This window comes from Mytilus trossulus, chromosome 3, assembly GCF_036588685.1.
Source record: "Mytilus trossulus isolate FHL-02 chromosome 3, PNRI_Mtr1.1.1.hap1, whole genome shotgun sequence".
NCBI classification, from domain to species: Eukaryota; Metazoa; Mollusca; class Bivalvia; order Mytilida; family Mytilidae; genus Mytilus; species Mytilus trossulus.
Window position 1 is genome coordinate 12141382 of NC_086375.1, and position 144179 is coordinate 12285560.

General features: G+C 32.4%; 3 protein-coding genes across 4 annotated transcripts in view; 2 read left to right on the plus strand and 1 right to left on the minus strand.

The window, feature by feature from the left end:
• The first annotated feature begins 22966 nt into the window (after positions 1-22966).
• LOC134710169 (B-cell lymphoma/leukemia 11A-like) lies at positions 22967-69383 on the plus strand. Its single transcript, XM_063570386.1, has 3 exons — positions 22967-23844; positions 48304-48675; positions 65250-69383. Exons 1-3 carry the CDS (start codon positions 23793-23795, stop codon positions 67598-67600), a joined length of 2775 nt encoding a protein of 924 aa, XP_063426456.1. The 5' UTR covers positions 22967-23792; the 3' UTR covers positions 67601-69383.
• A 27444-nt stretch (positions 69384-96827) lies between these two features.
• Positions 96828-126068, minus strand: LOC134710170 (CLK4-associating serine/arginine rich protein-like). Of its 2 annotated transcripts, XM_063570388.1 has the most exons (19): positions 125922-126068; positions 119630-119743; positions 118840-118937; positions 118028-118126; positions 117325-117407; positions 116477-116561; positions 115901-116013; positions 114942-115038; positions 113901-113979; positions 113309-113382; positions 112284-112325; positions 111210-111353; positions 109716-110021; positions 108968-109177; positions 105089-105140; positions 103472-103532; positions 102583-102641; positions 99879-100045; positions 96828-97101 (listed from the first exon to the last, which is right to left on the minus strand). In XM_063570388.1, exons 2-19 carry the CDS (start codon positions 119726-119728, stop codon positions 97044-97046), a joined length of 1926 nt encoding a protein of 641 aa, XP_063426458.1. In that variant the 5' UTR covers positions 119729-119743; positions 125922-126068; the 3' UTR covers positions 96828-97043. The 2 variants fall into 2 exon arrangements, with proteins under 2 accessions (XP_063426458.1, XP_063426459.1); XM_063570389.1 differs by lacking the exons at positions 96828-97101; positions 99879-100045 and having other exon boundaries at positions 102584-102641; positions 105085-105140.
• Positions 126069-133578: 7510 nt separating this feature from the next.
• Positions 133579-144179, plus strand: part of LOC134710171 (REST corepressor 1-like) — a 23784-nt gene continuing 13183 nt past the window's right edge. Inside the window, exons 1-2 of the mRNA XM_063570390.1 lie at positions 133579-133802; positions 135786-135842. Coding sequence (XP_063426460.1) covers positions 133691-133802; positions 135786-135842 — 169 coding nt within the window. The 5' untranslated portion in view covers positions 133579-133690. The remainder of the gene's footprint in view (positions 133803-135785; positions 135843-144179) is intronic.

Below are 144179 nucleotides of genomic sequence, written 5' to 3' on the forward strand. Positions count from 1 at the left end.
ACGCATCTATCCCATCGAACTAGAGATAATGAATATAACAGATACAGCTAAGTCGGCCTCATATCAAGAAATTGACAATGAAAGTCGATTGAAAATTTTACGACAAAAGGGATACTTTTAGCTGCCCAATTGTGAACTTTCCATTTCTATGTAGCAACATTCCAGCAGCGCCAGAAAATGTAGCATAGCACATCAGAGGAGCGTCCGGAATAATGTCTGGTATGTTGATTAGACGATCTTTGGTCCTACATCAAAGTATGAGGTTACCCATAGCGACATAATTGCCTCATGTGTAAGAGTAAGCGCTCTAACTGATCTGTTGAATTGTTTTCCAGTAAGCATTTGTTCAACGATACATGCTGCGTATACTCTCAAATCATTTATTAGATCCGCTAGACACCCATCAGCCTGGAGTTTTCCTTTAAAGCATGATACGGTATGGAACCCTTTCAAACGAATATTACGACTCCTTAATTTAAGAGACCTTTACCATTTGATCATATGTGTAATGGCATTTAACTGTTGGTCATAGTTCTGAACTTAACACTGCTTGCCGACTTGGACATATTAACACATATTTTCATAGTATATTGTAGTATATTTGTTCCGGACCATATGAGTATTTGCATTACCGTATGGGTATATACTCCTATGGTCGGGGTAATTAATAAGTTTATACAGTTAATACCAACTCTGCATAAGGTATAACCCTTCTAATTATCACGTAATCAAAAAGACGATATCAAAGGTAATTTTATTATATTACGATGATAAAAAGATGAACTAAATAAAAATAAGCAGTTTCACGCATTTAATTTTACTCACTAGTTAACAACAAAAGTAAGCACATCTTATATCTTATTATCGATTTTTTATTATGCTTAAATGGCAATAAGTCGACTTGGATAGATATTTTCCAAAACTTCTAAAAAGAACCGTTTTGGAATTATCAAGACTTCGTTATCACTGGGCGAAGCTGCTAAGAATGTTAACAGTCCACCCGAAAACAAAAAGTGTAACTGCGAAGGATCATGCACAACCAAGACGAGCTAATGCTAAAAAGTCATGGTATGGCGACTAGTACCGTGTGGAAATAAACTTCACCCTACGCATAAATACAAGAATACAAGTACCGATGAAAACTAACTATGGATTTAATATTTTATGTTTATGTAGCCTTTGAATTATAAAGTTTATTATATAATAGAAACGGTTATAAAGCATATTTGAAAATATACCTATATGGTCCAAATACTCATACGGTCTGGCGTCGGTGTTAATAACCAAACGAGACTAGTATATGTACTCATGGTCCATACGATTACGATCGGATCATATAAGTATATGGAACAGCCACCTTGTTCCGGCGGAAGTTTTTCAACGGGTTATTCGTTCCGATGCAACTTTCCAGCTGGTTGTTTTATTCCGAGTGCAGGCAAAACGTTCCGGGGAAAAGTAGCTAGTTGAAAAGTCTCGGAACAATATAGGTAGTTGAATAGTTCTGGTGGAACATATTTAATATCATATTCAACACTGGTAAACAAGTGAAATCATTTTCAGAAATATTCATACATGCTGTTCTTTCTAACATTTCTTTTTCTTTTTGGTCTAGATAGACCAGGTTGCGACACAAGCAAAAATTGCGCAACTTCGTTCGATTCAAAATCTCTTTGACTTTCATCATCTTCTTGGAACTGAAACTTGTCCTGAGTTTTGAATACACTCTCTTCCTCGTCTTCGTCATGAGCATCCACATAATCATCATTATCCTCAAAATCATATCACAGGGTTAACGGCCACTTGGTCTTTCTAAATGGGGCGTTGAATATTGTGACTAAATAACATGTAGCAAAGCATTTATTCACACTGAAAGTACATAATTATAATTAACATTTATTTCTTGAAGTTTCTTTATAAATTGAACTATGAATTAGATATATTAAGTACATGCATGATCAGGTCAAAAAGAAAATGTGCTTACCTGAAAGTAGGGGGAAAAGTAAGATGTCCCTTATGAAGCGTGCGTGCTTAATTCACCGTATATACTGCTGGACAAAGTGGCGGGGTTGCAAGCATAATAACTTTCGTGCAGAATAGTATAGAATAAAGTTTTTTTTCTAACTGTCCGTCAATGAATGAACGTTGTAAATATATAGTACACACAACTTATAGTGTAGTACTAGTATATAACTGTACTCTAATAAATAGCTACGGGGACAATCATCTTTATCGTCATTATCATCCCTTATCGTCGTCGTTTAAATGTAACTTTGTGACTGGTTGATAAGTTCCTTTGTGCTAGTTTGTTAGTTCCGGTTTTGACTTATTTGCCAAAGAGGAACTTTGTGGCTAGTTGATAAGTTCCTTTTGACTTTTGTAATCAGTATCTTGGTTTCCCTTTGAAATGTTGAAATATAATACTAAGTATGTTGCGCTTTTACTTTGCATCAATTCTCCAAATGCAACTTTCTGCCTAGTTGATATTAAATAAGTTCCGTTGGAACTTTTGTACTAGTTTGTTAGTTCCGGTTTTGACTAACTTGGCAAAAAGGAACTTTCAAACTAGTTAATCATTTTAATGGCGTTGTCTGTTTATTTTCTTCTTATGAGAACGTCCATTTTGGAAACTTTCGCCTCATTCAAACAAAGCATCTGATAAAAGATAAATTGTAATCGAGTTAACTCCCTTTGAACGATTTCTATACTTTTTAAAGGTAGCGTTAAAATATAGCATTATAATATTGGTGGCTTTTTAAAATGAAGTTCAAATAATCGAAATATCATCTTTATTGTCTATCGTAGAAATTGATTATAAATAATTAATACTAAAAGATCTTAGATCTTTTTATTTTTGGATTAAATGGATAATCGAACATTTTAGTAAAATTACGAAATACTATCCGAAACTTCTTTGGAATGAAATTTTAAATTCTCCAACGTTTAGATCCTTAAATAGTCGGGGGAACAATGACATAATCATGTTTCGGCTTCTGGTCTCTTTTTGGTGGTAACGTTCTTACTATCACATTCAGTTTATTTACTACCTGAACTACAAACCAAAATATTAAAAACGTAAAACATATTTTCATCTCGGGCTCCAAAGCGTCGGGAGGTTGCATGTTTTTCCCTGGGACTCCAAATGCGCCTCTTTAATATCAGACTTGATCCTGTGTCGTATAATTCAAAGTTTAATATGACAAACATCAGTAAAGATCTGTCTCAATTTCATTTAATTGTTAAATTATAAAAACACCTTTACAGTTACCTTAAAGAAATGTTTTCGTTAAATAATCAGGTATACTTTCAGAAGTCAGGAACCTGCCTGTAAGTCAGACGTTGTTGTGCATCAAATTTGTTTTTCGTTTGTTTAAACGTTTGAATTATTTTACATTGTGTTATAGCTTGTCAATCTTTGTAATTTTGTCTTTACTGGATATACATTTCGTTGATAACCATACCACATTTCCTTTAATTACTGACAGGTAACGGCATATAGCATAGTTGTGGTGTTGTCAACCCAGATCACTGAAATTTGTACATGACATTATGGGATTGTATGACTATTTTTCTCAGTAGCTAGTCTAGGAGTTGTCAACCCTGATTCCCTGAAACTTCACAGGAAGATTGCACACAGCTATTGCAGACGTCATTATAAGTTTACAAAATAAAATAAAAATCTGATAACTATGATAATCGTATATAGCTGTTAAATAATCTGGTATTATCAATTTGCAAATTTTGATTGAGCCCAGTTATAGCAACTTCTGAATACTACACCATTTCCCTTAAATATTTTCACTTTCTTTTTTCTAAGTTTATAAAACCTGTTCATTTTTTTTATTTCAAGTTTCATTTCACTTTCATATTATGTGGGTGTTTTTAGTAATATTTTTTTTGTTCAAATGATTATATTTTTCATCAACGCAATAGTAATAGACGACAATATCGAGGTTTTTTTCTAATTATTTGACCCTGAGAGATGTGCAAATTTCCTTTGTCCATATTTTTTGTTCGTTGTCAACAATGTGTTATAATATTGACCTCTAAAACACACAAAAAATGTAACAATGAAGCACAAAATGTCATATAGACCAAGCATATAAATACAAGAATACACAAATTCGCCATAGTACAATAACATAATGACGGGAAGTATAAGTACAGAGCCACGTCATATATATGTGTATAGAAGAAACATAAAAAGGCATATAGACAAGGCACATAATAAAAATGAAAGATGAGCATGTCGCAGTAACAACAAGAGGCAAATAGACAGCACATTGAAAAAAAAATAAAAAAACAAGAAAATCATGTATCGTTCATTAACAGAAATGCAAATGTGTAGACAACACTAATGTGTTAAGTATCTACCCCTACAACTAACCCGAATGTGGTAGTTCGCAATACAAAGTTTTCAAGGAAAAGTGGTGGACACAAATACAATTGAATGGAAACGAGGTATTTGTCAAGGATACAACATAAAATTGAGAATGGAAATGGGGAATATGTTAAAGAGACAACAGCAGAAGCTCACCTACAGGTCTTCAATGCATCGAGAAATTCCCGCACCTGAAAGCGACTTCAGCTGGTCCCTAAACAATTTTATATACTAGTTCTGTGATAATGAACGCCATACAAAACTCCAAATTGTACACTAGAAACTAAAATTAAAAATAATATAAGACCTACAAAGGCCAGAGGCTCCTGACTTGGGACAGGCGGTAAAAAAAGCGGCGGGGTTAAACATGTTTATGAGATCTCAATCCCCCCTATACCTCTTGCCAATGAAGAAAAGTAAACGCATAATAATACGCACAGTAAAATGTCATATCAAGAGAAGTCCGAGTCTGATGTCAGAAGAAAATAAACGAAATGACAATAATACATAAATAACAACAGACTACTAGCAGTTAACTGAAACGACTATTTTAGAGATAGCGCAAATAACATAAGTTGTATGTACCGTACTATCAAACAAAAAGAAATGTAAGATCATAACGACTGGTAGAGTTAAAAAAAAAAGTTACATGTACATGAATATCCATTCGGAATACTGTATCACACATTGGTTTTCGATGGTAGTTTTGATTTTTATTGTTTATAATTCCACTTTTTAGTCTGCTTTAGTTTTTCCGTGTAGTTGTCTCAATCTTTTATTTTACTTTAAACATGTGTGAAGATGTTTGTAGTTTGGATGCCCCCTGTTTTTGGGGGAAGAGGTAGTTTGATAACTTTCTTCTTGATTCACGGTTATTCTTGGATGATCATATGAGTATCGTCGACGTCATATTGTATCTTAGTTTATATGAAGGTAGAAATTACCACACTAAAAAAACTATTAAAAAGGGGAAGGTCAAGATAATTATGATCTATGAATTTTTTAAAGCCCTTATATATTCCGACACGAGTTTAAGGTGGGAGGGGAGAATAAAATTAAGAGATATTAAATATCAAACGAAATTCCCAAAACGGCAAGAGACACAAATGTATGCACAGATGTAATAGGTGATCCAGGTGTTCTCGATACAACAATAGAACATTACAGGTCATCAGGTCATTGTACGCTGGTATGTAATTTACGTAATAATATTCAAAACATCTATGATCTATAAGCTTTGTCAATCAATTCTGTATCAAGAGTAAAGTGATCGACTTGTCCACTGTAAGACCAATTATTCATTAAATTCATTTTCATTTTCTTTCCATCTCATTAGTCAAAATGTGTAAAAGCTTTCATCATCCTTGTAGTAAATCAGAACACGCAATACTGTTTGCTTAGCAACCTCCAGCTGGACGTATTAAAGCGTCTTTGTGAAGCGTTGAAGCATCAAACATTTAACTGACCTCAACCGTGTTAATAACAGGACTTTTGAATAATTTTACACAATAATGTTTGACTTTAAAATAGAATAATCCGTTATCGATGTAGCCGTACATTCACCACTGAGGGTCTAGATTAGGGGTTCTTTATTTCTTTATTCTTAAATTGTTTAGGTCAATACTCATTTGCTCAATTCTTTGTCTTTTTGGGCCGTTATTACCTATTATTTATATTTTAACATTCCATTATTCTCTACTCTGTCTTGTTTGCCTATTTTTCTTTACGACAACCTTTTCTTCTTCATTATTGACCCATTGCTCTCTTTTTCTCTGTATACTCCATCTTGACCCTCACCACAGTGTCCTCAAGGTCAATATAAATATTATTAAACTTCACAAAGAAATTGCTAATGAATCTTGTAATCCATGAGATAATTCATCCGTCTTTTCTTTCATACATGAATAAAATTGAAAAAGTTGTTGATAACATTTATATTTTCACTAAATACTGGACGAAAAGCCGTGTATACAATATACAACTTATAAAAGTCATGAAGGTGTCAATTCATCAATGAAAAGGCGAAGATGTCAAGGGGAGAAAGTGACATCTACCGGTCAGCAGCTGTAACAGATGGAACGTCACTTAAAACTTCAGATTTTGAATAATGCCTTGCAATAATCTCGTTCTTTGAGTATCTTTATTTTTTAATTCATTTTTATTTCATTACAGATCACGGAAGGAATAAAGAAAATGTCAACTGCGATCTGTCATGGGTCACTATAAGAACAATAGAATATTGAATTTTCATGATGGAGCGTTTAGCATGATTTGTTTAATCAGTTGGTCACTCTAAATAGCATGTATTATTGAGTCATAGCATTGACTTTCTATCCTTTAACAGATTTGGGTTATTATTAAAAAGAAAATGTGGTAAGATTGCTAATGAAAGAACTCTCCACAAGAGACCAAATGATACATAAATTAGCTATGAGTCACCGTATGGCCTTCAACAATAAGCATAGTCCATACCACATAGTCAGCTATAAAAGGACCCTGAAATGAGAAATGTAAAACAATTCAAACGAGAATGGTTTTATATTTTTAATTTAACATGACTGTGTCCATCTACGTGCATGAAGGATATAGCTGCACTTACTAGTATATATTACAGAATGTTTAAGTTCTACAACGGGGATGTTTAACTACTATGACTGCCAGTTAGGCGAGGGTGTTAAGTTCTACAACGGGGGTGTTTAACTACTATGACTGCCAGTGAGGCGAGGCTGTTAAGATCTACAACGGGGGTGTTTAACTACTATGACTGCCAGTGAGGCGAGGATGTTAAGTTCTACAACGGGGGTGTTTAACTACTATGACTGCCAGTTAGGCGAGGATGTTAAGTTCTACAACGGGGGTGTTTAACTACTATGACTGCCAGTGAGGCGAGGCTGTTAAGTTCTACAACGGGGGTGTTTAACTACTATAACTGCCAGTTAGGCGAGGATGTTAAGTTCTACAACGGGGGTGTTTAACTACAATGACTGCCAGTGAGGCGAGGATGTTAAGTTCTACAACGGGAGTGTTTAACTACTACGACTGCCAGTGAGGCGAGGATGTTAAGTTCTACAACGAGGGTGTTTTACTACTATGACTGCCAGTGAGGGTCGACAATCTTACTTTACGACGGAATTTCTTTTGTTGGTACTACACATCGAACTTTTCAAATGATTTAAGTTTGGTAATAGATATATAAGCGTTCAGGGGTTGTAGTAGTTTCATACGGGTTTTGTCGTTTTTTATGAAGATTAGATCGTTGGTTTTCCTGTTTGAATGGTTATACACTTGTCATTTTTTGTGCCCATAAAAGCTTGCCGTTCGGTGTTATCTAAGGCACTGTGTTGAGGACTGTACTTCGACCAATAATGGGTTATTTTTTACAAATTGTGACTTGGATGGAGAGTTTTCTCTTACCACATCTTCTTATATCATGTATAAACATTGTATTTAAAGACAACGATATGACATAAAAAGAAGAAGAAAAAAACAGCATTATGCTGCATCCAAATAGTACACAAAACACAGCACTGAGCAAAACGAACCACATAATTTATCTTCATAATTTATTCATTTTAATGGAACACAAACTTTTAATTAAAACTATTCAAAAATCTTTTACCACCCCTTGTATATAAAATGGTTGGTACCAAAAAAAAAATCATTTGGCAAATGATATATTAATCATATTCAGCTGTAGTTTAATTACGACCTGGTGACCGTAAATGACCAAATCAATGACCTCACGTAACCTTGATGTTGATGTAAACAAATACCATCAGTTACCACTAGCCATGTCTGATCGGCAGGTGTAAAAAGTCTTATTGATTACCTTTACATCGTCTTACGTAGACGTAGTGACTAGCTCTCCCCTGGTTTGGGGGTTTTGGTCATCGTTGCATTACATAAAAGTAAAGGAACACATAATATTATATTTTGTTGTCATTTTCGCAGTAAAATTGATGTTTTCCTTTTGAACCAGTGTTTAAAAGCTAGTACTGCATGGAGATCGTCTATCGAACTTTTTTACCGCGTTTCTATGATTTTAAAAGTTTTGGATGCCTATTACTTTAATAATGCTTCAAGTTAAGTGACATTTTTATGTCCGAGGAAGGGTATGATTGTAATAAAATCTAACGTGTTTGGGAACATAATTTTGTGAAAAAAAAATTAATTACGTTTCACTAAATTCGTCTTTTTAAACGATATGGCACAAATCTGTGAAGTTTGCCACTGAAAAATATAGAATTTCGATCGTCACCCAGTGGATAGGTGTTTCTAGTTGTTATCGTGTGAATATTTTGATTGGTCAAGCTGGAGTGGCAATGCTTTTAAATATTAAATTTTCTGAACATAATTAGCAATCAACTTATAAGGAGAGGTGGTGTGAATGCCAATGAGACAACTATTCACAGAGTTCAAATGGAGTGGATATAAAAAATTAAAGGCCACCGTACGACATTCAACACTGAGAAAACCCATACCCTATATTTAGTTGGCACATAATTGCCTGTCTGTTAGGTCACTTTAGAATGAAATTGACAAATAATTTTAAATTTGGCGCGTTCGAAGCGCGTTCCTGTATAAGCCTTCATCAGGAACGCTCAATTACAACAAACTGAAAACCTAGGTTGTATAAGTACTCGAGAACGTGTAAAATAAATGATCTAACGGGAGCTTATAAAAGAATATTCAGATCAATTGAGGCCATTTTGTTTCTTCTTCAAAACCTATACGAATTTCAATAAATAAAACCGACTTGTGTACAAAATTACATACGAGGACCTAAATGTGGTGTACAGACTTAGAAAACAGTTTGCAAATAATACGAAATAAACGATACACAAAAATAATGAATATAGAAAAAGGCCAAATTGATAAAAAGCCGAAAAACAGGATGATTAGAGAATAATGGGGCTTGCTAAAACTATGAAGAACAGATAATATTGAAAAAAATAATAATAAAGTATCGAGTTTAATGGGGGGGGGGAGGGGGACTAAAACAAAGAGAATAATGACAAAAAAAGTTTAAGGAAATATGTCTTTAGTAAAATGGATATATAGAACTGAAGAAACTTACTTTAACCTTTTTTCTAAGGTGTCCATATTTTTTAAATCATCAAGCAGTCAATTTTGACTTTTCATTTCAACAAGCAAAAAAATCAAATACTTAGAATGGCCTATTCTAAAACTGAAATATTTTTCTCAAACTCAAACGAAACTAGCATTTGACAAAGAAATAACTAAAAGATAGACTTATGGTTTTTCTCATTGTTGAAGGCCGTACTATTGCCTATAATTACTTACATCAATTTTATTAATAATATTTTAATTTTTGGTGGATAGCTGGCAATCATACCTAGCTCATCTCCTAATTTTTATTTTACGTTACAAATAAATTATAAATAAAACTATCAACCGATATCAGTATTTAGTATTTAGATAGGAGTAAGTATATAAACCACGTAATATAAGACAGTTTCGTCATACTAATAACTTATACGTGTGATCAATCACTGTTTCAAGGAAGATGGTTTTAGAATTAACTTGTATATTTCAGAGATCACTGACCTATCGAATGGCCTTACAACACAGCTAGATATGACCGACCATTGGAAGTGTAAAAATCTTGAAAAATCATTATTTTTCATATTATGAATTAGGTAACATGTGGAGAAAGAATCGTTGTCGGTATAAATCTTATTACTAAGTAGTAAAAGTCAGACATAAACACATTTTTAACCTCAGATTTTTTTAGAATCATAACTGGACATTTACCTCTTTTTTTTGCAATCAATTAAAAATAATTCGAAAAAAACACATATTTTAACCCCTATGATTTTAAGATTAACAAATAACAAAATTCATTGATTATATACATACATATATATATATATGTACCTTCCAAAAATACAATAGTCATAACATTTATGTATAATATGTATAAAAAAAAAGTGTTTTCTCCATGTGATATATTCTTTTATGTAATTTATTCCTTTATGGATAATAAACAGCTTTCTTAAATATGTCTTGCGCATATGTTTTCAATTTATAGTATATGTAGCAAAACAACAGTTGAAAACAGTCGGGTAAAAAAGTTTACGGGATGAGACCCGTGAGTCCATGCCTTTTCACGAAAAAAACAAAAGAGGAATAAATAATCGGAAAATTATTTATTTTATTATGCTGTAAGATGCTGTTTCTGACCGTGCCCCGAGACCGGGTAATGTAGCTTACGGCAACTTAAATTTGTTCTGGGCTCTTATGAAATTTTGTCTGTTTCTGCATAATGATGTAATTGTGCTCCTGAAAATTCAAGACTGGACTACTAGCTAAAATCTTCGAATGTACAGCATATGTTATACATCGTGTGTTGGAGATTGTTGAATACTTTTGAGCGTGGTGCCGTTTTTTGTCGAACTTAATTAGATAGCATATGAGCCTCCTCGTGTGTTTTTGAATATGTGATTACTCGGCCGTTTTATATTGATTACCAGACCACTGAATAATTTATGATAATTTGATTATTAGATAATCTAGGACTGTAAAAAACTGAAGATGTAGTATGATTTCCAATGAGACAACTATCCACAAAAGACCAAAATGACACAAACATTAACAACTATAGGTCACCGTACGGCCTTCAACAATGAGCAAAGCCCATATCGCATAGTCAGCTAATAAAGGCCCCGATAATGAATAGGACTGTATTTTTGATTATTTGATAATCTTGTTTAAAAATATAATTGATTATGTGACTACATTGCAAACAATTTGTGATTATGTGATTACTTAGACTTAAAGGCCTCTAGTATTTGAGATTGAATGCTTCTGTTATAAACGATGTTCCTCCGGACTACTATTATCACTTCCACATTCGGAAAAAAGTTTTTCTTTTCTTTTTATAGACATAAGTTTCTTCACATTTTTAAAATGTGTACATAATTTCAATCAAGATCTAAAATGTTGACGGCATAATTTTTGCTGTAAGTCATTTTTAATACTGCAATTTCATTATCTTTCCCTTTTCATGGGTGTATTTTTCTTCGAATTTCCAAATTAATTTGTAAGTCATATGCGATGGATGAAAGGATATTGACGCATATACACCCTTTATGGTGTCATGTAACCCATTTAATAGATAAAGAAATCTCAATAGTTCATTTATATGCGTTTTCATCTCTGATGCTATTGCACTTGTATTGACTATGTGCTTGCTCCCTCCAACTTAAACTTGTCGTCTGCCGCCATCATAAGGGAGCAACCATTTGACTTCAATAATTATAGTTCGCATTCCTTGGGAATGTTGATGCACAAGAGATAAAATATATTAAAAAAAAGAAGATGTGGCATGATTGCCAATGAGACAACTGTCATCAAGAGACCAAAATGACACATACATTAACAACTATAGGTCACCGTACGGCCTTCAACAATGAGCAAAGCCCATACTGCATAGTCAGCCATAAAAGGCCCAACCAGGATGTAGGAATACAGGAAACACTAAAGTCAAATTTGGATAAATAGTTGGAAAGTTTGTTATAGAACAAGTTACACATCTTTCAGAAATAAAAAAAAAACATGTATGTTCTGAAATAAATCATGCCAAATTATTAACTACTGGACAGAAAGTACCCTCGGGTACTATAAGTCCAAACGCAGTGGCGATATCAAACGTACAATAACATGATTTTGAGTACTCGTACATGTCACACAGGTTCTATAGGTTAACGACTCGCAACAAGGGGTTTAAAATGGCATACATATGTCACTGAACGCAAAATATGTTTCTGGGTTTCGATAATGGTCTTCAGGGACATTTTGGATAAAGGTCAATTTATTATGAAAAATGTACAAACGATAGCCATTGGATGTTTAAAGTTACTTCTCATGTTTGATGAGTTAATTCATTCAGGATGGAATATTTGTATATGTATATGTAAATAGTCTGTAGCTTGTCAACATTGAAGTTTGAGTTTGGAAATCGCCGGTTCTACCAGCTTCCCCAAGAAATAAAAACTAACCATCTAGATATACATAATAGTTGCTGAAAGTTGAGTTTAAACACCAAGAATCAATCAACTAATCACCCAATCATTTAAAAGTAATTTGTCGTATCAGGTAGAAGCAAAGAGTTTTTCTGACCCCGCCAAATTTCTATTGGCATTAGAATGCCATTAAAACTCAATTTGCAATTTATACAGTATTTTCGAGAAACCTATTCTGTTGCAATCAGTTTAGCAAAAATAAAAAAATAAAATCTGAATTTACAGTATCTTGACATTGTGTTGATCGTTGTTGTTTTATCGTTGTACCTGTATTATCTTTGAGGAGTCGGGTGTTCATAATTGACTGTGACTCTTTTGTGTCTAGTGTTCATTATAATAATACGATGAAATATGAATATCGAGTAAAACAAAACAATGTCAAATAAAACGAAAAATTTATTTGTGTAAAAACGTAAAAAAACAAACAAATTATAAACTAAAGATTAAATTTATCATAACAGGTACAAACTAAAACCTTCAAATTATTCCAATATGTACATATCGACATATTTTTTTCTTTTTCATTCTTTTTTCTTCATACATGATTTCAGTGCTTTCATTTCATTTGACCATTTCTGTTCTGAATCCTTGAGGGAACTCTTCATTCTGTCACCCACTGATTTTATATACATCTTATCGTCTTCTTTTTCTTTCTTTTCTTTTCGTTTGTTATCCTTTATCAGTTGTTTTCTGTGCTTCTTTTCAGTCTTCAAAAGCTGTATTCTGTATTTTTCTTCCTTAAATAATAGTCCATTTATTAATTATTATAACATGAGCTTTCGTGAGAATGTAGAAAGGAATATTAAAATAGCGACGTATTGCTATAAATAGCTTTTAAATTTCATAAATTAAAGGATACGTCAATCGAACAGAAACCAATCGACACAAAAATTTAAAAAAAAAAATGTTTTTAATTTAGTCGTTTTGAAAAATCAAATGCATTGATCAGCGTTTTTTCTTCTTCATCAACAAAAACAGTAAGTGAGTCGCCGGTAACTTTACGACATTCCTTCCATTTAAAAAGAAGGTGGACGGTTTAACCGTTTGTGATAAGATCGTCTGCACAAAAAGCTGCAGTGAGAAAAAAAGATTTCGCTGCATGATAACTTTACGACATTCCTTCCAATTAATTAAAAAAGGTGGACGGTATAACTGTTTGGTCTTGGGCAGTGTTAAGATACTGCAGTAAGAACAAATGAGGTCACTGCATGATAACTTTTCGCCATTCCTTCTAATTAATTGGAGAAGGTGCGGGAAAATATAACTTTCAGGGCTGGACAATAATATGGTACTAGTACTATGTATTAACACGACTACCAGGATCAGGATTTAACCTTTAATTTTATTCGTTTATGAATTTTATTTCTTATTACTTACTTGTTGAAGTCCATCTTTCTTGGTTTCTCTGTTCTTCAATTCTAAAATGTGAAAACAGCTCAGACTAATCATTTTGCATTATACACGTGTTTGAACTTTCTAGATGATACAAAGATCTAAAACAAAATGTCTCAGTATAAAAATGTTGAGCTATATTATCAACTGATTAGGCGAAACATAAGCAAACAGATATAACGAAGTGTGTAAGAACGAATTCTGATTTCCATCCGACACAATTCTAGCTGAACGGTTCATAATAAACCAAAGACATCCATGTTTATTCATCATAGGCTGTCCAGCTTAAGAATAAAAAAAAACAAAAATACTGAACTTCAACGAAAATTCAAACTGAAATTCTCTTATCAATTAGCAAAATCAAAAAGCTCAAACACATCAAACAAAAGGAACAGAACTGTAATTTTCTGTCTTGATACAGACCGTGGCATTTCATAACAGTATTCTTTTAAAAATTCTATGTTCTGAAGTAAATTTTTCCCATTTACCTTTCTCGAATTGTTTGCTCTCTTTGATCTCGATCTCTAGTTTTCTTTGTCGTTTTCTGATATCTAATTCTAACTTCTTTTCGTGTTCTTTGAGTTCCTTTTTCAATTCTGCGATCCTCTTTTGTATGGCTTTGATATGTTGCTTCATCTTTCCATCAATAACTTTCTCATATCCTCTGACAAGCTTGTTTTCGTTCTTTTCTGTTTCTCTATCCATTGCTTTCTCCATTTTATCTCTTTTCCTTTGTTCTTCTGTCTTCTCGGTGTCAAAGTCATGATTAAGCTCAGTCTAAAAGTATATTTCAATATATTGTTTGAAAAGCTCGGTCACATAATAGCTAGTTCGTTCTTTATTTTGACAAGTGTCCAAAATTAAGATGCAACTATGGTCAGTAATATGTAAAAAAAAAACACACACTGACAAACCAGATAACGATTGTAGGGGAAAAAGATAAGGGACAGAATCCTCGTGTTATTCAGCGACTTTCTATATACTATACTAAAAATTCACTGTGTAATGATACTTGTACGTAGTAGCCACCATTCTATATCTTATTGTTGAACTTCGATAAAATTGTTAAAGAAAGCATTCGGGTCTATAGATTAAATTAAAATAATCGAATATAGAAATAAGGGGGCGATATTACTAAAACAACAGATACTTGAGAAAGCCACTAAAAAAAATAGAAAGCCAGATGTGTTCTAAAGACAAGTATTATAGAACGCCACTTCAAAATCAGAAAGCGAGATATATTATAAAGACATATACTATATAAATAAAATTAAACAAAACGTTAGCATTGTCTTTTGATGTGCAATGTACCTTTTTAATGTATCCGATGATGTTCCCCACAGAGTTTCTGATTACTACGCAATCTACTTGGTTCCCACCAGACGCTGACGCTGTACCTTCGAAAAAAATCAAGCAAAGTCAGTTGTAGTGTTGTAGCATCTAGTACTAGTTTTTGACACATTAGTTCAACCTCTACAACAATCTGCGAGTTTTATAATATGAGTGTCGTCTTGCATGTGAGTACTCAGAATGGTCATTTCTTTATTTTGACAGATTAAGTCACTACAAATGTATATTATGTTGTATTTAGATTTGAAGATAAAAGTCAGAAGAGCATTTATTAAGGAACAAAATGAGCTCAAAAATATTGATAGGATATGGAGCTCCTTTTCAATTTATTTTTTTTAGAAATTGGAGGGAAAGGGGCTGCCTCGGACTTTTACATTATATTCGCATTTGTTTATTTGAGTTTCAAATGGAAAGAAAAGAAATTTAGAATCTTAAATTTTTGTAAATGATTTTTTTACCTATATATATATTGAAGTCTTATATGAAAAGAAAAAATAGTAGGTGTTATGGGGCCAAATAATTTACCATGTACCGTAGGGGAAAAGCCAAGGAGTCATGAACATCTGACATTAGTACATCCTTGACGTTTTCTAATTTCGTAAGTTTGTCAGTTATTTCTGTTATACCAGTTCAGTTTTGCTTCGTATTTTTCTTTAAGTTAGAACTAAAAAGTTCCGAAGTCTGAATTCCTTTGGTTCTATAATTGTAGATAATTACCTGATATGTTTGTTAGGTCTTCAATGTTAGCTGGTGTTTTCTTGTTTACCCCGAATCCTGTCCATCCTTCCCAACCAGTAATTATCTTTGAATCACACAGCATGATAGCTTCTTATAAAAAACCTGTATTCTCTCCTACCAATTTTTAAAAAAATCGTTAATTAGAATATGATATATAAAACGTTAGGAAAAATACATACATCTAATAATTTATATGCTTTTCTCAATTTTCTCAAAAAATGTTTTCTCATTGTTGAAGGTCGTTGTTACCTTACATTGCGGACATACAATTTATTCGAACTAGTGGATAGTTCTCTCATTGGCAAGCATACTACATCTCCTTATTGTTATATACTAGTAACACTTTTTTTATTTTTTTATTTTTTAAAAATACGTCCATCGGTAACACTCAACCTCAAATATATTAAAGCCATTAAATACTTGAGGAGAGATATAATCTAAACGGACTTGCTCATTGATGAAGGCCGTACGAGATGGAACCTTTAATTCTAAATTATTTCCAAACCCTAGTTTATCCAACCAACATTTTTAAATGTATATTATAAAATATAGCACTGTTGAACACTTCGTACATTTGATGCGTCCGAAACGCTCAGAACTCAAAGTTTGAAAGCCAAGTATGTTTAAATCACTGTGGTGCTACTAGTATATTGTAAGAAGGGGGTAAAATTAATATATATTTTTTTTCATTTTCAATTCTCCCATTTCCATTGTTTTTTCCGTTCGTAGATAGAAACTGACAAATTATGTTTATCTGGATTTAAAATTATAATACCATTTGGTCTTGTTCAGACGAGTGTTAATTTCAATGATTTAACGTATTAAATTCACTTTTCAGCCATTTCTTTCGAATGAATATAACATTGGAAAAAAACGAGAAGCCAAACTACTCACCAAATTTTCTATCACTCTCTTTAAATCTTTAATCGATTAGATCTTTAGACTTCTTACAAAAAAGCAGCCTCTATGTATAGACGATGAGTCTTCTATAACGTGTTGGCATTGGTGTATCTATGACGTCGCTTTATTGTTATCGGCACCGTAGCATGTTCACGTTTCTTTTTGGTGGTCCAGACATTATCAAAAGCGTATTGGATCAAAACATTTGGGCATTACTACCAATCCTTACTTCCAAACAAACCCCAACGCAATGCCGCTCACAAATTTGACGGGTAGAGAAATTGCATTGATACCTTGTACAAACCACACCAAAATACGACAACAACATATGAACAAACCCAACAAACGACAACCTCATTTGAACAACACCAACAAACGACAACCACATATGAACAACACCAACAAACGACAACATCATCTGAACAGCACCAAGTGGCAACAAACGACAACCACATATGAACAGCACCAACAAACGACAACCACATGTGAACAATACCAACAAACGACAACCACATATGGACAACACAAACAAACGACAACAACATATGAACAACACCAACAAACGACAACCACATATGAACAACACCAACAAACGACAACCACATATGAACAACACCAACAAACGACTACCACATATGAACAACACCAACAAACGACTACCACATATGAACAACACCAACAAACGACTACCACATGTGAACAATACCAACAAACGACAACCACATATGGACAACACAAACAAACGACAACATCATCTGAACAACACCAACAAACGACTACCACATGTGAACAATACCAACAAACGACAACCACATATGGACAACACAAACAAACGACAACATCATCTGAACAACACCAACAAACGACTACCACATGTGAACAATACCAACAAACGACAACCACATATGAACAACACCAACAAACGACAACATCATCTGAACAACACCAACAAACGACAACCACCGAATAACAGACTCCTAATACTAAGGCAGTAGGTGTCTTCCAAATTATGATTGGGACAGCATAAAAAGCGTTTGTTGTGAAGGCTTCGTGTTGTTCATTAACTGTCTTGTTACAGATGCAAATGTTTATCAAATCAACTATTTCGAATACATAAATCAACGGAGATAATAACATATTTATTGACGTGTAAAGCGTGAATAAAGGGAGGTGAAGGTATATATTTAGACATAAAACCAACGACACAAATAACCATAATAGAGTTAGCGGGCAAATCAAACAAAACAGGTGAAAGAAGAAGACCCAGTTTAAAAAAACGAAAGTGTTGATAATTTCTACTTTTCGGGAAGAAAAAGAACCCTTGTTTTAAGCAATATTTTAAAAGCGTGCGGTCACATTTTCATACTCTTCGAGTATCGACCTTCATAAATGTTGCTTTCAATAACTTTTTCTAGTTACTTGGGTCTACCTACCTGAGGCAAATTTAATGCTGACACTCATGTACATATGTTTGGCAGTTCTGTCAAAGGTCTTTCGGTTTCATATTTATAAACGACTGGACCCAAATGTTTATTTTTAGACCCAGGCATGTTTGGTTGATACTTTCCTATGCTAGGGAAAAGTGTTAAATGTACCAAATGAACTTATAACTAGCCATTCTGCAACGACCATTCCTTTGTCGGACAAACATTTTCTTTTTTCAACTTTAAAAACACTATTTGTTTAGCATATATATGAAACAGATCTCTTTTATCAGGTTGAGTTTGCTTTTATCATGATTCTACTATTTTTCAATGGAAGACAAAATGATTTTTGTCACTTCCCTTTGAAAACAACTTTAACACGGAGCTTTGGCTCACACCGAACAGCAAGTTATAAAGGATCCGAACACTGACTTGTGTAAAACCATTGAAACAGAAGGAAAAAAAACGGTCTGATCAATAAAAAAACGAGAAACGAGAAACACTGATGAACCACATAAACAACGACAACCACTGACCATCAGGTTCCTGATTAAAGAAAGGTGCAAACAAATGCAGCCGGTTGAAACGTTGTTTATATCAATTTTTATAGTGAAATTTCTCATTTTCGGTGATTTCTTACGTTAAGATGGTCGCTGAATTTTTTTTGTTACAAAATCTAAACTAATTTGGTACATGGGAGACAAATAACTATGCAATTTAAATATACATATTTTATCCATGCTTATGCAAACAAAAACAAAAATGAAAATTATGGGAATGACCCTCCCGCCTTTTGAAATATACATTTTGCAGTTGTGTTGTACTTGAAAGGAGTTCATACTACTCGTTTTTTTCCCTCTACTGCATGGTGCCGACCTGGACCCTCCATTGGCTTTTCTAATCTATATACTTAATTTTATAAGCTCAAAACCATATCGGGCGAAAAATACTTTGAAAAGGAGGTCATCAAATATTTAAAAAGAAACATTATTTTCGCTGATCGACTCTTTTCTTCTTACCTTCTTAGTAAACTTTAAATTTGAAGATTTTTTTTATTTATATCCACCGGCATATAAACAATATTGTTCTGAAAAGTGGTGGATAGCAGAAACATAGTTTGTCAGGTTTGATCTTCAATTTAGGAAAGCGACGCATATTCCGAACCCTTTCAATGCCGTTTCGCGGCAAATGACTTATCAGAAAAAGTCTATCAAACATATATATAGTTGCTTTCGACAATTTATGTTACGAATTCCTTTTGAAGGCCGAATACGGTAACTTTTGTGTCACTCTAATGGCGTTTTCGAAAATGGTTCTTAAAACCGTATACTTAAATATGCAACTATCACAGCTTCATATGGGTTTGTTACAACATTGTTTCGTTTTTCTGAACTTGTAGACTTTTGATAACATGCAATGTCAGGCAAAGATGCCTCAAAACGTTTTTTTTTTCAGTTTTAATGATAGATCGCGTCTTTCTGGTATCTATTAAAAGAATGGATGAAAAGAGTAAGATTAACCAAAACAAGTTTTTTTGTAATGAAGCTGAATATATTTCCTTTAAGATACAAATATATTTATGTTGGTTAACAAAACAAACTTTACGTACTTATATATTTACACCTATGCGTATGTTGAGCTATTTTGTTTTAAATCAGTACTACTAACCAGTATCTTCTTTTTGGCCGGGCTCGATTCGGTGGTGTTACATCATACAAAGTGTATCAAAATTAGTTTTGCATTTGAAATCGCTCAAGTGACTTATGCGGTGCTAGGGGCAGTCTAAAATTTGCAGTAAGGTGAGAGTTGTTGTTTGTTTTTGGTTTTTTGCTCCGTGTTAAAGACCGCACTGTTATTTTGAATTAAAAACGGCAACAAACGCGCTGTTCTTTTGTTTTTGTGTGTTTGTGTCTGTAAATGTACTGATTTTGTGACATGCATGTATGGATACCAATGCATATCCTTTGTTGTTCTGAATTAACCGTTCTGAATATAAATAAAATTGCATTAATTTATCAAAATTATCACTAACTAATCATGAACAGCACTGACTGAATAACATACTTTAACTCTACAGACACATGGATAATTTCGCAAGGTCCTTGAAGTATATTATTCAGACTTATTTGTAAATGCCGAGTCAACATGGTTACGTCAAGATCGGATTTTAAGCTGCTTATAACTTATACTCGTGGGGAATCAGTACCGTCTCATTATAATAGTGCCTTGTTAAGCTCATAGTATTTTACTACATGCTTTAAAATGTCCTATAAAACTCATTTTTTTCAAGACTAGTATGACATTATTACAATTAACCACATATACATGTGAAAATTAAAGCCTTTAAGGGCTTAAGAGAAATGAAAAATTAGAATCCTTGTGGTTTCGAATTTATTGTGTATACTAGACAACAAAAGAAACGTTATACAAGGCAATATAGTTTTCAATATATATATAGTAAAGTTGGCGGTACTGTACTAATGTAAAAAACTGCCCAATTGGTCTCATTTATGCATATTATAATGTTCTTATCAAAACCATGGATTTATACGGAAAAACGCCAAAATAAAATCTTGACTCTTTGTTATTTCAAAAATCGTATTTTTTACAAAAAAAATCAAAAATCCCTGTAAGAACTTCAAACTTTAAACTTAAATATGGTTTGTTTTTCAGTTCTGAATGCCTATGCAGATATTTGAATACCTATACTCATCTTCGAAATTAAATTCTGACTTTTGTCATAATTTTCCGCAAAATAAATTTAACCCCTATGTCCAAAAACTCGGTATTTTTTATTTTTCCAAATTGGTCAGGTTCTTTTTTAATCGCGTATGCATTTGCTTTGTTAATGAATGTTTTGCATTGGATAATATAACAGTTCTTCCTATTTATTATATTTTATGATAAATTGGAGTTCAAACATGTGTATCGTTTCTTTTGTTGACTAGTATATGAAGAGATATAGAGATTGCAGGTATGCCTCAACGAGACAGTATCCTAAAAGTCACTCGTGGTTTATTAACAACATCTTACAACTACGTATACGACAGGAATCCTTTAGCGCCAATTACTGTTTTTTCAAATTCAAGTGTATAATTTGCGGCGGTTTTTTTCTTTCAAATGTATCAATTGCCCCAATATTCCGCCGTTTTACCCTTGTACATATGTTTATCATACATATATTATATATATGATAATCATGCTTTGGACACTCCATCCGTATATGAGCTGAAATCCTATCTACCACAAGACATACTTATAATGGAACAGAGGCCCTCCACAAAGTAACCGTTCAGAAAATGAAACATGCATTTGCCGTTCGAAAGTATGAGCAATATGCAGAAGGGGAACTCAGCCGCTGACATTTTGTGTGTAAAATGAGATACAAAATTCCAGCTCAAATATATGTTGCCCAACTGTACATTATCATAATTTTATGTTTTAAAGTATTCTTTTAAATGAAATCTAATGAATTCAACTCAGTCCACCAGTGTAAACTACAAATGCCAATCCCTTATATGGAGAAGGCGAGTCATTTTTCTTTTAATAAATTGGCGCAATCGTATATTCTATTTTTTTGCGCATATGATATTATGTAATTTTAAAGCAGCAAATGTATCATTGATGAAAAAAGTTGTTGAGCAAAAGGTCGCATTTTTGGTGCTTACAGATATCAATGTCAGGTATGGTGACCCCTCGCTCCAAGTCTAGAAACCTGTGAATATTTTTGACATACATGCATGAGCAGCAAAATTCACTCATCTTCCTGGATCAGAAAACACACCAAAAAATTAAAACTGATAATCTTGCTAGGTATATCTATATATTATGATATTTTCTTTTGTTTCGGGTTAATTTTTTGTTGTTGTATTTTTGGAGGCATTTCTTTTCTACTTTTATAATTTAAATCATTGTAATAAGAAAAAAAATTCATAGAGTGCGTACAATAAATATTACCAGTCTATTTCCTTCTTTTTTTCTCATTTACTCTTTATTTTTCTTTCTTTTTTTGGTGGTGATATTTTTGATTAAACCTTTCCTTCTTTAAGCAATCCTTGGCATCAGAAAAATTTCTTAGAAAGCGTACAATATAAATCAACAGTCTATTTTCATTTATGTGTTAATCAAACTTTCAATATTATTATATTATTTTATCTAACTAAAATAAATATTGAATATAATTTATTAATATAACTTATAATAATACTGTTGCTTTTATTCATCCGTTATTCACTTCAAATGTTTTCTTTATTTCCGTAGAGATAATCGTGTCCACCTGTTGAATACACAAACATTTCCGTTAATGACCACTGGCTATCACCCGAGTTGACCTTTGGTCAGTCTGTGGTCAGTGTTGATCGATAACATGGTATTTAATAGACGTCTGGACAACGGTTATTTAAGGTCAGCTGTTCACCTGAAATGAACTACAAGCTACAAGGTGTCGACGATAAGGAATATGTATTGGAGGAGAAAAAAACTTGGATTGGGTAAGATTGTATAATAGCGTTTATTTCCCTTTAAACATAACATTATTCAAAAACATATAATAATGAAGAAAATATTGAAAAGCAACTGTCCACTGAATCAATATCTATAAATAATTTATGATATGTTTTTCTTTGTTAGAATCTCTTATCACTTTGATCAACAGATACACAACCATTGGACAAAAACTGTCATTAAAAACTTATCATATCGGACATTGACCAGAAAGTAAGTGACCGTTACAATCAAAAACAGACAACTTCAAGGTGTTTTATTTATTTATAGTATATATGTGTGTCAATTCAATCAGTTAGCAAGTGCCAGCAGTTTCTGTAAATGCAAACGGAATGCAGAAATTATTGGTGAATACACATGCGGAAATGATGGTCACACTTGCAGATGTAAAATCACGTAATATTGCGCAAACCTCTTACCCCTTTTGATGTAATAGACTGTGCCGGTCGGCGGGGTCATTTGCTTGTAACATTACGGGCCACCACGCATCAGTTGACCGCACGATTACAAGGCGTTTTGACGACAAAATTTTACTTTTCAAAAACCCAATATGTTATTTTATATTGATTAATGACTGAAATCATACATATATATGTGTTTGGTCAGGAGTCACTGACTTTACCGGGATGAGAACGGCCGCAGCAACTCAACTGGACTAAATGATGGCGATGAAAGTGACATGTGCTTGATGTTGATTTCTATAAACTGAAACTAGAACAATACACAAAATACATTATTATATCGTAGATCTATTTAAGTTCACGTAAGAAATAGGATATTTACGTCCACTACAAAAGGTCTCCACGATAAACAGTTGCTTTCATTCGTCGAGAGGGTATTTCCTGATCGTGGTCAGTGTTCATTACGTTGTAGCGGTCAGTGGCATAAGTGACCTGAAGTGACCCCAAAGGACTTGTCCTGATGATGTAAACTTTGGAATGGAAGATAAGTAAGAAGACAGGTGAAGAAGACACATTACATGAAAATCCGCCATCTTTGTTGATATTCTTTGTCCAGATGTAGAAAAGGCAGTGGAGAGTTGGTTTTAATGAGCATAACAACATGTCCAGGAGAAAACAGGGGCGGCCACAACAAAGACGGACCCTAGATTCTCGTAAGTTGTCAATTTTTTTTTATTGTCTTTCTTTTAAATTCTATTTTTTATTTAGATATAAATTGGTCACCGTGGACCATGTCAAATATGTGTGTTGACCAACGGGGACAAGGTTACGTATTAGTTGTGTATTCAGTTATGTTGTAATACACATGTGACGCGACAATACACATTATTTTCTTTTCAATTTCGACATCTCTTTTCATCAACTATTAAACAAAAAGACTGATTGGTTTTTTATATCTACATTAATTTCAAGCACCTGTTTGAAGTTTAGAATGTTTCATTTTGGTGACAGTATTTGTGTCATCTTTCTATATTCGGTTCTTTATAACCCAGTATTTTTGGATTAACAAACTTCATTGATTTTTAATACATGAATGGAAATAGTAAAAATAGAAATTAATTTATATTGGAAGAATATATCTATAGTGAGTATTGTATTGTCATCAGAGGTGTACTTTTAGTTAGTTTTTATTTTAAATCTTTTATTCTTTTCTAATAAATGTTTCTCCCTCTCTCTCTTTCTCATTTTCTTTTTTTTCTGTTTTTATTTAAATGAACTTTATCAAATAGATGATTTTATTTAAAAGAAAATTAAGATTACTTATTTCTATATCAAACTAAAAATTTCAGAAAATAGTTTTTGTAACTTTTTATCTGGAAGAAATTTAGAAGTGTGCGCACATGTATGTTAATTTAGAGGTTAAGATAAACTGTTTCATTTTAATAATCTTCACCAATTTTCAATGTATATTATATTTTCCCATGGTGTTTTTATATGTATGTCTAGTGTTATATGCATTAAATGTTTGCATACATTAGTGAAGTATTATTGTATATGGTCACTGGATTGAATAATATATGAGAGTGGGCAGCAAAAAAAAGATATGAGTCATAGTGTCCATAAATATAGGTGTTATAGAACTGGTGTATATTTGAAAGTCAGGGCATGTTTATTGTGTAATTCTAGATAAGACATTTTGACCTTGTCTGAGGCTTAAATGTCTAGCAACATTTTTTGCTACCCTGTTCTCAAAGGCCTCTAACTAACCATCGATCATATTTTATTATTTTCACATTAGATAAATAACTTTTTACAGCCTTTTAAAATTTGATTTTTTAACAATAATAGGTGTTTAAATTGCATTTAGAATGCACAATGTGCAATAGACTGTTGAATAATGTATTTTTTCATAACATTTAACACCCAGTTTTAAAAAATCAATGTTGGACAAACACTTAATGCTTTATTTTTATCACAATTGAATTTTGATGCTTTTGAAATATTATTTTACAAAGTATGAAATTTGATTTTATGTCTCTCCCTGAGTGGACCTCTACACCAGTGTACAGTTGCATTGTGCATTGATTGGTCACTGTTAGATAACATGTCAGTGGCGTAACTAGGTTTTTAACCCAGGCTAAAAAATTTAACAAACTTTGATAGGGAAGTTCTCTATTATGTAATTTTGAAGATTTATCAAGGGATTTGTTGTAATTTTACTTCTGGATCTTAAATCAGATTGTAGCAAAATATTCAATAAAGAAAAGGAAAATTATAAATCTACTAAAAACAAGTATTATTTTAAGTGCACACAATTTCCTTTTAAGAAAATGCAACTGAACAAATATCTTATAAACTAAATACTAGAAATTTTAAACATAATATGTACATATCTTGAAAAGAAAGTTGATGAAAAATTAATTGACTTCGACATCAGCATCAGTTACTTTCTAAAGTCACATCCAGTTCCCTGTTTTGTCCCTGCAGATTTTATTTGAAGTTCACGCTGTGTGTATTCTGTAGATTAGATATGTGGACATTTTTTGGCTATTACACTAGGAATTGGCATGGGTAATAGATATTATGTTCCTCAAGTGATGTAAATGCTATTTTTAATATGTCTGACTGCATAACATATTTACAACAGATGAACACCTCTAAAAGCCATTGGTTTCTGCCCTCATTACACATTCCGGTAATAAGCCAGAAATTATCTCCCCTGCTACCACTCTTGAAACCTTGACAACTGATGGAGAGCTGAGAGGGGGAAAGAAGTACACAATTTCCATTATGAAACAACAAATGAATAACCGATTTATTTTTCAAATTATTTTGACAAAGTAGAACTATCTCGGGCATAAAACAATGATAATTATGAAACAACTAATGAATAACCTATAACCTATTTATTTTTCTATTTTCAAATTATTTTAACAAAGAAGACCCATTTCTGGCATAAAAAAATTATTATTCGTAATATAATTATAATTTTTTGTTGTTTAACGAACATTGTCCCTAGTTGCTTCAAATCCAATGAAAAGAAAACTGTTTTCTGAATTAAAGATAGCATTTAATATATATCCTTATATATGGAATTGGCAAATATCTTCTGATAAGGTAAATATCAGTCTTCACAATATAAATCACAAGCCTAGGTCAGTAAAAAAAAGTTTGGCCAGATAAAATTTCCTGGGAAAAGTTTTCTAAGAAATTTTATGACATCTGATTTTCAGGCTTGCAAGTTGAAAACTTTTTTACAAAAACTATTATATCAATTGCTCATTGTGTTAACTTACATATATTTTAATTGAAGATCTTGTAAATTTGAACATATAAATGGGTTACATTTGGTCTTAACTGATGAAAAAGGGGTACTAAACTTATGAAAGGGATTGACTACTAATTTTCTTATTACAAAAACTTGCAAACAAAGGAATTTTGCACTTTACAAACTTGCTAAGATTTTTTAAACTTTTTTTTCAGGCAACAGGTTGTATAAAGATGTTATCGTTTTACATTATATTTTTTTTTAAATTTTATGTCAGTAAATTTAAATAAATTATAATCAATATATATTAACCTCAATTGTGTCTTGATAAGTTTATTAATGTATGAATCATGTTTTTATGTTTTAATATGTTTTATTTCCAATCAATTTATGGTTTGTAAAGTTAAAAATAAATTGTTCGGCTTCTTCAATTTTTTTTTAATGGTATTTGAGATGTGACAGGTGATCCAACTATAAATTTGACCATGTAAAGCTAGATATATATTACAAAAAACAAAAAAGTATATAAATTTTTGTCATTTTTGGTTATTTCGTCTAAAATAATGGCGTCTCTTTTCATTCACCTCTTCATGTTGAAAACATAACACACTTGCTTGCTTTCAACTTATAAGTTTTACAAGAAATAAGTATTTTCTGAGATCAAGATCAAATGTTTTGGGAAAGGGAAGTAACTTCTTTTAGCTCGTATGATGTGAAATCTTTGAAGAACAGATTCCAGAAATCTAAAGACAAGAAGAAAGATTAGAAAACATGCTTTAAGAAGATTTGACTTTACATGTACATGTCGACAGAATTTATTGATGCTATATATAATTCTATATATTCATATTTCATAATTTGTACTTTTTATGATACATGTTATTTTTATGAATATTTATAAGTTTTATTTTTTTGAAAGTATGAGTAAGCTTAAAGTGGTTAGTACATTTAATGGAAAGGGTTCAATCTACAGTGTGTCTTTTTAAAAATCCCATGCTTTCACTAAATTTGGAATGGTTAAAATAAAAATGAAGGACAGGCCAGCGAAATTGGCCATTGGCGCCAATAAATAATCGAACAGGATGTGAGAAACTCACTGTCTGCACCATAAACAAATCAAAATTAATGTTTATTGTTTGAAAATATTGATATTGCATCATAATTATTGGACAAATCAATTATCACATAAAATATTAAAAATCTAATTAAATATTCATATTTTTTCTGATGGTGAATGAAATCGAAATAAAATTGGACTTGGGGAATGTATGAATGAGACAGCAATGCTGAAAGAAACGATAGGGAAAAAAATGCAAAAGATGTAAAGTGGTCACATGTTCTGGAACCATAAGATTTAAGATATTTTCTCCTAAATATCATTATGTTGGCCTTGGGCAAACTTCTATTGACATTGAATTGGATTGAAAAAAAATCAATTATTTGTATGTCCTATAGGATTATTTCACCTTTCTTGAACCCATTTGAAACATAAAACAACCCCTTTTCTGGAAGGGTATTGGTCATCATGTTTTTGCTTTCACAAGGCATATAAATATTAAACACAAATTGTGTTTTACAAATTATCAAAAAAGAAGCAAGCTCCTGAAAAGTAGAACTAGAAGTCAAAATATTCATGGTATTACTAATAATTGTTATCTTTTTAATGGTTTTTGTTAAATACTAAATTCTGTAAAGACTGCATAGACTAGTAAGAAGTTAATTATTTGCTTATAAAAAAGTAGATGTGGTATGATTGCCAATGAGACAACTATCAACAAAAGACCAAAATGACACAAGCATTAACAATTATAGGTCACCATACGGCCTTAGACTAGTAGGAAGCTAATTATTTGCTGCTTGTCTTGGAAAGGGGCCATTTTGTATTATATCAAAACCAAGACAATATTTCCGTCTTACCCATGACAAGTAGCCGATGAGGACTTTAGAGTTCACTAGTCTCAATGACTACAAGGTACATTAGTTCATGATCTCAAACTATTGCTATGAAATGATTGGTTAGAATAGAATATGTACATAATTATCTCTGGAAGATATAAGTGTATGGGTAATTTGTATTTTTTTGTGTTGTTAGTTTTCTGCCTCATTGATGTTGACTCAGTGTCTTTTTGTTTTAACAACCTGTGTATTAAACCTGAACATATTGCTTTCTCTAAAATTGATTAATGACAGATAAAAAATGATGAAGATCAGGGTCAATAAAAGTAGGCTAACACATTATTAGTTTCTTCAGTACAATATGTTGGCCTATATTTGGTGAACCCCTCTAGCAGCTGTATGACATATAAACTGTGGGATAGTGCTGTTAGATTTAGAGATTTGTCTATCAGATATATACATATAGTTAGAAATTATCTGGATATACTTAAAATGATTCTACATGATGTCTTCTATGGTTCATGTGTTTGAGTTGTCTCCCATTGTTTGTTTTCTAGAGTTGTCTCCCTTCAGTTTCTGGAAGTTATTAGGCATTTATTTTAAGTAAGTCTGTTTTACATTTTATTTTTTTAAACCAATGAAAAAACTAAAAATCTTATCATGAAAGTTAATAGGAAGTACAGAAACAGTTGAAGATTCACCATCAATATTAAAATCATAAAAGGACAAAATTATTAAGATGTGACATTGGCAAGGTCTTTGATCGCAGGTAAACACAGTTAATTTTTACATGTCCCCGTTTTTGTCCAGCCATCCTTGTTGAGTAGCTGTCTGGTGGGTGCTTACAACTAAATCTATTTTTATATTGTTATTGATTTCATTTCAAACCAAAAATGCATGACATTATGTTAAATTGATGAAATGGTCCAGAAGACCACAGTTATATGATTAAAAAGTTTACATAATAAACGTCACTTTGTTGTAAGATATTGTTTTTTAGGTGATATTATGTCACAACAAGTCCTTGGAATGTGCACATATCTTTTATAAGTTTTAACATTTTAAATATTTAAATGTCTTGAATTAAACATGGAAAGGTTACAGTCCCCTTGTGTAAATTTGAAAGTAAATAGAAGAAACAGGACGTCAGAAGAAGGCTTGACAATATGTAAGTGACCCTGTATTGTTTGGACTACAACACAAGATCTTTATCAAAAAACCCGGTTATTGAATTATGCATATTGGTTGTACCGTAATTCAAAAGCTTGAAATTGTCCGGTCTGGCGAATTTAAATGCGATCAAATATTAAGATATGTTTGGACGTATTGTCCCCATACCAAAAGTGTCAGTTTGTATTGAATTATTGCCAAGTTTTAGTCCACACAAAGACTGAATGCACACCTATTATGCAGTAAGTAAACTTCACCTACCGATGGACAGTTTTATATAACGTATTCAAGTGCATAATAAATTGAAATAGTACAAGAAAATCGATAGAGATGACTTTTCAGATCTTTCACATGGAACGCTTATCAACCATTTTCTCAAGGAACTTGTTTTAACAATTGTTTTTTTGGTTGACCTTGTTAACGAATTTTAAAAAAGGAAGGTCTTTTTCTATTTTTAACACTAGACTCCCTTTCAAAAGGCCAACAAATTAACGCATCTATTAAGTTCTTGTAAAGTTTGAACTTTCATTTATCATATATTGGAAATATTTTTTTCAACAGTATTTAAACACCTTTTTTAACAGATTTAATAAATTAAAAAACATCTTTTTCACAGTTTTACTAAGATTTTGATCAGTGCAATTATAAGTGGGATGCACTTACATGAGCAACCAAATGTGACAAAAAGTCTTAAGTAAATGAAGTTTTTTTAATTTTTTAAAGAATTTCAGTAAGTAACTTTTTATTATTTTTTGATTTATTTTTGTGTCATTTACCTGATTTTGTCATTTCTTTGTTGATTTATTTGCTCAATTTCATAGCTTTGACTTTTGCTAGAAATTTTAAATAGACTATCATGATTGTAAATTTAATGTTAATTCACACCATAGTTTCATTGAAGACCAGAAATGTATTTTAATTTTGTTGGCCATAAATGGTCAAACACTTTAATAATAAATTTAAGTTTCTCAGAACCTAAGGTTTTTAAATTTCTTAGTACAGTCAAAGCTTAATGTTGTCAACATGACTAAAGTTTTATTCCTAATGTATGAGTCCATGGATTTTCTTCTTCAAATAAAATACCCAAATGTAGAGGGATCATATTTATGGTATTAACTACAATGATTCAGATTTCATTGGATAGTTTATATTATTGTGATGCCACACACAGAGAAGAATTCAAATAAATTTATAATTAGTTATTCATTTATTCATCTATTTAAAAACCATTATTTTTAATGAAAAAAATTAAACTATTGTGCTTTTTTTTAATCAAGTAAATACCATTTTGTGTGAATTCAATTTCTAAATCAAGGAAGATAACTCTGTTTCTTTTAATTTTTAAACAACGCATTTATCAGGCTTTCAGCTATTAAATAGATGCACTGATTTTTGTTTGTGCACTATATCACTTAGTCCAATAAATACAGTGAAAAATATGCTTTTTGCAACTACACTGGACGACCAGTATAAAATCATAGGGCTTATAAGTTGACCCAAGAAAATGGATGTTATTGTCATTTTATACTCAAGTTTTAACAATATTTTGTAACTGATTCAATATGTTCACATTTGGGATATTGTCTCATTTACAATTTGATATTTGTTCGTAAAATCTTATTTGATTCTGTGATGATTTAATCAAACTTTAGTTAATTTATTGGAACAAAAGTAAGAAAGGTTTATATTACTACAGGGTTTAACTGGTTTGTAAACTTGACATTTCTCTCTCAAGATTTAAAAAAAGTTAAAAAAATGGTGGGTCAGTAAACTTAACCCATCAATAATTGCCTTTAAAAAAAAAACTTTCAACTTTTATGTATGGATCTATCTGTTATTTTCCTGGACCTCATGTCATTTTCATACACTGCTTAAAAATAAGAGTGGTCAATGCATAAATTGGGGAATATTTTAAAAAAAATAAATTTCAAGGGCTTTATTATTTATATGCACATATTTACTGCCTGGAATTAAAATGTATGTGACTTATATAGAACGAAGATAAAAACATCTGTCTAACTTTTACTATTTCATTTAAATGTATCAAAAAATGTTTTTCTGTTTAATACAAATCATGATGTATTGTTTTATGTGTACATGCATGTCATGCTGCTCATTAAGGGCCCCTTAATTGGAATAATAAATATGCTTATTCTTATTATTGTGAACTGAATCATTTCCTTTCTCTTGCTATTCCATTTGTTCATGAAAGTCTGGTAAATTATTTTTTCTGTATAAATGCACAGGTCCATCAGACTTCTATTGTGTTATTATTGAAGGTCATTTTATAAAGTTAAAGTCCCAAGTTCTGGAACTTAAATATTTTCCAATCCCTTAGATGTGGCTTAGATTGGTCACAAATGTACTACTATCTCAACAAAGCCTGTTTCCATTTTCTGTTTGGTAAAAGGTCAAAAGCCTTTTAAAAGTTGATATCCAAAAATAAATTTAAATGTTGAATTTTGAAACTTTAACTCCTTCCAACTTGATGTGAAAAATTGGTGAGAGAAATAAAGCCTTTATTTAGACAATTGTCATTCAAGTTCTGTATATTTGATTTAAATTCAGTAAAATAATGCTTTATATGGCGTTTGAATAATATTACATGGCTATTGGCATCTTAGGGTGATAAAGTTTTTATACAGGTGTTTCGCCAAATAAAAGGATACTTAACAAAATGGACCTTTTAAAGAATAAATTACATAGTCTTTTCATATGAAAATTACAGAATACTGAGGATTAAATTTGTTGGACCATAATATGAAATCTTGAACATTTCTCCTCCCCGGGTACGTGTGATTAAAATGAAAGGTTCACTTGAAGATGGCCCGTTGTAAGTACTATACTAAAGGAATCAAACAAAAAACATTTCAGCATTGGAAATTTTTTGACCATTGAAGACTATAATTTATTTATTTATTTATTCATTCCTAGGGACCAAATTGTTTTTTTGTACTTTTAGTTAATGACAGGTTTTTGTTTGAAATGGATGTGTAGCCTCCAATTTGGATGGAGTGCCTGTTAAGACTTGTTACGTTTCTGGGGAAAATGGACTCTAACTAGCTAGGAAAATTTATAGGAAATAATATTTTTTAGTTGTACAAAGTTTAGAAAGATCATGCAGTTTCTTATTTGTGTAAAATCACACAAATGCTATCTTTAATAGTATAAGTATAAACCAGAGAAAAATACTGATGCATTATTGGAATGATGCTGTTTTACATACATGTAGATGCTCTGATTGGTTGATGCAGAGTCTGCCTGACATAATTGACATCCAGGAATTTCCAATATACGAATTTTAGTATGAAGTTTTTTAGTTTTATTAGTTTTTACTTATGAGTTAATGATTGAGCAAGGTGAAGGGGGAACGGGGCTGCTCAGGTATTGTACAGAGACGATTCCACGTTATATGCCTAGTTTGAGCACTTTATAGTAAAATATCAACACTTCATTGTAATTTGTTTTAAAATATCCTTCTGTATAATTTCTTAATTCAAGGTGTCTTTTAAAATTTTGGTTTCAGTTAATCAAGAACTACAAATCAAAACTTTTTGGAAATTCGACACGAACAGTTTAAACGTTTTTTATGAAGTTTCACAACTACATGTATCACTCATCAACTTCGTGTTTACAGAAAACTTGACAGGGGTATAAAATTATTGAGCCATTGCTCACAGTTCAACTTGTTTAATCTCGGCTTAGAAATTCAAATTCACCATAAACAAGATTGTAAGCTTAAGTTTGTCTGTTCTTCCTTGTATGGGAATTACTTGTATTATTAAATTTGATCTTGTTGCTACCTGTTAACATTATGTAATATCATCATACAATTTTTCTGTTAGATTTTTTATTTTTTTACAAAAATCATACATTATAAATCTGTTTATAAAGTGGTATTAACAACAGGTAAAACATACGTTCTACCAAAAGTGGTTCAGTAATTCATTTTGGATAATAAATGGACCGCTGCCCATAGACTGTGAATAGATCATGACAAAATATTGAATATATAAAAGTAAAAGCTAAATTTCCCCTCTTTGAACTTTCCCGTCTAATGTCACTATCCTATTAGACATGATTGAAAAGTATTTTTCAATAAAAATCTACGACCAAATACCCGGAACATTTTCCACCTGATCGGGTAGTTTTTCTGCTCTGATTCTCGCTTAATGAGTTTATTACATGTTTTTCCTGTTCTCACTCTCAGTTGACATGGGATCATGATTTTAACACCAATATGTGCATTTTGCAGATTTTAAGTGTGACACAATATTAAAAGGCTGTAGGCAGATTTACCAATCCATGCATACATCTGACACAGATGAACGATTCCGTATAACATGTGACAATAATGTCCACAACCTGTTGTAACGTATTCACGCTAATCGTTATTAATAAATTTCATATAATTTTAAACTAAAGCTGTTTATTTGACTTACTTACTTAAAAGTAATAACTTGTAATATTAAATTCATGTTGAATTTTGAAAATGTTAGTGGCCAGGTATAAAAATTGACATTTTTTTAGTAGATATCAATTTGGAAATGTTTTTCATTTTTCCCATGATCCTTTGTTTTTGCCTGATTTAAATATTTCGTTTTATCTCTTCTTCAGTTGCAGGGCACTCTGTCTCCACTAGCATCTATTCCTTTTGTAATATAATTGTGTATTTCCCAAATTTGTTGAAAACTTGCCTAGACATATGGCCTCATGTTTTTATATCTTGTGGATGCACATCATAAATGTCAATAAATTTATACATGATATATTCCATGGAAATCAGGCCTTACAAACTTGGCCCATTTTTTCTTAAAGAAAGACTTAACAGTTAAATATGGTCCACAAAGGGTAATGCTTAGATATGGCTATGGCACATGTGATTGAGCAGGATATGCCATTCATTTCAAAGATTTCCCCATCCCCTTAAATGGATTGGCTGCATTTATATTGATACAATCATCTCCGCTGTTTATACCTGTAGCCTTTTTTTAATCTTGATGCTCTCAAACATTTTACTTTCTTGACATTGGTTGTGAGTCCCAAGATGAAAGTTCTGTCAGTGGTGTTAAACACCAATCAAATCAATCAATACTAAGATTTCTAATGATTTTTTTTTCAACAGAAAATATATGGTTTTGGGATTTCTTTTGTGTATTTAAAGAACATATATATTTAGAAAATAAACCATTCTTGCCTCTACTTTTTTTGTTGGTCAAGTTTGAATGACCTGTTAAGTACTTTTCGTCCCTTTAAACTCACTCTGTTCGATATTAAATTTCATAAAATGCTTACAAGACATAAACTGATTAGATTTCTATGTATATATACATTGCTTACTATTTTATTACAAACCTTAATCACTAAAATATGCAAAAATATTGACATTATGGAGCCATTGGTCAATGACACGTAATATAGGTCACTAACCTACCTGTTGGCTAAATATATTTTATTGACTATCTCCTAGCTAATCATGTACCTACATGTTTTAACTTTTCCTAGTTTATTGACGCTACTAAATATAGTAGTATTCCAATGTAAGGCCATTCAAAATTGATTATACGTTTCTAAATATTCCACGGCTAGTATTTGATTAAGAAGAATTAAACTTTGCATTATCTTTTGAAAAGAAGTTTAAATTACATTTGTTTAATATTTTTATAGATTCCTTTACATAGAGAAGATCTATTTAAAATATTAAACTAATGAATCACAATTTTCTTAGAAAATATAAATCTTGCATCAGGTTTTGCCATTAGACGTTGTAATAACTGGGGTTTTTTTTTGGGGGGGGGATTCATTATTATCCATTTGGTACCTATTTTCATTAATTCTATTATAGGTAAACAACAAATATTAAATGCTAACAAAGTTCTTTTTAAATTTTTCTAAAGACTAAGTGTACAGAGACTTTAAAACCATTGAAACAAATATCCATTCAAATAAACTGTTTCCTTAATCCACTAAAGATAAATAAATCCACCTTATATGCCAGGCACAAAATAATTACTTGCTGGCAACTTTTTTGGGGGCAAATTTAAGGATAAAAGATAAGTTAGTATTGATTATGCCAATGATAGTTTTTTTGGATGTTTAAAGTTAATTTAGTCACTTGTATGGGAATATTTGTTGTTATAGAATACAGTTGGATGAACAAACAGATGAACGGACAAAACAAAGGACAAAACAAACGACTGCTAATTAAATAATAGCATCTCTACTTCACTTTCACTTAAAGGGAAGATAACAATAAGTCTTCCGCTGCTTGTCATGTACGATGTCTATAGGTATTAAACTCCCACCTGACTTTCTGTGTGATCTTAAAAGTTGATTTTATCAGCCCAGCATTTGTGTCATAGGCTAGCTGTGTATGAAAGCCTGATGACTGACTTTCCGTACGGTTTATAGTCCTGTAAAAGTCACTGTCCAGAAAAGACTAAAGATAATAGGTGATAATTCAGATGTAATCAGTCGCTAAAAAAATATGGTCCATAGGTCACTGTATATAAATCTTGGCAAAACAGAAAGAAGTTGACTTATGAAAAAATGAAAGAATTTTTTGGCTGCTTTTCATGTATGATGTCTTTAGGTATAAAACTCCCACCTGACTTTCTGTGTGATCTTTAAGGTTGATTTTATCATAGAGTTCGTTATCCCCACGTTTGTGTCATAGGTTACTGCTGTGTATGAAAGCCAGATGACTGACTTTTCTTTTGGTTTAGTCCTGTAAAAGTCACTGTCCAGCAAAGACTAATACTTTATTTAAGATAATAGGTGATAATTGGGGTGTAATCAGTTTGCTAAAAAAAATCGTCTAAAGGTCGCTATATAATCGTGTCAAAATCAAAGGAAGTTAACTTATGAAAAAACATCAGAATTTTATTAAAAGATAAAAAGGTGACAATTGGGGTGTTATCAGTTCGCTGAAAAACAACATCTAAAGGTCACTATATAATCTTCGAAAATCCCAGTAAGTTAACTTATGAAAAAATATCTGAATTTCTTATTGATATCATTCTGAAGACTGAAGAGAGTTTGGTGACTTGTGACATACACACCAACATTCAAACTTATTTTGACAATATTAAATCGTAATATAATATCATGCTGTGTATATTTTTTTCTGAATGTCACACTTACTAAGAAAAGGTTGTCCAGGACAATTTATATAGAATCATGTCTTAAAATAAAATTTGATAAGGGCATGGTTTAAATGTAGAGGTTAGTGGTCATTGAAATGTAATGTTAAGTGGTCATTGAAATAGAAAAGTACATGGTCATTGAGATATAAAAGTAAACTATCATTGTAATAGAAGTAAATTGTCCAAAGTGAAAAATTTGTTCTTTTAAAAACAGTTAGAAATTGGCTTTCAAGGAAATTGTTTGATAAGTTTTTGGCTTGAGGATTATTACCTTTCAATCGTATTTGTAAGAAAAGGAGATTATAATTTTTGGATTTTTCCAAGCTATCTTTGTGAATGACCTTTGTTTACAAACATTATAAAATGAAATTGTATGTATACTAGGGTTGCTTACTTGATATTCCACAGATCTTTATGTTTTCTTGTTTATATTCCTGACATTGCTGTCAGTTTCCAGGAACTCAATTCAAGAGAGTTGCCCAATGTTTTCCCAGGTACTAATTAGGAGGAGGTATTTTTTTCAAATTTTTGATGCGGTGTTAATACTTTATAGAGGGAGCCATTAAGGCTTACAGCAATAATTTGAATGACACAATATCTGCTGGCTAAATCCATGTGCAATGTGGAAAAAGAGTAATTACACAGGGGCGGATCCCTTAAAAATGGGGGGTTTCAACTAAATGTCCCCATTTAAATTCATTGATCATAAAAAAGGGGGGTTCCAACCCCCTGAACCCCTCCCCTTGATCAGCCACTGCCACATAATCAACACTTATGAGTAGCAGTTTTATAGATACATGTATTAAGTCTTTGATAATTGACAAGTAAATCCAGCTTCTTTCTAGTTTCTATAGTTGCTCTCCCTTACTTGTTGCATATCTCTTAGTTTGTTCTGTGGTTTTAATGTGTTTTTCTTTTTATCTGAACCCAGGGATCAAGGGTTTAACAAAATTAATTTGAAATTCTTTGCAGCTAGAAAATTTGATTTCTATCATTTCCATAGAATTTGTCACAATTTCTGCAGTTCCAATCTGTCTGTCAAAAAGACATTATTGAAATTTCACAAAATTAGAGTTTTACTTTTGTCTCTTCATTGAATCCTAAATTTAATTTAAAAGACAAAATGTTTGATTTTCAATGTAAAAATATCTGGTAAATTTGAATGAGATTTAAAGGAATAAAACCACATCTGAGACCAGGATTTTGGATTATATAATACTATGGATTTTAAAACAAGATGAGATTTTTCTTTTAATACCTTGCAATGATAGCATTTGTTTTTGTACGATTTGGATCACAAGGGACATTACTCTGATTCCAAACCACTTCGCCATTGTCAAATAATTCAGCTTTAACTATCAATGACAATGTAATGGTAGCTTTTGTGACACTGAATATTTACTCCAGCCTCAGACTGATCATTTCTCTCCCCATTTTAATTACTATAAGCTTATTGATTTTACTGAAGAAATTTTATTATTTCGTTTTAACATTAAAAACGTGATCTTGTCAAAGACTTGATTGATCGATAGCCCAACACAGGCTGGCTCCAATAGCGGTAATTAAATGCCCTATGGTCAATAGTTTGTCCACTCGGTAGCCCTCGGTGGTCACCTTTAAAGTGGTTATTGATGGAGGTCAAGCCAGGTTATGATCAAGGATCAGTGGTGAAATAAAATAACAATACAACACCAATACAGACCATTCATTGAGACAAATAAATAAATTGTCGCTCAAGTACAAGTTCAAAAAGTCAATGTTTCTGGTCAAATCGAAACAAAATATTCAGTTGCAAATGAAAAATTCATGAAGATATCTGATTGATTATTATAATAAATGTTTATTGCTTTAATTATTTTTTTATTTGTTTTAAATGTAACTTTATTGTCCTTAAAGTAGACATGTGACAATTTCCTGAAAATTAAATTAAACCCATATACAAGACAACAATTTAATCCTCAGAGAACCTTTAAGAACATCATTAATATGTATTCACAAGATTTTTCTGGAAATTCCAGATTTTCTTTTATTGAATCGACTTTCTGATGGACATTTACATTGCTGTTTTGTGAAAATCTATGATAAAAATTCTGACATGGATTGGTCAATATTATCAGGCATTTGTGAGAGAGAAAAAAAAACACATTTGTTTTCACAAATTTATAGGGAAAAATAAAAAAATCCCAATTATTGGAATTCCATTCAGCAAACAGAATCAAGGACAGGTCAATTTGGAGTTATACCACTGGAATAAATTATCAATGTTTTTGTCAGTTTGGGAAAAAGAATACGGTCTTAATGTCTTTTCAAAGAACAGTGACGTCAACAGTGTTTATAAATTACTGAAATGCTTTAGGAGATTAATGTTTTAGCCTTAATCAACTTGTTGCATGTTTTCTGTTAGGTTGCTGTCTTCACACAAACCCCACATTTCCTTTCATGTATGTCTTGTATGAATTAATGCTTTTTTTTTACATATTTCCTTGATATTTTTTTAATGGTAAGTTATTGGAACAAAATGCTCTGGAAAAAAAAATTAAAGCTCTTCCAAATATGTAAATTTTACAGTGAGTTCAGGTGAAATTCACTCAACAATCTATATTTCACAGTGGAACAACATCATCATGAGTCTTTTTAGGCTGAATCACCCCACTCTACACATAGGGTGATTGCTTTTTAAGCCAAAGAATAAAATAATAAGAAATTGTGAGAAAAATCCTCATGGCTCTTTTCATCAGATCAGTTTACTCAATTGACTTTTTTTAATTTCAAAACACTTAAAACATGTTAAAACTCAAAAGAGGAGGTATTATAACAGAAATCATTTATCTTATTTTGCGCTTTTATTCGGCTCTATACTTTGAATTTGTTCCTTCAGCTTAAAACTCGTGAAAAACAATTTGCGAATTGATATACTAAATGATACATTTTTAAACATTCAGAAAAAAACTGAACTTACTCAGATCTTGCAGATATTTAACTCAGTTTTTTTTTTTTACATTTTGCAATATATATTCTTAACAAACTTATGAAGTTCAGTTTACTTCAAACCAGATCTCTTGTTCAAGTTCAGAGCATTTTGTTACAATAACTTACCATTAAAAAAAAACCGTGTACTATTGTTTGTCTGTTTGTCTTTTTCATATTTAGCCATGGTGTTGTCAGTTTGTTTTAGATTTATGAGTTTGACTGTCCCTTTGGTATCTTTTGTCCCTCTTTTATACATGTTCATAAGTTGTGTTTTATTATTAGTCCAGAGTATGTTTATATATTTATTGCTGGCAAAATGTAGATGCTTTTGTTATTATTTTATTATAGAGTTGGAATTATATAATAAAAATTTGGCTTAATATCATGCAAAGTATATTTTTCACTGATTGTACTTATTGAGCATGTATTTGTATTGTGTTTTTTCCCTGTTCCCTTTGAAAAAAAAGGGTATCATATAATGAAATAAGAATGTTAGTTGTTTACTCATATATAATATTCTATTTAAATTTTAATGGTCAAATGAATTTTTTACAGAAAGACCTATGTAAAATTAATGAGGAATGATTATATAAGACTTCACATAGTTAAAATTTATCTATATTTTCAAAACATTTATTTTGAAATTGTTTTTTCTTTGTAATTAAGTAAAAGATTTATTCCGAACCATATTTTGTGTATCGATTAATAATCTGAAACTGTGATTATTTGATATACTTAGATATTCAAGTTATAGGTAATTTGATATAGTTACTAAGAATTATGTGGAATAAGAAAGATTTTATAAATTAAAGATATTTTACATAAAATCAAACGTTGTAAATGAGATGCCAAATTTTTTTTTTTCAAAAGTCCAGTATTTAGATAATTTTTCTAAGAAAGTAAAATTTTAATCAAATTCCCACATTTGTCTTTTCAGCAGCTAAAGACATTTTAATAATGCTGTTTTATATATTTTCTTTCCAAGAAAAAAAAATAAAAAATTGTGAAGCTTCTTACGTTAACATATATATGCCTCAACGTTGAAAAAAAAACAGGAAAAAATAAATAAAAGAAAATCTGAATGGCAACTTGGCAAGAACAAATTTTAAAAAAATATAGTAAATTAAACATTTAATGAGATGTATTGCATGGTTTAAGTGATTTAATGAAAGGGTGAATTTTCCCTATCTGTACTGACTATCAGATTGTTACTTGTGCCTTATTATAAATTTAAATTCCCCCTAATTAATTAGAGGTTTTCAACTTTAAAAAAAATTGTAAGTCTTATGCTTTCTTAAGGGCTGTCATTCCAACTACTTAAAAAAAATAATTCAACTTTTTAATCCTTTCCTGTCAATTAAATGTTTTATACATGGTCATCAGAGGTCTAATGTTGACGAGAGATTAAAAAAGTAAAATTCTATTTTGCTATTGCTTGCCGTAAAGTAGCTATTTCTTATTGATTTTACGTAACGGTTAAAGAAATACCACTGGTAATAAAGCATACAAGATGTCCTCAAATTCCTAGCTTTCACAATTACGTCTTGGCTGTGAGATTTAAAGTATCTCATTAAATCTTGACAATGTTACATCTTCTTGTCACACTGCTTCAACTAAGAACCCAACCTCAACATTATATTTAAAATTCAAATGTAGCAAAATGAAAATAAATTCCACATATTTGCCCATTACCATTGGCAGAAATTCACTTAAATTTTGAATTTTAAATCTGTAATTATGCTATTAGATCTTTAATTTGCTATTTCATAATAGTATTTGTGGATCTTTAAAAGACTTTATTCTTAGAAAAGAAAGGGAAAAAAAATAATGAAGAACATTTACTTGGAGGGTGAAGTCTGCAATTTTAGCTATGAAACCCTGCTTAGAATATTAAAAAGCAAATGCATTTAAAATTGAGGGAATATAAAATGGTTTATTGCAGGTGCATGTCACATTGAAAGATTTGTTGAGAGACGCAGGTATAAATTTGGAAAAATATTAATAATATAAAGAAATGGCATTTCCTTCATTTAGATTAAGTAGAAGGAGTATTATAATGACCCGCTATAAACTTTTTTATGGTATTCAATAATGGTTGAATGGACAAAGTTTATAATGACAACTGACCGTTTGTACTGACCACCTGAAGCATACCTTTAAAATGCATTTTATTTATGACTGGTCAGGGAACATGGTCTTCTATTGTTGGTTAATTGTGGCAGGATATTTTTTGTGAACATTAATTTTGATGGGATTAAATGACCACGGTCAAGGGGTCCCCGGTGAATTCATTTGACCAGATCTTATTGTTTGTCAGAAGGTTGCGGTCAATTCATAAAAAGGTCTGGGAAAATTCTTTTTCTTTTGTTTTCTGCATAAAAAAGAATTAATATGATAGCCATGTATTTTTTCTCTCTTGAATAGATTTGTATTTCTCAGAAGAAATGCTGACTCTTTCAAAGTAATTACCAAGATAAAAATGTGGATGCTTTTTGTAGAATTAACATAGCTTTAGGAAAATTAAAGATATTCACATTACTCTAAATGGAAACTACAAACATTTTCAACAGTTATTAAAACTTTGATGTTAAAAAAATATATTTTTTTAATAAATATTCATAATGATCTTAATAAATAAACTTGTATTTCTACAAGCTTTTTGTTGTGTAATGCTATTGATAAGCTGTTTCTTGATTTTGAAATATAGAAGATATTTTGTGGTCTTTTCTAAAGTAAAAACCAATTTAAGATTTAATTTTCATGAAATTCATAAATGTTTATAGAAAAAAAGGTTATTTTGCAATTTTAACAGTGTTTTCTCTACACAGCAGTAGAGCTGTCGTTTTGTTTTAGCTAAAAATGTACACTGAATGAATTTTTATGTCGTATTTTTTTGCATTAAATTCTAAAATTTATTATGTGAAAAATTCAAAGTTTTAAAAAAACAACATTCAAGTATAATTTGAGATTATGAATTAGGTCTGTTTTGAGGCATTCCAATCTCTAGATTGTCATCTTAGATTTCTTTTTATTTAAAATATTGAAATAAAACTTTTATGCTTCTGATGCACTTTTCTTGATTAATCTTTATCTGGAAGTTTCTAAGTTAAAAAAAAAAAATCCAAGGCAAAGGGAATTACAAGGTTTTATTTAACTAAATGATTTTGGAATTGTTTTCTATTATTAATTTATATATTTAATAAATCCACTTATTTTAACATTAGTACTTTTTTGATCAATTTTACTGACTTTGACAGAAGTTATTTTTTACAATTTTCAACTAGCTTAATGTATTCAAATGAGTTGAGTTCCTTAATTGTTGGAAAACATTGTGGATTTTTGTTTGTTATCTAACTACATGTAATGGTGAAAATCACATAGATATATTACAAAAACTAATTAATCAGTATAATAGGGGAACACTAAGAAGTATCCTTCTGTATTTCTTTTTGATATTTGATATTTAAACTGCCTAAATAGGTAAACATTTTTATGTTGTTTGACAGTTTTGTAACATTTACATGTAAATAAAAGTGTCTTTTTTAAAATGTTGCAAGAACCAGAAGATCCCATGTTTAATTTAGGATTTTTTTTAATCGAGCTTGAATTTTACTTGTTAGGGAGGGCCTGCTGCAGCTCATATATGGTATCTTTTTAATGAACTGACTGTCATCCATTGCATCTTTTTAAAATCATTTCTTTTATTGAAATAGTATGTGATTGTTTAATTGTTTTCTTTTAGAATGATTCTGGTTTGATGTATATGACTTATAAAAATTCAATGAATTGTTATGACACCAGCCATTCAAGAATTATGCCCCTTGAAAAATGATAGCAATAGAAAACAGAAAAGTTATGAATTTCAGTATACAAGTTGTTAAACTATAAGTTTGGTTATTTTCTGAAGTCTAGGGTCAGTTATCAGTATTACAGCTCTTTAAGGGTCGGCTGTGCCTGAGATCTTTTAGCAAACAACAATCAATCAATCAATCATGTTAGGTTCAGAAGCTTGTAACATTTAAAAACATCAGGGAACATTGATTTCTCCATGTTTATATAGCAAATCAAAACTTTTAAAGTGCCCACTGTGAAATATGTCACTTCCATGAGTTATGCCATTCTGAAATTAAAAATGGTATTTCCATTAAAATGTATAGTAAAGTAAAGGGGAATTTAGGAAAAATTGAACAACTTGCACAATAATAAGAATTGTAAAAGAGGCAAAAGATCCTAGGGGGACATATAAAACATTTCTGGAATTTCCTGCTGATAACTTTTGAAAATTAGAGTTCCTACTAAACTTTCATGCAAAGTTCACCTGATATGGGTTGATCAATTCTGTGAAGGTTCCTACCGGTCATATAGCTCTTAAAGTATTATACATTCTTGGCTTTCAAATGTTTGGTTTTGATTGTCCTGATGGACATACATCCAACAAACTACTGCCAATACACCAAAAGTTTAAGACATTACTTTTATTCTATTATTATAGCAAATAATTTTTTTAAGTCTCTTGATACTGCACAAAATGAATGACATTTTTGAACCATGAAAAAATCTGCTCTATCCATTTTGTCCTCGCTTTTATAACATATTCTTCAATATAAATTATTTGTATGTTTTAAATTATAAATATATATATAATTATAATCTTCCAATATGTGATAAAAATACAATTTATAATAAAGGTTTCCAAACTGTTATTTAAATAATAATTTTTTCTATAAATAAATATGGCAAGTCAATGTTTGTGTAAACAAACAATTGTTTTATTGTCTTGCTGATAGGCTAAACTGATACTAGAGATTTAATCGTGGGTTATGAGAGGTCAGCAATGTTCAGTGTCCTGTGACACTAACTGACCCTTCAATGACACCACTGTCCACTGTACAATATTTTTATTCTCTACATGAGAACTTTTTTGCTTGATGAATAGTCAAAAAATATTATTTGTGGTATGATTGATGCAGGTGACCGAGGGCCATTTAAGGCCAATGGACATTAGGACTGACCAATCAGGGTGGCCTGAGTTGTTTATAAGTCTCCTGAACTGACCCCATGTTTTATCACTTCAGTGTAATCAATGTAAATGGGAACTTTATTTTATATCTATGGGATACTTAAAATCCTACCCTGTTTTTGTAAGGTTATTATGATGGAAAATCATGATTTATTATGTAATTGTAATAATATTCCTCACAAATGTAAGTATTCATTAAGAGGCTTTTAGTTCAGAAGTTTTAATTATCAGAGAGAAGAATACATACAAGAATAATTTGACACTTCAAGAATGCAATTTAATTCTTCTCTTTGCTGTAGTGCATCAACTTCTTTAATAATTTTTCGTATGTGATAGTCTTTGAATGTAATGCTTGTCGTTTATTGAGGAATATTAAAAGAGGCAGACTCTTTAATTAGGAAATGTGACAAAGGCTTGGTTTTCAATAACTTCCTGTGGAACATTAGGTAAAATCAAAGTATCTACCTGCCGCTTACAAATATAGGTAAATCATTAGAGGAAAATCAGAAAAACCTGCACCATTATCATTGTTGAGATTCTTTGTTCTAGAACAACAAGGTCATGTAGTGTTACAATATGTTTATGTAATATGTTAATGACAAAAGAGTTGTCAAGTTATCATCACAATCCCTAAGAAAAGGACATGATAAGATAGGTCAAGGGGGAGGGTTGTGCTTTGCTAAACCTGGCTTAACCCCACTACATCTTTTATCCAGCCCATGTGCTGACCCTAGTTGTTTTTTGTTGTTTGTGTTCCTGTTTTTCTTGAAGGAGCAGAGGTGTTTTTGTGGTTTGTTGTACTGTCCAATACATACGATAATTCCTGCTACTGTGGATTCATTATTGCTCGTTGGATACCAACTTCTATTGATTGGGTGGGAACATTTGAACAACGAAATTAGATGGTCAAAGAATTACACATTTTCCGTTTCAACAAATATTTGCAAATTTTGGGAATTCAAATATACATGAAAATACAAGTTTTCTTCATATTCATGAAAAATTGGTACTGCCAAAAATAAAGAATTCACACTGAAATTCATTTTTATAGTCAATAGACTGTTATATAAATAAGCAGATGTAATATGAATTTGATGAGATAACTTAATGCAAAATGATAAGTGACATGAATGAGTCAAAAGATTACAAAAAAGGTAAGCAAAACTGTTTATCATGGACAAAATTCACTATTGCAAATAGCAAAACAAGCATTGGTCCTCTGATTATTAAGGGAGCCTCAGTGATGGAGTGGTGTAAGTAGTCCAACTTCTTATCACTAGCCTATCAACACTGTTTGGGGTTGTAAGTTTGAAACTTCACAAGACAGGTGCATTGGACTATTCTTGATTGACTTGGATTGTCTTTTTTTCCTGTCAAAGGTTGGTAAATCTCTCTGGACACTCCAGCTTCTTCCACCAATAAAATCTGACCACATTCAAATAGCCAATAGTGTTAAAGTGGGTTGAGCACAAATCAATCCTAACATTACACAGAAAAACCTATCAGAATTTATTGAAACCAAAGTCACATAAACTTTTCCTCAATTTAAAAAAAAAAAAAATTGTAATTAAACGCCAGAGTAATTTCTGGTCAGTGCAGAAGATGTTTGCATATTTGCTGCAAATATTGATTTCTGGTTGATAAATGTGTGTTATAGGTTCCTGTGGAAGATATTTATCCTTCTCCATGGCAGTCATGACACACACCTTTGTCACCCTGATGTCATTTGTCACTGCATAACAACTTATCTAGTGTCATGGTAACGTGACATTATTAAATTTGATTCCATATATCGGTATGGCAGACTTACTTTTGCAGTCTCAATGGATTATGGTCACATGCTTTTCTTAAGAAGATTATTGGCAGCTATACGAATTAAAACTTGAACTGGTTTTGAAAAATAAAGATCTGATGCATCCCAAATTTTTTTTAAAGATGAAACTGCTTTCCAAAGTAGTTAATTTGTCTTTCAATGGATTTTAATCTTGAATTTGATACATTTGTGTATTGAAGCTAATTACATTGTCAACATTCTTGTATTTATAACATGAATTGTAATGCTTTCTCTTTTTTGTTGATTTTGACATTTTAAAAAAAAATAGCATTTTGTAGTTTATTGGATGTTAAAAGAAGATTAGGTTTTATAAGAAATATACAGCCTTAAGACAGTCTATGTTTTTTTATTGTTTATAAATCATTAATACTTTATAGGTATATTGTTTGTAATGTGAATGTCCTTTGTAAAATTTAAAATTTGATAATGATTGTTTAAAAAATGACAAAAAAATTTAGGGCACTAGGATAGTATCATTGACTTATCCTAAGATGAGCACAATATATTTAAGCAGCAATAATATTTTAAAGATTCTATAATTAAAAATGTCACCAACTGTTATTTAAATAAACAAGTTATGAGAAGAAGAAGAAGAAAATGTCTTTAAAAGAAGAATATTCTATTTCATTGTATCATTGATTTTTATCGATATATTACTATGGATTATAAATATAAAATTTCAATTTCATGGTTACTCAATTTTTGGTAATTCTGATCAAAATGACATTTTTTCTACTTACTGCATGAATATAGTTTACTAAATGTACTACACAGTTGGTGAACTTGGTGTGTTAAGAAAAAATTCTGAACTAAAAATTTATGCATACTTCATTCAAGATTAAATTCTGGAAAATGCCTCAAGACTTTCTTGGGATTAAATGTCACTGACCTATACAGATTTACCTTGAAAGTGCATTTAAGTTATTTTCTTTTAAGAAAAATTGAACTTCATTAAAGTAAAAAGAAACCCTGCACAATGTTCACTTTATCATTCTTAGGTCGTTGGTGAATAATTCCATTGACAATTCCTTATTTTTCAAAGTGTTATAAATTGCATATTCTTAATGAGCGAGTAAAGTACAGAAAGTTTTGTCTTCCTGTATCAATCAAGCTAGAGAAGGCAGTGCCATTGATCCTGGTTAGGTATAGATCAAAAGATTAGAAAGGAAGTGTATTAATCAGGTGCAAGGGATTTGTCTGGACTTCTCCTTAATCGATATAATCCCCAGCATGTAATGAAAGGACTGAACCTATTGCTTTAGTTACTTTATCTTATTAGCTTACCTGAATACCTAGTGTGATGGAAAATACATTGTCTTACCTTTCCTTCAATCTTTATTGGATTCATTGCTTGTAAAGGAATTATATTCTTCATTAGTAATCTTGATGAGTTAAAAGAAAAAATATATCTCTTTTGTTCTTTATGTAGCTTCCTGCATAAAATGCACTTTGGTTCAAAATCAACAGAGTAGCTTACTAAAAGTTTTTGCTAACTATTTTGGTTCATACTTTTACACAATATTCATTATTTTTTTTGCTTCAACAAATAGTTCATATTTCCACATAGGTTGCATCCCACTATCATGCTGGTCACATGAGCAAATCCACTAAAACACTTGTTCTACCAATAAAAGTGTTTAATGTACCATTTGTTGATTACTATATACTATTGGGTGACTTATAGTTATATGATAATAGATTGCCAAGTTCAACTTTGTTTCATGCAGTAGATAATAAGTGTCTGCTTAGCCAAATGTCCATGGTACCATGTTACCACCAAGTAAATACCTTTGATAAGACTTTTAAATGTATAGTTCAAGACAATTACTCCAGTCATTCCTATTTATATATTTCAATTTTCTTTTGCAGTGGAACAGGAAAATGACTTACTTGTATGTGGAGAATGCCAAACCAGCTTTCCACTGCGAGACATACTCAAATTCATCAAACATAAAATCAACAAATGTAACAAAGACGATGGTGATGCAGATACACCGGAGAATGACGATGAAGACCAGGAGACTGCAGACATCTGCAGCAGTATCAGTCTTAAACGTACCAGTATATCTGCACCCATCTCTAGAAAGGAATCATTAGAGACAAGACTGTCTCCGTTACTAGACTGCAGTAACGATGATGTCAAAGAAAATGATTTCTCCCCTGAGGAAGAACTCAAACATGTCCGGCCGCCATTGAAGTTAAAACAAGGGGTAGATGCCGAATCTAACACAACTCATACAGGTAGGTCATGTTCATTTGGCATAAAAAGATTAAACAACTTTTAGTAGCTAGACATATAGATTCTTGCTTCTTAGCAAAACTAGCAATGAAAATGATTAAATAACATTCATTAGCATGATGTGTGAATATTCTTGATTCTTTACCAATTCATCTATGCAATATAAACCAATTAGCTTTTTCTGGTAATAAGGAATGTCCATTTTAAAATACTCAGATCACTAATTTAATTAAAAATATTATCATGTGTTAACTTTGTTAGAAGTAGTACTGTAAACCATATATCCAATTTTCATATTTTATAAGGACTTATAATACTTAAAAATGAAGTTTCGGGCTATTTTAGTCAATGAATCAAAGAACATTTCTCGTTTCTAATAATACTCCTTATGTTCATTGAATTTTGTCCAATATTTTTCAAATAACTTCAGGGTTTGAAATTTAACTTATTTACTGTGGTAGTTTAAAAATAATTCTTATACTGGGCACTTATGAATAACTAAACATCCTAACCGAAAATATAAGTGATCCTTTTAAGTAGTATATTATTGGCCCTTTTATAGAAGACAGCAAGATAAGTTCATAATCATTGGAAACCAAATCTGTAGACTTTGACGATCATAACAGCTTCAGTATTATTTTCGAAATTGTGAGCATTGAAACACAACTTCACCTGTTTTGAGTTTCAAAATGAGTTCATTGGAAACCAAATCTGTGGTTCTTGACAATCATAATACCTCTAGTATCATTTTCGAACTATGAGCATTGAAACACATCTTCACCTGTTTTGAGTTATATAATGAAACATCTGTATGATGAGTGTATTCTCTGAAATGATTAAAATATAATGAACACAATGACATTAACAGAAGGGTTCCAGGTTACTCATAATGACAAAACAAATCTGCAGTTGCTAGCTAATTACATCAGTTATGTTCTTTATTAGTTGATATGTCATAAAATTAACGGAGATAATTATGTTTTTATAAGAAAAGTAGTTCTTCAAAATAGAATTGTTATGCAGACTTGTATAGGACAGAGTAGTTAGTAAGTTGCTTCATCTTGTTCAGTTACGTTTTTCTCCTTATCTACTAATATCTCATCATCAATTAAAGTATTGTTCAGTTACCCGTTCTCCTTATCCACTAACATCTAGTCTTTAACGTATTGTGTTTCCCCAAACCTTACCTATCCAGAAAAATTATTATGCATACAATTCCATTTGAACATTTCTTCACTATATTAATCTCTGAACAGTCTCAGTCTGGTTAAGCTTTGCAAATGTGTAAATTGACTTCTAAACATTTATAAAAGTTATAAATTATATATCTGTTTATCTCATTATCATTATCATTATCAAGAACATAGTTTTCTATATTCAAAAAATTATTTTCCTAAATATACAAATAAGTAAGGAAGGTTTGGTTTGAGGAACACACAATAAATTGTGAACATCAATTAACTATCCCTGATCTACTAATTATTTCCTTCTGTTAAAAATCCTTCATCTACTCCTAATTCTCAGTTTCATTTTCAATAATCTACTAAAAATTATCATTCCCTCTACAACTAACAGAAGCATGTTGAGTTGAAGCCTAGTCTGTTTCACAAACTATCTTATGTTGGATGCACGTTTTGTTTACACTAATTAACAATCGTATTGACAAGGTATATGGGTAATGTTCCAAAAGACAAATAAATATGCATAAGTCATAACTCAATACTATGTATTGAATTTGACAGTTAAAACGTGCATCAAAGATAATAGGCTTTAGTTGATCAGAGACTTATTGGTTTACATTGGAAAAAGTAAAATCACAAAAAATACCGAACTCTGAGAAAAATATCGAACTGAAAGTCCCTAAACAAATGGCAAAATCGAAACACATCAAAAGAATGGATTACAACTGATATATTCTTGACTTGCTACAGACATTTTCTCATGTAGAAATGGTGGATTACACCTGGTTTTATAACTAGCCAAACCTATCATTTGTATGACAACCGCATAACATTCCATCATATTGAAAACAATGTTTGAATGAAACAAACAGACCATGATGAAGAACAACAATAAAAGTGCCATTTCGTCGATACTTATCCACTAAATTCTCCAATATTATGTCATAAACATCAACCTATATTTTTTTCAAAGATAGAACCCTGATACAGCTTAGTTCTAAGTTACACGAGAGTTAAAATACACAGAAGTTTTCGTTAGTCAGATTAAGAAAAAAGAAATTTGATCATCGAATATATCATTCAATTAATCTTGTAAAATTGTAGGCTGATGAATTGTTTTGATTGTCTAAAGTCTTACTTGATATTGAATTTAAACAAAATATATGCCTTCTTTCTTTTGTTTGTTACATCTATTTTTATTGTATTTTGTTACCTTGACCTTTGTAGTTTTTTTTTATCTAGCACATAAAGTACTTAAAACGGTACAAGACAGATTTTTGTGTGCACTATATATGCTATCGGAATAAACTTTTGGAAGCTTTGAATAAAACAAATGTAAAACAAAAGTATAAAGGAAGAGACAAAGCTCCATAGTAAATTAAAAAAGGGGTGTGGTCCATAAAATCTGGTAAAAAATCATAAGCTCAACTAAATCAACACAGAGCATGTTATACTGATTTTCTGGATTTGGTAGCATCTTATATCCAAACTAGTTCATACTGCTCAAGTATTATAAATGTGAAATTATTTTTTTCGTTTGTGCTGGTTTAATTTCTCCTTTGATAACCTACACACCGTAAAAGTTTCTAACATTTGAATTATTTGATCAAGTATAAAAGTTGGTGTGGTAGCTTAAAACAATTGTACATACTAATGTTTAATTCATTAATTGATTGATCTTTTTTTCTGGCCAGCTGTTACAAATGTCATAGTGCACTAGTTCTACATACGTTACATGGACTGAAGTAACAGTTTACATCATAACAAAATAAGCCTTATTTCTTTTAATAAAATAATATTTTGGTGTTGACGAAATTCATTTTGGTGTTGTCGATGTGAGTATGCAATGTATGCATACGTTACATGACTTGTTCATGTTGACTAAAGTAACATCATAACAAAATAAGCCTTATTTCCTTGAGTAATATTTTTTGGTGTTGACGAAAATCATTTTTTTGTTTTCAATGTGAGTTGTATCCATGCATATCCTGTTTGAAAAAAAAAGAAAGGTCATTTCATTTTGAGTGATATACAGACATTTTCATCTTCTGTTTTCCGTCAGTCCATTGGAATGCATGAAGATTTATTTCACGCTTTTCATTTAACAGATAAGGCAAGCATCAACCATTATTTTGGCATCCGCAAGATGGAGAAGCTCTTTGTTAATGGCTATGATCTGAAGTTGTTGATGATAGAAAGTGATAAGTGAAGGGACATGTAACATATGGTGTTACATAATCATACTAGCTTCCGGTTGTGGTAGCTTAGGGGGATTCATCATTTTTTATAACGTTTACACACAAGTTTTTCTTGACTTCCACTCAAAGGCTACCGGGTTAACAAATCATAGACCCTTCCGGCACTCGCATAGAAAAAAAGATAAGGAAATAGTGACTTCATATTTTGTAAGGTTAATTGGAAGTGAACCTTCTCAAAGATCTATGAGTTTGACTGTCCCTCTTGTATCTTTTGTCCCTCTTCTCAAAGTATAGAAAGGCGAAACCCTCTTCCAAGCGTACATTTCTACAACAGTCTATGTCTTACGAATGCAAAAATAAATCATACGAGTCCTTGTCATTGATTCATATTGGTGATTTTTACCCGCTGGTCATATTCCTATTTTATACTACTAGACTTGTATGTCTACAATATATAAATAAAGTACCGTTATATTCGTTCAAAACTGAAGACATTGCTACTTATTCTTTTTTTTCGAAATGCAAGATAAACCCATATATGTTAGAAAAAAACTGGTCATTTTCCTGTATCAAAATTGTATCAGTCTGCTGTCGTGTTTTTGTATACGAAGATTGTCGTACTGGCTATATCAACATTGCAAAATCTAGTTAAAATTACACTCAATTAGTTCTTGGAAATTTCAAAATGTTATAAATTTTCGTTGTGGATACACGGGTGTAAAATAACAAAAAGTAAAGTCACAAAAATACATAACTCCGAGCAATGTCATATGAGGATCCACTGTCCAAACGATGGACAACATATTAACTATGGTGGCATTGGTCTCTAAACGACAATCTCTGTGAAATGGCGTTTTATATACTAGAGGACCAAATATTTCCAAAAGTCATTGGCAATCACTAATGAGAAAATATTTAACGACATGCGCATTATGTATGGTTAATTTTGATTACTTCCGTTTTAGGTTGTTATGTCAATGATATTACAATATTTGCTAATAAGATACTGTCTATACTATTTATGTTAATGGTTTTACAAAAACAAAGTACGGTATGCAAATACTGATTGTCCATCACAAAGATTCGTCAACGCGTTTGACACGGTTAAACCCTCATCCACCTTTGTATATATACCTACGAACCAAAAAAATGTCTTGTGTAGTTTCAGAAGCTGTACTTCTTTTTTTAGTATAGACGTTCATAATTCTGTTAAATTGGTTAACAAATAGTTGAGGTGAATATAAACTTATTACAAAGCTTTTGATATCCGAATAAATAAAAATAAAAATGAGCCGATATTGTAGATGTCTAAAGATCTGAAATGCACATTTTATCATTTTGTTTCCTTTCACTTGCTCAATTATTTTAATCAATGCATCTTATTTCAACTGAAAATACGAACTTTGATGTACACCACGATCATTTTCATTATCATCATATGCATATGAAGTGACCTACTGCAAGTATGACCTTAGTACATATATAGCTATTAGAAACAAGATGAAATCAAACACGGGAGAAAATCGGATTATGATGGGATTTTTTTCACTACAAATTAAAAATTCATATTGGACTTCAAGAAATAAAGTAATAATTGCAACATTGGTTGCTAGCGGTATTAATCAATTGCTGTGTAAAACTGAATTTTTCCCGATGGCGGAAGTCTTGTTGTTGTATACTTGTCAATAATCGTCCATGGTTCGAGTCTTTAAAGGCAATTTTTGATTACATGAAATTTGCTCTTTAGAAATTAATTGCATAATTTGAAAGATGCCAGCAGAGTGGAAGTCGCATGTCACCCGACCGATGCATTTAAGTAGATTTTCTGTGTAGGTAATGGATATAATCTAAAGCCAAAAGACCGCTGTTTAAATTTGGCTCTTCCTGCTAATAAGGTGTCGCCAATAAATTTTCATGTTTGTTTGAATTCGTGCTGTGTTTTGTTTTTGGACGACCGGAATAAATGTTACGGTTTGTCGGTGTAGCCGATATTTCTATAGACATAATAAGGTCAAATGATTCAGCTGTTAACCAGGAAAATAGACAGGAGGTAGAATATTGATGGTGAATAGATTACCGAGAGACAAATTATTTACTAGTGAAGATCAGTAAAAAAAATAATTCCAAAACTTTTAATAATTTTAAATATCAGAACATCACTTCCAGGTTAAAAGTTATTTAGAACAGAAATGCAATAGGGGTCGTTGTTATTGGTCACTTTATTTCAACATTTTCGTTATTCTCGGTATAGCCAATATTTGTGTTTGTTTTAAATGATTGCACATTGAAGACTTGATACAATCAGATTTTATCTACAAAATAGAAAGTATCCGTATTAGCACCAGTAATGTATCTTAAGTGAACAGGAAATAAACCATTTCAATGATATCCTACATTGACAGATGCTCGAGAATTTGGTAGGTGCATTGACTTACTAATGTCACAGTGACCACAGGCAAACTTTAATTTTAGCTAATATACAACTTCCTCGTGTATTAAAAATTATATTTCTACGTGTTGGTAACAGATGTAATTCAACATATTTCGTCAGATCTATCAGTTTATACAGGCAGCTTGTTGTATGGAGAAAGGTCATTTGTTTAAGTTTACTGTGGCCTTTTCCCCCCGAATAGGAATATGTCAATTTGTTGGTTAGTTACAAAGTTCCCCGATTTACTGAATTATTCAAGGGGAAGTAATTTATAAAAGGGGTGAACTGGATGTAGGTAATACTTCACTTGGCACACTGGTTTCAGCATTGAAGCCGTATTGCCATTCATTATGTATTTTCAGTTGACTGTTTGCGCAAAACTTTTGATTTTTGAATTACTAAGGCTTTTTTACCCCAGGATTAGATTGCCTTATGCGTATTTGACAAACTTTGTGGAACTGTTGGTCCTCAGTGCTCTTCAACTTCGTACTTTATTTGGCCTTTTTAACCTATTTGAGTAATACTGATGAGTCTTTTGTAGACGAAACGCGCGTCGAGCGTCTATGATAAGTTTATTACGTATATATACTTGTCTTTAAATTCTACCCGATCTCCATTAGTTTTCAGTCTAAATAAAAATATTTCATTATGTTTCGTCTTTTTAATTCTACAAGATCGCCATTAGTTGTCAGTCTAAATAAAAATATTTCAAAATGTTTCGTCTTTTTAGTTCTACAAGATCTCCATTAATAAGTTTTCAGTTTAAATAAAAATATTTCAAAAGGTTTCGATTATCAAAATTATAACATGGCACCATTATGTTTCTTATTGTGTAATTGTGTTGTGGTTTTCAATTCTGGCAAACACAGAGCTAGAGGACAAGTTATGCATATGCACCTGTAAACGACAAACATCTAATATGTCTAACCAAAGTGTTTGTTTCTTATTATTTTAAGAATTAGAAATAACTAAGATGCTGGTTCTCTTAAGTTGCCGTAGTTAGTGGTGAAGACGATTTGGTTTTATCCTTTGAACTGAAATTTAAAAACTACAAAAAATATATGATGCATTAAGAATAACATTTCTAAGACATTTGTTTTACAAGAAAGCTTTAAGTGTGCAATTAATGTTTTGTGCAAATGGTTTGTTACATACTTTTGGATTACAGAGGAGAATCTTTAATGTGATTTGTCGTCCAGATCTAACTGTCACTGAATATTTCTTGATGTTAAGTAAATTTAATTTCCAAGAGATCTTCATGACATGCAAATTGAATTTTATTCTAATCAAACAGATTGTCACTTCTACATTTTGGTTTGTTTAAAAATCGGTTATGGTTGCACAAATGCATAGATTGTTTTAGGTATTGATGATCGGCATCTTTTAAAAAAATAAAAATAAATTGCAAAGTTGAAGAAATTTGAGTTGCATAGAAAGAATTGGAAATGCAAATTCAGAAAATTGTACATTCAATTGAATATATTCCTGTCATGATTGAAGCAGATTAAGATTCTGTTTGACTTAGTTTGGTCGAAATATAGGAGGATAGTTTTGCAAGTTCATTAATCACAGAGCTTCCTGGAACATCCAACTCGTAAAGGATTGTTTCAAGTAACTGTTATATTGAAATATTGTTTTCCTTGGAATACTTTCGAAACATCGGGCTTAGCTCAGAAGCTATTATCATCAACAATGCATACTTAAAAATGAATCGGTATGACCTTTGAATCTTTGATTTCGAAGTGATACTTGAATACTCCTCATAGATATTTCTCTTTTAAATCATTCTTCTTCTTTTTTTATTAACAACACTTATTAATTAATATATGGAAGTTTTAAAGGTGTCAAATCAGATGTGAACTTATAAGGAGCTGCCAACCCTTTATTGTCATGGCCTTGCCATTTTGTCTGCGGCTTAATACTTTGAATAAATCTTTGATATCTTCAGTCTTTCATTTTTTATGTTTTATAAATCTATTATTTTTTCATAGAACAAGTGACCAAATGCTGATTTTAGATTTGTAATTTCCTTTACGAATGGATCCGTCGTGTCGGTAATCCCTGTAAGGCTTCAAATTTCTTTGACTTTTATATCTGACGACTGTGTCCTTGAAATTCCGGCATTGTTCCATCAGATATTCAAAATTTAATTTACCTTCGATGTGGCAACGCGTATTAGTCTGTTGATATTAATGAAAGGCATACGTACACTTGGTCTTGATGAAATTCTGATGGATGAATATAATCATCCATTGTTGAAAGAAGTTTCAGTCAGGAGTTTTATATCAAAGTGAAAGGATGTTTGTTACATCTTGAACAATATATACGAAAATGCTTAAAATCAATTATCAAAAGTATGGGGATTGATACTTTATAAATGTTATACTACACGATGTTCTTGCAAATGGTTTGATGTTCAGGAAAATATTTAGTCATTTGAAACTATTCGTCATTTTTGAAAAGTTTCATTTACTGTGACAGAAGTTTGACATGTCTTGTTCTATATGAAAATCCTTTATATAAGTTAGTGCAAATTGAAAATTTCTTCGACATTGGACTCTTTTTTTTCAATCCAATCATTTTGTTGTATGAAAGACACTAGTTTTCATAACTTTTTGACCATACAAACTGTTGTTTCATGTTTATTTAACCACAACTTATTTAAATTAGTATTGAAATATTCAGACGCCAAGAAAAAGATTGATGAATTTGATAATTTAAAGATCGGACAATTAAACTGTCATATTCATCATTAAAGCGTGAACAAATTGTACAATTTTAAAGATGAATTATTTACTGTTACGAATTGCATAAATTTCCTAAAAACATGATGAATCGTAATCAATTCTGACACGAACATTTTAAAAAGTTGTGTCATGATTATGTCCATTTTAAATGTCCTTGATTTGGCATGCTCTTATCTTCTTGAAATAATATATTCTCCATAAAAAAATCTTGGATTTACCAACAGAAAGAGGTTTATTGGTTAGTTTTCTGGAATTTTGATTTCCATTTTTTAATGTCGTATCTTGGAGCATATGTCCTTTCAATTCTTTGATGACCTATTACACTCAATTTGGAATCAACTGTCATGAAATATTGCTATCATTAGACGTAATAACTGCAGCGTGTATGGGTATAACTTAATTTGAGATAGTAATAAACGGGCTCCATACCAGTGTTTCTATTAGATAGAGTGAGGGATATTTAATGTCCATATTCTAATGATCCCTTGTGGATTTTTCATATCTAGTATTTCAAAGATTTTTTAGAGCCAGATAAGGCAATATCGTGAGCAAAATTGTTGAAATTAATCTCGAACTTCTTCGGCAATTCCTGAGGAGTTTTGCTTCAATATGCATTAAAAATATCGTCATGTGATATCGAATGACAATGTTTATAATCACCTGAAGATTCTAGTGTCAATATGTATGACCTACAACTTCGTCCAAACGTAATAACAAAATGAAATTTGAACTACAACAGCTTCGAGCACAGCAGTTGTTCTGAGAAACGGGGATCGGTTTATGAGATGACAAAATTAATAACGGTTTAGGATTAAAGTGACATAAGATGTTCTTCTCTGTTCGTATGTTTGATGCCGAGTATTTATCGTAGTGTCGGTGTGTCTTCTTTGATGAAAGTTACTATGATATCTGAGAAAAGAAAATGATTCTGCTCTCTCGCATGGTATACTGTCAATACTTTCTTGAAAATACTCTCGATTTCAAATTTAAATTCCTTTACTCGTTAAAACTCTTTCGTTTTGCAGTTTTGTCGCAAATATTTCATTTCTGATTGTTTGTTGCAAAGGTTTTTTCTTGAAAACACTACTGCATTTACTATAAACATGACCATGTGGTCATGTGTATGGTAAATGCAGTAAATGATAGGCACAATTAAAATCAGGAGGGCTTGTCAATTAGAATATAAGTATTCATCTACCATTACGCCGAATTATGATTCTCGTTTTATATATACAATCTACGTTGATAACTACGTGAAACCCTTTACTTGTTTTTGCCAGTAATTATGTAAGGATGTTATGTCTTAGATTTAGAATAGAATTGATATTTTTTGAGTTATCACTTCTGTATTTTTACGCAATGTTAACTTAAAAACATTCACGTTCTGATGAGAGGTTTATCTTCGTGAAAAATGTATTTTATCTGATTGACAAAAATAGGAATCGCCCCAGACAGAATGTGCGGTATTGTTAGTGCACCTGTTACCGAATACTTCACACAAGTTGTGCAACAAATAGCCATTTCTTGCCCTGGATGTAATCTACCAATTAGTAACAGCAGAATCTGGAGGGGTCTGGTAATGCTATCAGTTTAGTTGTTTTAATGCCACTTTCACTGTACAATTTAAACATACAATTGTGTGTGTAACTGTTGCTCGTAACAAGAACGCATATTATTTGGGTAACTTTCCTTGCATCAAAGGAAAGACCATTTTCTGTAATTTTAATTTGCTGATTTAATTTGAAATTTCGAAATGACCTTCCTGTTATTTTTGATTAATAGAGAAGTTTTAAGTTTAACAAGCGCACAGAATGCTGTAATTAGATATTCTGCTTTTGGCTATTTGTGTATTGCAGTATTATATAACGTAGTTTACCCATTGATCACGTCCAGGCACTAATGAAGAAAGATGTGGTAATAATTATCCAGCATGGACTTGGCACTACGCATGCGTAATTGCCACTGTATTGATTTAGAAACTCTGGAGCTCTGACCCTGAGAAGCCGTTGGTGTGACACTGTTTTAAGCATGCACATTACGTAATCCTGTCATCTTCAACACCAAGAAAGCAAACCACTAATTGTATATACCGAATTATCTCCTTATTTTATAGCTACTTCTAACATCACAATGGTTTCATTTTATGATTTGAAATGATAAAAATTTTCAATGCCATAAAGGAAGAAGAAACCATTTGGCGAGGAGAAAACTTCACTCTAGGTGCTTAAATTAAACGAAGCTGTTGATCTTTTGATAAATTCGAACAGAAATCCTCGCATAAATAAAAATTTTATTGAGTGCAACATTCATTGGGAACAAGCAGAAAAATATCAACACATTTTGCCATAAATAATGGAACGTAGAAGTTGTAGAGACAAGATTTACGGTCACTTTAAAAGCAGTGATTTATACTTCTATCAATTTACTTTTTTAAATAGTTTGGACAAAAACAGATTTGGTGATGAATTTTAACACTTGTCTATTTCGGTTAATTGTTATAGATGCGTGCAATAAAGGCCTTCTTCCCGGGGTGTGTACACACACATTATTGGGCATGTTGAATTAGCAAGCTTATAAGTCAATATTGTGTAATCATTGTCCCTGATATCCGCATGTCAACTTAATGTGTATTTTTCTACCAAAGTTTTAATAGGCTTTAATGGAGTCGTGAAAAATGAGGTTGATGTAAATGGCGTTTACATCTAGTTAATCTGCTGTGGAAGGCGTTTATGCCGCGGGGTCATTGAAGGTCAAAATGGAAGCATTAAGTTAGATCATAATATTGTAAATTGCATCATGTGATAATACATTGTGGGTCATGCAGCTTTTATCGATCGCTCGGACACAGCTGTTCTTAGCGTCGCTACCTCTGATACGTCTTTAAGCATGTCCTATGGTGAAGAAAACATTTTATTAAATGAAAATAACATATGTATGGCTGTTAACTTGTGCAATATTAAGCAAGTTTTTTTCACATTATTTAACTGTTTGCGGACATCCATATATACATGTATGCAATATTATACTTTATATTGATTTTGATGATATGATTTACATATTTAAAACTTCAGTTACCAATTGTTGACCTAGTGAATTTAAAACTAGCCAAGGTTGTCTGTCGCTATAGAGATCCATGTATATTGTCTGCACAGTAGCCAATGGCTAAACACTATTAACATAACACGAGAGGAATTTTGTACTGAGTGTCAAGTGTTGAATTACCTGTATATATATTGTTTGTCCATTTATGCACACCTGTATTCCTTCCGTGTACATTACGTCATTATATGCTTTAACTGCATGTAGGCGTCGAAGGTACAGGTATCATGGACAAACGTCTTGAGGTTATTCAATGAAATACACCAACAAAAAAACATAAAAAAACAAAGAAACATGCCTTGTTTGATTTGCTTTAATCGCCCATTCGTCAAAAGGTCTAATATTGAAATGTTAACCAGTTTTTTTTAATGTCATAAATTTCATTTGGTTAATGAATAATATATTTGATCTTTAATGTTTGTCCTTGCAGGCTATACATTCCAGTTAAGTGTGTTATGTTTCACTTTTGTTATAACATATATCATTTCATCTCTTGTCATTTGAGACAAGTCATTCCAGGACACAGAAACCAAGGTGGCTACTTCCTGTTTGATTTTCCCCGAGTCCTGGGCATTAGTTAATCAACAAACAAGATGCCAGACAAAAGTTGTGTTGACCCGTGTCATTGGAGATTAGTTGACCACTTAACCCATTTCGTGACATTTAATTGTTCTGATAATGGGAATGGACTAACCGACATAAATGTCCATCAGTTAGGTCATTCTTATTTTTAGGAAATGATGAAGTATTTTTTCCGCCTCTTTCAATGTACTGTATTGTTCAAAATCGTATAAAATAAGGACGTCTATACAGCTTAAGTATAATAAGTCAAGTCAATCCGGTGTTGAATCGTGGGGGCTTTCGTTTTTCTTTATGTTTATCCATTTACATAGATTGTTATATATTTTATTGAATTGACAAGTCTACTTTTCATTGTTTAACATCGAGAATCTTATTTTTTTTTTACATCTTTTAAAAATAATAAATATTCCGCGGCATAAGCAGTAACAAAGACCTCCAAAGTATGTGATAATCAGTATACTTTTGATGACAACTACTGGTTTCCAAATTATAGTTATATCCATCATGTGTTTTAAAGGATTTGTTTTTGAAATCATTTCATCTGCATCTCTTGTTCAACTTCATTCACAGTGTCAGATCTTAAATTTCGGCTACATATTTATGTAACTATCTATCTTGCTTGGTGTTGATACGGTTTCTTTTGAATTCTTAGTTAGCATTAGATGCAAAGCGAGCTTTGAAGGTGCTGGTACTTCTAAATTTGTGTAATTCAAAATGATAACGATTGTGTCATTATTTCTGGTTTTTATTTTATCATCATCTGAAATATTTCCCCCTCGTGCAGTATCATTTCCAATAGACCCTCGATGAAAGCATCACCTTGTTTATACATTACGTCTGATTAAGTCAAATAGTCATAATTACCCTGGGACTCAATTAACAAACATATGGGTTATCTATCTTCGTGGTCATTTAACCGAGTGACCTGGCAGTGTCGGTTATTGACCGTATGTTGGATGAAGTCCAGAAAAACAGGGGCATATGTTAGAGGGGGAAAATGTAAATAGTATTTTGTATGATATTAAATATACATTTATGTTCAAAGATTGAATATATTATATGTTAGAGCAATTACAACGCACCAGCAATTTTAAATAACACTATGTAATTTTGCTTTGATACTACTTTCTAATTACTTTTATCTATTAACAAGTTAACTTTGTACAGCCCAATGGTCATATATATTTATCTAAGTTGGTCAATCACGCCATAGACAGGTAGGTCGGTGACCGTACTCTCCTTGCCAACTATAAATATCTTTATATGACAAAGTATCTCATAATACAGTTTTATAAAGTTTTGATTGTGATGATGGTTTGAGTGGGGAGAAATTCAGGAACCGTTTAATATATGAATGTTAATATATAAATTGAGGAATTACTCAAGGTTTTTTGCATTTCTTTGTTTGTGTGGGTTTGTTTTCAAAACCTTTTAAAATTTTGAGTTCTCAACGCTTTTCAACGTCATACCTATTTGACGGGTTTGAATCCAGCGTCACGAAACGCTCTTCTGTTTGACAAAAAAATAAGCCTATTATCAGATGGATTTAGTTTACCTTGTTGTTCTTTCTTACAAATTTAGATAGAACCACATATTACATAACATAACGATATGTTAAACAGCATTTTATGGAGGAAAAACATGTTTCGCTAGTTTTATCAATATCTTAGCACCTCTCTATTTTTTCTTTCTGTGCGCTTTGTCAGTTTTAAGTTGCTATGCCTTGTTCTGTCTGCATTCTGATTTTAGAGGGAACAATTAATAGAAGAGTATTTACAGTTATTTGTTAAATATGTATATCATCGAGGTAAATTTTCACCTTATTGATCTATTTCGATTTTATTGAGACCTCGCAGGTCATCTGTTGGCTAATATCGTTTTCATATTTTTAATTTAAACCCGTCATTTTAATGGTATTTAGAGTCATAGTAGCTGGAGATGAAATAGATTCTGGAAAGGATATGTGATGGGGTATTGTGTAATAGTTTTCCCAGAGTCATGCTATATTAGGTCCAAGTGTAGCGGATTACTGTCACCACAATTAGTCTACCTGAAAATGATCTTCCCATGATCTTCCTTCAATACATGTGTAGTTCCTTTGTCATTTAAGTCAACCTCTTTACTTCTCTGAAAACAACTTTTGTGTAATTGAAAACATAATTTTGACACCACGAAGAATGAAATACGATTCTGATTAGGGTTTTAATAATATTCATGGCTATTTTTTTGTCCAGTACCAGCTGCCAGTATGTAAAATAGGCCTGGTTAATAATGTAGTGTGTCCGACAGCTGGCGTTGTTTGTTACACAATAACATGCTCCTGGCATTATGCACCCCCTAACGACTGTTGTCACCCCTTGGATTATATCACTCATTCATTTGCAAAATTTTTTCTTCAATTGATATCAAAGCCATTTTCATAATAGGTCACCATTCGGAGTGAAAAGGGTCAATCTTTTGTTCCGTATTTGTTTGGAGATTGAAGACGTCTTGGACTTGAGTGCTTTGTTATTAAGTGTCAGTGGCGTAATACAATCCAGCAAGCTGGCATTCACTGTCCGATAACGTATAATTATACATACATATTTTCTTTTTTAATTTCGACCATTGTTGGATTTGTTACAATCAATTAATATTATTTTCAAAAGCTTTTCCAATTGTAAACTTCAAATTGACGCTTTTCTGACTTAAAATCTTTGTTAGGTTTTAGTATGTTTTCCAGTACAACAAAGCCAATATTAATATCTGTTTGAATAAAAGACCCACTCCATTTGGTTTCTCCCTTCGGGTTATATCCATAAACACAGTGAAAATGTCCTGATTTAGTAAAAGATACATGCATTAGTAGCCATTAATATTATATATCATGCAGAAAAATGGATGTTCCATATGACTGGTGTTGATACGTGGACCTGTTACGTGATAATTGCAGCCAATCTTATTTTATGCAATTAACACATAAAGGTTTCAGTATAATATATTGATTTGACTGGTGTTGATGATGTATATGTTAAAATCTTATCAAACATTTAAAGGTTTTTATATGTAGATCAAACGACGTGTCTGGTTTGTGGTCATGGATGGATTCAGCTGACTGCGGGGTAGTCTGCGGGAAATTCAACATCTTTCTTCTTGGTCTGGTCACTTTTCTCAATAAAGTCTCCTCTACATATGTGTTGCTTCTGTTGTTTGACATATGTTTTTATTTGAGATGATTAAAGTGTATATATCAAATAAATACATGATAATCACACCATCAACTATTAAATAAATATTTTCACTTTACACTGCTTGCCTTTCGATAACAAGGAACCTTTAAAGACCTGACAGAGTGGTCGATCTGCGTGACTTATGACGACTTCAAAAAATTCCTCCAATGTACTTTATTAGAAATATTGTGAAAGAATGATGTATTAGACAATTCTGTGATGGTGTTATTGACATCCATCTTTAAATTACTATATCGTAACACAGAAATTTAGCCTTCTTTGTACATCTTTAAAATTTGAAGTCATAAATTTTTGTGTAACAAGTCAATTGAGTTGGGGTTTTTTCTGTCGTGTTCCTAGTTTTCTGTCTTATTAACATCTTTCCACATGTGTTATTATTTTTAGAGAGATAAGTATTTTAAGTTGTCAATTGTTACCCTTTTCACTATTTGTGAGACCGGATGAATTCATAATACATTCATTTAAGTTGTAAAACTAAAACTTTTCCCTCCAGATCCCCATGCATATTTAATAATGTCTGGTCAATTTGCTCTATTACATAAAAGGTATTAACCAAGCGTCGCGATAAACCTACCTGAATCGATCAAAAACTTTTACACAATATCAAGCTTGGTCTACTGTTTGCCCAGTCTGCTGATCAAATAAATAATATTGAATTTCTTTCTACCTTGTGCAAGTAAGGTCATTATAAACAATGTATCGTTTTCAGGACCACAATTTAAAAAAGTATGACTCATTTGTACATTTGTAAAATATTCAATTGACATTTTGGTCAATGACAATAAAAAGATAGATATATGTTAGTTAATTTAAATCTATAAATTCCATTTGACATAAAAACACGATAAATTTACAATGAGTTAAACAAATAATGAAAATTAACATTTCCAAAAATAGGTTTATATTTTATGTCTGAAAATTAAATGGAGACCAATGGCGTTGAATTGAATATGTATTCGTTTGGTCTGGGATATTGGTTTTTTTCGTAACCAGTTAATTTATGGAATGTAGAATGTAGAATTGTCCTTTAATATATTAAACAGAAGCTAGCTATTAAAATGACTTTTCAATTTTATTGTTGGTTAACGGAACATATTTTCCTTTTCAGAGCCAACGAAGTTTGTATGCGAATCCTGCAAAGCCACTCATGAATCAGCATGGTCCCTCCTTCAACATGCTCAGAGAGAACATGGAATGAAAATATATTACACTCCACCATTGATTGAATCTTTACCGGTTACCAGAACTATTGATGCTGTGATGAAAGATCTTCACGATTCTAAACGTTCTCCACAGTTGTCACATCACCATAAAATTCACGACGATATCCGTGATCAACATTTATCTATACATCGTGATCATCATAGAACACCTCCATCAGCGGGAAGCTCAGTCGGCAGTGGTGACGCAACCATTACATCACACCATTCTCCGAATCCATTCATGTTCCGCTTCCCATTTGATAGACCTCCTCTTTCTCCGAGTCTACAATTCAGCCGTCCACCGGGTCCAGATTTTATGTCTAGCGAACCTCGTCACCTCGGATTGCTTAATTTTCCACATTTTGATGGTCCCTCACCATCATTTCCTCATTTGTTTGACAGGACGCCTCGTCCTATGGGATTTGACAACAAAACTCTTGAATCCTTTTATTCACAAAGGTTGCGAGAGTTAGCATCAAGAGACATTATTACTGGAACAACTTCTGCATCCCCGCCCATCCGGAAGCACACACCTCCTTTCTCGCAGGCCAGCACAACGACAACGACTTTATTTTCACCTCTCACACCACAGCAGTCATCGCCTCATCAAGTGGAACCTGAAAGAGCACAGCGTCCAGATAGTCTGACACCACCTAGCAAATTAAAATCTTGTGAATTCTGCGGAAAATCTTTCCGATTCCAGAGCAATCTGATCGTACATCGAAGGTCCCACACTGGTGAGAAACCGTTCAAATGTCCTCTCTGTCCCCATGCCTGCACTCAACAGAGTAAGTTAAAAAGGCATATGAAAACGCACATGAACAAATCACCAATGATGTCACAGATCTCTAATTCTTCAGACGGAGGCAATCATGGTTCAGGTGATAGCACCCCAGAAGGAAGTAAAAAGTTTATGGACGACGAGGACGAGGATGAGGAAGAAGAGGAAGAAATGGAGGAGGAGGAAGAAGAGATGGATGAATCAGAGATGATGGAAGAAGAAGAAAGTAGAAAACTGTCCAATAACAATCTAGAAAAAAAGCCTGATCTTTTTATCCCAAACTTTGTACCGACTCATTCACGAAATGGTGGTTTTGCAATTAACCCAAATCAGGACAAATCGTCATTGCTCAAAGAAGTGATGGAAAATACAGGTTTGACAGGGATTCCGACATACAAAGATGCTTTGAAACAAGCCATAGAAGAAAACTTTTCAAAAGAGAATCCAGAGTCTGGTAAAGAACAGAATGACAACGGCAGCAGAAATGGCAGCATATCCAGTAAGGAAGATATCAAATCAGAACCTGAAACAAACCAAGGCAACTGCATTGATAAACAAGCAAATTGTGAAAATAGACAAGCCAAACATATAAAAAGCGAACCTCATGAGGCAGCACCTACTCCTATGTTTAACTTCGATATGTTTTCATCATTGCAACAATCCCTTTGGAGAATGCCGGTCGCTAATCCACCACCAGAGATTTATCCACATCTTATACCGGGATACCCTTTTGACCCGAATCACAACAATGGATTCAATCCTGTGTCTACGGTTGAAAGTGCCATGAAGAGTTACAACACTCAAAAGTCAGTAGACAATCTATCTTCGGCTAATAGTTCCCCTTTGCCTAGAAAGGAATCTAGAAGAAATGACACTTGCGAATATTGTGGGAAGATTTTCAGAAACTGCAGCAATCTCACCGTTCACAGACGCTCACATACGGGAGAGAAACCTTATAAGTGTGCACTTTGCAGCTATGCATGTGCACAGTCAAGTAAATTAACAAGGCATATGAGAACGCATGGTCGGATTGGAAAAGATGTATACCGTTGCAAATTCTGTAGCATGCCATTCTCAGTTGCCAGTACTCTAGAAAAGCATATGCGAAAATGTGTCGGCAATGGACAAATGAAAATGATACCAGACTCTGATTCTCAATCTCAGTCAGATACTGCTAGGATGATTCAAGATTCAGAATCTGATTCAAGCAATGCTCCTTCAAATGCTAACACACCAACGAGTATATACGAATCAAATAGCTTGTCAAAGAACGCGTATGGTTCTCCGAACTCCTCCACTAGTATATTTGATTCCGTGAACTCCTCCAAGAGTTTATACGAGTCCGCCAGCGTTGCCACGAGCATGTTCGATGCCGCCAAAGTACCATCTAGCCCGTTTGACTCGGCTAAAATGGCTGCAGCTTTCAAAAAGGAATCTGGTTTATTCGATTCAGTGAATGTTACCCCTACTATATGACTGCTATGGTTTGCTCAATATTTTGTTATTTATTTGACACCTTTATTGTAAACAGCACAAAATACTCATCTTCATGGTCTGCCCAACTATTCGCTGTTGTGTAAAGACTTGCTGGCACCATTAACCGGTGACGTCATCTTCATCATCATTTATCGTCATAGATCCACACGATTGTTGTAGTTTGGGGCAGACAAACTTTAGATATTGTAGATTTGTTAATTTGTATATAGATGTTGATTGTTAAGATGGGGTGTTTTTAGGAGGGATTTGTACCCCATGACGTGTATCTTTAGATGGTGCTTACCCCTTCTTGCATTGTATACGTGTCATATTTTTTTTATATTTGAATAGATAGATGCACATTACTGGGGCTTTTAAAGCATATATTTTGAGATTATCAATAGCAACATTGCTTCAAAGAAGCAGCAACTAAAATGGCAGACATTGATTTTGGTGATTTTTAATTCTGTGAAAATAAGTGTCAGTCTTTAGACTTTAAAGAGGAGTAGTAAAAATATATCATCGAAATTGGAGAGTAATATCACACTGTGTTGAATTATATATTTGTTTATTTGTTTTTTTGGAATGTGGCTTAAGTACAACATCAAACAGACGGAATTGATCAGGGCTTTCAATCAGGGAGAATATTACACCAACGGTTTCGATGTTTTAACTGTTTCATTAAAAGTTGAAATTATTCTAGAAGCATATTTGTGCCTATGTCTTAGGTCATCTTTTGTGACAATAAGTCTTTTTGTAAAATATGTGCCATATTATGTTTATATTCATCTACTGATGACTTAATGTTATTTAAAGAAAGCAGCATGTTAGTTATTTAAATGCAACGGGAAAACATACTAGGAGTAATTTTGTTACATTGTGATTTTCATATTAAACTTTTATAGTATCAACTTTTAATGGAACAATTGGGAAATCCATATAAATGAAACCTGTTTTGATATGTGATGTAAAGAAATATTTAAATTTTATTGGAGGTATAGAAATATGCACACTGCAACAGAAGAGCTTAAGGCAGCAGAAAAATAATTGTAATAATAGTGCCTAAAATATATCCTGCCAAGCAGAATTTTACATGTTGTACGACCAACAAATTCAACTGGTTAAAATCTGGAGAAAACAATACAACAGTGCAATTTGTTTTTTTGTTTTTTTTATTTTTTTGTCAAGAAGGGCGATACTACATTGAAGTGTTTGTATAAAGTTTTCATTGTTAGATTTAGATGTTAGAGAGTTTTATATATTATGTATTCCCTCATCACATTACTGTTTCCCAGGCAGTCTAACAACTAGGGACTTGACTCATTTTGGTGCAATAGTGTGCTTAAAACTACCTATGGCGTTACAACATCACATTTGGGTAGTGGTTTATTTTATGTAAGTGAGCTTGATTTCGTTTATTGCATATAAATTTTGTTTAGAAATGTGTTTCAATAAGGTTAGATGTGCAAAATATCAGTTATCAAAACGATGATTTTTATAATATAACTCTTTATGCAAAATTACGAAAGGAATATGTAGAATGAGAATACTCCTAGAAAATGCCAGGAGTGTTTTGAACATCGTAAAAGCACACTCAATGCAGCAAGTCAAGTTCAAAACAAACTGAAATGAAATATTGATCTTAACATGTCACTTTTCTTAGCTGTCCAGGGTTTAATTACTTTCTTGAGAAAAAAATTATCTATAATAAAGTTCCTTTGGAATATTGAAAATTTAAACATGCATAGTAACACCTAATTGCATATTTACTTTATTTATACTTTTGATTCAATATTCACACTTGTGTTAATTGTGTCTATTTTTAGATCAATATGATATAGAACTAAATCACAGCAAACTACATGGTAGATAATTCTATTTGTTATAAGCAGCAGTTTGTTGTATCAGGGGAATTATGTTCAAGTTTGTAACCATAACTTTTTCATTATTGTATGATATCCCATAATTCACCAGTTATGTTGTTAGTCTGTCCTTTTATGTGTTTGTTATTGTTAATGTCTTTCACCCTTAATATCAGGGCAGTTTCTGCCATAAGCGTGCCATATTTGCGTTACGAGGGTTCAGTTTATATATAGGTATAATTTTGGTGCATATTTTTTCTGAATTACTATTTTGCAAACAGTGCTGCATTTTTAAAATAGCCATATGACCAGGGTCTTAGCTTTTATTTATTTTCAATATTATGCCATATATTTGTACATATTTTGTCTTCCCATTATTTCTTATGTTCATTTTAAGTGCTGTATTTTGCATTTTTACATTTTCCACTGAAAATTTTTAATATTTTGTTTGACATATTAGTGCTTAACTATTTTCCAGTGGACACATTTGTTTTTTTAATTAGGGCCATATTTTTGTCACACTCATTTAGTTTCCCGGTGATCAGTGCTTCTTGTGTTTTTAGATCTCTTTTAGGGTTGTTCAACAGCAAGACTCTGGTCAATTATCTGTGCCATAATCATGATTTTTAAATTCTGATAGTTATTTTTGTGTCTCATTTTTTACTGTGATTGCTTATGTATTCTCATAATTGCGAACAAAATTCTAACCATTTATTTCATTGTATTACACATTCAGTAGAGAACATTGTTTTCTGTTCTTGTTCTGCTAAAGTCGTTTAGAAAAATATCAGATGCTACATAAATTTAGAATAATAGGAAATGTAATTTGGTTTTATCATAGTCGACGATACAACTACATTGAAAAAATGAATACTGAAGGTGGTACCCAACACCTTTTCAAAATTAGTATGGCTGGTTTGATTTTCATAAAATTTTGACAAAAGTATTTACTTCAACCTTTTGACATAAAGTATAAAAAATTCAAAAATTTGAACCAACCAATTTATCAGAAAAAATACACTGGTTATATAGCTGTTTGACAAACACTCATTTTGATCATTGGGAAGCTTAATATTCCCTTAACAACAAAACGTAATTAAAACGTTAAGCTGATTTTACAGAGTTATCTCCCTGTAGTGTTAGGTACCACCATCTAATGATGAAAATGTTGAAGTCCTTAATATATTTGTATTCTCAAAAATGAATCAGAAGCATGCTACGTATTTTTAAACATTTTAAAATTTTATTTTGATATGGTTTATTCCAAAATAAGGCTCCAAAACCGAGTTGTATTTTAATTCTATATTTGTATTTAAGACAAAAGTGTTTTTTTAATGTACCTTGCTCCATTGAATCTTTTATTCCTCATAAAACTTTGTAATAATACATATTTTCCACAATTTAGGCAAAATTCTATTTGAAATAATAAGTTGTCGATATAGGTTGAAGATCTATAAGAGAGAATAAATTATCTAAAGATTTCTATTTGAAACAAATACTGATATTAGCATATTTTTAATCAATTCCAAATAACATAGTTTTAACTTTTGTCATCGATACACTACTGTTGCCTCTCATTTTATTTGATCTCAATAAATAATAAATAGTTAATTTTTATTACAAAATATACTTTCAGCACCCAAAACATTTGATACCTATACCATATTAAATTGTTAAACGATATGGTAAATATAAATACAAAATACGCATATATTTTTCCTTTTGGTACTGAAAACATGACTGTTAACAGTAATAACAACTAAAAAAGAGGTAATTATTGAATATAAGAAGAGGCAATGAGCAGATACAAGAACAGATAGCATTGTTTATGTGCCTTTGTTTACAGATATTTTTGTACATGCAATGTACTAGGAGTTATTTAGAACTACAGCTTCATGTATTTATAATGTGATTGTCCGTATGACAGTACAAAGTACACTTAAATAAAACATTTCTTCTTCCTCTTTCTTATTTTATTTATTTCGAGTTAATTTTACACTTATCATCTTAATGTTATTTCCGTGTTAGCAGTGCATAATACAATAATTGTTATAAAGGATAAATAGTGACAGGAAGCGAACAGTGGTTGCATTTTATTTGTCTTATTGTTAAAATACAGTCTTACAGTTAATTGATACTACACTGGCTTTGTTTTACATACTTGTATAAATTTCCAGAAAATATACCCAGAAAACTTAATTCCACTTTCCTAGAAAACGTATCACGATTATCTTACCAAATCGTTTTCTCTTATTCGAATATTGGTAACTTTATTTCGTCCATCATTTTGTAGACTGCATTGCGTAACTAATCAACTGAAATACCATTATTTCCAAATGTGTGCTAATTACTAGTTAGTCTACGTATCTACATAAGGATGCAATATCTATTAATTATTTTCTAACTTACGACCAGTAGCAGATGTTACATATACATTCAGGATGCCACATGTGGAGCATGATCTTCTTACACTTCCGGAGCACCTGAGATCACCCCTAGTTTTTGGTTCGGGTTCGTGTTGCTTATTCTTTAGTTTTTTATGGTGTGTCATGTGTACTATTGTTTGTCTTTTTAATTTTTAGCCATGGCTTTGTCAATTTATTTTCGATTTATGAGTTTGACTGTCACTCTGGTATCTTTCGTCCCTCTATTAAGGACAAAATACCAAACGTAATTAGTCATCAAAGTTACCAGGATTATCATTTAGTACGCCAGACGCGCGTTTCGTCTACATAAGACTCATCAGTGACGCTCATATCAAAATATTTATAAAGCCAAACAAGTACAAAGTTAGAAGAGCATTGAGGATCCAAAATTCCCAAAAGTTGTGTCAATACGGCTATGGTAATCTATGCCTGGGGTAAGACTTTTGCAATCATCTGTCATGACTCCTTTCCTTTCGATAAAAATGCGGTTTACAAATATGCAAAGCAAATAAGGCACCGATTTAAACCCCATGGAACACGACAACTATGTAGATGTAACGAAGATGTGCAAAAATGCATATTGGATGCAGGCAACAGTAGTATACTGCTGTTTAATAGTCATAAATCGATTTAAGAGAAAACAATCCGGTAACAAACTTAAAACGAGGGAAACACATCAACTACCTCTTACTAACTAACAGAAACGAATTAAAAAAAACACGGAAGTGAAACAAAAAAAAACGACAATGCAACATACATTGAAACCAACTATTAGATAAAAACAGCCATATACAGGACATTTTAACACCAAAATTGTGGTATATGGCAGCAATTTTTAACCCATTGAACATGGCCAAAATGTAAATTTTACGAAGACGGGGAAACAACATTTATGGCAGCTAATTGTTAATCATGGAACAAGGCCAGTATATAGAAGAGGAAATTCTGGCTTTGAGTTTTGCAGGTACAGATTACTAACATAATCATATGACTCGCACAATGAGTCTTCAAGATTAAATTTGAATTTCAACTCCAACACCCTATGACAATAAACAACGGGTATGAAAATCTAACATCATTATAACGGACTCGTGGAAATCAAGGATAAATCAAAGTCTTTAAAAAAGAAATTAATAGATATGAATGCATCGGTCTTTAGGATCACATACATTAGGAGTTGCGGTTAACTATAAGTATTATTGTGACTGTTTATTGATGATTTTTTATATTTTTTAGTACTTTTAGCAAAATTTAAACTTTTTATTTAATGTCAATCTTATAATTTTAATCTTGGTATCTATGATGAGTTTATTAAAAACAATACAGAAAACTTAATAAATTTAGAAAGACGTAATTTAAAGCTTTCATTACCGCATGGATATCCACGACTATGTACACGAAACGCGCGTATGGCATACTTAATTATAATCCTGGTACCTTCCGTAACTTAGAAATACATATATTTGAAAATATTCCCCGAAAAAATATAAAAATTCTATTCTCAATTCTATAATGACAATCAGAAGATGACTAATAAATCTCGAAAAAAAAAACATTCAATGCCAATTAAAAAATGACCCAACAAAATCAGAAAGATTCAGAAAAACACAATCCATTAAACCTGAATTAACTCGGATGCTATTGAAGGGTTGGCATTTTCAAAATGGGTTAGCCCAAGGTACTTTGTGTAAAATTAATCTCAAGCTATCAAAAGCTAATTAATTGATGCGTTGGAACTTTCTACAAATTTGGTGATAGGAATATCTGAGATTGCCACTGGAAATAGGGACATTTTGATTTGGTCGTATTGCTTTCAGAGGATTTCAGCAGATTACATGTGTTGATATGGGAGAGTTTATAGTCTAAATATAACATTTGACATTATTATGTGTATACACAATTGAGAACACTGCACATATTTAATAAAAGTTAATCTCCATTTTAAAATTTGACATTAGGAAGGAAAACACTTGTCATATAAAACTTGGCCTTCAATAAAAGTTTCACATGTTACTGCTAAACCGTAGAATCAAATAATGAATGCCATTTTTTTTTTAAGTTAGAAGCTAGTGTAACCATCAAGATTAAACTATGTATCTATTTAACCGACACGTCCGATGAGTGTACTAAAGCTTTACTACCTCCTACCTCAGGAATAGGTTACCTTAGCTGTAGTTGGCAACACTTCTAGGAACTTTTGGTCCTTAATGCTCTTCAACTTCGTACTTTTTTTGGCCTTTTTTAACACATTTTTATTCGAGCGTCACTGACGAGCCTTGTAGACGAAACGCGCTTCTGACGTATATACGAAATTTCAATCCTGGTATTTATGATGTGTTTATTTTTTTTTTATCCAGGAGCAGAAATAAAACCCTGGTGTTGATGTGATTCGTTATATTCGATTTATGTCTTATTAGTCGTATTTTGTTGCTGGTGTTTGTATTGTCGTATTTCATTGGTATTGTCCGCCAAGCTGCTTATGGTCTTTTATGTCGAATCTTGTGTTTACATCAAACAGCTATTAGCAATTTGCTGTTACGAAAAAATGGAAATAATGATATTAATCGTAGACTGATTCCTTTTCCTACCTTCGCTATTTTAACCTTCATTTTGACTCAAAGAAATGCTTTGACAAAATGTGCATCTGTTGAAGTAAAGTTCGTATTGTTCGCAATAATTAAAACTTCGCAATAATTTCGAAATTGACAGTTGTCCTCGAAGGTATATCAAGCCCTGTTGAGGTACTTTAATACGGGCGCCAAAAAAACAGGTTTTGAAAATTAATGCAATAGAAAAATAGGAATCAATTGAATGTAAGAATCTCATCGAAGACCGTGCTTATAATTAGGTTTACCAGACATGCATTTCGTTCACATACGGTTCATGAACTCGATTCAAAACAGTTGGAAAAGTACTAGTATATCAAATGGTATCAGATTTATTCTCGATTAATGACAATTGTTCAGATGTTTGCGTTAAAATATATACAAAATATACAAGTGTAGCGAACTCTTTGGTCCAAAAGGTCTGAATCGCTCACTTTTGTTACTTTTGTTTAAAAATTTGACACTGAAAAGAGGCTTGGAGAGAGTGAAAAGTGTCTCCAATTATCATGCATGTAAATTTTAAAAAAACATTTGGCAAACAGGTGTCAGAAAATAAGCATTGGTAACATCGGCCGGTAAGAAGCAATGATTGACTCCTGCAGCTATGTTTTCGTGCGATCAGATTCACATGAGGATTGTCTGTTGAATACCCCATGCATCAATCCTGCCAACCTTTGGTTTATTGCCAAATAGTTTCAGAGAAGCTCAAAATATAAAAATTTCAAAACTACGTACACAAAATATTGCCAGTCACTCGCATTGACTTTCAGCCGAAGATAATGACCAAAATCCTAAGGAGAAATCCTATTTTCATAATCACTCTTTTAACTTGTATTTTAGTCGTTGCATCCTTTCTGTGTCTTGTAGTTTCTTTTCAAATGTTTAAATGTCTTCACCTAAACTGTATCCGAACTAAGGCTTGGACTGTAAGATGTTATGGCTGAACTGTGTGTGATCCATGCAAGTCGAGTTAGATCAGAGTGATATATATCATTTATTACACGACGGGTGCCACATGTGGTGCAGGATCTGCTTACCCTTCCGGAGCACCTGAGATCATCCCTAGTTTTTGGTGGGGTTCGTGTTGTTTATTCTTTAGTTTTCTATGTTGTGTCATGTGTACTATTGTTTTTCTGTTTGTCTTTTTCATTTTTAGCCATGGCGTTGTCAGTTTGTTTTAGATTTATGAGATTGACTGTCCTTTTGGTATCTTTCGTCTCTCTTTTATTAGTTAACTTTAATACCAGGAACGCATAACCCGTTTTTCGTCTACAGAAACAGCATTAGGACAATGTCAGATTGGTCATTTCATCAAATCTGTGATTTGTGTATTAGCGTTGTTGATGGTTTTGATGTATTTGGCAAAACTTTTAGGAATTTTGGTCCTCAATTCTCTTCAACTTCGTACTTTATTTGGCATTTTAAACTTTTTGGGATTCGAGCGTCACTGATGAGTCTTTTTTTTAGACGAAACGCGCGTCTGGCGTATATACTAAATTTAGTCCTGATATCTATGATGGGTTTATTTGAACTATTGTATATAGTCGTTTTGGTAGCAGCTAAAGTCAAAGCTTCTCGAATTTAAATCGTCATATACGAATTTCGTCTACACAACACTCATCCGTGGAAATCGAACTAAGAAAACATGAAAGACGATTGAAGAGCTTTGTTAACTTTACATTTACATTCCCAAAAAATTTGGCAAACAGGTAGAAAATATGTAATGTTCCAAAAGACTTTTCATCGGAATATATACAGGACATTACCAAATCAATGTTATTACGGGTGTTGACTTTTGCGTTGGTGGTACCCGAATGAACGAAACAGTAGTGGTATAGAACAAGTAGTTGTAATGTTTCAGACCAGGCGTTTCGTCTACACAAACCCCATATTGACTAGATAAACATGCACGCCCATTATAGTAACACTTAAATATACAATTGAAATAATGATATTTAAAGTAAATCATATATATATTACAGGTCTCGTATTGATGCTGGGAAGGGCCAATTTGCTTTTATCGATGATAAGTTTATTTGCCTTGTAATTAGGGTGATTTTTGTACTCTTTTGATCTCTGCTTCTTTACCTTTCTTTCCTTACAGGTATAGTCTTATTTGCCCCTTCTTAAAGGACAATTACCTGTTCCTAGCCTTAACGCTTATGGGTGTCTCGCCTGGTTTATTGTACGTCCGTATAGGTGCAATTTGTTTGTTTGAAATTTTATGTTTATCTAGTCTTTATTGTTCACCTGTGCTGTTTTTAAAAAAAGGTGTTTGCTATCCCTAGGCGTAAATGGCATTGGCTAGATTTGGCACGACTTTTCGGAATTTTTGGTATTCAATGCCCGTTAACTTCGTATTAAATGATAAGCCTTGTATCTTTAGTGGGTTTTTTTAAATACCTGGACACATGATATATTAACTGAACACCTGTCTCAACCTTTGTATTCATTACGTCATAGTATCTTTTAACTTTGTATTCAATGTATTACGATGCAAACTAACAACACTGTACTAATGGTATGGTTGTTATTATAATTCATCAATCATTCCAAGAACTGCCTACCGAATAGGGAATTATCACAACCTTCTAATTTATTTTCAAAAAACATGGACTGTCAGATGTATAAAGTTTTCGGGTAACAACTAAATAGGTATTGTAATATGTGGTTGCGAGGTTCTGTTCCATCTTCAGCAATTGAAATCTGTTTCTTGATGTTCATAACTGTGATTTCAAAATATAACGAATGTAGCTCATGGAACATCAATTTGTATCTCGCAGTCGAAAGTGGTCATTTTCTTAAATTGAATGACCTTGAACATGTGACGTCTTTATATAAATATTTAATATCTTACAGTTTATTATATAAAGCCTGTCGTTGTTTAATAAAAGATGCAGCGATGTGTACTAACAACTTGTCAAAAAAGAAAACTATCAAGGGGAAAGCCTTGTTGATGGAGAATATAGTTATCCTTCCCTAATCCATGTCTAATTAAAAGAGCAGATATTGTGTAATGAAGTCCTCAACCGATCGATCGCTATGTAAAGTATTACATTATTTAATTACTCTTCTATCTGTCAAGAAAATCTTCTTGTCGATAAACCCGTCATAAACTCAAGCCTTTCCGACTCACCACTAGGATTATCGCAGACTTTATCCAATTACTGCGCATGTTCACGGCAGTGGCTTGATTGATACATCGCTTTTCGAAGTCCGAGCCAACCTAGCTCGTTAATTATCCCACGCTTTTGAATCTCTTGATAATAGAGAAAAAGAACATGCATATTGTAATGTCAACTTAAAATTTATATTACATGTAAATTTAATTGCAAATTTCAACGTGATTACCAGAAATCTCTAGTTCCATAGTTAAACGGCATGTCTTTGGCTTCTTTCTCACGCAGCAGGTTGTTGATCTTTTAATGATGAATTCCAACGGTAAAGATGTGGAAATTCTGGATACAGGATAATTTAATTCAATTTCATTCTTATTACGACGGAAATGAAGCCTTGAAATATAAAAAAAGTCAATTTGACCAATGTAGAACTGCAGCGGGAAGCCTATTAAAATATTTTACACGAGATTGTTTTGTTTTACTCCATTATAAAAATAACCAATGCAATTATCTTACTAAAAAAAAAAGGGGTATTAGGAAAATTTTCAATTGTCGAAATGTTGAAGTGAAAATTTACAGTAAAGCAATGCTATTCCTGCAGGCTTTACAAAATGTTTAACATGTATATAAAATAAACTCAACATAGATATTTACTACTAAGCACTGCAAATGAAAGTTTAGAATCAAAACATCAGTGGTTCAATCTACATTCTGTGCTTGACTTTACCTTTATATTCTTTAGATATACATGTATCTAAAGAAACAAACTAAGGATTTTCTTATCCCAGGAATAGATTACCTAAGCCGTATTTGGCACGACTTTTTAGAATTTTAAGGCCCTCAATGCTCTACAACTTTTTACTTGTTTGGCTTTATAACTATTTTATCTGAGCGTCACTGGTGATTCTTATGAAGACGAAACGCGCGTCTGTCGTATTAAATTATAATCGTGGTACCTTTTGAAAACTATTATGTGATTTTTTTGGGGGAAAAGTATCGGAAAATATAAACGAGAGCATTGGTGTTTTTGCAATATGTTGTATTTTCCCTTTAGAACAGATAAAAAGGTAAACGAAGGTAAACGAAGACAATAATGTTAAAAAGCGACATTACCATCATCACATCCTAAAAATGTTTTGCCGTTTGTGTTGTCTAGACGGATACATTCAAAGCTTTGTTTCGAATCTAAACTAAAATGAATGAAATATTTGGCAGTAAAATTATTTCGCTAATACCCTCTCAGCTTGAGAAGAGAAGAAAATACGAAATCATAACCTTGGCATCGTTTCAATATAAGAAGAAAGGTAGAAATACTGAGCGACCGCGGCGATTACGTTGTAACCATGTCAACATAGCAATTATCAACTAGCCTTGATGGGTTGCACTCTTGGCAAAATTAGAGACGAACAGAAGCCAAATGTTTCTCACTTATGGACAAGCAGATTGCATAAGAAGAATTCGTCGGCAGCTGTGTGTTATGTCTACTTTGCAGTCTGTAACCTTTGCCAAGTAATAGATTCACAACTTCAAATTAATAAGGAACCGATGAAAAAATATTACGTGATGATTATATGCTATACTTGAATAAGTGGAGAGAATTGTTTATTGAAACTGCACCAATGTAGCCGATAATGTGTAAGCTATAAACACGTGTACATGTCAGTTACGCCCAGTTTAAGAGCACCAGTTATTCCTGAAACTTTTGGGAACAGGAAATCAATTGCACCATGCTGTTAAGAAAATGGATACCGAAAGAGAACGAAAAACAATTCGTTCAAATACAAAATATAGTCTTCCCCTATTATATGGACATACTTAATTTTCGAAAATATCTTAGTCTGCACGTTTAAACATGAACATTTATGAAATACTATTTTGGTGAATGAAGCTTCCTAAAAGAAGCTAGAGTTAAAAAAACTAAAACAGGATCAGAAAAAAAAATCCTCAGGAATTGTGTTTCTTTATGGAAATCTAGGAAAAAAGGTTTAAGGAAGCGACGAATTTGGAATCCATCACTGAAGAAAAACAGATGAAGTAGTCATTCGTTCATTTGATTTGACCAATTACTTTTTGTCTTGAATGAGATCTTTTACAACCACTATGTCGATGCCAGTGCTGGTTGGTGTTTCCTCCCCGGGGGTATCACCTCTCAGTGCTGGTTGATGTTTCCTCCCCGGGGGTATCACCTCCCAGTTGCCAACACTTCTGTGTTAAAATGAATGTTCGTTGGTATGATAATATTTATAAACAAACTGTCTACAAATCTTTAAAATGTTCGAAAATCTAAGGCTTATATGTCCCAATGTTGTTATTTTCAATGCTCTTCAACTTGGTACTTTATTTTGCCTTTTTGAGAACAAAATGATACACCCTGTAGATGATTGGGTTTTTTTTTAGAATGTACACAATTACATTCTGGCTGTCAAGTATGAAATTATTATATAAGTTTCAATTTAAAAAAATTAAAAAAAAACACATTTACCATGTATACGTATGATTTTCCTTAAATCTAGAAAAGAAAGACAATTCTTAAAATTAAATAGAAATCGTGCATATTTACAGTTAAGTAGATCGGCAATGTTGTACCAACGATAAAGTCAAGGTGATGTACGACTAATTAGATATTCTAGATAAATTTAAAATCAAACAATTTTCATAACAAAACTGTTTGCAACTAGCTTACCTCTGAAACTTTTTTTTTATTAGTCAATATTTAAATTAAAGGTTCAAACCATCGTTAACCCGAACTAAACAAGATATACATTTTTATTGCAACTAATAGGCACTAGGAAATCTTGGTGCTAAAAAAATAGTTTCTCGCTTTATAAGATCTATACAACCGATGTTTTGTGAATTTATTCACGAACAACTTTATGGAAAATCGAAAAACATAAGAATGCTTTTATCTCTTTTGTTTTTAATGATCGTGTTTTTCTGGCAGTTTCGTGAATAGTAATCCTTTTACTAATTCTTTTGAAAAATCTTCATCCTCAAGTGAATTTACAGGAAATTCTATTTCATCAACCTGGGCTTTCCTGTGTTTCATTTTTCTCTGATTTTCTTTATAAAAGGTATCATAATTGATATGAGGATGCCCTAAACAATGCTCCGGTGTTGATAGTTCTCCCTGCTGACCAAAGCCGATAATTTTAATGTTGACCAAAGAGGTTGTTATTGTACTGTTAAAACATAGTTGCTTTTGATGCTTATATATGAACTAAAGCAACAGTAGATTACCAATGTTATGATCATAAACACAAAAAGTAGGGGATCGCATTTACTATAAAAGAAGTACATAGAAAGGAGAATCATGCATCTCCTAATATGTACGCTTCACATGCCTTGCAAATCAGTACTCGTCAAAATGTCACATTTGGAAATATCTAAAGATCTTAGACCGCGAATCATGTCGCTACCGAAATGACATACAGACACGTCTTTCTATATATTTCTGTAATCCTGAACTTCTTGCATCCCTGCTCTGAAAGTCACCTTTGTGAAAATTTCTGTTAATATACAAAACAGTTTTATATAATTTAAAAGTGTTTTTATTCTTATTCTCTAGTTAATAAAGCTTCTCAACCAAAAATACCAAACTTCAAGGTATATTCAATTGGGAAATCAAGTAAACCTGACAAATTATACGCTTGACTACTAGGTTTACCATCGAACGGTACAAATGGAAAACAATCATCATAATCCTGACTTTGTTCTGATATTTTCCGAAGAAAATGGTGGATTAAACTACACTTATAGCTAGCAAAAACTTCAATCCTTAACTTTTGCTTAATCTTTCGTCTGTTTTTTTTTTATCATGGTTTCAAGGCGTTGATTATCCCTCGGTTTGTCCTGACTTTTCTTAAACATGTCTGTTGTTCAGAAATCCGACAAATTGTTTCTTATACCTTACAATGCATTTATAAGTATTGTTGAAAATTGTTAATCTAACCGAAAATTTTAATGTCTTTAATAAAATTATATCATTGACATCTTTTCTGGACATTGTTTCCATGGTATATTGGGAGGTGTTTTGACCTTTATGAAGCATGCATTCGTCACCGGCGTATTCCATCTGCCTTGCTCGACAAAGTTAGAACTCACCTTCAACAACTTGTAACTGCTGGGATTATTCGTCGTTCACATTCGCCTAGGTCATCGAATGGTGTATGGGTCAGAAAGAAAAACAACAAGATCAGAATGTGCATGGACTATAGACAATTGAACTAGCTAACTATTGAAGACTCATATGCTCTTCCTAGAACCGAAGGGGGTATAATTTCTATACCGTCATGAACATGAAGAGTGGTTATCACCAAGAAGAGGTAAAAGAGGCACACAAAGCTAGAACAGTGTTTTCAGTCGGCCAACTTGGTTTCTACGAGTTTAACAGACTTTCGTTTGGCCTCAATGGTGTTTTTGTGATGATATTGACGACTTATCAGGTGAGTATCTAGTATATTTTTTTTTATTCAAGCTGTTTTACCCACAAAAAAAATCGTTGGTCAAGTGTATCCATATGTAGACTATGAATTTTTTTTTTACCAACTGAATTGTAATAAGTTTTTATTCTCCTACTTTTACTACAAGTTTCTCACTCTTGGTGAATATGATGACCTAATCAGTCCTTGCATGGTACTAGTATATGAGATCTGCTTGCATATCTTTCTTTTAATGTGTGATATGATGACAGTTTCTGGATCGAAAAAAGTGTGGATGTGAGATATAGGGAGTGGTGCTGTGGAATACGGGTTCACAAAAAGTGGGAATGTTGGATGCAGAGGGCAAAAAGGGGGATAAGGGATATAAGGGGGAGTGGCAATGTAGGAAATAAGGGGTTAAAAATTGTGATATGGAATAAAGGGGGTAAAAAAAATGGGATGTGAAATATAGGGGTTACAAAATTGTGATCTGTGAAAAAAAAGGAGAAAGTGGCAAATAAGCACATTCGTGTCAAACTCTTATGGAAAGACGAAGGTAGAAACCGTAGTTTAAATAATAGCAGTAAAAGACCGTAACGGAAAAGTCAAAACCATTGCAGCCTTTCTCCTCCAGGGTGTTTTAACTTAGCTTTAGTACAAGAGGAAGTATGTGAAGACTTCTTTGATTACACTTTGATAAGTACTTCTTGGTTATCTAATAAAAAGTTTAACTAGTAACGCAGTGTGACATTTATTCACTGACATCTAATGTAGGCGCCTAACACACATTGTCCAAGGATGCTTTTTCCAGTATTCATGCTAACTAAATCTGTTTGGTATAAATTGAAAGTTTATTTAAATACAAAGGTTATAACTTGGTTTGTCTTTTGTTTTATATACAATAAAACTCCTGTACTGTGTTTATTAAAAGATTAGTACAATAAGTTCATGAATGTTGTATATATGATTAGTCAGAGAAGGTCACTTAGACATTGCCTGTGACAAGGTCATGTCAATAAGTTTCATCTAAAAAAAGAAAATTGATTCAAAAAGAAAACATATCAAGAGTACCATTGACCAAGGTCCGTTATCTTCCGAACACTTTGACTACCTTATCATCTTGTTTATTTAATGACAATATATTTTACGTGTTAAAAATCAATACATCGATACTGTCAAATAACTACAAAGTTAATATATTCAGACATTTTAGTAGTCTTTACTTTCGCAATACCAGTATATTAATATTTAATTTGAAAAAGAACGATTAATTTAATGATGTTTATAACCTGCGCAGACCTGCACAAGTTTCAGTCTGATGGTTTTGTGCCTGGGGCGGCTAGTTTTACACATATTCTAGCATACTGATTGACCTTAAGGTCCACATAAATATCAAATATTCATAAACCACGCTGTTATATTGACATAACTTTTAACACGGATATTTCCATAGTAATTTAACATAGTTAATATTTTTCATTAATTTGAAAGCGTTTTTTAATTCAAATTCTTTTGATGTTGTTTTAAGTAAATTTTCACTTTCAATTACCTATCATATTACTACCTACATTGGTCAATACGCACCTTACACTCTATAAATAACTTTAAAGTTTAAAACAGACAAAAAGGTGTTGAATCGTAAATTTATAACAGCTGTTTGCAATAAGCCGGTGCATATCATAGCAGAAATTTGTTTTATTTGCAAACTTGAATGCACATTGCATATCGTTATGTTTTTTACCCACTCCAGGACACGTCGACTGGGTCAGATTACAATCGCCGACCAATGGCAAGCCGTCTCGACCTACCTTCTCTGTCCTTTTGGGGTCATCGTATCTATGATCATTGTGCGGGTCAAAACGGTTGAATCCATTATATTTGGGAAGGTAGATTGATTAATGCACTTGGTTACGTCACGTGGGTTACGTGGTTTTTTGACCATGTGATGTAATGGAAGAATGCAGGTGAATTTTATTATGTGTAAACACTTTACAAAGGCTATGGTGATTACATAACAACGCTCAATGTTTAAATGATACTAGGAAATCATATATGAAATGAGTAATGAAAGTAAATAAGTAAACATTTTATGTCAATATACATGGTTTAAATGGATATGCTCTCATCTTTATTATTACCTCACATTAACAGCCATAATCTCGTCACGGATCATACACCAATAAGTTAGATGAATAAAGTAGAACAAAGAATCCATTTCTATTTGGTAATAAAATGTGAGGAAATTTCCTTTTTTCTTCAATTGATACACGAAATATTTAAAGTACTGGTATAAAAAACTGAATGTCAAGTAATATAGATCTGTATGAAATTAAACTAAATTTTGTTTGATAATTAACACCACAATTAGTATGTCATTGTAAACACATGTATTGGCTTTATCTTTTTGACCTCAGCTAGGTCTATGTTCCTGAAAATATAGAGGTATTTTTTCAAAGATATATTGACAAAGATTATTGTTAAAGTTCCAGATGCATTGAGAAAGCTTGTTTAATCCCAATTTTCAGTCGGTTTTCTAATGAGCATGACCAGAGTTTGTTAATGTGATAACATTTTATAGAAAATCAAAACCAGATGGACTAAAGGAAAAACGTAAAACCTTTCAAGGTCGTATTATTTTTAAGGAAAATCGAGATACAAGATCGGAATGCAGTTTTCGTTATCCGAGGGTATAAGATAACAAAAGTTATTGTGTGTGCTGTTCTTTTACCTTCTCCTTTTCCATTGATCGGGGTTAAACATACTTCATACCAGGGCTTCCTGTTATTTTTGTTTATTGGATAAAGCAATATTCCGTTACTCTGTATATATTGCACGTATTAGAATTAAAGGACACATTGTCTATCTGTCACTGGTAATTTAAGACAAGGATGGAAGATATCAGTGTGGAAATAAGAAAAAAAGCCAAGTCGAACAAAAAGTGACAACGGTTCGGTGATGTAAAAGGACAAATGAGTTCCACATATTGTATAATAAACTGGTAACGTTTACGCAATAAAGACATCAAAATGTGTATATTCCTTTTCAAGCATAAACATGATGGTGTTTTCCCAAATGGACATCACCCCAAACTGAAGAAGTTGAACTATGGATAATGATGACAGACATTAATATAAGAAACCATGCACTATAACCAGTGCTTTACTTAAACCTTGGAATATTAACCTGACCTTGAAGAGTGAATTTGAGGTCAATGCTAAATCTCATATCAGAAGGAAACTAACGAACAGTTCTGGCAACCAATCGCCACACAAAATCATGTGTCGACCGAAGATGTATAGATCAGTTATTGATGAACATTTTCGTTTATTTTTAGAATTTGGGACTTGGATTGAGAGTTGTCTCATTGGCACTCATACCACATCTTCTTTATATCTATATACATAATCCAGACATTTAACCAAATATGACTGAAGCATGATATTGAGGTCATGGTCTTATACTAAATATACTAATTGCAACGATTGTTCTGATTTCAAAAAATTAAAGATAAAAAAGGTGAGGTGTGATAGTCAATTGGACGACAAACTGACAAGCGTGTAAGCCGGTATGGGTCACTTATCTACCTATACAGTGAAGTAAGTCCATATTGCGGAGAAACCTAGTGCAAAAATCCACAATAGAACTCCATCTGAACCAATTCAAACGAAAAAACAATAGCTTGATTTTATATAAAAATTACATTTCGATTAAACGTACAGTGGCAAATATGTCATGCCTATTGAGGATAAAAATAAAATTGACACTTATAGATTCTGATCTGAGTGTCGATTAGTATATAGGTCGGTACTTTCAACTGCCTCTAGAAAATTTAGTTTGCTGGATAGGAAGCATAAATTTTACCTTGTAATGAAGCCACCTACAGACCTTGACATCAAATATTTGTCACAAGCACCCTTAAATCTGCAGAGAGCGATTTACTCTACCTCCAGGAGGCATCGGTTTTATTTTAAAACATTTTGATCGGACGTTGCTGCGTAGGGATGGGTTATTGCCGTACGGCTGATGTTCAATAATTACCATTTAGGGGAGCTCGGTTTTGGCACCAGAAAAGAAAAAATCATAAAAATACCAAACTCTGAGGAAAATTCAAACGAAAAGTCCCAAATCAAGTGGCAAAATCAATTAATAAAACACATCAAACGAATGGACAGCAACTGTCATATTCCTGACTTGGTACAGGCATTTTCAAATGTAGAAAAACCCACAATGTTTCGTATGTTCCTGTCCTAAGTCAGGAGACTGTAATTGAGTTGTAATCGTTAGTTCGCGTCTGTCATATATGGTTTTTTTTCGCAAATAGTTTTGTTATGAAATAGGCCGTTAGTTTTCTCAATTGAAATGTTTCATATTTTCATTTCGGGCCTCTTATAGCAGACTATACGGTTTGGGTGTTTCTCATTGTTGAAGGCAGTACGGTTGCCTATAATTGCATACATCCACTTCGCGTGACCTGTGGTGGAAAGTTGTCTCATTCGCAATGATACCACAGCATTTTATTTTATATATATATATTCATAACAATCATAGAATAAAACAAAAAATGGTGACAATTATGAAAAAGAAGAAAAGAGGTACATATTCATTAGACAAACCCCATTCAAGCGTAACATTTTACTAAATTAAAATGCAGTTTGGATCATAAATACACTTTAAAATAACTTAAGTAGTTGAAATGCTTGAGATACTGTTTATCCGCTATTTCAATACTAAGGCTAAGATAGTATTCATGTTATTTAATGACTCAGACATCACGTCCTGGTTGACCACTGCAAAGTAACTTTGTTCGTATGCTTACGTCATACTAGTTAGTTGAACACACCCAAATTCACAGAATGGACAGGCATTGACACGTGGGATGAAAATTTTGGTGTCGAACCACCATATCCGTTAGTACTGTGTTTGTACTATTAAATTGTAGATGTTCTCAGTAGATTTGTGGACCCATTTATTTACTGTCGATCGATGTAAATGTATTGTAGACTGATCGCCTGTCCAAGCTCGACAAGGTATCGATAATCTAAAGCCGAGATCTATGATTATTATATGTCCTTTGAAAAACATATGTTTTCTATGTTTTTGTTAAAAATCTACCCCATTTAACCCAAAATAAAATTAGCCCCGAATCTTCAAAAAAAGGGATGGTTGAAAGTGGAAAAAAATTAAGGTCAAATATTAAAAACATGTACTTAGTAAATATGTTGTTAACTCCAGGAGGTAAAAGATTCATACACATAAATAATCCTAGGCGGATCCAGAGGGGGGGCGCCCCCCCCCCCCCCTTTCGTGGGAAAAAATGGTTTATTATATAGGAAATCAATGATGCATGACTGGAGTGGGGCCCCCTTAGGTCAGTCAGCCCCCCCCCCCCCCCCTTTAGGAAAAGTTCTGGATCCGCCACTGATAATGTAGAATGGTTTTCATGATAAAGTGGATATCTGTATAATCATGATGTATAGGTTTATTAAGTTTGTTTTACCGATCAAACTACAGCAAAAGGGAAATAACTCAGATATAACCAGATTTGATGGACATAAAAAAAATGTAAGTTAATTGTTTTTGTAATACAAAAGGTGTAAAATATGATTGACCCACATAGATCAAACTTACAATATTCAAGATCATCTATCAAATGATTCAAACATTATTAATATGTCAACAGAGTGCAGTTTCATTGTACTGTCATATTTGGTAATAATATATATTCTTACTATCTAAATAAAGTCAAATGATAAAGAGCTCTCACAGTTATGGTCAGTTACCAATGTACTTTTATTGGACCTAAACCGGTTGGTCTTAGGTACAGCTCACAGATTGGTTGTTTTCAATGAGTCAAACTGTCGTGGGTATATTTTAAAGAAGCGTCATTTTCATAATATGACAAAAATAATTATCAATAAAAGTTACAATAGCAAAAAAGCTTTATGAAAAATTGTTTTCATCTTCTTCTAGTCCAGTATTAATTTGTGTAGATATATGATGTTGCTGTTGTCACAAATTCTTCCTCTGAAGATAGTACACAAAAATCAATAGGAATTCCAGATATACTACCGAGCGTAGCGAGACGGAAATATTTATGAAAAAATGATAACTTTCTTATAGTGAATCTGCTATTGGAAATACATCAATGTATTTCCAAAACTTTGTTAAGGTCACTGGCCTTTTTCTTCAGTTAATTCATATTCGTATTGGAGTTAAAGTATATCAACGGTATAAATAACTGATGTTATTCAACAGAGAGTTGATACATACCGCTGCGTCAAAATATTGATATTACGATGTCTATAACTCCACTTTTCCCATTAACACACTTATATTATCATTATACACAATTATACTAATTTTGATTGGTAAAATACAGCAAAATGTAACTTTATATATAACCATATTATTAAACTTGAAAATTCAAACAAAATTTAGACAAATCATCTAGTATTTGTTTTAAATATATGTATAAAGTGTTCTGTCCGTAGAGATCCAGTCGTTTAATAAAATACATGTATGTGCTCCCTTGCATTTGTAGTGTAATATTGTGGAATATATTATTATATTGAAATTCATCTTCAGCTCTACTCTATTTCTGTAGAAATTTCTATTTTTTTTTCATTTATGAAATCCTAGACCATCTTCTTATTTCTCTTGGAAACTCAAAAATTGCGCCTATATATATATATATATCCTGTCACATGCATGGCTTTAACTTTATAAGATATCTTTCTTAACGAAAATCATGTTTGCAAATCTAAACTATCAAAAACTTAGTACTCCAATTTCCGTGTGCGCCAATCGTAGACAAATCGAGAATATCAGAGCGGACCATTTTATGGTCAACGTGGCATAAAAGAGTTTCGACCTTAATTTTATTACTACAGGAAATAAATATCGTCAAGTTAAATCATTCAAACCATTCCTTGGGTCAATCTTGACTGATTTATTAGTTTACTTTACGCCCAGAGGCAAATAACCATTCCATCATATTTCCAGGACATTGAACTTCTGCAATAAACACAGAAATGCATGTCTTACTCGGTACATCGACCTAAATTCATAAAAATTAAGGGTGTGAAATTTGAACCGACACTTGAAAAGGGAAAACAGTTATTATGTTGGCTAGCAGTTCGATTTTGCAATGTAGCATGCCACCTATGGACCTCAAGGAATGTTGCTGCGCGGATTAACTCTATAAATAAGAGACACCCCGGTAATGTTTTTAACGTCCCCATAACAACAATGCGCATACACACATCCCATTTGGTCACATAAATTCCCTGCAGCTTATATGCCAGACGAATGTTTTGAATACCCGGTACCCATAGGCGGATCCAAAAGGGGGAGGGCTTTTGTCGAAAAATTTGATTGATTATATAGGCAAACACTGAAGCAGGACTGTAGCCCCCCCTTTTTTTTTAGGTCAGTCAGCGGGCCTCCTTAGAAAAAGTTCTTGATCTGCCACTGATAATGGTATTTTTCTGCCTCACAGTCGCATTTGGAATAGCAACTGCATAAAACAGGAAACTTATGTACAGATCACAAGAACGAAAGTATGACTTAATAGTTATTCTCCTTTAGCCATGATAAAAATAATCAAAAATGCTATTTAGAAAAACATTGATGTCATTTAAAGTGTTGTTAACAGTGTAACAATACATGACCTTGTTTGTAATACTGATATTAAATTGCTAGGTAATGACTACACACATGCAAATGATGAGATGTTTGGGTTGACAGTCATGCCTGCATTACAAAGCCGTGCCTCCAGGACACTGGCGCAATATTTGCAATCAAAAGTGACATTTATTACATAAGGTATTGTGATTCCAAAGAGAGACGTTAACTTCGTTGATCTTTCTGCGGCAAAAATGACGTCCATAGTGTCACGTAATTGGCTAAAACAAGGATCATAGGTGAAAAAAATGACATGCAATTAAATTTTCTAGACGTGTCCTTCAGGTGCAAACTTAATATCTATATAAAGATAGTGATCAATTATGACAAATTGAAATGTTTAGACAAAAAGGTCATCAAATTTCTTTGTAACAATCATTTAAAAGGTTTGCCCAAATAAAAAATCATGATAAAAATTATCTGGACAGGTAGAAAAAGTTCGTTTTTTATTATGTCTAGTCAATTAACATTTAGTATTAATAAATAGTTTAGAACGACCTAACTTTTGTCATCAAATAGACATGAAACATTATTGATACAATATAAGAGGTTAAGTTGTCCTTTCTTTCTTAACTTGCATATGATTAATAATCTGATAACAATATATATTCAAAATCGCCTATTAATAAGGCCGTTAGTTTTCTCGTTTTGATTTGTTTTACCAGTGGCGGATCTAGGGAAGGGAGGGGGATTCCGGGGGTTGGAACCCCCTTTTTTGTACGATCAATTCATTTAAATTGGAGCATATAGTTGGACCTCCCCCTTTTTACTCTGGGTTGGGAACCCGCCCTTTTTAAAATGGCTGGATCCGCCACTGTCTACTTTGTCATTTCGGGGCCTTTTATAGCTGATTTTGCGGTATGGGCTTTGCTCATTGTTGATCGCGTACGGTGACCTATAGTTGTTAATTTCTGTGTCATTTTGGTCTCTTTTGGACAGTTGTTTCATTGGCGATCATACCACGTCTTCTTTTTTATATTGATGTCGCAAATGACTTAAATCTGTTGTCTAGAATTTTGAATTCATTTCAACGAAATTTGATATTTTTATTTTAATTTCACGAGCAAAAAAAAAGGTTTATATTTACATTTTAAATATCTAGTTCCGCATTCGAGTTATATACATGTTTTAACACGACAATTCCAGAATTATTTTTTACCAAGAAATTGTATAGCAAGGATTTGTATAAAAGTAAGAACCTTCTTCCTATACAAATCCTTGCTTTTACCAATTTCAGATCGAGAGGCTAAAAAAAGAAGGAATTAAAATTGAGAATTTCATATCTAGTATATTTCACGACTCCTAGGCTATGATACCTGAGACTTCTATACTAGTAGTCAAAGATTCTGCATAGAAACATTTTTTAGTCACAAAAACAAAAACATAATATATAATTGTTATCATATGATAAATCATATAAGGTTTCATTAGACATATAAATTGTATCTATTGTTACATGTCTTAGATCTAGAACATTGTCAGCTTTTTTTCCAAATTTTATTGCTTTCATTTCCCTAGCTCAGCAAATCGATTAATATCTCATCACAAGGGTACTCGTGTACTAGTTATATATTTATGCGTTTATGAGATGGTTCCATCGTACAATTTTAAATATTAAACACGATTAATTTCTCTTTATCTAGATCCGAATATGGTCATTGGTGCGACTGCCGTGTAAATTTATAATGAAAAAAAAGAGCATACGAAGTTTATTTTCACATGGCATGTTCTTCTAAAAGACCTATTCCAGGTTCGTTCGAGATATCAAACACAATTAAATGAGCAAACCAACAGATTGATATATCTTTTAAACAACAAAAAACACAAAACACCAAAACAATATTGGATATTTGAGGCGGACGATAACAAAGATTTATACATACTTATAAATTTAAAACAAAACTGACAATGTCATGGCAAAATACGACAAACATTAAAAAACAAACAAGTCTCTTAAAACAGATTATATAAAACTATAGACTGAGCAATAAGTTAACCCAAACAAAACCTTGGTATGATTTGAGGTGCTCCCGTGTATGGTAAGCAGTTCCTGCTCAACATGTGGAACACATAGAATTGCTCATGATCATATCACATTCGAGGTAAAGATGAGAGTATTGTGGGTTACGACATGACCATTACGAGTTCTGCAATAGGCTTTTTTAGATGTTGTATTGCCGGTTCCTTTTAAAAAGTTGTGTATTTCGTAGGAGAGCCCACCCCCCTTTTCGTGGGAAAAATTTGGTTGATTATATAGGGAATCACTGAATCATGACTGGAGCGACCCCCTTTTAAGGTAAAGTTCTGGTCTGCCACTGTATTTTCTGTCTCGTATATTTTTGGAGATAGTTAACCCCTTTTAAAACTGGTCATTTGCATGCAACAACTCCTTTTCAGAAGTCATCTGGTTTTTTGTCGTAAATATTAGGTGGATGGATCCAAAAAGTTAGACTGAATTTTGTTATATATATTTTTTTTTGTATAAATTGTTTTTCAGTGCTGTTGGTTCATTTGTTTGGACAATAAAAACATACAAAGTTCATCCTAGACAACCTAAGGATCATTCATCCAAAATGGTGGAAATTGGTTGAATAGTCTTAAAGAAAGATTTTTCAATGTTTATGAAGATGAATGGACACACAGCAATTGCATTGCATGCCATGCATTGGCAAGATAAAAAATCCAGGGTCATTCGAACTTTTATTCTCAATTGCAAAAATTAAAATAAATAAACAAACACCTGCCAACCATATATATATATAATATATATATATTTACAGATCTAACATTGTTCGGTTGATGTTTAGACGAGTTATATATATATATATATAGGGACGGCTGCAGTGCAGGCGATTTGGTGTCACGATATCACAGTAGCATGGGTTCGAATCCCGGCGAGGGAAGAACCAAAAATTTGCGAAAGCAAATTTACAGATCTAACATTGTTGGGTTGATGTTTAGACGAGTTATATATATATATATATATATATAGAAAGGGGGTAAGGCCTTTTTATACCATTTGAATTCGGAAATCTACCACGTAACATCATTTAGAGGTTCAAAAATATTAGTCCATCAGATGCTAGTATTAATTGTTTTGTACTAGTACCTTGTCTTACATATTTGCATAAAGGCTTTAAATTTTTTTGTCATGTTAATTTGGGTTAAATTAAATCACAGTGTAGATACTATTCTGTACGCTATCCGGAAGTCGAGATTTTCGAAGCGAGGACTTTCAAACTGGCTAACAGAACGGTTTTGTTTTGGTGCATTTTCTCATCATTTGTTTACTCCTATATCTATAAAGTGTTTTGCACATCTTAAATGTATGTATAGCATCATAAATATTAGTAACTGTAACAAAAACATGCAGTAGAATATAAAATATACGTGTGCATCACACCAACTTCATAGAAAAAAGTGAAATCGATGGACAATTTTGCTCCCGTAGTACAAATCAAATGATCTTTTATTGCAAATATTTGCATCAGTTTACAGTTAAATATATACTGTTTCAATATTCTTACCGTATATAAGTAGAATGTTCGTATTTCAAAAAAAAATATGCTTTCCGTGAGGATCCCAAAATAAATTACTGTACGATCAGTCTAAAAGTAACTGTATTCTAGTAGCGATTTCATATTTTTTGTCTGTATGACCAGTCGTGATTTTGAAGGAAAAAAAACAACGGCAATTTGAAGGTATATACGTGTCTATGTGATATTATGATTGTGTCCATGGAACTATAACGTGTAATTTCTTTCATCAGACAATACAAATATATTTCTGATGATTTTTGTAGACTGCAAAATAATTATATTTTGTTCCGTCAGTCTTATTTAAAATCAAATACATAAAAAGCGATACATGATTCGCTTGTGGACTTTGTATTAGTGTGTCGTTGCAGTAATCTGTTTAACTATTACATTTTTAAAGACACCGTCTGCCGTTGACCAATTGGTGATAACATACATCAAACTTTTCTCTTTTAAAATGACAAAAAATAGAAAGAGAAAAACTTTGTTTAAAAACTTTAGGTATTGAGCAAAGAATTGACGAAATTATATCCCGCCACTTCTATAGTCCATGTTTTGGAAAAAAATAGACCACAAAAGAAACCAAATTATAGGTGCACAGGGGCATCATTCAATAACGAATATGTGGAAGTTTTATTAATATATGGTAAGTTTTTGAAAGTTGCGTATAGTAAATTGGTATCACCCAATAAAGTAGTGGAAAAGTCCTTATCATGGAACTAGAAAACTGCTGAATTTTCGAAAAATAAAAAAAAGAGGTGCATAATTTAATTAAATGATAAGGAAACTGAAAAAGATTAATTAAGTTATGACAAGTGTCTGAAGGAAGTTGTGGATATAAAATAGGTACGCCCAATATAAGGTTATGACAAAGTCCGTATTTTAGATATAGAAACATCAAAAATATTTTAACCAAAAATTCGAAATAGAAGGTCCATAATACATTAATTGATTAAAAATGGAGCAATTTTAGAATAGTTTAACAATTGGTTTTTGGGGTGACGGTTGGAAATACCTGCTGGGTGCCCCCATATAATGCAATGTTCAAGTCCGTATCTTATGCAAAGAAACCCCATAAAAGATTTTTAATAAAATTCGAAATACATTCCTTTTTTTTTATATAAATAAGGCCGTTAATTTTCTCGTTTGAATTGTTTAACATTTTTATTTCGGGGTCTTTTATTGACAATTGGGATCCGGCGGTTTGAAAATCATTTTTAACTTTCAATGCATTTGTATGTGAACATATATTTGTAATCCTCTATTCTCCTGGATTGGACACTCTCTCCATTTAAAAATGTCTGGAAACCCCAATGTATATTAAGTGGTATATAGGAGATGCGCTTACAAAACCGCGAAACATGTTGTACTGGTCCAACGGACGAACGGAAAGACGGACTTCATTATCACTATAAACCACCGCTTTACAAAGAGGTGTACAATTGCGTGTGAAAGAGACAGATCTACATCCAAAACAAAGTGAAGGAACTGTGATCAATTATAGGCTACAGTACGGCCTCGAATGTTTGTATAACAATTAAATCTGTGTGTTTGTACAATTTTAAGTATAACGGAGGACATTTCTGGAACTTATATAAACAAACAAAACTTCCTCTTATCTCAGCAACATTCAAACATCCTTATACTTAATGAAGTAAGTCGAGTACACCCTATCAAGCTTAAACATGATTCATAAGTTTTCAGGATGTGAATTTATTGAAATATATTTGTGTTATTTATAAAAATTGCCCCCTTCTAATGTATCGTAAATAACTTTGAAATCACCACTAGAATACAGTGAAATAATGACTGATCATACAGTTTCAAAATATACAAGCGAGACTGATCGTACAGTGAGAAATTCAAACAAGTGTAATTTTCTTATTTTTGGCTTCAAAGATCTGGCTGAAACTTTTACCACCACTTCAAATATACTTTATTTAGTTAATTAAGTCTGGGTTTTACGTTAATTTGTACAGCAAGGGTGCCAAAAGATTGTTTTTAGGTTCACCGACTGATTTTCCTTAGTGATGCACTTGAAAATCTCTTGATTAAGGCAAAGATACGAATAATGAATGTGCTAAATTTAATCATAAACCATTTGTGAATATCGATGTCAGCTGAATTAAGAATTAAGCAATGTACAGATGAACATCTTACCGTTTAATATAGTATATCCAACAAATTTAGAATGTGATCCAAAAAGTTCTCGCTTCGAAAATCGCGACTTCCGGATAGCGTACAGAATAGTATCTACACTGTGAAATAGCAACCACCATCAGATAATAGGACGGCATGCTTTCATCAGCAGGTGAATTGTTTGAGCTAGCTTTAAATAAATGTCGGTGAATAGCTGTTCAATACAGTAATATTATTGTTTTGATATCTGATATTTATTTGCTTGTCTTGCATTTATCTAAAACACATTGATTGATGGTTGGTAGTTAGTGCCACTTTCTGCACTCTTGGCTGATCTTGGCTATAGCATGGAAGCCTGTTTTTATTTGTGGATAAAGCCAAGGGGCTTAGGAACCTGGACCTTTGGTAGGAAAACTAGCAATCATAATCAATCAAAATTGAAGTCGAAAGAACCTACCACAGACAGCATAGGAACTCAAAACCTCAGTGTTGTCAGTTAGGTTATTGCTGTCAATAAGCTACCTAGACCCCACATCACAGAAGCAGCATGACACCTTTTACGTATGCTGACGACTCATTATTGTATACAGCTAATTAATCAATAGGCCACTGTCCTTACATAAAGCCCTATAGATACCCAGGTAAGCATCTCAATTTTACAGGTAACAAGAGTTAAATGTCTTGTCTTTCTTGGCATTCAAAGTGCAGCGAGGCAGTAAGAAGGTGTCCGACAGATAAAAAAAAAATACAGGCACATTACAGACCATAATAACAGAGCTATTGACCAAGTATGAATGCATTCTGTTGATTTAAATCCGAGAAAAAGTTCATTCAACATGAACATTTGAAAGATTGGCAAAAGTGTGACCATAATATTTGTTGGACAAACAGGATGATTGAAATATAGCCCCCACTTCATCATATTTACCAACAATTTCCAGATAGGTACTGCCCTTTAAATACATTTGTACAGACGAACTGATATGAAAGATTGGCAAATGCAAGAACTTAAAAATTCAAATAAAAGGGCCTGGATGATCATTATAGAGCAGAGAGAATAATAGGCAAAAGCAAGAGTGTGTCCCAAGTACACGGATGCCCCATCCGCACTATCATTTTCTACATTCGGTGGTCCATGAAAATGGGATAAATCTCTAATTTGGGATTCAAATTAGAAAGATCATATCATAGGGCACATGTTTACTAAGTTTCAAGTTGATTGGCTTCAACTTCATCAAAAACTACCTCGACCAAAAACTTTAACCTGAAGGGGGACAGATGAACGAACTAATGGACGCACAGACCAGAAAACATAATGCCCATAAATGGTGCATAATAAATCAACAATGAAAAATGCTCTCAAAATTGAACTAACCAGAAATGGGGGATTCCCCATCTAGACCCTCAAATCAGAATTGATAACAATAAAAACTTGACAGATTGTAACAAGTTCATTTTAATGTCATAACAATGGAAAACAAATATGGTCAAAATAGATTACACATTATTGTCAGATATTTTGGCTAAATCTGGTGATTTTTACAATGAACACTCACACCATGATCAATGTCATTTCAACATTTCATTTATAAATATTTATTTTATTATCAATAAAAAAATGAATATCATTTTGTCTAATAAATTAAATAAAGATTTATCTGTGATCTGTAAATCGACTTGTTCTTTCTCTTGACCTTGACCTAGATTGTGACCTACAAAAAAACATCACTTAGTTAGAATTTACAAACTTTATTTAGAATCTTTTGAAACAAAGTATATATCTTTGATACAGTATAATTTGCTTTTTTATTGGTTCTTGTGTTATCTATTATTATGCCATTATTTTAGAATGACATATTTTTCTGGTACTTATTTTCATTATAAATTCTTTTATGTACCTTTTGTAGATCCACAGATTTGGATTAAACAGGGGAGATTTGAGATCCCACATACCTGTCTGCATCAACAACTTGTGTCTATGTCAAATCAGGACGATTAATAGCGGTTGTCTTATATAATTCTATTTAGAATGTTTGGTGTTGATGTCAGATCTTTGATAACTTCTGCTTTATTTATTGATAAATTTGTTTTACTCTGGATGATATAGACCTTGACCTATTGAATAGGCACATGTTAATTTTTATACGCCCGTCTTTTAGACTCACCTTTTCCTCCTCTTTGGACCAGATCCAGCTGGTGATGGTACACTATCAGGACTCTTACTTTCACCTCTATACATATGACTCACCTTTTCCTTCTCTTTGGACCAGATCCAGCTGGTGATGATACACTATCAGGACTCTTACTTTCACCTCTATACATATGACTCACCTTTTCCTTCTCTTTGGACCAGATCCAGCTGGTGAAGATACACTATCAGGACTCTTACTTCTACCTCTATACATATGACTCACCTTTTCCTTCTCTTTGGACCAGATCCAGCTGGTGATGATACACTATCAGGACTCTTACTTCTACCTCTATACATATGACTCACCTTTTCCTCCTCTTTGGACCAGATCCAGCTGGTGATGATACACTATCAGGACTCTTACTTTCACCTCTATACATATGACTCACCTTTTCCTCCTCTTTGGACCAGATCCAGCTGGTGATGGTACACTATCAGGACTCTTACTTTCACCTCTATACATATGACTCACCTTTTCCTCCTCTTTGGACCAGATCCAGCTGGTGATGATACACTATCAGGACTCTTACTTTCACCTCTATACATATGACTCACCTTTTCCTTCTCTTTGGACCAGATCCAGCTGGTGATGATACACTATCAGGACTCTTACTTTCACCTCTATACATATGACTCACCTTTTCCTCCTCTTTGGACCAGATCCAGCTGGTGATGATACACTATCAGGACTCTTACTTCTACCTCTATACATATGACTCACCTTTTCCTCCTCTTTGGACCAGATCCAGCTGGTGATGATACACTATCAGGACTCTTACTTTCACCTCTATACATATGACTCACCTTTTCCTCCTCTTTGGACCAGATCCAGCTGGTGATGGTACACTATCAGGACTCTTACTTTCACCTCTATACATATGACTCACCTTTTCCTCCTCTTTGGACCAGATCCAGCTGGTGATGATACACTATCAGGACTCTTACTTTCACCTCTATACATATGACTCACCTTTTCCTTCTCTTTGGACCAGATCCAGCTGGTGATGATACACTATCAGGACTCTTACTTTCACCTCTATACATATGACTCACCTTTTCCTTCTCTTTGGACCAGATCCAGCTGGTGAAGATACACTATCAGGACTCTTACTTCTACCTCTATACATATGACTCACCTTTTCCTTCTCTTTGGACCAGATCCAGCTGGTGATGATACACTATCAGGACTCTTACTTCTACCTCTATACATATGACTCACCTTTTCCTCCTCTTTGGACCAGATCCAGCTGGTGATGATACACTATCAGGACTCTTACTTTCACCTCTATACATATGACTCACCTTTTCCTCCTCTTTGGACCAGATCCAGCTGGTGATGGTACACTATCAGGACTCTTACTTTCACCTCTATACATATGACTCACCTTTTCCTCCTCTTTGGACCAGATCCAGCTGGTGATGATACACTATCAGGACTCTTACTTTCACCTCTATACATATGACTCACCTTTTCCTTCTCTTTGGACCAGATCCAGCTGGTGATGATACACTATCAGGACTCTTACTTTCACCTCTATACATATGACTCACCTTTTCCTCCTCTTTGGACCAGATCCAGCTGGTGATGATACACTATCAGGACTCTTACTTCTACCTCTATACATATGACTCACCTTTTCCTCCTCTTTGGACCAGATCCAGCTGGTGATGATACACTATCAGGACTCTTACTTTCACCTCTATACATATGACTCACCTTTTCCTCCTCTTTGGACCAGATCCAGCTGGTGATGGTACACTATCAGGACTCTTACTTTCACCTCTATACATATGACTCACCTTTTCCTCCTCTTTGGACCAGATCCAGCTGGTGATGATACACTATCAGGACTCTTACTTTCACCTCTATACATATGACTCACCTTTTCCTTCTCTTTGGACCAGATCCAGCTGGTGATGATACACTATCAGGACTCTTACTTTCACCTCTATACATATGACTCACCTTTTCCTCCTCTTTGGACCAGATCCAGCTGGTGATGATACACTATCAGGACTCTTACTTTCACCTCTATACATATGACTCACCTTTTCCTCCTCTTTGGACCAGATCCAGCTGGTGATGGTACACTATCAGGACTCTTACTTTCACCTCTATACATATGACTCACCTTTTCCTCCTCTTTGGACCAGATCCAGCTGGTGATGATACACTATCAGGACTCTTACTTTCACCTCTATACATATGACTCACCTTTTCCTTCTCTTTGGACCAGATCCAGCTGGTGATGATACACTATCAGGACTCTTACTTTCACCTCTATACATATGACTCACCTTTTCCTCCTCTTTGGACCAGATCCAGCTGGTGATGATACACTATCAGGACTCCTGCTTCGACTTCGACTGTCATCACTGCTACTATCTCCTCTATCTCGATGTCTTTTCTCTCTTTCTCTCCGTCTCATCTCAAGAGCTCTAATTCTAAGTTCTTCCTCTCTGTCCTAACATTTGTAAAAACAAAAAATTCAACATATCTATCTTCTGGTTGAATTTTAAATAAATAATTCCATTATAAATGAAGTAACAGTTCCATTAAGGATGTCGTTAGGTGAGGTTTTAGAATAAGTGTCAAATATTCGGTCTCCTTGGTGTTTTCCATACAAGGTAAACTATTTTGCCTCATAACACCTATTTATTTTTTAACATAAGACTTAAAGTCATATGAAACGAGTGAGTGGTGAACAGAGATGGGTCCGATTACTTTCAATGTAATTGATTAAATTACAATTACTTTGTCAATTGTACGATTAAATTAAATTAACGATTACATCTTTTCTGAAAGTATATGATTAAATTAATGATTACATTGGCAAAGTAATCATGATTACATCTGATTACAATGAATAAAAAAAAAAACATTTTTGATGTCAATGTCTTTTATGAATAAATGTTTGATATAGCTCGTATATAGATATATGAAGATGTGGTGTCAGTGCCAATGAGACAACTCTTCATCCAAATTACAATTGATAAAAGTATAGCATTTTTGAAAAAGGATTTTTTAATTATTATAAAATGGTAACTTCAATTTTCATCAATTTAATAAACCACAAAAGTTCAATATATATATACATGTACATGCACATTGTGTCATTGGTTATGACCTATCACAATTTATTGCCATTGATCTCTGAATAGTGAATAAAGTTTTATGAATTATTTGCTGTAACTTGTCTTCTGATCTCTTCAAGACTTTATATGTATTACAAGGTGCAATTTATGAAAGTTAAAATATGAATGAAATAAAGTTACCAGTTAAAAAACTATGCGAAACTTTTTAATAGAATTGTTACATCATATGGTAAACAAATTATAAGTACTAAAATCATTGCATTTCACATGTCAAGTCCAAATCCATACCAAAATTTGTTTATTTTGAAAAACATGTTTTTCCAACTTTTAATTAGTTTGTGCTAATTAGATAAATTTTATCATATATCATATGTATTTCCCTACAGCTATGCTCAATTGGTAATTGCAATAAAAACAAACCTTAATTGGTCTCCTACCTGTCCATTTAAAGTTGACAAAAATCCCAAATTTAACAAAAGAATATACTTTAGGGTTTATAATGAAAAGTATAACTTGAATTTAACAGTTATTATCAAATGTATATGTGTACATCTGTAAATTGTGAATATATGTACAATATATTTTTCCAAAGGCCAGAGACATATATTTGTAATATATATCTCTGCTTTGGCTAATGATGATTTTTCAATACTGTAACATTTTATTTTTTTGCTGAAGTATGCAAATCAATTAGCATGCTTTAAGTAAACAAAAATAATTTAACATGGAAAATATTTATTAAATATGAATAATGAAAAAATCATTTATTGACAGTTTTAGATTTTTTCATTGTAATCAGAATGTAATCATAATGTAATCAGGATTACAGGCTATTTTGAAAAGTAATTGATTAAATTAAATTACATGTAATCAGATTTGAGGCTGATTAATGATTACACTAATTACTTTGAAAATTGTAATCAATTACAGCTGATTAACGATTACAATTACAATTACCCCAACTCTGGTGGTGAAAAATGATGTTTGTCCAATTCTTGAACCAATGCATGTATACATCATAAACTTAGTCCTCTGTGCACGATTTTATCATTATTTTCACAAAAATATCATATTATCGTCAATTTTTTTTCTCTCTGTTTGTAATGATTTAACAAATATGGCTGCTCATTAAATGTCGTGTTTGAAGCCAAGTTTTACCGATTGTTACCTTATAGTAAACAAATCACAAAAAGCATGGGTATTGAGCAAGTGTTTAACATGTATAATCAGATATTTGTTTATTTCAATGACAGATCCATGCGTATTGTGGTCACAGGATTTTTACGAGGAGGGTTACGCTCGGGTCACTATGCATACGGAAAATATGTCGGCGAATTGCTTCCTGGAAGCAAGCAATTAAAAATAATTAAACTTCTTCTAAATGTGGACAAATTAAAGAATTTTCCTCAGAAAAAAGTATATGTACATAAGTTGTATAATGAAAACTATCCATTTAGTTATAAAAAACATATGCATATTTTTTTTTAATTTGAGGTTTCTTATGATTTTAATAGGTCATTTGACAAAATTTAAGCAGATTCTTGATTTTCCTTCTTTTAATTTGAGATCCAAATAATACCAATGCAAATATCAGGTAAAAGTCATCCTTTTCCCGCCATATTTTAAAAATCAAATATCTTGAAAAGGAGCTCCATGACCTATCAATATTTTTAGCTTATTTTGATCCTTAAGTAATATTCTTCAAGCTTAAAGTATCAATTAATCTATAAATTGGTGTTAAAATCTACTAATTATCTAAATTGAGGGGAGGCAATCAAGATGTTCTTGAATTTAAAAATCAACTTAATTTATCATGCTGCAGAAAATTATTCCAAGTTTGACTCAAAGGGTAACGTATTAAACCCTTGTATATAATATTTGATCTTCTCAACTATGAACAACTTACAAGTCTTTCTTGTTCAGATTTTATGGTTCTTTCCACTTCAGCCTTTTTGTCTGCTTTGACTGAAAAAACAACAACCAATCAATGAGTATTGCATATAATATATATCATATACATATGTAAACAAGTCTACATAGAAAAGTATGTTCAAACCTAGCTATGATTGCGTTGGATAAAAACAGCAATTTTTATTCGTGAGCATGTAAAACAAATTTTGTTGTAGAAAGGTCTAAAAACAGCAAAAATATCATTTTCCAAAAGACCAAAATAGTGAAAAAGTACTACATTTAACAAAACGCATTTGACTAACAGGATGAACAACTGATGTTCTTAAACCCTGCTGACTGCCATTGGCAATTGCCAAATAAATTGATCACAAGATGTAACAAAATGGATCTTAATACTTATTTAATACTAAACAGAAAACAATAAACTTGCAGCAAAGATGTTATACCACAAGCATGAGGTGCCACAATTTGTACACCAGATCTGGATTTCAACAATAAATGTCTCTTCAGTGATGATCAATATTTGAAAGGCCATATAATTTACCTCAATTAGACTCTTGAATTTAAAAGAGTCAAAACAGGATGAATGGATCATATAAACCGGAGGGAAAATATGATGGAATCCCAAACGAAAAATTTGATCATGAGGCGTCAAGATTTTCATATCTCTAAAGCAAGAATCTAACATAAATTTTTAATATCCTACTTAAAGGGTCACAATTTCTGCAGTACTGGTAATCCCCTCACTGGAACAAAACTTAAATAAATGCTTAAATTTGTAACGTCTTACAATTTTACTATAAAAACAAACTATTTATCTAATATTATTTTTGTTTTGGTTGAAGGACCCCACTTTTTAGACTTAAGTGTCATTCAATACTTACATGATCTGTTGAGGGCAGCCTGCATCTTCCTTTTCAATTTCTCTTGTGGAGTTACTTTTGCCTACAAATTCACATTTAAATTGAAATTTTTTGCACATATATATATCCAATACCCGACTTCAGAACTAAAGATAATTATTATCTTCATGATGTGAAAATAAAAATTTATGCTGTATATTAATTCATGCCTGGTTTCTATGCTTCATTGTAAAATAATATTCATGCATCCAGAATTTATGGACAAAAACTCCACATTGAAATGTGTTTTTGGGTTGTATTTACCATATGAATGTTGTTTTTTTATGTTCCTCATTTGACATCTGGTGGATAGTGCAAATTGTCTCATTGGTAATCATTACACACCTCCATATCTTTATATTTGTCTGTTCTTATGTAATAAGATCTACTTAAGGTTTTCACACATCCAGCACTTTAACCTAACCATTGTCCTTTGGAATTGGTAAAATTCATTGCGCTTTTATTTGAGTTATATTTTTATTTTATTTTTTACAAAAAAATGAAAACACATCCCCTCCAACTAGAAAATGGCCATGTCAATGTGACTCTTCTACATTTTTGTAAGAGGTGTAGAAACTAATTCTAATAAAAACAAAGCAATACCATTTAAAAAATAATTAGTTACAATTTTTATATATTTTGACACTAGGAATAAATTCAGGATGCATTCTAGGTTAATATCAAGTTCTTTTCTGCTTATTTTTTTTTAATTTATTAGGACCCTATATCAAAATTGCTGATTGACTGATAATTTTTTTTATAAAATGGGATCAATTTAGAATAGCATGTTATATTCTCATCTCAACTCATTGTTTTTCAATTTTCAATAAAAATCTGTGCACAGAAATTTTTTGAAAATTGTGAAATATTTTTTTCACATTTTTATTTCCATTTCTAATAATATGTTGTTATCATCATTATAATATTTTAAAAAATTGTACCAACACATGTATTCAAGAAAAAAACATGATAAACTGTACTATTAAGTTAAAGTTAAATTAGTGTTCTTTCAAACTAAAACAACTACTGGTAATGCAGAAATAATTATCTGACTTTTGATACCAAAATAAAACTTTACCTCAGATGACAGGCAGTGAAATGTATTTCAAACTTGTAAATGTAACTATTGAACCTTAATATTATCATATGTTACAGAACATAAGGCAGAAAAAAACCATACACATTTCAAACCTTTATCAGATTTAAAAAAACATATAAATAAAATTTGTAATGCTTCTTAAAAAATTATAAGAGAAAAAATTACAAGAAGTTAAGAACATAGTGCCAAAAACTCTTAAAGACATGATAAAACTATTTGTAGATTCTCAACTCCATACCATCCTCAGTTCTATATTTTTTCAGAACTTCCTGACAAGATATTCCAAAGCATTTGACTTAGTAAGCTTTGAATCTTCCCACAATTTAATCCTTCCTCAATCCATAAAAATTCAACCAGAACAGACAAATATTTATTACTTTTCATAATTTTTATGCAGTTTTAAAAGCTATGGATGAGAATCTAGAAATATTTCTATGTCTTAAGCAGGGAGAACCAAAAGTATGTTTTTCTATCATTACAATGATTTCATTCTTACTGACTTGAAGGTTTAAAGATGTACTTTTACCAGGTAACTTGGTCTCACTTTTTGACCTACAAAAAAAACCCAGTCTCAATATCAATCATATTTCAAAGCTTCACTGTAAAATACATGTTAAAAGATGTTGTTTTTTTATATTGAAATGTTTAATGAATAATTAATTGTTGGTTGCTCAGTGTCCAGTTGCAAATTTCCAGATGTTTCCATGAACAAGAACAGTTGGGATGTCAAAGGAGAGTCAACCTGGCCAAAGGGAGACAATCTTTATTGACATTGGAAAACCAAAGGAATTACCCCCAACAAGTTTTGTATTAAAAGTCACCTATCAGACATATTATTTTAACAAAATATGCAGACAAAAAGATATCCCATGATCACATCTCACAGAATCAGATGTTTTTACACACAAATCAGTATTTAACTGTACATAAACTAGCATTGGAAGCAAATAACTTTTACATATTTATACTGCATGTTGTTGATAACAGAAAATGCACAAAATATAATCTCTAGCACCACTTATCAGGAATTACCAAATAAATGTAATTTTAAGAACATGTACCAGCTTACTTTACAGCTGTATTTTTTGTTCATGAGCTTCGCTCTTGGTAATAATTTTCTTTTTCTTTCTACCATATATATTTGGTTTTGGATTTTGTGTGTGTGTTCTTTTTTCTTTTTTCATTGGAGTTGTTTGGGTTTTCTTTTTCTTTGTTCATTTGAGGAATGAGTTTATATTTGTTGTGACTCAAATAATCACCCCATAATAAATTAACATTGATAAAAGGGGGATCTCCCCTTATTACAGTAGAAAAATAAATAAATTACTGAATTCAAAATCTTTATCTTTCTTAACAGTTCTTCTGCATTTGCACAGCAGTCTGCACAATTAGCCACTAGTCCCCACAAGTTCGATGCCCCCAGACTAGTAATATTTCATTTGGACTAATGAATTTTTTTAAAACTTTGTTTGGACCAATAAGAAAAATGTCAGAATAATGGTCTTCAGACTAGTACTAGTAGTAGTTGTAAAAGGAATACAGCAATAACGGTAGGTTTGAGAGTCCATTCAAAGCAACTTCAATATAATATGTATTTCAAGGGACACAAACCACTTAAAATGATTGATTGATACTGATTTTAAGTCTCGTCCATGATATTGGTGATAAAAAACCTTTAATATAAATTTCATTAAAAACTGTTAACACAGAGTATATCTCACCTTTTTACAACATGATAGTAAAATGTCAATTTTGAAATTAAAACATCACTTCTTTATCATGTAAATTTTGCAAAATATTACAAGTCAATGAACCATGACTAATGGTACAGGGCTAAGCGAAACAGTTGCCATGGAAATAAGATGTTCAAATGATTATAATATCATTGGCTAACCATAAGTGGTTCCCCTTAAACAGATCCAACCAGATGCTCCGCAGGGCGCAGCTTTATACGACCGCAGGTTGAACCCTGAACGGTTGAGGAAAGTATGGACACAAAATTCAAGCTGGATTCAGCTCTTAATTTGAATTGTGATTAAATAGTTGACACAGCATAGGTTTCTGACACAGAATGAATGTGGTCTTATGAACTTAAAAAAAATAAAAATTTGCCTTTGAGCAATTCACTATGCTGTTGAATAATAATCCTCTCAAAAAAATATTTGAAGAAATTTTATTTTTATTTATGAAATCTGAAATGAGAAAAACTTTCCCTTATTCCAAAACTGATCTCAATTCAAATTTCTAAGGGAGTTTGCAACAATAACTGCTCATTTAAATACATCATAAAATATTAAAATGTAAAAAAAAAGTGCTTGTTATCACTGAATGGTAAAGATTGTTTTAATTTATCAGTTGGTAGTAATGGTGAAAATACATTGATTATTGTATAAAACAATGATTTAAGTTGATTCAACTACTATTCTGGACAAAGAAAGATAACTCAAATTTACAAAGAATATTGGAAATATCTTGCTATTGCACAAATATCTATTCTGGACAAAGAAAGATAACTCCAATTGAAAATTGATTGCTATTGCACAATATTGTGAAATTAGATATTTCTTGCTATTGCGCAATACTGTCAATTGAAAATATCTTGCTATTGCACAAATATCTATTCTGGACAAAGAAAGATAACTCCAATTGAAAATTGATTGCTATTGCACAATATTGTGAAATTAGATATTTCTTGGTATTGCGCAATACTGTCAATTGAAGATTTCTTGCTATTGAACAATACTGTGCAATTGAAAATTTCTTGCTATTGCACAATTGAAGATTTCTTGCTATTGCTGAATACTGTGCAATTGAAAATTTCTTGCTATTGCACAATATTTAATATAATAATTTTGAATCCTGATTAGGACCAACTTGAAAACTTTGCCCATAATCAAAAATCTAAGTACAATGTTTAGATTCAGCATATCAAAGAAGCCCAAGAATTTAATTTTTGTTAAAATCAAACTTAGTTTAATTTTGGACCCTTTGGACCTTAATGAAGACCAATTTGAAAACGGGACCAAAAATTAAGAATCTACTAACACAGTTAGATTTGGCATATCAAAGAACCCCAATTATTCAATTTTTGATGAAATCAAACAAAAAAAGTTTAATTTTGGACCCCGATTTGGACCAAATTGAAAACTGGGCCAATAATAAAAAATCTAAGTACATCTTTAGATTCGTGCATATCAAAGAACCCCAAAGATTCAATTTTTGTTAAAATCAAACTCAGTTTAATTTTGGACCCTTTGGACCTTAATATAGACCAATTTGAAAACGGGACCAAAAATTAAAAATCTACATACACAGTTAGATTCGGCATATCAAAGAACCCCAATTATTCAATTTTTTATGAATTTCAAACAAAGTTTAGTTTTGGACCCTTTGGGCCCCTTATTCCCAAACTGTTGGGACCAAAACTCCCAAAACCAATCCCAACCTTCCTTTTGTGTTCATAAACCTTGTGTTTAAATTTCATTGATTTCTATTCACTTATACTTAAGTTATTGTTCAAAAACCAAGAATAATGCTTATTTGGGCCCTTTTTTTGGCCCCTTATTCCTAAACAGTTAGAACAAAAACTCCCAAAATCAATCCCAACCTTCCTTTTATGGTCATAAACCTTGTGTCAAAATTTCATAGATTTCTATTTACTTAAACTAAAGTTATAGTGTGAAAACCAAGAAAATGCTTATTTGGGCCCTTTTTGGTCCCTTATTCCTAAAATATTGGGACCAAAACTCCCAAAATCAATCCCAGCCTTCCTTTTGTGGTCAAAAACTTTGTGTTATAATTTCATAGATTTCTATTCACTTTTACTAAAGTTAGAGTGCGAAAACTAAAAATATTTGAACAGCAAGGCTTGACGACAGTTTTAAATATTTCGAATTTAAATGTTGAGAGTGGATAAATATAGTTATCATATTTCACTTTAACTGAGATGATCACAAACTTCACAAATTGTTGGGGCCACCGATGTCATCAAAAAAAGTATTCAGAAGCCTTGCTTTTTCCTATGTCAAGGCAAGAAAAAATCTGGCATGAAATTACATGGTCTTCTGCAATGTTGACCTAACAATCCATTTCAAATAAATTAAAGAAATAAATACAATGAAATAAAAGAACATTCTAAATACTTGAATTAGTTTGAGCATACTAATTTAATTCTACAAATTAACAGTTTGAGAAAAAACAAAAATAGTTAAAAACTTTTAGAATTAACAAAATTTATGGTTTACTAAAAACTCTTGTTGTGAGCTCATTCATTTTTTATGTTATGTATTTTTGAGGATTGATGAAACTGTATTTTTCTGGATTTTTGATTTTCTGGTTTTACTTCAGTCTTGATTGATGTTGCAATGCACGGTACTTACCTTTGACCAGAATTCCTATCATTATTCTTGTCATTCCGATCATTCCTGTCACCTCTGTCACCTCTGTCATGCCTGTCATGTTTATCATCTCTTCTGCCGCGGTATGATGTTCGGTGATCACTTTCAGAATCACTTGACTTAGATGATAAACTTTCTCTTCTGTAGCGTTTTATAGGCGGCGCTACTACTGGCTTCTGTGGCGACCGCGACCTAAATAAATAATGCATTTAAAAAACTACTCCTAAATTGATCTTAATTCAATAGACATAACTTTCTTTAATTTGAAATTTTAGATATTCTTTTTTTTTTTTTGTCTTCACGAAAATACACCTTTCTGGAAAGATTATTCAATCAGATTTATGTCTAATGCCATAATCTAAGAAATTGTTCGTTACAAAAAAAACATTTGTTTTGCATATAATTTGTTTTCTATTATAATCACTATACATCAAAAAACTTTATAAGTTCTTAGCATGTTAAATTGATGCATTGAGCAAATTTTTTTTAATTTTGTTTCTTGACAATCCCATTCAAAAACTAAATAAAATACTAAAAACATATTCTTACTGAAATTCCAACTTACAATTTCTGCAATACATTTTATCTTCATTGATAAATTTCTTTGTCAATCAGAATTCAAAAACTCAAATCTATCATGCATTATTTATTTCATAAAAAAATCTAAAGCAATCAGCTAACTTTTGAGGTCAATATGTCACTCAAGTCTGGATCTACTGCCAATATTTACCTTGACTTAGAATCATATGACGATGACCTTGAAGAATATGATCTACTTCTGGATCTTGATCTTGACCTTGACAGTGATCTAGATCGTGAACTTGAATTACGAGATGACTTGCTGGAATATGAACTATGACTTGAGGAATGACTATAACTTCTTTTATGTTTTTCTTTTTCTTTTCTGGATCTTACTGTGGATTTTTTCACCTTTTCCCTTTCTCTCTGATCACGTGACCTTGATCTTGAAGATGGTGACCGAGATCGTGACCTCCTATACTTTTTCTTGTCTTTTTTCTTTTTAGCTTTTTTATCCCTACAAGCAGAAAACAAAAGGTTAAATTTGTTAATCATTAGATAATAGTTCATTAGGTTTTTTTTAACCTTTACTAATTTGTTCATGGTTTCATGCATGCATTTTTTATTCAAAGCATAAACACTAAATCCCATATTGTTTGATGAAAACTTGATCATAAATAAAGAAATGTGAGAAACAACTGCAAGGTTGAAAGTGTATTTTACACTCATAATAAGTGTATATAATGTTGTTGTTTTTTCTTGATAATTGTTTAAATATCATGGTGTTTTAAATTTATGCTAAGATATATTTGATGTATGCTATAGATGTAATATAAATGTATATTAATGTGTGTTTTACAGTTTCTCATCACCCTTTTTTAGAGTGGCTCTTTTATAAATTGATCTGTCTATAGTATATTGTGTTTAATATCAAGCACAAATGTTTTAAAGGCGTGAGACTAATAAATTATTTGTTGTTGTTGTTCCATATCCATCTCTCTACTAGGCGAAATTTTCACGAAAAATTGTTAGTTAAAATTTTAATTTAGACAAACTGAAGAATACATGTATGATAGAGGTGAACATTTCTAGTTCAGGAAAAATCTCATGTTAATAACTGATTCACTTGAGCCAAATATTTAAATTTTTAAAGGCTTCTTTTCAAATGCATAAAAAAATAGAGATATTTACAAATTAATAAATATCTATATGCTGAATTTTTTATAGTGACAATGTAAAAATAGACTAAAAATAAAGATTCAGAATTTGATGTTATATAAACTTATATTTGTCAGATATCACATGCTCTTTACGAGTACAAATAATCATTTCTAAATCTAAATTGTTCTTTTACATTTCCCAGGGGAGATAAGTAGAATTTCTGCCAGACAGCAAACCAAACAGAAAAGTTATAAATATAACTGCCTTACAAACAAACAAGTCGTTTGTTTTTGAAGACTCACACAAGTTATGAAAACAAATGTTCATGTCTCCAAAAGCTTGTTATCAACACAGTTCTTTCATTCTCTTCCGTTTATAAATCTATTCCATGTATCTTTTATTGTTCGGTTAGGCCATACAGTCCATTTTCTATACATCTTTAATGTATGGGCACGAAAGTATTGATGTAAAAATGACAATTAACAGGCTGTTTTTATGTAACTGTTCACCGATGGTCCCCAGAAAAACTACAATAAACACCGACCATTTATCTATCTTATGAGTATTAGGGAGTGATGGCCCCTGAACAGTTCTGTCTTCTTCACTGTCACCTCCAAAACTTGTTATAAACAACATCTTGTCTTTTCTCTCTGGGGATCTTGACCTTGATTTGGACGATGATGATGACCTGAAGAAAAAAATGAATATTTTATTTGTAAGAGCATATATGATATGCTATAGCCATACATAACATATACACAATGTGACAAAAAAAACAACCCATAGCAGTGAATGATACAAAATATCTAACCAAGAATATCCTTTCTAGTTTTGAAATAGTTACAGAGACAAATTGTAAGCGATCTAGAGTAGCTTTCAACAAACAAGATACTCTGGATTCATTCATTTCATTGGATACCAATTATTGTGGATTTCTTGGTTACAGATGAACCACAAAATTAAATGTTCAACGATAATAAATTATCTATAGGCCTATACATGCTATATGTAGACTTCATCGAAACCATGAAATTAAATATCCACGAACATGCTAGTTTTCCTGAATCCACGAAAATTGGTAGCCACGAAGATAAATGAATTCACAGTAATTTAAAAGTATTGATCCAAGAACAAAACTTGATAACAAACATTTATTCGAGATAACAATGCAAAATATCTGTACTAGAGTAACTAGACCATGCAAGTACTATTAATTTTCATAAATTTAGTAGTAGATCAAAACAGCAACTGCAAATACTTATTAAAATTATGAATGTCTATTGATTTGCTGAAGGAAAAGTCTTGAACATATTGAAGTCAAAGGAAGGATACTAGGTTTCAATGTCAAGATATCAATAATGTGAAATTAATACTGAGCCTGAGGTCTTGATTTAACCTAACAAGACTAAATCCAAACAATTTCTTATTTCTTTTACAGGTATTTCCTCAAGGAAACTGTGAACAGACTTGTTGGATGTATGATTATTTTACCTAAATTTTACTGCAAAAGCTTCAAATCAATGATTGATTGGTGGTTGTTTCATGTCACATGATTAATACTACAGAGGTATTCAGATTTTTTTATTCCTGAACATTCTGATAAAAATTGTATGCTTACCTTTGATAAGGTTCATATTTAGGACTATCTCTGGCAGCATAGCTGGAAAACACAATATTCAAACACATTGTTTAATATCATGACAAAAACATCAAATAATCTTCCAGACACATTATTACTTAAGCATTCTCTTGAATTTACATACAGGTGAAAAACAATTTTTTGGCAATTGGTCATACTACTTTAAACCAACTTATTTTCATGAGCGATTTATTTTTGCAACTTTCGCAAGTAGAAAAATAACGCAAATGTGAATTGTCGCGAATATGTCAAACTTTGATTTTTCCGTAATAAACTTCATCAAGTAAATCAGATAATCGCAAAATTAAATAGTCGCGAAGTGGTCAAGAAAGGGTAAAACACGAAATAAAGTATCCGCGAAAATAAGTTGGTTGACAGTATTTTATTCCCCTAAAAAAATATTATGCAGCGCTTCAAATCAAAATTGGTCAGGCACCAATCTGGGAATAAAAGTAAGGTCATCTGTATCAACCTGCTCATTTTTTTATGCACTTTTGGAATCTTTTTCAATTCTGTTGAATATGAGTGAGTTGTCTCCCTTTACATGACTTAATATATTGCATATCCCACAATTCTTTTCATTTTATAAGACAATTATCCATTAGAGCATTTCTTTTAGAGTGCATATACTGAGGGAGGTTGGAGGGATCGTGATCCCAAAATCCTGGGCTACAAAAACATGAAATCCTGAGGTCCCAAATTGAAAGAAATTTAAATCCTGACATTCCGAAATTCAAAAAAAGGATTCCCGATCCCCTAAAGGACAAATCCCAAAATCCTGAGCTTTAAAACATTGATCCGGACGTCCCAAAAAAGGTCCTGCCCCCTCCTCTATTCTGAGAAATGATGTGACATTTGTTTGTTACTAATTCAAAGCAAAACTTTCAAAAACTTATTCTTTTCAGTGAAAATCATATGACCGTAGAGTGAAATAGAAAATTTAAATCTGAAGACAGCATATTCATTAATACGTTGTTGTAATTTGTTAATACAGTTCTCTATACCTTGGTGGACTTAGCTTCCTCCCTGCAAGTCTTTTTTCTTTATATGCTCTTCTTTCTCTTCTTGATTTCCTTCCCTGCAAAAACATTTATTTTTTCATTTATTTGCATTTCAGGGATACAAAATAATTTTCAAGCAAGATTTGTACATTTACTTTTATCCTGTCAACAATTTGAAAAGAGTGAATTGTTATTTATGATTCTAGCTTTTAAGTTTATTTTTCAACAATAAAATCAACTTTGACTTTATTATAGGTACAAGCAAAGAATTTACAATATCTCTTTTTAAAGAAAATTGTATTTCATTAATAAATTCCAAAATATGAACATTATTGGTAATACTGGCCAGATAAAGCAATTTTTTCTCAGCTTTTTACTTTAAAATGAATCATGCTGCTTAGGGAGAACTAACAAAACCAATTTTTAAAGTCTTGAGTTTTGAGCAAACCAAGGGTCTCCAATTTATTATGAACATCATGCAACAGAGAGACCACTAAGACAATTTATGTTGAAGTCAAGATACAATTATAAACAAAATTTAGCAACCTTTCACTCAAAACAAGGGAAGCAATAAATAATGTTCTCTAATACATACAGCAAACTGTGCCTTTTCCTCCTCTAAGATCCTGGCTAGTTTCATAGCCTCAGCTTCCTCTTTGTCTCTTTGTAACATGCTGTTGTGAAAATATAATAAATAACAGAATAAGAATTTAAAAGTCCAACAATTAATACTACAATTACATATTTAAAAGAAGTAAATGAATATGACAATGAACAAAATATTTGCAACTGCATCTTAAGCAAATATCAATCAATCAGAATACATACAATAGATGAATTGTTGTTTGCTTAATGTCAAAGGCAATTATTTTATTAATAATAATTACAAGAGCAATTTACACAAAGAATCATATAATGTAAAATGTTCTACAAATGGAGTTTAACTGCAGAATTTGGATTGGCAGTTGGAAAAAAGTTACATACAACATTTGAAGCTTCTGTGAATACCTAACCATAATACAAAATACACAAGGTTTTTGTAATATTTAATCAATAAAAAATCTTATTACATATGGTTCAAATTTAATTTGAAATTAAAAAAAATTACAAGCATTCTGTGAGTATTGAATGGCAAAAGTGTTAAAAACTTATTATTTAGGTGCATTTATAAGCCAAAGAACCATAACTCTGCACAAAATCAACAAATCTGAACAAAATTTGGACTTGATCTGTAACTTGTCACAATAAATCAATACACCAAATACCAAATCAGTATCTTCAAGCATGAAGAAAAAAAGTGTGGAAAACTGATTTGCCAGACTGATAGATGGACTGACGGACAGGGTGCAAACCTAAAGTCCATTTTGACGTCGTAGGAAAAGGACTATTAATATCACAGGTACATATAGAATAAAAGGTAGTTTCGTTTTTGATACTGACTATATCATTTGGAATATCTAGACGAGCCTGTTAGTATCAAAAATGAAACTACCTGTCATTCTGTTTATTGGTAATTATGACGTCACACAATGTTTTGCCTCATATTTTCAGTGATACAGCCAGTATGTTGATACTCCACAATATTAGGCAGTAAAATCAAAGGGAAAATATATGAATTACAGATAAATTGACTTACCTGACAAAATCTTCATCTTTCATTCCATACTGCTGAGCACATTCATTGAGTAATCTTTTCTGTTCATTGTTTAGTGTGTCAACATCAAGTGTTATATCTGTAGTGATAAAATAATCAGGTCTTAATCTTACAGAAAAATCGTCATGCATTATACTGTGGATTCATTTATTTGTATGGATACACATTTTTATGGATTGAGCGAAAACAAATTTGTTGGTGGAAGATTTTGTTGTTTTAACAAATACTGTTCGCTAGCCTATAGATTTAAATTTTTTAAGAACCACGTCATTTGAAAGTTTTCTAACACACAATAATACTATATCAAACTTTTGTTTTAAACTTGAAATTATTAAGTAATTCGTGATAAATGGAATTAAACTGTCTAGTTTGTAATGTCACAGGTATTCCAATTTTATGGCTTGATAATAGTGTAGTCATCATGGTCATGTGACAAAATTCCCATTTTTCATCAGTTATAGAACTTATAAATACTGGGTAAAGAAAGAATATAGTTGAACATAAACTTTAACTATTGACATCTTTCTATAAGGACAGACTACCTGACTGACTAAGCTTTTCGTTCTGTTTTTGCTGTGCATATACAGATTTTTTTTAATGAAAAGATACACAATATCCTTTATCTTTCTTTCAAGGGGCAACTACTGTGAATTCATTATAATTCATTGGATACCAAATTAGTTGATATTGTGAGTATAGTAAACCCATAAAATAAATTGTTCAATGAATGACAAATTTCTTAAGGCTTATATAAAGTCTTCCGCAAAACAAGTATATGTCCAGTGTCCAGGAACATCAAGTTTTCCTTCATCCACAAAATTGGTGCACATAAAAATAAATGAATCCACAGTATATGCTCTAAATGAATTCTATTTCATGAGCCACACAAAGGAGATACAGTATACATTGATAAAGTGTTAAATGATTAATACAAACCATACCTAAATCAACATCTTCTACGTCTGTGTCACTGCTTTCACTGTCATCCTCATCTTTGAGAATAGGCGTACTGTCTTCATATACAAACGCTATAGCAGCTTTCTTTCCCTCCAGTCTGAAGAGTTAAAAATATTATCGACATGTTTCATTAACAATTTAAGAACAAAGCATCCCCATTAAATGCCTGTTTTCAATAATATGCAATATTTTCTTGAAATCTAAAATTAAAACTAATGTACTATGAAATTATTAAGGTTGACTTGTAAACTACTGTATTAAACATCCAGATCTTGTGGTTTTTTTTCATATAGATTAGACAGCTAGTTTTCCTGTTTGAATTGTTTTATTCTATTCATTTTGGGGACTTAAAGCTTGCTGTTTGGTGTGACCAAAGAATCTTTTTTGAAGGCCATACTTTGACCTTAAATTGTCAACTTTTATACACAATGATTAGGAATGAGAGTTGTCTCAATGGCACTCATATCCCATCTTCTTATTTATATGTAAACAAATAAGATATGTTCTGACAGTAATCTTGTTATGAAACAAGCTGATGTAAATTTTCTACAATAGATTACTTTTTCTTTTCTTCATCTTTGGATTTGTCAACGTTCCCAAACTGTTCATCAACATAGATCTGATATAAAGCTTGTTCTTCTGTCACTGTAATTAGAAAAGTTTGTCAATTAGCCGTGCCCCCAAAAAATGAATACAAGTAAGTCAGTAAAACAATGCCAGAATAATAAAATTCTCATTCTTGATCTAAACATATTTATGGTCAGTGTTTTATATGACATGAACAGTCAAACTTACTCGTATGAATATTACTATTGTCTTATCTCTCTTAAAAATAAAACTAGTGGAAATAAACCCTTCACAAAAAATTTCCCAACAAACAGAATATATGCCATATTCTCTCAACTATATTGGTTCAGATTATTTTTTAGAAAGTTATCAAAACTATAAAATATTAAACTGACTGACAACCCTCCCAATTTTGAGTTCAAACAGATAGTCTTTAAATAGAAATAAATAAAAAACAATTGGATAACTGACATAGATACATTAAACATTTATTTACATTCCAAGTGTTTGCAGGCATGATTTGGAGATTTTATGTACACCTAATAACACATGATTTTTCACCAAAGTATGTATCAAAATATTTCAATTCCTAATACCCACCTCATTAAACACAGAATTAGCCTTCTGCACAACACTATTTATATATTGATCGACCAATTATAGCTTGCTTAATGTCCCGTGGCAAACATTTCATGCATATTCAAAACTAAACATAAACAGTAAATCTAAGGTAGGTTCTGCAAAGAAGGACAACTCTGCCAAAAAGCAGGAAAATTGGACTATTACTTGGGAAAAAAAGTATGTTGGAAAGGGACAGACATCCCTATATAATGATACCTACATCCAGCGCATTCATTTTCTACAATAATTCTGTAACGTTCATAGTTAATAGATCTTTCTTCTTCTTCCTCTCTCTTACTCAATCTGAAAATGGGATGTTGGAAACTTATAATATGCTGTTAAAAAAATTATTCATAATTTTCTGAAGAAAAAAAACCTCACTCTTGTATAAAATGAATGAGGCACATGTATGCTTTTTGAAATAAATAATTAGTTTATCCTCAAATAATGCACACATGACAAACAATTCATTAGAATAAAGAACATGAAGAAAGGTTTGTATACTTGTGCAAACTGGTTATGTACCTGAAAACTTAACATGTTTCATCTATATTTTCAGATTGGTGAAAAATTGATGACCAATTTGTCAGAGAAAAAAAGCAATTAATTGTTACAAATTAAATTCTACAAATAGAATTCCTTTTTTAGTGTTCTTTTTTATCAATGCTCAAAATGTGACTTAGTGAGAATTAGAAAAATAAGAACTGGCATTCTGGTATCTAGTACATATAATTGTATGAATATTTATCTGAAATCCCAATAATTAATCTTGCATTTTGTTATGTTTTAAAAAATCGCAATAAAAAATGCACCTTATAATTTCTGAATTTACAGTAAATCTGTTTATAGATTTAATGAATTCAAGATGCTTTGTTTGTCAACAAAGGCCAGGTGTTGACAGTGAAGATGTTCTCAATACTTACGTTGGAGGGGCTACTATCTTGGTCTGTGGCATATAGTCAAGATGGGCTCGTACATCAAATCTGTCAATCATATTATCTTCTTGACCTTGCCAAGGCATCCTGTTATTTATCAAATTTAAAATATATGTTGAAGTCACAAAAAGTTAAGAACAAACAATTGATAGAAACAGCATAAGAAGCCATTTTAAGACAAGTAAATACAGATTGAAAAACACACATTTATGCAAACTTAAAAAATGTTTAGTTTTTTGTTGCCTTGCAGTGTTGGCTAGGTGGATAGGTTTTTTTGAAGTATGATATAAGTTACATGTTTGAGACAAGAACAACATAAAAATTGAAATGTCAAATCATTTGTTTAACAAAAAAAATCTGGGAAGCTGATACTTAGGTGGGTAGAAGGAAACATCAAAGAATCTAAATTTTATTTTTGGCCTTGTACATGTAAATATTTCAATTAATTTTTATTGACAAAAATAAAAAAAAATAATTATATCTTTGTAGACGTAGACTGTATAGACAGGGAATCTACAACTCAATCAAATTATATTTGGTTTTGTTAAACTTGAGTAGCACTGATATTTTAAAATCACTAAGTTCATTAATTGTGTTCTGAAGTATTATCTATAGATGCAAATCTTTATTCTCATTTTGTTTCCTTTAAATGTATCTAAACATAATAAATCATACCACATCATCTTTTTTATATGTACATGATGTAAAGAATGTTTCCAGGTTTAACTCTTACCTAAGTCTGAAATGTAAAAAAACTTATGCAACACTGAACAAAATGTAATAAAATTTGAAATACTGACATGCTCTGGGGACTCTCTGCGGCATATGCTACTGCTGGATCTAAATTAATCTTACATGGTCGACCATATGCTCTTACAAACTGTGCAGGATCTAGTTTCTGTAATGAAAGATATCAAATTGTGTATCAAAATAAAATAGAAAGTATCAAAATTTTCCATAATCCAATATGAACATGTAATATCTTTTCCGTAGGCTCTAAAAGGTTAAAGTTAAAGTCATTTCTTGTAAAGTTTGAAAGATGCCTTCATGTTGACTATTACAGAATATGTATTCCACAAGGATAAATGTTCTATGTATGTCTAAGCAAGAACTCACTCTACCTTCTTTGTTTAAAAATAATCTTGCTATAGCGACTCATCACTTGATTTTACTCAATAAGCAATTATACAGTGTATTCCACTATTTAAGCAGATATTCTCATGCTTCATGAGATTTATGAGTTTATTCATGGTAATACTGACTTTTCTGTTTGATGATTATGGTATACTAAGGTTATTTTCGTTTTATGGTAAACTAAGGTTATTGTCGTTTGTTTATCTGTTACACATTTGTTTTTCCTTATTTTTTTATATAAACATGATAAATAAAGCCGTTAGTTTTCTCGTTTGAATTGTTTTACAAATGTAAATTGTCATTTCAGGGCCTTATAGCTAACTATGCAGTATGGGCTTTGCTCATTGTTGAAGGTGACCTATAGTTGTTAATTTCTGTGTCATTTTGGTCTCTTGTGGCGAGTTGTATCATTAGCAATCATATCACATCTTCTTTTTTATATTTACATTAACTTACAATTTTCTCGTAAAATTCTCGTCTTCTTTCTGCTCTTTTCTTATAATCCACCATCAAACCCCTAATCTTCTTTTCTTGTTTTCTGGCTTCTTGCCACATGATTGTAGATTATGTCTGTTAAAAAATAATCACCATAAATTTATTTGATTTTAGCATGTTTTGAATTCCTACATTATCATGATTATGAAAATTCTTTTATGTCTAATAAATAAGACGACAAGAACGTGGCCTTTTGGTGAATAAACAAAGTCCGTACACCACACCTCCCTCTGTGCTTCATAAATTACTATTATTGATGATAAAATATGAAACTTCTTGTACCATATTAAGAAATATGATTAAAACTAGAGGCTCTAAAGAGCCTGTGTCGCTCACCTTGGTCTATTTGAATATTAAACAAAGGACACAGATGGATTCATGACAAAATTGTGTTTTGGTGATAGTGATGTGTTTGTAGATCTTACTTTACTAACCATTCTTGCTGCTTACAATTATCTATATCTGTAATGAACTACGTCCAGTTAGTTTCAGTGGAAAATTATAGGGAAAATTTACAAATTTTAAGAAAATTGTTAAAAATTGACTACAAAGGGCAATTACTCCTTAGGAGGTCAATTGACCATTTTGGTCATGTTGACTTCATTGTAAATCTTACTCAGCTGAACAATATTGCTGTTTACAGTTTATCTCTATCTATAATAATATTCAAGATATTAACCAAAAACAGCAAAATTTTCTTAAAATTACCAATTCAAGGGCAGCAACCTAACAACCGGTTGTCCGATTCATCAAAAAAAATTCTGGACAGATAGATCTTGACCTAAATAACAATTTAACCCCATGTCAGATTTGCTCTAAATGCTTTGGTTTTTGAGTCATAAGCCAAAAACTGCATTTTACCCCTATGTTCTATTTTTAGCCGTAGCAGCCATCTTAATTGGATTGCCCGGTCACAAAACACAATTTTTAAACTAGATAGCCTAATAATGATTCTGGCTGTGTTTGGTAAACTTGGCCCAGTAGTTTCAGAGGAGAAGATTTTTGTAAAAGTTAACTAAGATTTACGAAAAATGGTTAAAAATTTACTATAAAGGGCAATTACTCCTCAAGGGGTCAACTGACCATTTTGGTCCTGTTGACTTATTTGTAAATCTTATTTTGCTGCACATTTTTGCTGTTTACAGTTTATCTCTAACTATAATAATATTCAAGATATTAACCAAAAACAGCAAAATTTCCTTAAAATTACCAATTCAAGGGCAGCAACCTAACAACCGGTTGTCCGATTCATCAAAAAAATATTTGAACAGATAGATCTTGACCTAATTAACAATTTAACCCCATGTCAGATTTGCTCTAAATGCTTTGGTTTTTGAGTTATAAGCCAAAGACTGCATTTTACCCCTATGTTCTATTTTTAGCCGTAGCAGCCATCTTAATTGGATTGCCCGGTCACAAAACACAATTTTTAAACTAGATAGCCTAATAATGATTCTGGCTGTGTTTGGTAAAATTTGGCCCAGTAGTTTCAGAGGAGAAGATTTTTGTAAAAGTTAACTAAGATTTACGAAAAATGGTTAAAAATTTACTATAAAGGGCAATAACTCATCAAGGGGTCAACTGACCATTTTGGTCCTGTTGACTTATTTGTAAATCTTATTTTGCTGCACATTTTTGCTGTTTAGAGTTTATCTCTATCAATAATAATATTTAAGATAATATCCAAAAACAGCAAAATTTCCTTAAAATTACAAATTCAGGGGCAGCAACCCAACAACAGGTTGTCCCATTCATCTTAAAATTTCAGGGCAGATAGATCTTGACCTAATTAACACTTTTACAACTTGTCAGATATGTTCTAAATGCTTTGGTTTTTGAGTTATAAGCCAAAAACTGCATTTTACCCCTATGTTCTATTTTTAGCCATGGCAGCCATCTTGGTTGGTTGGCTGGGTCAAAAAACACAAACTGTGGCCAAGTTTGCTTTAATTTGGCCCAGTTGTTTCAGAGGAGAAGATTTTTGTAACAGATCATGGAGATTTACGAAAAATGGTTAAAAATTGACTATAAAGGGCAATAACTCCTAAAGGGGTCAACTGACCATTTTGGTTCTGTTGACTTATTTGTAAATTTTACTTTGCTGAACATTATTGCTGTTTACAGTTTTTCTCCATCTATAATAATATTCAAGATAATAACCAAAAACAGTAAAATTTCCTTAAAATTACCAATTTAGGGGCAGCAACCCAACAATGGGTTGTCTGATTTATCTGAAAATTTCAGGGCCGATAGATCTTGACCTGATTAACAATTTTACCCCAGATTTGCTCTAAATGCTTTGGTTTTTGAGTCATAAGCCAAAAACTGCATTTTACCCCTATGTTCTATTTTTAGCCGTAGCAGCCATCTTAATTGGATTGCCCGGTCACAAAACACAATTTTTAAACTAGATAGCCTAATAATGATTCTGGCTGTGTTTGGTAAACTTGGCCCAGTAGTTTCAGAGGAGAAGATTTTTGTAAAAGTTAACTAAGATTTACGAAAAATGGTTAAAAATTTACTATAAAGGGCAATTACTCCTCAAGGGGTCAACTGACCATTTTGGTCCTGTTGACTTATTTGTAAATCTTATTTTGCTGCACATTTTTGCTGTTTACAGTTTATCTCTAACTATAATAATATTCAAGATATTAACCAAAAACAGCAAAATTTCCTTAAAATTACCAATTCAAGGGCAGCAACCTAACAACCGGTTGTCCGATTCATCAAAAAAATATTTGAACAGATAGATCTTGACCTAATTAACAATTTAACCCCATGTCAGATTTGCTCTAAATGCTTTGGTTTTTGAGTTATAAGCCAAAGACTGCATTTTACCCCTATGTTCTATTTTTAGCCGTAGCAGCCATCTTAATTGGATTGCCCGGTCACAAAACACAATTTTTAAACTAGATAGCCTAATAATGATTCTGGCTGTGTTTGGTAAAATTTGGCCCAGTAGTTTCAGAGGAGAAGATTTTTGTAAAAGTTAACTAAGATTTACGAAAAATGGTTAAAAATTTACTATAAAGGGCAATAACTCATCAAGGGGTCAACTGACCATTTTGGTCCTGTTGACTTATTTGTAAATCTTATTTTGCTGCACATTTTTGCTGTTTAGAGTTTATCTCTATCAATAATAATATTTAAGATAATATCCAAAAACAGCAAAATTTCCTTAAAATTACAAATTCAGGGGCAGCAACCCAACAACAGGTTGTCCCATTCATCTTAAAATTTCAGGGCAGATAGATCTTGACCTAATTAACACTTTTACAACTTGTCAGATATGTTCTAAATGCTTTGGTTTTTGAGTTATAAGCCAAAAACTGCATTTTACCCCTATGTTCTATTTTTAGCCATGGCAGCCATCTTGGTTGGTTGGCTGGGTCAAAAAACACAAACTGTGGCCAAGTTTGCTTTAATTTGGCCCAGTTGTTTCAGAGGAGAAGATTTTTGTAACAGATCATGGAGATTTACGAAAAATGGTTAAAAATTGACTATAAAGGGCAATAACTCCTAAAGGGGTCAACTGACCATTTTGGTTCTGTTGACTTATTTGTAAATTTTACTTTGCTGAACATTATTGCTGTTTACAGTTTTTCTCCATCTATAATAATATTCAAGATAATAACCAAAAACAGTAAAATTTCCTTAAAATTACCAATTTAGGGGCAGCAACCCAACAATGGGTTGTCTGATTTATCTGAAAATTTCAGGGCCGATAGATCTTACCCTGATTAACAATTTTACCCCAGATTTGCTCTAAATGCTTTGGTTTTTGAGTTACAAGCCAAAAACTGCATTTTACCCCTTTATCCTATTTTTAGCCATGGTGGCCATCTTGGTTGGTTGGCCGGGTAAAAAAACACAAATTTTAAACTAGATACATCAATGATGATTGTGGCCAAGTTTGGTTTAATTTGGCCCAGTAGTTTCAGAGGAGAAGATTTTTGTAAAAGTTAACGACGACGGACGCCAAGTGATGAGAAAAGCTCACTTGGCCTTTTAGGCCAGGTGAGCTAAAAAAGAGAAAAAATAAAAGCAGAAAGGATACACAGGGATGATTCTACTATATACTTTAGGGCTGCTCAGCGGCCCTCAATTCCTCCAGCGGCCCCAAAAAATTGTGTGAAAATAAATTCCCAATTCAGAAAAAAATAATTAAAAAAATCTTTTTTTTTCCCAGAAACATTTCAGTCACCAATGTAGGCAATTACAATTTTCCCCATTTGTCTTCAAAGTGTTTTAAGATCCGAATGAAAATGTAAACAGAAGATTGCTAAGATAAGGTATGTTATCATAATTAACTTATTATGTGGTTTTCTGGGATGTTTCTCAATACCTTTGTTCTCGTAAAAGTAGATCTTTAAATGAAATATGCTTTTACTAGATCAAATCCTCCCATAGCATTATGCTATGGGAGTATTTGATCTCGTGAAAGCATATCGATAATAGTTGCTTTTGGTCAAAATGGGTCACGTAAAAGCAGACCATGGCAAGGAGGAAAACTTATAAATTTTGAAGCCCAACAGAACCAATTTTATAATATTTTTATAAAAAAAATGCTCTCAAATCATCATAGATTTTATGCGGGAAAAAAATCCCCAATTGGATGAAAATTCCCAATTTTGATAGTCCATTTGAAAACAACTGGAAACATCCCTGATACATGTTTGTCAGACATCTTTTCAAATACATGTACAGTATATAAAAAAGTAGTTGATTGTAATTACAATGAAGTTGCCAATTTTGCCATTATTTATTTCCTTGTTCATTGTCGTTTAGTCCCGACACCTATAATATTTTGTCTGCAACATAAACTCTTCCAAACCAGAACTAACTGTAACTGGTGTGAATTTATAATGTCTACGACTTTTACTTCTTATAAAATGTACCAAATTTCAATTAATGAATTAAAGTTACCATGGTTGCACTTCATTTTGGCTTTAAGACTTAAAAAACAAATGAGGCTGTGTCATGAGTCACAGATGATGCCCCTGCTTGCATTCAAAGTTATATGATGTATCTCGTGAACAATAAGAGTGAAGCTACCCAACTTGATACTTGATCTGAGTTCTGTGTTAATTAGCATTGTGCATAAGTTTCGTAACATTTGCTTGTTATAAGGGATAACGATGACACCAAAATTCAACATGGATCTGTGTTTTGTGCATCTTCGCTAGCCAAGGGTTACGATCCAGTCCCGCTCTCTTCACCCTTGGCGGATTGAGGTAATATTTCGGAGACACAAGGTAAGGATTTTTATTGGTTGCAGTAGAAACTCGCTGCATCCAATCAAAAAGCGCCTATAACATGATCACGTGTGAATGTAGACAGTGTTTGTAAACAACTGCCACGTGTTTATTGTGCAACAAGTCTTTACATCACTAAACATACGACTATATTTAGTGACAAATTGAATGTTTTTAATCAACTAATAGAAGTTCCTGTGTATATTTCATGCACAAATGCATGAATGTTGACGTATATTTTCATTTCCGGCTTTACCAAGTAGGTAAAATCTAGACGCTACCGTGTTTTTACCTCCAAATTGAAGAGTTCAAGTGCTACCATTGGTCAAGAATAATGTATTTGGAATGGGCGTGACTTTAATCTTCCGATAGATGGCGCAACATCGATATCACAAATGTTGGCTCAATCTGCCAAGGGTGAAGAGAGCGGTACTGGATCGTAACCCTTGGCGAGGGAAGATGTGTTTTGTGGTAATGAGTGTCATGCATACATTTGTCACGATTCAGAATATTTGGTTGAGGCAAACTGAAGTTTAGTCATGTTAGTTAGAGAACAGAAATGGAAATATCAACATTTTTTTTCATTTGTAAAGGAGCATGGCTCTAAAACAGTATAAGTGACACCAACAAAAAAACAGACCCAGATTCTCATTAGTGGCCTCAGCAAAGAAATTTAGAAGTGGATTATTTCTTTTATTATAACCTGTAGAGCTATTCTACAAATATATCTGTGTAGAGCATACATCAACCCCCCTTTTTTGTCCTGAGTTGGGACCCCTTTTAAAAAAGACTGGATCTGACCCTGGGAGATCTAAAATTAGAGGTGTCACCGTGCATTTTGAAGGCGGTCACTCTTTTTAACCTATGTATTACTTTAATTTCTTCATGAACACTTAGTTAGTAGGCCACTGCCAATCATTGAATCAATGACAAATGAGTGAATGGCTGACCCACGACACAACTAACTCTGCGCATGCAAATCTTTGCATTTCTCTCACCTGTGAAACAGTTATAAATAGTGTGTGGCTCCCCTTTTTGTGCTTTTGTGGCTAATAACTAGAAAAATTGTCTAATACGGCGCTCAAATTGATCTTGCATTTCGCTTCTGAATTTAGTAACAAGGGGAGATAATCACTAACATGCTTTCGCCCCTTGTGAAATACCTACTCTGGTCCCAAATTTCCTCGTCCTTGTAACAGTAAAATTTGTTTGTTTTTTTCCATTTTCACGCAAGGTGTATCAAAACAGAAATAGAAAAATTAAAACCGCTAAGAAGTCAATGTGAGAAGAAATTTGTAATTAAGTTCTTTTTTTATCTTGAAATTAATTATATTGATCTGATTCCTGGGTCGAAGCTGAATGAGTATCATGACTAATATAATGGCTGTTTTTAGACAGTAATAGTTTGGTAACAGCCCGATGCTGGTCGAAGGCTTTCAAATGATATCAAAGTATGCTGCAATCCATAATTTCTCATATGGGGTCTTATCTAGTGAGATAATAATTCAAAAATTTTCATTATTAATTTTCCGCTTTTGAATTTCATTTGTGCTTTTGTGTTTTTATCTCATAATTGCCTGTATCACATATCCAACTATAGCAGTCATCACGTGACCTTTGTGACGTCACACATCACCCGTATCAAGCCCAAGTAAATTGTATAGAAATGCATAGGGGCTTTCTGGAATCGATGAAATACATTACTTTAAGTTCATGATACTAAAAGTGTGGGTCTTTGTAGTAATTCCTCATATATTTAGAAATATAAATATTCCTTTTGGAATAGTTTAAATTTTGATCTTCTCCCTTCCAAATGCTTTAGAAAATTTGTCTTGTTGCCTCGATGTTTCACACTGTTAAATCATACAACTACGATAAATATTTGATTTTCTGTCGTCTTTAACCTTAAAGTGCGATTTAAACAAAACAGGTGGAATAATTGTGGGTCTTTGTGCTTATTATTATATTCATAGATATTTAAAATATCGTACATAGAATAGTTTAATTTTCTATTATGTCCCTTCCAAATTGATTTGAAAATAAGCTATTTTCAGAAAATCTGCTATTATTTTTCAAGATGGCGACCAGATTGACAGCGTGGGGCGACATGGTAAAAATATTATTTGTACGATTTTTACTATGAATATTAAATAACTGTTGGATGCTCGCGTTTTCAGTCATTGTCTTACCTTAAAGCAGCATGTAATCGAACATGGGTTCCTTTTTATCAAGTTCAAACATGCTGTTGTTATTTTACAAAATTTTGAAAAATGGCGAACAAATAATTTTCATACGTAGAGGATGTTCGACACTTATTTTGTTGATGCACATAATTCAATTTATTTTCACTGTTTATATTGCAATTAAATATGACACGTTATTGTAACTATAAGAATAGCCTTGGACATAGCAAGATTAAGGAGAAATTAATTAAGTTATAACATCAACGTGATCAAAGAAAACAAACATGGCACCTAATCACGATGTAAGTTTTGACAATACCCATGTAGATGCATGTTTTGACAATACCTATGCCTGTTAGTGTTGTCCGATTATCAGTGAAATTCTTTGCAATATTATTTTATATTCATAAAAGAAGACATCGAATGGATATAAACCGAGGTGAACTAAATATATTTTTCAATTTTCTTTAAATAATTCATCAGGTTACCAGTAAAAAAAATCCTTATTGAACCAGTCACATGCAGAGTTATCGAACGTTATTATGACTGTAATAGTTGCATATGGTATGTTTTTAACTTGTAAGATGCCTGAAGAATTTTTTTGCTGCATGTTTATATATACTGATTGAACTCTTGCTTTATATGTTTTATGTTGTGTGCATGACTCGATATGTATGTTTTGTCTTACTTGTTGTTATGTTGGTTTTAACTTGAAGCTCTTCAGAGAGTATGTTTGTAATTGCTTGCTTATACCGACTCTAAATAAAGCTTTATGTCTTATTATGTCTTATGAATGGTAATATTCGGCTCTTTTGTGATTTGCCTATCTGTAAACTCAGTGATTGCTGTTTTTTTTACTGTCAGAATTGGCTTTCGCTTAGTAAGAGCCAGAAAAATTGCAAAATTTTCAATTTTGCCGGAGCCATCAAAAGAGACACTGCAAAATTTTAATATCAAACTAGTCAGGCTATTGACGAGAGAAGCCTACCAACGTACGATCTTACATCTATCATGTAAAATGAATGTCACTTTAGTCATCACACGTTCTGTCCGGCTGGTACTCAAGATAGTCATCATCGGGAATAATTAATACTACTCATTCCTTTCATATACTTACAATCCTGTAAAAATCCAGGCAATTGTTGGAGGAATATCGGCTGCGAACACGACTAGCTGTTTTACTATTAGTTGTGTAAACATATCTTGTGAAAAACTAGTTAAATCTAAACAATATAGGAACTACGTATATATAGTACAAAAAAATGACTCACCTTTTCAAACATGTTGTGTTTCGTGAATTTTATTTTTTTGCCATTTTAATTTGTTCAACATCAAATATTAAGAAAATATAAATAATATCGGGGAGCATTCAGATTTGTAAACATCATTATCATGAGGTTTCATATTAATAAGTCGTTTTGACATTTTTCCCACCTTGCATCTGAAATCAATATTTAAACATGGAATCCAGCCTTTTCCAAAAAGAGGTTCCCAACCCAGAATAAAACGGGGGTTCCAACTATATGTCCTTATTCAAATGCAGTGTTCGTTATTTAAAACAAAATCATCATATTATAAAGGAAGACTAAAACAACAGAGAGAAAGGATCAATAACATTGGTGAGTAAAGAATGAAAACTTGAATCAAGGATAAAATAACCACTCAGTTTATCTGGTAGATCAAACATACAAGTTAAAATGGAGAATGGAAATGGGGAATGTGTCAAAGAGACCATATATAGAAAAACAACAACAGAAGGTCACCAACAGGTCTTCAGTGTAGTGAGAAATTCCCGCACCCGGAGGCGTCCTTCAGCTGGCCTTTAAACAAATATATATACTAGTTCAGTGATAATGAACGTCATACTAATTTCCAAATTGTACACAGGAAACTAAAATTAAAATAATACAAGACTAACAAAGGCCAGAGGCTCCTGACTTGGTACAGACGCAAAAATGCGGCGGGTTTAAGTTGTCGGTTTGTGGTGGTAGTGTCAGCTCTACCATCAACAAGTTCTATTGATTCATCCTACAAACCAAGATGTTTACTAGACCACAGAAGGTAAGTCACAGGGCATGAAGCAATTATGTGAAGGCTTGATGCAGTTTCCTCCTATTGTGAGTCGACGAAAAAAATAGAAAACTGTTTGTTTGTTTTAAAATTGTTTTTGTGTTCTATTAATCTATAACCCAATGCCAATCTATTGATATACAACTTTTGGATGGCCATTACATGTAATGAAGATGTTCATCTATGCAGGTGAGCGATTTAGAGTTGTGATACGCTTGTCTATGAGACAAATATATATCATGAATATATCCATCAAAGATTGTATGAAGTAGATGTAAGTAATCATAGGCAACTGTTTGGCCTTCAACATAATTTTAAGAAGAAAATAACCATACAGTATAGTCAGCTATAAAAGGCCCAACATAAAAAAATGAGAAAAAAAACAATTGTCTAATTCATCGCAAAACAATTTACGAAAAACAAATATGACAGATATGAACCAACGAAAACCGACCATGAACAACATTTTCTTTATATATATATAGAATCTCTAAAGAAAACAAATAAGTTAGTTAATAAGACAAATTGAATGGGAGGGGTGCATAAATACTGGTAGAAACGTTAGGAGCTACACTACCATGCAAAAGTTTTTATTTGAAAGGTCAAATCTAACAACATGAACAAAAAGTACTAGAATATAACAAAAAATACAACATAATCATTAATTCAAATTATAGTTTAATAAAATAAGACAATGGATGAAGTCTTCAATTGTAAAATCCACTTCCTATTTGTTTAACCGGCAAAGTGACACTTTATCCCCTGTGGAAAAGTAATGGTCGCCAGTATTTATACAATTTCCAATCAGAATAGTATCTTTATCTCTCGGACTATTACTTTAGTTCCAGGTTCTCTGGGCAGTATAGAAATGTGCTAAACATTAAAATATGTCACGTGTGTTTTTATTTTTAAAGCCCTTTCAGCGACTTTCAGTCTTCAGCTCTGAAAGAATGGAATTTACTGACCCAATCTGAGGACCCAATATGTAGCGTATGTAATACTATATATATAAATAGATATAACGAAATCGTGCAATACCTTATGATCGTCATATAATGAATTTCATGATATTGTTAAAAGTTTTAAAAAAATATATATTAATGATAAATTATTTGAACAAATCTTTAAAAACATATTAAAGATGTACAAAATAAAACAACATGAGAAATAAACGAAATAACAACAATTAAATACACACATGGTCTGGGAGACAATATGATATCTATAAGTTAAAATTTCAGAAAATCAAATGATATCAGATTATTACATGGCATTTTTCATATCGCATGTATTATCAGCCCTAGGTTCAATATCAGCCCAAGAGCCGCATGGCTCGAGGGCTGATATTGACCGAGGGCTGATAATACATGAGATATGAAAAATGACATGTTATGATCTTTTTATCATATGCTTCAACAGTAGAGCAAAATGATCGAATTTATTACACTGACGATGTTCATACCGATATGGCAGAATTGAATAATTGAATAATGTTTATAGATTATCGTTGATCATCTCAACGAGATTGATTTTGTTTCGCTTGAGCTGGTTCGGCGACAGCCAGAAAAGAAATCGAGTTGAGATTATGAATGATAATCTGTTTATCGCTATTTCACATATGCACATTAGCAATGCCACGTGCCTCCTTAGTTTTCAGCTCAAGCGAGCAGCATATGAAAAATTATCAGAAAACGAGATCAAAGGAAAATGCACAAAATAGCGATAAAACAATATTATAGCCTTTGTATGAGATCAATACATGATATATCGACAAAAAGAAGTATACTGACCTCGGTCTTCATCACGCCTCAGTCAATACACTTCTTTCAGGTCAATATATATAGATTCTTACATTGATACCAGTGGATTATCGGATTTATCCAATCGAGATAGTCAAATTAAGTTCGAGCCGCCTCGGCGAGGACTTTAAAATTGATAATTTAACTATCGAGATTGGATAAATCCGATAATCCACGAGTAACTATGTAAGAATCTGTTTCTCTAATGATTAAAAAGACATTTTCTTTTTTGTCAACCGAAAATCCCCTTCGAGTGCCTTTCACATTGCACGAAGTTGTCTATTTCATTAACACCAGGGTTGAGTTCAATATCGTAGCAGCTACGTAGCCGCTACGTAGTTGCTATCAATATATATGTAACAAATAGTCTATAGCTACTCGTTCAATAGTCAAAATCTACGTAGCACTACATAGCTGCTACGATATTGAACTCAACCCTGTTATCAAATTTGGTTCAACCAGTTAGCTTAAAAGGTCATGACCCTTAAAATCATCCAATGATCTTTTGAGATCACCAGCAACCACACGTTGATTAAATTTTTTTATACAATGGGTTCGGAAAGGGATAAATTTCCATAGAATTAGAGAAATCCTTGTACTGACCTCATACAAAGGCTATAATTGTATCATACACATGTGTAACTGTTTATAATATAATATCTTGGGGTCCACTTCAATATTGAATGGATAGTTGGGGCCGCTGGGGTTCTGTTACCTAGCCCGTTTCATACAAGTTAGATTTGAATTTTTTTATACCCTTTTCATATAATGTGTTTATAGATAAAAATGCAACCGGCTTTTGCCATATTGTTTGGGTTTTGTGTGGTGTGTAATGTAAGAGTGGAATACCAAATTGGCAAAAGAAATAAATTGGCTTCTGCTTTGTCCACTTTCATTATTTAGAAATAAAAAGTGGTCAGTTATTCGTTATTGAAAGTTCTATCGAAAATTCAAGGCAACACGTCCTATCACTCTCAATGTATGAAGTTTGACTGAGTCGAATAGAACAGGGATGCATTGATACTTTTAGACTGACACGTTTCTTGTTGAATATAGTTCCTAGTGTTGATAGTGGGTTGCTTGCCACCAATCTTTATACTCCGGCTTCCAAATTTATTCTCCATGTTTAAAGTCACTAAGAAACGAGTGACCGGTGAAAAATAACGTTCTTCCAATTCTTGAACCAATGCATACAAACGTCATAAACTTAGTCTTCTGTGCTCGAATTTATCATTTTTTTCGTGTAAATTTCGTATAATTGTCAATTTTTTCTTTCAATCGGTCAGTGTTGTGAAAATATGACAGGTAATTAAAGTTCGTGTTTTGAAGCCGAAGTTTAACGATTGTCACCTTTTAAAAAAGCATGGAAAAAGAGCACGTGTTTAACATGTAAATTCAGATAATAGTTTATTTTAAGGACATCCATGCGTATTGTGGTCACCGGATTTTTACGAGATGGGTCACACTGAGGTCACCTTGCATACGGAAAATATGTCGGGGGAATTGCTTGCTGGAAGGAAGCTATTCAAATATAGTAAACTTCTTCTAAATATGAATAAATTAAAGAATTTTCTTCAGAAAAAAGTATATGTACATTAGTTTTATAATGAAAACTATTCATTGAGTTATAAAAATCATATGCATTATTTTTTTTTGATTTGAGGTTTCCGTTATGACTTTAATACCTCAATTTGCAAGAAGAGTACAGAAATTACAACGTGAAAAAAGATTTGGGTCCTGAATTTTAAAGGAAATTAGTAATTTGGTCTGGACAGCTGAAAAAGGTTAAAAGTTAGCACTTCGGAAGCTGTCAAAAGATTTCAAGACTTCTAAATATAAAATTGTCCATATTTTGAGTTCGAGCCGATGAAGTTGTCTATAATTTTGATATAATTTGTCCCAAAAGTACTAGTACAAAACACCGTAAAAATTTCATTGAAAAAGCACAGGTGGAATTTTTTGGATTTTCATTTATGTTCTAAAAGAAATGCAAACGAAATAATTGTGGTCTTGGACCAGTACACTCAGTACTTTGATCTGCAATGCAATGGCAAATGTATGGTGTGCAATGTGTACCAAGACTGGCGGTTTATGTAGTCATCATAAAAGTATCGTTAATGTTGTTTAGTCGCATATTGATGAATTCTTTGTATAACATTTGCATCAATTTTTACCTAAACAAGAAAGTCTACCCTTACTCAACCAAATTCTATCACTTAAATTTAATGAATATTGGTCATGTTGTGAACCTACTTATCACAATGTTTTTTTTTCAAAAAAAAAATCTATAAATCACATCTTTTTAATGTATACTTCTTGCAAAAATATTACCTTCATAGAATTATTTTTTTGCCAAAATACCCCAAAAATATTGTTTGAATGTATGGAGCGCATGAACCTCGTAGGTGTACGTTTTTGTTCATCATCGTGGTATGTTGGCGCGGATGAATATCTCGAAGAAACGGAAATACAGTATAAATTTAATTAGGGAACAAATAAAACTTACAAATGTAATAAATACCCCCCATTTTTATCAATTAAGTGTATATTTTAATTAAAAACACAAGTTATCGTTATTTGCATGTATAAACTTTTTTCATCGATTGCCCTAGGTTTTGGTGGAATAGACAAGCTAACTCCATTGTTACAGGACTGAAACACGGGAAAACACGGAAAAGTTGATTCTTTGGAATTAATTGAAACGTGAACATTAAAATGGTTATGGCTGATCACAAAAACGCGGCAGATATAAGAAATGGAAGGCGATCAAGAGGTGCCAGTCCAAACGAATTTTCAGACGACAGTAGCGGAGAAGATTCGGATCACGGTAAGTTTGACCAGCATTCATTCCGGCGTTTAAAATTAAAGACGTTAAAAAAAGTAAATGTAAAAAAGGAAATTATAATACAGAAAAAAACCTACAGACATAAGGGAACAACTATTAATAGCTGGAGTTGTAGGAAGAGAAATGAATTAAAAAAAACCCAACTCTGAATCCAACTTACAAGAAAATTATATTTTTTAGTTTAATTTTACAAAAAAGTAAAATAAAAAAAAAATTACAGGAAGAATGATCCTTCACCTGGTGCTTTTCCCAGACAAATCTAACGCCTCTGAGCAAATACATCACGTTCCATAATTCTTTGACGTATTTTCCCTTAAAGAGGCATGTTAACGGTGGTAGTTCATTCTTAAAGGGGGTATCTGCACGGATGAACGTGAAATAAAATTGTTGTTTTAAGAAAGAAAATCAATTAAAAATCTCTTGCACATTAATCTTTTTACCGATTTCACGAAACATGGTGAATAAAGAACCTTTTTCACGGCTGCATGTGAAATAAAAATGACAACACACGTTGCACGAAAATAACCCTTTACAACCCTCCATAAACTCTTGAATTAATCATAATTATATTCATTAGAAACAAGAGATCATCCAAAATGAGTCTATATAATAACTGATTGACAAGTTTTTGGCCTAACATTTATTGTTAATCTTTCACGCTTTGAAAGTCAAAACTATTAAATACTTGATGTGTTTGTGGTTTAAAAAAATGTTTAGATTGCCATGATTGTGGTAAAAACAACTTTACCCCCTCTTTTTATTTCAAAAGCATTTTTGCCATGGACATGATTGTGGAAAAAACAACTTTACCCCCTCTTTTTATCTTTAAAAGCATTTTTGCCATGGACATGATTGTAAAAACAACTTTACCCCCTCTTTTTATCTTTAAAAGCATTTTAGAGTTGCTTTTTGTAAAGTAATACAGTCTTCATTTCAGGTAGTAATGTCCTTTACTGTCAGACACAAAACGGCATTATTTGGGCTACCGTTAACTTCAAATTGGTTAAAATTTTACCGTGATTTAATAATAAGTCAGAATTTTCTTTAATATCATGATTTGAACAAGGTCTTAGATACATGTAATTATTGTTGCAGTAATTTTTGGTAAAACATTAACATGATTTGTCAAAATCAGTTGATTTTTTTATCATCTATTCTAAAGGAAGTGTACATTTAATCGTTGTGCACGAAAAGCTAGTACTGTTAATGTCATTTGGCAAGAATTTTTACCGTTATTCTTCATGAAAGTATGCTACTACCTTTACAAGTTGTCAACCCACTTCATTGGCAGCATTGATCAGTATTTGTCCACCATTTCAAATGGCTCTGTATATTTGATTAATTTATTATCATGATTGTTATTTTACATTATGTAGTACATACTCTATGGTCATCATAATGCAGATGTTTAATAGTCTTGTATTTTGAAATTGACCTTTTTATTAGCCTGATCATATGTAACTTTTTAAAAGCAGTTTTTATAAGTTTTATGCAAATAGTGAAAGTCACTTATCATGCTAACAATGTATACATGTGTAATCTTTGAAAAATTATTTTAAGACATTAAATGATTCAGAGTCATTGGCATCAATGCAAGTTCACAGTCCTCGTTACTAGAATATTTTTAATATATGTTTAATCTTTTAAGTTTAAAAAATATATATTTGAAGGCATTCAAATAGGAATATCAGTACTGTATAAATTTAACTGTGTATGTATCATTGCCTCCGTCAATTTTGGATTTGATGGTCTCAAATATCCTTTTCATTAAAAAACACCCAAGTATTATCATGATCATCAGTATGATGGATTCACTCCCTTAGTCCCTACAAAACATTTTTTGAAATCATATATATTCAAGTCACTCAGTAATAACAAGAATTTCTTCCTAGAATTGACTTAGTATTAAGTTTTTGACAATAGTAAATGTATATCAATGCATAAATATATTTGTTTCTTCCTTAGATAATGGAATGCGAGTAGGAGATGATTTCCAAGCTAAAGTTCCAGTTTATAACCCAGGTAAGCACTTGAGGTCCTACTAAAACTAAGTATGTAATTTAGCATGTTTTGGATTTTTATGTAAATGAAAGGGTAAGGCCTGGGATTTGTGATACCTTAGGGGATGGATATTTGGTATTTATTGGCTCATGTTCATAAACATCAATAAATCTTGAGGGATTGATAGGAGAAAATGAAAAACATGAACAAGTAAATCCTAAATTTCACACTTAATTTTACTTAATCAATATTGAGAAGTGATACAAACATTAGAAATTGTGTTTATGATTTTTAGAACACCGATTTATTTGGAGATTCAGAAAAGCTACATTGTTAATCTGAATAATATTTTGGTACTAACAACCTTGGTTTTCCTGGTCTTTAACTAACAATCTTCCAGGGATGATTCCAGGTGTTTTCAAATGGGTCCCTTGAACATCAAATTGGGAATTTTTATCCCTATTGGAAATTTTTTATGCATAAAATCTAAGACGAAATCATATCTTCAAATATATTAAGTTTAACTTCTACACTGATTTAAGAAGTTTATTTTTTGTTTAACAGTTTGAATAATTATGGATGGGATACTGATTATGATATTGTTACGGTTCGGGTCTGTAGACCTCAAACTATTTTATGTACTTTTAAATCAACCTTGGTAGTAGGTTACTGGTATTCAACCATTGGTAGCATGGCTTATAAGGCACTGGTTTGTAAATATATAATAAAACACTTTCAAATGAAAACAGAGTCAAAATCAAGTCCTATTCAATTTAATACACATATAATAGAAATATTTCATACAAATAATATAATAACCAGAGAATAAAAACGATTCAGAGACCCCCGTGGAACGTCGAGTGTCAAGCATAATGTCTCGGTTGTAAATTCCGTAGTAATAGTAGTATAAATATAGGTCAGAGGCCAGTCTATTATAAAACGGGGAAACCTACTCAATAATATCTGGTAATGATGTTTATCAGTTGTTGGTGGTAATTTCGTAGGTATAATATATGGTATAAATCAATTAAAGGTCCCTGGTATCGGGTTACAACGTTCTGGCACAGAGCCCACAGAAGATGCCCTTTTTATACTAGCGCCCACAACCCACATCCCCATGGTAGCCGTGGGCAATTCTACGGCACTTCATTGGTTGGTTGCCCACGGGGTTATAGGTCGTGTGTCGTCTTCTTTTCCCACGGCAAGCACATGCGCAATAATGATAAATAAATGGCGGCCTCCAGTAAACGTAGGAGAAATATGGGAAAATGTAGGAAAAGGGGACGATAGAAGCTTAGCATTACCAAATGATATGCCCAGTTACAATATATAACCCTTATATAAATACACGATAAAGGTGAGATAGCGTGACAATAATAACCCGGGGAGAAATAAGGCTGGGAACAGGTCGGGACCCCCCTTTGGACAAACAGTGAGAGGAACTCTATATCCTATCATTCCCAATAAATATAACAATAAATACATACAATAATAATATAATTCGGACACGATTCCTGAAATAGAATAGTGTTCGTACATATAATCTCAGTCACACAATTATCCAGACTTAAACGGCAGCGACCGCGAACGAAGTAAAATAGAAAGTGCAGTCTGGCTAATAAGAAAAGAATAATAATAGCTTTACATAAAGCTTTACATAAATATACTTATCACCCTTAAACCTTACCCCTATTTTGTAACATTACCCCCACCCACGGGAAGAGTTCGCCTCGAACTAAAAATAATAAGGAAATACTACTTACAAAATCCTACCTACAAATTATATACCTATTCCTCAGTGTAATTGGCAGTCCAAGTGTCCCTAAGTTCCAAGACTGTACCGTCTGGCAGGTAGCATCTCTCCTCCTTCATTATCCGGCTGGTACCAATTGGTATTAGCCTTCTCTGGTACCGAGAGGCACGGGTTTTCCTACATAGATTGATTTGCTCTTGCAGTGTTTTAGCTAGGGGGTGTTTCATATAAGAGGATGGGGCTCCAGCGAAAAACAGCCTTGGGTCGAGTGATGCATCATTATTATCTGAAGGATCCACTTTGATTTCAGTCGGCTTCTTCCACTGGTTAGTGGGTAAAGTACAATCAATTTCAGCTGGAAGGATGTTGTTGTCTGATTTCTTTGATAGGTCTAAAGGTGTTTCATCTGACTGTGAAGGCAATGATAATAATACGGGTACTGGTGATGGTGATGGTACATTTGATGATGATGGTACAGGTGATGGCAATGGTGATGGTTGTGGTAGTGGTACAGGGGAGGTGGTTGGTAACAAATTTTTACTACTCATCGATAAGTCCATTGGTTCCTCATTAGGCTGGTCTACAATAATGGGTGTAACTGATTTGGTTAAATCTATCGGTGTGTTTATAGGTGATGAGGGTATAGGTGTTTCATCTGACTGTGAAGGTAATGATAATAATACGGGTACTGGTGATGGTGATGGTCTGGAAATAAAAGGCTGGTCTGATGGAGAATAAGTCATAACTGGATTATCTTTAAATGGTTCTGGTGAAATGGGTTCTAGATACTTGCTGAAAAGAATGTCCGATGGTATAAAAAGTGTAGGTGATAGGGTTGGTGTCGTTTCATCATTTCTCAGCCTCTTCATTGGTGAAGGTGTCCTAGGCTCATTCAGAAGCTCTGCAAAATCAGGCATCTGCTCATCCAGCAATTCAGTAATTTGCTGAATTGTAGCTTCTGAATGTCTAGGACTGATACTGGATGGTGGATATGTATGTGTGGGTTGGCTTCTTGTTGGAAAAGTCTTTTCCACCCTTTCCACTGAGGACTTCACGCTGCCTGTATGTCTTGGTGTGTCCCCTGGATAGAACTGATGATAAGTGTGTCTGGATGTCTCATGTTGACGTAGGCGGTACTTATCATCAGCACTACAGGTCCAGGGGCAGTACCGGCACTGTATTTTAGTTCCATGATTATGGCGTCTGTGTTTATTTAACTTGGTTGAGGTTGGAAATCTCTTACCACAATCCTCACACTGATGGTTCCATATTGGTACATCCATAGTCTATAAAATAAAAGAAAGGAATTCATAAGTATAGAAGTATTAAAGACTAATTTAATGTAAGTAGTGATCCATTGGTCACATGGTACTAAGATAATTATTTTTCATATCCTCCAATGATTTAACCTGAGTTAAATCCCCGGCAGCTACAGGGTGTCGAATTAGTTTATAAAAGGTAAATATATACATACAGGTGTAAACATCATAACACTTGCAATGGTCCAACTATTATTATAGTTGATAACTACACGAACTACATGTACTCTTACTGGTAATGTAAAAATATAACACACATACATTGCAATATACAACAACAGATCATAGAAGATTTTATACACTTCTCTTAATTTAGTTTTGTAACTAACATTTTAACTCTGGTATTCGAACTAAATAATTTGCGACTACTTTTAAGGCATTGGTATGGTACTCACAAAATAATATCACTGGTTATGTGATATAAAATACTATATATATATACACTTTCATGAGTAGATATATCTCAATCATATATACATGTACAAGCACCTGATAACAAATTCACAGATGCAATATGCTTTGAATTACTAAAGCCAATCATTGTCTCGCCCTGCTTATACTAAGCAAGCAGAAGACAACACTTACACACTGTCACAGTTGATTTGCAAATATTATATATACACAATAAAATCTTTTTCAATATTTTGTTTTTGTTCATAAAGACAATATTTCAGATTCCAAATGCCATATATGTGTTTATGAGGTCACATTTGAAATATAAAAACACAACATCATATTGATGCTAAACATGGTAATAACACTATATTAAAAATAATTATTCGTCATGGTCTGTCCGTTATTTATCAGTCCTGTCCTTTGTCTGGCCCCTGGTATTTAGGGCAGGTTCTCCCGGAGGTTGGTACCACCTTTTTAAATAACCTTTATATGGTTTAAGACGGTTGACATGAATAATTTTTGTCTTAGACTTTGGTCCCTCTTGAATTTGGTATAAAATGTCTGAAATTTGTTTAATTACAGTAAAGGGTCCCTCCCATTTGAACTGAAATTTAGGACTTCGCCCTTTATATTTCTTTGAGTCCCTTAACATTACTCCGTCTCCCACTTTGTATTGAGAATTTTTACTGGTGAGGTCATATTTGCGTTTCTGCCTAGCAGCGGCATGCACCAATCTATCCCTGACTACAGTATGCACTTTGTCCATACGACTGGTCAATTGGTCTATATATTCTGGTCTCGATAATTTACCATCAGGGGATTGAACACCATAAATTAAATCAATGGGCATGTGAACTTCACGACCAAACATCATGTTATTTGGGGATTCTCCTAAGGTTTCATGGGGGGCTGATCTGTAAGCCAGCATTAATAATGGAACATATGTATCCCAGTCTCTTTGGTTCTTAGAGACTACTTTGCTCAGCATATCTTCAATTGTGCCATTTAACCTTTCAACCAACCCAGAACTTTGTGGGTGGAAGGGGCTATTCCTAGTTTTGTCTATATGTAAAAGTTTACACAATTGTAAAAATAGATCTGAAGTGAATTGGGAACCTTGATCTGTATGGATTTGAGTGGGTACTCCGTAACGGCATATAAATTCGGTCACCATTTTATCAGCCACAGTAGAAGCAAATATATTTGGTATTGGATATGCCTCGGCATAACGAGTAAAATAGTCTGTAATGACCATTAAATATCTATTGCCATTGTAAGTTTGTGGTATAGGTCCCAATAAATCAATTGCAACTCTGTCCATGGTCTCTCCAACAACATAGGTTTTCATTGATGCCCTGGTACCCTTTGATGGTCCCTTACGTTTTTGGCATTCAATGCACCTTTGACAATACTTGTCTACAAAAGTTTGGTAGCCTACCCAATAAAATCTATGGCGCACACGAGCACCAGTTCGTTTAATGCCCATGTGTCCAGCTAAAGGGTCATCATGTAGTAGTTTTAACACTTCACGTCTAAAGGTATGGGGTAGAATATATTGGAGACTTTGTGTATTGGTAATGGTATTGATCCATTTACGATATAAAATTCCATCTACAACTACAAGCCTGTCCCATTGAGCCCAGTATGCCTTATGTATTTTACTAAGGTGAGATATTTCTTGCCATTGTGGTTTAACATCACTATTAACTTTCCATTCCCTAACAATTTTTATGATAGGGTCTTGTATTTGAGACTCCATCAGCTCATTTTGTGATTTTCCTTGCACCCAATTGGTAGCAATAGGGTTTGACTCTACTTGGTCTTGGTTATCAGCACTCATAGCTCTTATTTCCATGAGTTCAAGACTATCAGAATTCTCATCAGTCTGTTTTTGGTTTTCCTGTTTTTCACAATGGGTACAAGACTTACTGCATGGTCTCCTGGACAACCCGTCAGCATTACCATGTTTAAGTCCTGCTCTATATTTTATGGTATAATTATAGGTGCCCAAAATTTCCAACCACCTGGCTAATTGACCTTCTGGATTCTTAAAATTTGTAATCCATGTCAATGCGCCATGGTCAGTTCTAACACAGAAATGCACACCGTACAAATAATGGTGAAAATGCTTTACTGCATTTATAATTGCCAGTAGTTCCCGTCTAGTCACACAATAATTCTTTTCAGGTTTACTAAAAGATTTACTATAATAGGCTACCACATGTTCTTTGCCGTCATCACCAATTTGAGAAAGAACTGCTCCACTTCCTGTACCGCTGGCATCGGTATCCAGAATAAATTCCTTATCTAAAGTAGGATATATCAGTATGGGGCTAGTAATCAAAACATTTTTTAAAATTAGAAATGCTTCGGCACATTCAGAAGTCCATTTAAAAAGAACATTTTTCTGGGTCAATCTATGTAATGGACTAGCAATTTTTGAAAAATCTCTTATAAATTTCCTATAGTAGGAACAGGTACCTAAGAAACTTCGGACTTCTTTTATATTAGTAGGCGTTGGCCATTCCTTTACAGCAGCAACCTTTGACGGGTCAGGGGAAATACCTTCACTACTAACAACATGACCTAAAAAGGTAACTTGTTTCTGAAAAAGATAACACTTTTTGGGAGCTATTTTTAGGCCAGCAGTATATAGTCTATCAAAAACAGTCTGAAGTCTTGTAACGTGCTCGTCAAAAGATTTTGAAAACACAATGATATCGTCAAGGTAAACGATACAGATCTCCCATTGTAATCCTGCCAACACATATTCCATAAGTCTCTCAAAAGTTGCCCCTGCATTACACAGGCCAAAAGGCATCCTTTTGAACTCAAAAAGCCCCTGTGATGTAACAAAAGCAGTTTTCGGAGCATCTTGAGGGTCCATGGCAACTTGGTAATATCCGCTGACCAAATCCAGGGTACTAAACCAAGAGTTACCTCTTAAAGCATCCAGGGAATCGTCAATTCTCGGAAGGGGGTACGAATCTTTTACACTACTTAAATTTACGCTGCGAAAATCGCAACAGACTCGAATAGAGGAGTCTGCTTTCCTTACTATCACTAGCGGACTGCTGTAAGGTGACTGACTTGGTCGTATGATATCATTATCCAACATTTTTTTAATTTCGACTTCAACTTCCTTCCTTTGGGCGATAGGTAAACGCCTAGGAGCATGCTTTACAGGACGGGCCCCATTGGTATCTATCTTATGCTGAACAATATCAGTAAGACCTATATCATATTTGGACATGGAAAAAGCTTTTTGGTTTTTGTGAAGAAGATTTTTCAAAGTACTGGTTTGTTCAGGGGTTAAAACATTTTTACACCTATCATAAATCTCCTTAAATTGCGGTATGCCTTCAGATTCATCATGAGTGGTTTCATTCATGATATTCTGTTCTGGTAACAGCTCAGCATTGGCTGCCCAACTGTTTTTGGTTAAGGTTTGTGGACTATCAGACAGATTCATTACTCTTATAGGTAGCTCACTTTGTTCCCCCTTGTACAACGCTTTGGCAACAAGAATGCCCCTATCTTGTAATAACTCAGCTGTTGAATCAATCACTAGGTTTGCCTTACTAGTTACACCCTCATTAATGTTGGCTTTAACCATCATTTCACTACGAGGAGGTATGGTGACCTTCTGACCTATTGTAATTCTAAATAAACTTGGTATTTGACTTTCTAATTCACAAGCAATGGTCTGATTGTTTAATTTTAATGTACAGTTGGCAATGTCAATTACACATTTATTTTTCACCATAAAGTCATAGCCTAGAACAGCTGGTATTTCTATATCTGCAATAATCATCTCTTGCTGAATAACCTGATCCCCTAATTTGATTGGTAGGGACAGGACACCTAGTGGTACCACATGACTGCCATTTGCCATTCGTAATTTACATCTATATGGCCGTAAATGTACTTTTACCTTATGTGGAAACTTATTATATATAGAAGTGTTTAAAACACTCATTGAGGAGCCAGTATCCATTAAACAATTAACATTATGGTTATGAATAGACAAACTCATAAATAATCCTTCATTTATATCTTGTTTAAGTTGAAATAATACGGGTCTAGGGATATTTTTGTCCCCTACGGCTGAAAGTTGACCCTTACTTTCAGCTCCAATTAGTTTTCCGGGTCCTCAAGTGATTGCCTTTGTGAATAGTTTAGGTTTTGAACGTCATTTAAAACATTTTTCTGGTCAAAAAGCCTCTTTCTGCACTTTTTAGCAGTATGGCCAGGTTTATGGCAGTAATAACAAAGGTTAGATTGGTCATCCTGTTCCTTGGTATATGAAGTTTTGGAACTTTTGGTATTTGGTTCATTGGTCTGATATCTTAGAGAGGGCCTCTTTCGGCTTAAATGATAGGCTTCATATTTGAGGGCAAGGTGTAGGGCCTCATCAATGGTATCAGTACTAGTTTGAACGATAGCCCATTCAAGCTCTTGGTCATTAAGTGCATTTCGGAATGCTCTGTATGCTAGGTTATCTTGCACATCTAGTGGGGCTGTTGGATTAGCCAGGCGTACAAGTCTCTTTATGTCTTGTGCTAATTCTGGTAATGACTCACCTCTTCTCCTAATTCTAGCATCAATTTGGGTCATATACATTTCAGACTGGTTAGGAGGAGAGAACCTTTTATTTAGAGTTTGCATAAGATTATTGTAACTTGGTGGGTTATTAGTATCTATATGTCCTACTGTGGCTAAAGCAGCCCCTTGCATGCAAGAAATAAGTTTTAATACTTTTATTTCATCAGGCCAATGGTTAAGTTTTGAAACTGTGTCGAAATGGACCCTATAATCAACCCAATCTGACTTGCCGTCATATGTGAATGGTTTGGTGTAGCCAATATTAACATTTGAGCTATGCTGATA

Coding starts and splice junctions, on each gene's coding strand:
- LOC134710170 (XM_063570388.1), bottom strand. CDS start 119,728: ATGTGGCAAGAAGCCAGAAAACAAGAAAAGAAGATTAGGGGTTTGATG. Junction 113,383..113,900: donor AGGAAAAGGCACAGTTTGCT/GTATGTATTAGA, acceptor ATGTTTTTGCAG/GGAAGGAAATCAAGAAGAGA. Junction 97,102..99,878: donor GGTCCAAAGAGGAGGAAAAG/GTGAGTCATATG, acceptor GTTTTTTTGTAG/GTCACAATCTAGGTCAAGGT.
- LOC134710169 (XM_063570386.1), top strand. CDS start 23,793: ATGTCCAGGAGAAAACAGGGGCGGCCACAACAAAGACGGACCCTAGAT. Junction 23,845..48,303: donor AAGACGGACCCTAGATTCTC/GTAAGTTGTCAA, acceptor TTTCTTTTGCAG/TGGAACAGGAAAATGACTTA. Junction 48,676..65,249: donor ATCTAACACAACTCATACAG/GTAGGTCATGTT, acceptor TTTCCTTTTCAG/AGCCAACGAAGTTTGTATGC.